General features: G+C 34.7%; 2 protein-coding genes across 2 annotated transcripts; one reads left to right on the top strand and one right to left on the bottom strand.

Annotated features, from left to right (window-relative positions):
• Positions 1–38,904: 38,904 nt before the first annotated feature.
• LOC129223225 (cyclic AMP-dependent transcription factor ATF-7-like) lies at positions 38,905–77,638 on the top strand. The gene is made up of 11 exons (XM_054857790.1): positions 38,905–39,028; positions 42,557–42,656; positions 43,145–43,269; positions 45,928–46,283; positions 52,036–52,204; positions 57,773–57,952; positions 62,284–62,462; positions 65,661–65,726; positions 67,183–67,279; positions 67,612–67,732; positions 73,803–77,638. The coding sequence occupies exons 1-11, from the start codon at positions 38,984–38,986 to the stop codon at positions 73,976–73,978; spliced, it is 1,614 nt and encodes a 537-aa protein (XP_054713765.1). The 5' UTR covers positions 38,905–38,983; the 3' UTR covers positions 73,979–77,638.
• A 371-nt stretch (positions 77,639–78,009) lies between these two features.
• LOC129222457 (LHFPL tetraspan subfamily member 2a protein-like) lies at positions 78,010–105,737 on the bottom strand. The gene is made up of 5 exons (XM_054856971.1): positions 105,657–105,737; positions 89,286–89,481; positions 82,163–82,414; positions 80,626–80,739; positions 78,010–78,813 (listed from the first exon to the last, which is right to left on the bottom strand). The coding sequence occupies exons 2-5, from the start codon at positions 89,461–89,463 to the stop codon at positions 78,671–78,673; spliced, it is 687 nt and encodes a 228-aa protein (XP_054712946.1). The 5' UTR covers positions 89,464–89,481; positions 105,657–105,737; the 3' UTR covers positions 78,010–78,670.
• Between the last annotated feature and the right edge of the window lie 16,245 nt (positions 105,738–121,982).

Genomic DNA, 121,982 nt, shown 5'->3' with positions numbered 1-121,982 from the left:
GTATTTTTATTTATTTTTTGATTATTCTATGAATTTCCTTTCGTAAGGAAAAAAAATCTGCACTAAACGTTTGTGCATTTCTATGCGTATTGTACACTGATATACTACTAAAATCTACACTAAAGTTATTATAACATGAGATGTGCTAAAAAAGGAAGGGGGAAAAAGATAAATGACATTATTTTGGTGTCCGTAAAATATTGGTGCGAGAACCACGGACCCGTCGTAGAACCATGTAGTAGTCACACTCTGAATTTTAAATGTTTTTAAAATTATGTTAATGGTTCATTTTCTTAAATTGCCATCATATTTTGAACTTTTCTATTGTTCTTTTTCATTTGAAAAAGAATATTTCTAACCAGGCCTGTCAAGTGGGGATATCACGGGGGAGGGGGCAATTATGACACCCCTAAATTTTGCAAACATACTAAAATTAGGCATTTTTGCTCGTATTTTGTTTTTTCCCGAATGCAAAACCTTTGCCCCCCCCCCCATTTTAAATGTCGGGCCTCCAAGCGTACATTTTTAATTAAATTCTGGTAATCGTTGTAAAATATACACTACATTCCGAGCGAAAAGAATGGCAATTGTTAACGTAAATTCCTGTACCCCCCCCCTCTAATCCTCATCAGGGTCAAATGGGGCAATAAAAAGACCCTCTCATGTTTTGAGAAATGAATGTACTATCCAACCACGGATTGCGTGGAATTTTCAAACATCCAGATAAGATAAATCGATGTGAATAAGAGGGAAAAGTAAAAATTTGATGAGCGTATTCCGCTCATTTGCATAAGACTGCTTCTGCAAAAGCTGACATAGGTAAAAAAATAATAGATTCGTCCATTTCCGGCTGTAAAAAGGATGTTTGTCTTTCCATACAATCCGTGGTCAGACAGTATTTACAGATTGCGGAGCGTGTTTTTTTTTCGATGTAATTTATTGAGCAAAAAAAATTCGCATGTAAATGAGCATGTAAAATTAGAAATGAGGGCTGCCTGCCATATATCATCAATCTCAGAACTGTTGTATCCAAAAAAGAAACCCCAAAAGATTTTCAATAAAAAAATTTGAAAATTATTTGCAAAGCTTTCAAAAAAAAAAAAAAAAAAAGCGTTTGAAAAAATATATTAAGAATTACGCATTAATATTAAAAAAAATTATATGTTTTCTGTGTTTAGTTAAATTTTTTTTACGCGTAATTTTTGATATGATATTAAAATAACAATAAGAAATGCTCTTCACCTTTGTAATACAATGTTTATTCAGCACTTTTTCTCTTCATTCCTTCTTTTGAAATTAAAATTTTCGTCAAATGACGTAAGCCCGATAATAAGTCGAGAAATCACGTATTCACAGATGCCAAAGCGCCAACGCTCACAATCACGCCAAGTGGAAACAAAAACAGGGGTAGCCAGTGGCGCCCTCTTTGTTGCCATGAGTTTCAGCGATTGCCACGGCCGTTAAGTATTCAGTGGGGCCATGGTACAATTATATGGAGAATCAATCAGTTGGTGGTAATTGTTAAAAATGTTTAGATATCTTTCATGATTTATACTAATTTTGCGTGAATGTGATCTACATCCACCATCCACTAGTACTATATATATATATATATATATATATATATATATATATATATATATATATATATATATCTTATACATATAAAATCTGAGTATCTATCTATCTATCTATCTATCTATCTATGTCCAAGCTTCTTCTCCCGAACGACAGTGAACTGACCATCGAACCAGGTATCGATGGATTCGTAATCCTCCCGTCTTCATGTTTGGCTATTTAACATAATTCTCCGATAATAATTAGCGGAGATATCAATTAAAAACTTTTAATTATGACTCTTAGATTTCAAAATCAAATCACTATTTTTCGAAGGCTTTCCTCCATTCAAATTATTATTCAGTGCTTCATCTCAACTTTCCGGATGAACGCTTTTATTAAAATTTACAGCGTGAAGAAAATCATTGAGATGAAAGATCTGTTGCCATTTCTTTTTCTCGAATATGAACAGGTAAAATTCTTGTTTTTGTTTTAAGGCTTTTCCTGTAATCAGGGTGTTTAAGTTGTTTACTTTATGGGGGTTTTCCGCAATCTGCCACAAAATTTCACTGACTTTTTTTTTTTGGTTCAAGCCTGAGTGTTGAACTCGCGTCACTTGACATAACTTTTATTTTCGAGGAGGACCGTGCACGTCGTAAAGTAAATGAGTGATTTACAAGTTATTTGAGTTCTTTGAGGGTTTGTACCTGGAAAACGGATTGATGTAATTCTTGTACGACCATGTGAATAGAATCCATCCAAATATTTATCTGAGTGGTATGTTGCATTAATAAACACCCGGGCAACGCCGGGTAGTAGACTATTTTATGTAAAAAGCGGATTGTTATTGTGCATAAATATTTCCGATATAGTCTATCAGATGTAATTCAGTTTAACGTGAGTAAAGATTATAGTTGATAATGCATATATTTTCCCCTTTTGTGCTGACTGAAAATGTACTCATAACTTGTATCATTGATAACGATTATTAACGTTGATGAGGTGTTTTGGCAAAAATATGTTTTACTGGTGTTTTGCAAACCTTGCTTTACGCGCATTTATTTATTCCTTAACGCGTTAGAAACTAGTGTCAGTGTACTACAAAAGCATCAACTGGACTGCTCTTACATTTTTTAGGTAGCCCGTGCAACGCCGGGCACGCAGCTAGTATATATATATATAGTGTGTGTTGTGTTGGTAGATTTGCATATACTTTATACATTCAAGAGAAAACTGCGTCAATCAGACCTTCTCATAGATCAATCGGGACAAGACCGCGTGGGCAAGAAGCGGGGGAACGGATCTATCACGTTCCACAAAAAGCAGGGTGACTCATTGGGAAAAAACTCTTTCGTTCTCGAGTTACAGCAACACCCCATCGATCCTGTTGCCGGATCACGCAAAGCCGGACTCGTACGGAGTGGGAAATGAACCTGCTCGCGGTGATAGAGGTCCCTGACATTCGGCCACTTCCTGGGAGGAAAGATAAACGACTCCCGGAGCTGTCTCTCATAATTGAGACTGTTGATCTTTCGGAATCATTCACATGAAACTGTATGTGAATCACTCAAAGATAATTACAGTTTTTGCGAGTATGGGGATTACATATATACGTGACGTGACTTTCGTTACTATTGTAAAATGGCTCTACACATGGCATGAGATGGTTTCACGAATGTTTTCGAGTGGTGATTTTGTGCACATTACATACAATGTCGGACAAAATTTATGTTCCGGTATTCCGTAGTTTTTTTAACCGTGAAACCGGTATCAGAAATTTTAACAAAAACGTACCTTTTTGTGTTGAATAAAATGAAAGAACAAACCATATAGCCAGGTCAGGAATTTCAAAATTTTCCAGGGGGAGGGGGGGGGGAAGGGTTTATGTTCAATACATTTTATAGGAAAAAAAATTAAAAAATACTTATAAAAATGTCCAATTTCATTATGTTTCTAAAATCCATGGGAATCTCTTTGATAGCTCAAATGACGGGCCTGCATGTGCATATTGTCTTATTGACGGGGTTCCCAAAGTGGGTGCCGCCGCACCCTGGGGTGCTGCAGGGAAAAACGAAGGGTACCGCGAAGTATCCAAAGCTTCAATTCATATAATATGATAGATATAGGCAAGGGTGCCGTCAGAAAATTTCAATTCTTCAAAGGGTGTCACGATTTGAAAAAGTTTGGGAAACCATGAAAAGAGTAAATATTATCACATTAAAAAAATTTTGTGTGCGTGTTTGTGTGAGTGTTTTTCCGCAGGAAAATGTGACTCATCACATTGTTTAGGGATGAAAATAAAGCTTTAAAATTTCAAAACTTCAGTTTTTTAACTTTAAAATTTCTAATGACAAACAGCATTTTTTAGATCCCAAATCAGTATTAGTTATATTCGTAAAGCATTAAAAAAAAAAAAAAAAAAAAAAATTGGAACATTTGTTCACTAATAGACATGATCCCCAAAAATACTGCAATATTTAAGATTTGAGCGCATAAAGTAAAAATATGAAGGTTAAACAGCTTGTTCATTCGACAAGTCTTTTACGGACACCCCCTTTAGTAATGTCTGAAGTGTCGCGATGCGCTGTACTGTATGGCTCGTTATTCGTATCTGAACAATTGTGCGGTTGTGTAGTCGAATGAGGAAGTAAGGGGGTGGCATCCTCGTAATTTTTTATTTTTACATTAACGTTTCCCCACTCTTTAAAATTTTTAACGCAGGCATACCAATTTTCGATTTCATCTACTTACGATCGTATTTGTAAACTCCCCTCTCCCCCTTCATCTTTCTTTTTCAAGACTGCAGCACTGATCTTGGGCCGTTCAACAGAATACATATAGACAAGCAGAAATATATATAACTTTATCAGGATAATGAGTAAAAAACGTTAGAGCTCGTATAAAAATGATAACCTGAAGAAATTGATTACACGAAATGCAATCACATAAAAAGTATTTCAAATGCGATTGTTTTCGGTTTGTTTACTTTTTAGCCTACTTTCCCAGTAAAAGTCAGAAAAAGAAGAAAAAAGCATGAAAGAAGGCTTAATGCATCTTAAAAATGTCGAGAAAAACAAAAAAAAGTCAAAAATAAATAAAATAATTAAATAAATATTGAAAAATTAAAAATTGGAAAGTAGGGTATTGAGATGGGGAAAAATGTCTGTCGGTCTGTCTGTCTGTCGGTCTGTCTGTCTGTCCCCCCCTAATAACTTTTGAATGAATAGTCCGATTCAAACAAACTTTTTTTTGTTCGAACGATCTCGGCGAGGACACCTCATTCCCATATTTCACTTTTTGATTTGAACTATTTTTTGTTCAATTTTGAACAGTTCAAAAAAACTTAACATTAGCGCCTACGGGGAAATTCAAGGCAATTCCGAACTGTGAGGCGAATTTGCTTCAAACAAGCTTTGTAGGAAAAAGATTTTGATGAAAAACTTGTGTATAAACTATCTTTCTGATTTGAAGAATTTTTCGTTCAATTTTGAACAGTTTCAAATCCCTTAGCAATAGTGCCTACGGGGAAACTGAAAGTCAATGTAGATTCCGTACTTGAAGGCGGATTTACTTCAAACAAATTTTGTTGGAAATAACTCTTGACGCCAAGCTCCAGACTTCGACTCCGAGAATTTAGGGGCACTTGACTCCGACTCCTGTGCCCGACAATTAATCGGACTCCGACTCCCCGACTTTGACTCTGACTTCGTAGTTTTGGCAAAAATTTATACACGGTGGACAAATGACTGACTCCGATTCTTAAATATTCGACTCCGACTCCTTTATCTCAAAATGAGATTGACTCCGACTCCGCAGCTATGGTTTTAACTGTGAAATAATTATTGTTGATATGACTTATTTTTATTTTTACGCTAAAGTTTCAATTTAGGTACTCAGATTTTGGCGAATAAACTCGAAGTCATTTATGTTTCTACATAAAGATATGCGCAGACGATTTTTTTTTTTTTTTTTTTTTTGACAAAGAAAATTATTTCTTTAAGTTGACATTTTATTGTTTTTTTTTTTTTTGTTTTGTTTTGGTAAGTGCATTAATTCATTTAAAAAAATGTTTTTTGGCAACAGGGGAAAAGAAACGATTTTTTTTTTTTTTGATATGATGCATTTATTTTAATGAGCTGATTAATTTTAATTATTATTTTCTCGTTTTGAAAGCTGTTAAAGATTTTTTTTTAATGAAAAAAAGTGTATTAGCTGCTTTGTTTAAAAGTTGCTGCTTTTTTTTTTTTTTTTTTTTTACGCATAAAATTTTTTTTAGATGAGTGGGGAATATTTTATTCCTAGAAATCAGCTTAAAGTATTCTAAAAATATGTTTGAAAAAAATTTGCGATTTTAGCTATTTTTGAGAATATTGATCAGGTACTGGAAAGTAGTATGGGTATACGGGAAAGTAGGCTCATCTAGTTCTAGACAGAACTTCTTGTGATGATATTGGAGAGAACTTTTACGCTGCTCATAATCTTCCACCATTGCCTTGTAAATACCAACTGGTTCAGAAAATTCACTCTGACAACACTAGATGGTTGCACCGTATTAATGAGGCACAGCAACATCAGTTTCACTCGCCTAAAATTCTTATTATTTTAATCAAAACTTATGACTGTCTCGATTCCGAGAAACAACAGACTAAAACTGTATTTATATCGAAGACTGCATACTAAGTGGCTTGCCTCCATTATTTTTTATAACGATAGATGGCAGCACCATCACCGGATCGAACAGTTAATGAGAATTTAGAACTAGACCAGGAGCTAAAAGCTACCTGGTGCTAGCACCCCCAGAGGTGTCGTTTCACTTGGAGGATATTGAGACCACGAGCATATTTAACGTCGTCCAGTCCCCTTTAATGACGACGGTGGATCTTCGACCATCGAGGTTCGAACTCAGGACCCTCCGGCCCCGAATCCGACACTCTACCGATCGGGCTACCACGGCCCTTATAACTGTCTGTTACTGAACCCTTGTCTGTTACTGAAGCCGTTACCATAGTGGACAAAAACATTTACAAAAATTTTATTTTTAATTTTTTTAGAAGAAAAACCTTCTGAATATTGTTTACAGAGGAAAAAATAGCTGAAATGAGTTAATGCTTATAAATGATTTATATAATACTTTATTCATGTTCTGTATTATCTGCCTTTGATAAAACAAATACTTTAAGTATTCTATGAGAACGATTTATTTTAATCCGTAGACTTCCGTTAAGCGATAAAAGTAGCTTTCTTTCTGTTCTTTTATAAATGGTTCCATACACAAAAGAATGAATTTACCCCCAAAGAGGTTTTGGATAAAATAAGTTTCTTTCCAATTGTAGCGTTTTCGATGTATTTTGCTTCATGTGTGGCATTTTTCCAAAATTTAGTTTCGTAGAAAGATATTTCAGTGTTCGTGAAACACTATTTTGGGTTCAAATATCGATTAAAATGTGGAGGTAATTGTAAATGCAAATATCAAGTCGTTTCCGTTTGCTAAATTTAAATTAACTTTTTGTTTTATGGAGAAAAATTTCCTTGGACGTTACGAGTTCATTTAATGCTTTTTTCCCACATGCGCTCCTTACAATTTGAAAACATATTACCAACAATGTTTATTAAAACTTGACTTTTTAGGCGAAGACTTGCTTTGATTTGACTTGTACTTTAATAATTCCCCAAATACCATGGTTCAAGAAAATTGAGTTTAGAAATGGCTTGCAAATTATACGAAAAATATATTTTGAGTGACCTCTAGTGAGTGAGTGAATATATTTGATTGATAACCTCTAACCAACGCGATTAGAGAAAAATTGGGAGCATAAACTCTAAAAGAAAATCAGTAATTTTTTTGGAATGATCGGTCTTAAAAGAACAATTTTAGCAATATCTCAAAACAGGGAACATCAATACAACGAAATATCCGTTGTAACGAAATAAATGTTTAGTTCAATGCAATGGTATTGCATTAATAGAAAGTCAACTTTTCAGTTCTATAAAACGAACCTATTCAACTTTACGTTACTAAATCTTTAGTAAATTTACTAAATTTAAGAACTGTTTTAAACAATTAAAAATAATTTGAGGATCCCGTTTGCAGAGTTACGTTACGTAACTCTGCAATCGTAGTACTTTCAACCGTAGTACTGCATTTTCAATAAAATTCAACTTCTCTTTAATTTTTTATTAAATTCCATTTTATGCAATTCCTGTTAGAGTGAATAAAATGTGCCATCTGTTGATATTCGTCGCAATGGAGATTTACTAATAGATGATTTGGTAATAAGTATTTCTTGTTAAAAATTTTTATTTTACTTTACTTTTATTGGGCAATTTACTTGATTGCAGTTGGTGTTTCCCGGGCGGTGGCGTCCATGTCTCCCGGAATCGGCTTTATTTATACCAGACCCTCTCGACTTTACACAGCCCTCTTCAAACAAAAACATTATCCAGCGCACAGCATCCAGCATTCAGTACACAACATCCAGCATTCAGCACACAACATCCAGCATCCAGTACACATCATCCAGCATCTAGTACACAACATCCAGCATCCAACATCCGGCAATCAGCACACAACATCTAGCATTCAGCACACAACATCCAGCATCCAGTACACAACATCCAGTATCCAATACACAACATCCAGCATCCAGTACACAACATCCAGCATCCAGTACACAACATCCAGCATAAAGCACACAATATCCAGCATCAAGTACACAAAATCCAGCATCAAGCACACAAAATCCGGCATCCAGCACACAGTATACATCATCCAGCATCCAACATGGAGCACACAACATCCAGCATCCAGCATCAAGCACACAACATCCAGCCTCCAGTACACATCATCCAGCATCCAGTACACATCATCCAGCCCCCAGTACACAACATCCAGTATCCAGCATACATATCCAGCATCGAGCCCCTGTTATTTATCAAAATTGTGGAAATTCAAATATTGTTTTTTACAAATATTATTGCGATAAGAATCATTTGTAGAAACAAGAAACACAGTGATTAGGGTCCTATTCATTCTTCCTAAAGTACAATTTGAGAATTCAAGACATCAAAATTCAAATGAATGACAGGGGCTGGATGCTAGATGTTGTGCTCTATCTAGATGCTGGATGTATTTTTTTATTTTTTTTTTAATTCATTAAAAAAACATATTTTTCATTGAGAAGTTTCTCTATATCTGAAAGGACTGAAGGTTGAAATTCATGTCTACAAAACAAGCCAAATTCAGAAATCGGGATTTTTTTTTTTTGAAGAGTAATTTTTTAAATAGCAGATAAAAAGGTGAGAATACTTGTTTATTTTTCACTACTAGCAGTGAACAAAATCTTTAAAATCATGCCTTACTTATGAAGTTTGATGAAATATGAAGAAAGTTATGGTGTGTCGTCGAAAAAAAAAAAAACTTTCAGAAAAAAGCATATGATATTGCATTTAGTTTACATTTCAAATTTAGTTGAAAACATGATTACCACAGAAAGACCCGCATGCACACAGTAACAACTTATACTGAGGTTACCAATTTGGTATATTCATAAAAGCATTTTTTTTTTCAGTACAATAAAATTTCCTCTTTAAATCATGTTATGTTGTTCCATCCCTAAAAGCTACAGATGTAGATGAACGCAGTTGAAGAATTTTAATGGCACTGTGTTAAGGTTCTTTTTTTTTTTTTTACATTTTTACGTCATTTTACATAATTCCGACATAAAGAAAAAAATAATTACAATTAAGCAGACGACTAAAATTAAATTTATGCCTTAAACCTCATGTGCACCGGCTCATAAAATATCTACACCAATTTATTTTATGGATCCGTATTAAATTTTCCCTGACTGGACAAATTGAAATAAACTGCTCAATTGAAGCAGAAGTATGAAAAGCCGAAAGGATAAATTAAGTTAACTGTAGAAAAACGCTCATTCTTCTTTCTTAGAATAACAGATGGAGGCTGACACTGTCACGGGAAAGGAAAATATGACAAAAAAAAAAAAAAATAATAAGAAAAAAAAAACAGATGCAATAAAACAGGGCAGTTTAACCGAGAACTGGTTTTTAATATCGCTTTCAAAATGTAAAAATAATGAAGCGTGATAATAATTTTTGAAAATAAGCTGTAACGTATTTTTTTAAATAAAAAATGCTCAATACATTAGCAGAAATAAGACATTTTTATCGCACACTCCTCTCAAAAATGAACGATTTTGAGTTATGCCTTTTTTTCTGCCTTAAATAAGTAGCATATCTCTGCAAGACCTGCATATATATCTGTAACTTAATATTTCGCCGTTAGAGAGCAAAAGTGTCGTACAGTTTAACTTCGGTTTAACGATATTCGATTTAACGATTTCCTCAATTTAATGATACATTTCACTGCATTGAATGTATATGCTCCTCGATTTAAAGATAACTTTTTCCAGTCCCTGGACAATCGTTGAATCGGGGTTATAATGTATTTGCATTTCAAGTATTTTCTGAATGTTCTTTTCAAGAGTGTCACATCTTGGGTTGTGCTTGATCCATTAGGCTATCAATAAATGTGGATTTTCAGGAGCACTATTTTGAAAATTAAAAGTGAGATATCATGTAGCAAAACTATATTTCAGACCACTGTTTGAACTTTTTCTTACGCATAAGATTTTTTTCAAAAAAATCTGGTCTTTCTTCTCTGTTTCATGAAGAAGAAGTGTATTTTAAAAAGTTGCGTTTTATTTACGGCGTTCTTGCACTTAATTTCAAAGATACTATTTGGAATATCTCAAAATATATCATTATTGTTTCTAATTGTTCTCCTTACAATACCGACAATACCGACATAAATGAAAATAGTGCGTTCTTTATTAAAAAATACCTCTGTGTCGTTTCGTGAAAGATGATGTTATTTATTCTGAAAACAGTATTGCACACAAAAAAAGAGCATTTCATTCTTATTTTTTAATCAAGAACGTACTATTTGCATTTGTGTCGATACTATTGGTATTGTAAGGAGAACAATTAGAAACAATAATGACATATTTTGAGACATTTCAAATAGTATTTTTGAAATTTAGTGCAAGAACGCCATAAATAAAACGCAACTTTTTAAAATACACTTCTTCTTCACGAAACAGAGAAGAAACACCAAGTTTTCTTAAAAAAGACATTATGCGTAAGAAAAGTTCAATGAGTGGTTTGAAATATGGTTTTGCTACATGATATCTAACTTTTAATTTTTAAAATCGCTCTCCTGAAAAAAAAATCACGTTTTTTTTTTCCTTTTGAGATATGACATTGTTCAAAGGAGTGAGTGATATATTTTCACTCTATTCCCGGAGTATTAATCTTTAGCTTTCATTTTTATGTATTCAAATACTTTATGGAATCACTATGCATCATACAGTGTTGGACGAAGCCAGGAATTAAACATAAGAAATACTGATGCAAGACAATGCAATTGATTGGTGAAAGAAAATATCTGGAAACAATGATAGCAGTTAATATAAGTTATAGAAACGTACACTAAACGATGAAGTATTATTAGCTTAACAGTGTGTCTTTACGTTGAACATAAAGAAGATTTTGGACAAAATTATGAGGTCACATTCGTCTTATGACAAAGATGAAGTAAACAGTCAGTGGAATTGCTTTTTGTCTCGGATGACTTTAGTCAATCTTGAAGTCTTAGACTTCAACTTGTTTACAACGTTAATGGGCGATTCTCGCAAAAATGTCCCGTGCGTAACGCTATGTTTTTTATTTTATTTAAGTAACTATTAATTAAATATGGGATTAACTGTTATGCTTTGCTAGTATATTAAGGCATGTGTTATTTAGCCCCAACAGCATTATTTTTTGAAGGTTTTGGTTAGCCGGAAAAGATAAGAAACTTAGCGTTACGTAGGGGAAAGTTTCTCGAGAATCGCATTAATTCTTATTTTCGGACTGCGATTTAAAAATTATTATTATTATTATTATTTTTTTTTTTTTGGTTCATAAGTTGGTAACTGCCTTTACAATAATTTTATGCCTCCCTAGGGAGGAGTGCTCCTAAGATTGGAAACCGCTGCTATAAAGACTGATAAAATATTACAAACCCTCCCCAAGAGAAACTTAAATACTTGGATCAAAAGACCCTCCCCTTTCCCCTCTCCATAAGTAGAAAACTTGTTTGTTAGGACCAAAATACAGCCCCTATCCAGTCAAAAAATTAAACAAATAAAATGTGGCTGCATTTTACACGTTACGTTAGAAACCAAGCTCTTTAGGCAGATAAATAACTTGGAATTGAAAAAACTGTTTTCATGTTTTTAATACTAAACATCTTTTTTTGATAGTTGTAGCTGTGCAAAAGTTGTTTTAATGAATAAAATGTATAAATAAAAGCATCACTGTTCGTTTTGCAATATGGAAAGACCTAAATTTAAAAGTATAATGAGAACATCCTACAAAGATTGAATTTCTCCGCCTGCGGCTGGTAATATATGCGTGAAAACATCATTTTGGAATGCACAAAAAGCGTCGAAAATATTAAGCGATGTTTTAAATAAATATTAAATGAGCTTTGATTTTAAAGTATTGTAAATATTTTAATGGCGAAAAGAAAAGTGGCGGTCCAGGTTACTCCTTTTTATTTTTATATTATTATTTTTTAAAATTTATTTATTTAATTTTTTTTTTTTGGGGGGGGGGGGGGGAGGCGAAACTGATCCCATGCAACTGTTTGAGATAAGGTGAAATTTTCCAGTGAAAAAAAATTTAAGCAATGTGGGATACACTGTTCGAAAATTTTCTGACTAATTGGATTTATTTTGAATTTCGGAGCAAAATTAGTGAGACTGAACATGTTTTTTTTTTTTTTTTTTTTTCTAGATCAGCTTTCCAAAAGCACTTTTTGCGTTAAAACATTTGAATAGTACCAACTAGCTTTTCTAATGAAGCCTAAACAAAAAAGATTTATTGATTTTTAAAGATAATAAGAACTTTCAAAATAATTATTTAGTCATCTTCATCTTTTTTCTCAATCTTTATGTTTTATTCAAACTTTATTCAAACATTACATTCCTTTAATAGATTTTCCAAAACAGGGATTTTTTTTCATCTGAACTACTCTAAAATATACTACAACAATGTTTTATCTATTAAAACTAAAATTTCTGGTCCAGCGCTTTTAGAAAATTAATTTCGTCCCAAACTTTGTAATCAGTCTACTTTGTCTTCGTCTCCTTCCAAAGTGGAGATTTCTTTTTGTTCTTAAAACTAGAACATCTTACAAATTGCATGTTCCTTTCAGCAATTCTATTTCTGGCCATTTGAAACGGATCTGCCAGGTACCGTCAAAAACTTTATATCCATTTAAAATTAAATGCATAGCAAAAGAAAGAAATTGCGATTAATCAATTTTATTATTTTTATACTTTAAACTTCTCTTTCGTTATCTATATATTTCTATACATTGAAAAAAATAAGGTCAATGAAATTGTGAAAGGAAGTTTTGTGGCAGGCCTTCGTCTAGGAGACCCCTCAGCATTGAAATTTTGTCAAAAATTACTTCGAGCCCTAGTGGGTTTGTACCTGTTTTTTTTTTTTTTAATTCGAATTAATTTTTTTGTAATTAATTTTTTTAAGCTAAAATTTCCCATGAATTGCCTATTAAAGGAATGAAGGATTTTCCACATTTCTTAACATTCGATGTCGTTCGAAAAATATTTCTTTTTTCTGCATCAAATAGACCTTGTTCCCATTTTCTCAATTAATTAGAACAGTAGATATAAGAATTTTCTATTTTATCGAAAAGCTCTAGGCTAAACTCAATTCAAACACGGAACTAAAGAACAAAATATATTACTTGAGACCACGAATTTTAAATCAACGTTTCCAGCGTACAAAACTGCAGTTTTGCAATGCTCAGGAGCCCCTATCACCTATAGCCGTACAAGTTGGTACAAGTTAGCTCTTCAAAGTGTTCTTTTTTTTTTTTTTTTTTTCAATTCCTCGGTTATGCATATTTCTATCAAGTTCGCTTTGTCTTTGGATGGGGACGGGATTGCATTCTAATTATGAGTTCTTTATTGAACTTCCACTTTCTACGAGAGGGAGAGGGGACTTTTATTTTGTTCGAAACGGAACTCGTAACGCGTTTCTTAATCTGAATCTTTCTAATATACAATTTAAATCTTTGTGAATCAAATAAAATTAAAGCACTTCAATTGCTCAAGAAACAATAAGCTATATTATTTCATCTATTCGCATTTCAAATTAGCTACAGGGAACGTTGGAGTCTCCGGTTAATATAGGCTGAAAGAGGTTAAATAAGGACCGGGACCACTTACGTATGACCAGTCTAATGAGGCATCTGCCTTGGCATATCCAGGGTAGGGTGGGCCGAAAAAACTCATTTTTTTAATTTCGAAGTTGTAACAGCGCGGAAAAGTTGCGAATTATAAAGACAAACAAAGGGAAAAAAGAATTACGGAAATCGATTGACATCTTCGATTTTGGGGCCCATGCGCGACCGAAATATATTAGCTGATCGAAACCAAATTTAAACACAATGTTTTGAGGCTCTGTTTAAAGACATTACAAGCTATTACACAAAAAAAAAAAAATCTAATTAAAAAAATTTTTTTAAAAATCTCGAAAATTATGCTTTTTTTTTTTCATATTTTGTCAAACTTTAGGCCCCATGCGCGAACGGAAGATATCAATCAATTTCCATATTTCTTTTTTTTTCTTTTGTTGGTCTTCGTTCGTGTCTTCGTCGTGTTAAAATCGCAACTTTTCCGTGCTATTACAACTTCGAAATAAAAGAGTTTTTTTGGCCCACCCTACCCGAAGTTTGTGATAGCTTTTGTCTGTAGGACTTATTTCACTGCACAAATAAGCGTTCTAAGGCGCAAAAAACAACATTATATTTTTCATACAGAACCTCCACTTAATGTCTAAAAATTCACTTAACACCAGAGAAAGAAGTGCTGGAGTGTAGCTCCCGTAGACTCCCATGCAAATATGTCCTGAGCACCTCCTGCAGTGTAATGAAATATCCCTCCATACAGGACATCTTACATAATTAAAAACTGAGCGTATATATGTATCTATCTATCTATGTCCGAGTTATTTCTCCCGAACGCCAGTGAACTGACCGTCGAACCAGGTATCGACGGATTCGTAATTTTCCCTTCTTTATGGTTGGCTATTTAACATAATCCTCCGATAATTATTAGCTGAGATATCAATGAAAAACTAGAAATTATGATATTTAGATTTCGACATAAAATCCCTATTTTTCGATTTTCGAAGGCTTTCCTCCATTCAAATTATAATTCAGTGCTTCATCTCAACTTTGCGTAAACATGCTTTATTAAAATTTGTAGCGTGAAGAAAATCATTGAGAAGAAAGATCTGTTGCCATTTTTTTTCTCGAATATGAACAATAAAATTCAGACTTTTATTTTGAGGCTTTTCCAGTAATCAGGGATTCAAAATGTTTCCTTTTTGGTTATTTTTCCGCAATCTGCCGCAAAATTTTACTAATTTTTTTTTTCTTATTCAAACCTGATTGTTGAACACGCGCCACTTGACATAACTTTTATTTCCGAGGTAGATCGTGCAAAGCCGGGCGACGCAGCTAGTGTAAAAATATTTTTTGATCACACTCTTGTCATTTTGATAGAGAACCTATTTTAATTCAGAATATCCGAAAAGTTTTAAGATTTCTAAATTTGTTCACGTCAAGCATGTTAAGTCAGGAAAGAAATGATGTTACTCCAAACTTGGGCAAGAGTTTTTGACAGCTGATTTGAATCGATTTTACGTACATTCACATGAGGGTGAAACCGAAATTCTTACGTTCACAGGAAATAAAATGGTAATAGAGACTCAAACGGAAGTGCATAAAAAGAATATATTTCTAAATTCATGAATATAATTTTCTTTTATGGTTTTTTAAATAAATAGTTATGCAAACAAACTCATTTAAATTTTAAAGTGTCATTGTATAACTATGCGTTATGTCTCATTCTGAATTGATTTTGGTTGTTAATGATTAAATTGCATGATACTTTTTACGTGCTAAAAAATGTTCTAAAGTACAGAACTTCTGTAAACACAGTAGCTTGGTCGATCGGTAAGGTTAAAAAAAAGCGAAGTATTTCATAGTACCTTAAAATCGGTTGTTCTTGTCCTTAAACAAACCAGTACGCCATCCTGAATGCATTAATGTGTGTGAAATACTTTTCTGACTAGATAACAATTTTATTACTTTAACTATACTGTACATTATCTTACAAATATATAACATTTAACTGATTTGTACTTCAACTAACTCCATGCAACTTTTTTCGCATTACTTCTTACGTCATCGACTTAATGGCGCATTTACTGCATTTGAATACATGTTCGTCTAGTATTTAAAGTAGTAAGTGTGTTTAGTAATTTGTAAAATACTAAGCTTTTTACTTCTTTTTCCAAAAAAGGAAGTATTGTATTCGCGAAAAACTTTTCCCTTAAAATTCTGCCTTAAATTCCATTTTGCTCTCCCCCAAATTAATGTTGAGTTTTTTTTTTTTTTTTTCAACCCGACCGCACGCCGATAAGTGCCTAAGAACGTATAAATACTCGAAACATCCATTTTGACACTCCCCGAGTTAATTACAACGACTTTTCTCGTGACGTCCGTATGTATGTATGTATGTATGTATGTGCGTATGTGCGTCGCATAACTCAAGAACGGTATGTCCTAAAAAGTTGAAATTTAGTACGCAGACTCCTAGTGGGGTCTAGTTGTGCACCTCCCCTTTTGGTTGAATTCGAATGTTTCTAAAGGGGTCTTTTTCCCCTTTTGTGGGGAATCATTGTTAATTTCGATGAATACTCAAGTGGTATTATAATTTGGCGGACACTTGGCGATATATCGCCAGTCTTTTGGTCACCAAGTTTTGTCGCCAACTTGGCGGCCAATTTGGCGATTTTTTTTAAAAAATCTGGTTTTAATTTGGCTACTGCTGGTGATATTTAGAGAGTAAACTATTGAATCACATGAAAATTGCCAATAATGGGAAAATGACATTAAATTGGAGTAAAAGGAAGTCATGTGATGCACACATCAGCTCGTTTATTTTCATGGCAATGCATTTTCTTAGAAGAAAATATCTGTGAAGTTTTTCATTTTTTATTTTTTTTTACAATTATTGTGATTTAATCATTAATATAAACAAACTAGTACCCCATCCTGAATACATCAATAAAATATTTTTATAACAAGATAACAATTTCATTGTATTAACTTTACCGGACATAATCTTAAAAATATAAAACATTTCACTGTTTTGTACTTCAACTGACTCCATACAACTTATTTCGCATTACTTCTTGCGTCATCGACTTAATGGCCTACTGCATTTGAATACATAGTTCATCTAATATTTAAAATAGTAAGTACATTTAGTAATTCGTCTAATACTAAACGTTTCTTATTTTCTTGATAATGCATTTTCTTAAAAGAAAGTATCTATGAAGTTTTTTGTAATTATGATTTAGTCAATGATGTAAACAAAGTAGTACCTCATCCTGAATATATTAACAAAATATTTTTCTAACTAGATAACAACTTCATTAAATTTCCTATACCGAACATAATCTTAAAAATATGAAACCATTTCACTGCTTTGTACTTCCATTAACTCCATACGCATATCTCCCTGCGTTTGCCGCATTTGAATACAAAGTTCGTCTAGTAATTTAATGTAGGATATTTGACTCGAAACTTTTTTTTATTTTCATAAGAACACATTTTCTTGAAAGAGATGTACGTGTGAAGTTTTTTTTTTATGTGAATAAGTCATAACATAAACAAACTAGTACCCCCATCCTGAATACATTAATGAAATATTTTTCCAACCAAATAACAGTTTTATTCTTTTAACTATACCGGACATTATCTTAAAAATATGTAACATTTGACTGATTTTCTCCATGCAACTTCTTTCACATTACTTCTTGCGTCATTGACTTAATGGCGTGTTTGCTGAATTTAAATACATAGTTCTCTAAACTTTAAAGTATTAAGTACATTTAATAGTTCTTCTCATACTTAACTTTTTTTTTCTTGGGAACGCATTTTCTTAGATAAAATGCACCTGTAATTTTTTTTTTTTAATTGTGATTTAGACAAAAAAAAAAAAAACTAATACCCCTTTCTGAATGCATTAATAAAATATTTTTCTGACAAGATAACAATTTCATTATATTAAATATATAGGACATTATCTTAACAATATGAAACATTTCACTGTTTTATACTTCAACTAAATCACTGCAACTCACTTCGCATTACTTCTTGCGTCATTGACTTAATGATGTGTTTGACTGCATTTGAATACAAAGTTCGTCTTAGTAGTTCCGTCTAATTCTAAACTTTTTTTTATTTTAATAAGAAAACATTTTTTTGGAAGAGAAGTACGTGTGAAGTTTTTTTAATTGTGATTTAGTCATTAATATAAAGAAACCAGTACGCCATCCTAAATGCATTAATGTCTGTGAAATACTTTTTTAACTAGATAACAATTTTATTATTTTAACTATACTGGTCATTATCTTAAAAATATGTAACATTTAACTGATTTGTACTTCAACTAACTCCATACAACTTACTTCGCATTACCTCTTACGTCATTGACTTAATGGCGTGTTTACTGCATTTGAATACATTTTCGTCTTATATTTAAAGTAGTAAGTACAAGTTTAGTAGTTCGTCTAATATTAAACTTTTTTTTTCATGGGACCGAATTTTCTTAGATGAAACTGGCTTGTGATTTTTTTTTTTTTTTTTTGAATTATCATTTAGTCATTAATATATACAAACTAATACCCCTTTCTATATATATTAAAAAAATATTTTTCCAACTGGATAGCCATTTTATTATCTTAACTATACCCCTGTCATTATCTTAAAATAGATTCATTTAACTATTTTGTTGTACTTCAACTACAATTATCACAATGAAACTTATTTTACATTACTTCTTGCGTCATAGACTTAATGGCTTGTTTACTGCATTTGAATGCATAGATCATCATAAATTTAAAGGAACTCCCCCCCCCCTCCAACTCCCAATTTTTTTCATGAGAACATATTTTCTTACAAAAAACGTGCATGGGAATTTTTTTTTGCTTCGATCTAGTCATTACTAACACATATAAACTAACATCCTTTCATGGATCTTATCACAATGTATATAAACAAAAGCAGGTATGGAGCTTTCTCCGTTAGTTAAAATGGAAAACGTACCTATCGTAGAGATGTACGTGTCATAATAGGTTTCATCACAAAATCTGTGCACTATGCATGTTTTCCCGACGTTGCTGTCTCCTAAAACCAGGATTTTATACGTAGCTACAAAATCCACAGCCATTTTGGGAGTTGACAATGGATTCTGATCGATTTTTCGGGGAGCGCGAGAGGAATTGTGGGAGCTGCACCAGCGCCAGGCTGTCTATGAAAACAATCATCTTCTGAGGGAAAATAGTTACAGTAGAACCTCTTTAATCCGTACCTCTGTTATCCGAACGTCTACAAATCCGAACGCTGCTGAGATGAAATGCATGTGCTGTAGATAACATTATTATCTGCCTATCCTCAGCCGGAGAGTTTGAACAAAGTTATTCACAGTATTAGTATATTATTGCTCTGTATTGTATGTCTATTGATGTAAATGTTTATATTGTAACACTGTTTATATTCTATATTTACTGTTACTTAAGGCAGCGTTTCTTAATTTTTTTTAAAAAGTGGAACTCTTTTAAATAACCTTTTTTTCTTGGAACCCCTGTTTTTTTCGTAAGTAGTAAGGTTGAAGCAACATTTTTGAAATATTTTACTTATAGTATAAGCGAAAATGAATTCAAATAAAAAAATTTAACTCCAAAAAGTAATTTCTAAACTTAATAAAAATTAAATTTTAAAAACAACTTTGAAAAAAAATGGTGACAAATTAAATTTTGAAGTTTAAGTGTTGAACTTAAGTTTTGAAAATTCATTATTTTATAAAAATTTTTTAAGTTTTGTAAAAAGTAAGGAAAATAAAGATTGAGAGTTTCGGTGAACCCTTGATTGATCTCCATGGAAGCCCTGGGTTCCGCGGAACACAATTTAAGAAACACTGACTTAAGGGCCTGTTCACAAGGGATGTCACGATTTGAGAGGGATGAGGGATTGTGAAATTGTGACAGTTTGTAGCAACGGGGCAACGGGATTGCAAGAAGTGAAACATTAAACATTGAATATGCTCATGAATGTGCTCTGACGTGTGACAAAAAGGGGAATGGTACGGTGAAGTATGATACTTTGAAGAAGGAGGGAGAGGAGACAAAAATGGTGGAAAAAGTGCGACATCAATTTTTGGACAGTCCCTAAGTAAACAATATTTTACACTGCAAAGCATTTCTCTCTTTTCTGTGACACTCATAATCAGAGATACACCGAATATTCAGTTGGTATTCGGTATACTGCATATTCGGCAGACAAACCGAATATTCGGCTCGGCCGGTTACTTTAATATTCAGCAACCAAATAGTTCACAAATTTAAATGTTCGATATAATTGTTTATATATTGTTTATATATATATATATATATATATTTGTTTACGCGGATTTCAAGGTAAGACAATTTGTTATTGGCAGGTACTGTCCCGTGGAAGGCTAATTATCGGAACTAGTTTTTCCTAATTAGTCGAGGCGAAACCCCCTGCTTTTAGTTTTAGGTTTGAGCTCTAGTTTATTGTTTTTAGCTTAGCAAGTGGTGCGTTTGCCCATTGTTACTCTATATTACATGTACTGGAGCTTAAACATTCTCTTCTAGTTCATAGTTAAAATTTTGGTCTTTTGACCATAATTAATGAATCCTCCACGGCTGATGAGCTCTGGATTCACTCTTTATCTATTCCTACTTAATAGCTGCTTGCATTTTTCCTTTTTATCATCATTTGTTATTTATAATTTGTTTAATATTTGAAATTCTGATTGCTTAATTTTATATATATATATATATATATATATATATATATAATGAATAAAAGTTACTATATAATACCACAGTACACAATTTATTCAAATTGCTTCCAATTTTATCACATTCAAAGTAATTTTAATGTAAGAGAAAACAATCAGATGCTAAATTTAAATATTGTTGTTCTTCAATTTTCGTTAAATTTTAGATACATTACATTAACCTTATTATTACAAACTCATTTAAATATCACACAACAACCAGAAACAAAAAAACTCACAACGTTAAGTAGTAGTAATAAATATATGGTCTATTTATTAACTACTTAACAGTAACTGCTAATTTTTCATATTAAGTATGCAGCATTATTTAAAAAAAATGAAAACGCTAGTGTATTAAAATTTTCATTTTCTCAATTTCTAATGTTTTACACCAGTTTCCCACTGGTGACCCGCGAGCTTAACTTTCTGCCTCCCACGAAGTCTTTTTGGTAAAATAATTTGCACAGTTAAATTTCATGTTCGTAAGCAAGAAAAAGAGTTTTTGAGAAATTCCATATCGGTTGCAAGAGCAGGACCGCAGACAGCCAAGGCGGGCCCCTTGTCAGTTATGTCGCCGCCCCCCCCCCCTCAAAAAAAAAAAAGAAAAGGGGCAAAGAAGAAAAAAGGGGAAGAAAGAAAAGGGGGAAAAGAAGAAAAAAAGGGGGAAAAAGAAAAAAAAACTGCGAACTAGAAAACAATTAACTCTATTTTAAGAGCCACAATAGTAAATACTGTGGTGCCTACAGTAAATACCAAAAGAGTAAATTTTAATCTTTACGTTTTCTCTTATTCGGAGTTTTTTTTTCCTCCTTCCTTCTTCCTATCTTTTTTCCTATTATTCTTTTCTTTCTTTCTTTTTTTTTTTTCAGTCAATGTCGTCCCCCTCCCCCCCAAGACCCAGGCCCCTAGTTTCCAATTAGGCTGACATGACCCCTCAAAGCAAATGGTGTGTACTAATGAATATCATATTTTACTGACTATTTATGCGTGAAATCGTTGAGATTTTGAACGACAAAGCTTTATGTGGACATCGTTTTCGGTGTTTCAAGTCAACCATCTCAGTTTTTCTATTGTACACATCATATATTTTTTTTTTTTTTGCAAAGGTTTCTTTTTCTTTTTTTTTTCTTTTTGTGAAACATAATTATTACTACAATGTTCAATATCTCCTCCTCTTCCTCCCCAAAATGGTGTTTTGATTATGGCTATAATTGTGTTGCGGGTCGCTACTGCGCCTTTGATTTTATAGCTGCAGCCCTCAAACGCTTACAAGTTGGAAATCCCTGTTTTACACGACATGAAATATTGTTCAAAAAGAATCTAATTAAAATGAATCATTATAATTAAATCCTTTGCACTTGAAAGGAAAAAAATAAAATATCTGACAATGTTTGAATTTTTTTTCTCAACTTTAATGATAAAATTATTTATCAGTTACTGACCAGATCAAGATACAGAAAGTCACGTGAATGGATTGCAATTAGGGAGTGGTCATTTATTATAGCTAGGGGGGGGGCGGAAGCTATCTTGAGGGGTCACGAAAAATCAGGTATGATTTAAGGGTGGGTCATGGGGAAAATATGTTGCTTGAGGGGGGGCCGTGAAAATTTAGTTTGAGGGGAGAGGCAGGGGTGCCCACAGGAGGGGTTGTGCCATCAAAATTTTTTTTTGGGGGGGGAACCTTTTTTCCAGAAGGTTTTTTTTTTAATTTAGAACATGAAATTTTTGAATTTTGGAAGGAAAAAATATTTAAACTTATTCAACAAGAAATAGATGCATTAATATAATACTTTTTCCGCGTACTTTTCAGGGTCGTCGCCGTAGCAAGCCCCCCCCCCCTTTCTACAGAAGTGCGGCCGACAATTTCATTTTAGCGATGCAACTAACGAAGAAAAAGGAAAACTCTTTGTTGTTTTAAAAAATTAAAATAGTAATTATAAATGAACAAGTGAAATAATAGCGACAAAAAGTATTTTTTCTGTCAAATTTGAATAGAAAATGTAATTTTAAAATACAAATTAGGAACATCCAATGATTCTCTTTTGTCAAGAGTATCTAAGTAAGGGCCGCGGAAATGTACGCTTCAAACATTTTTATTAACACAAAAAAAAATGTATTCAGTACATTGCACTCTTCACGACACTCTTCCGCAGAGTGCGTATATCTGCCTATACTACAATTTTCAGATTTTTTCCGGGGGAGAGCAAACAGACCCCCCCCCCCCCTTTGCGTGTCATAATCACAAATAATTCACAATTGGGAATGCGTGCTTGACGTTTGCATTTTGAAAAATTATAGAACGATGACCCCCGATTCTCTTCCTCTCTTAACATCACCATAGGTCGTGTAAAAATTGTGTTTTTCAAATAACAATCTTGAAAATTCACGGAGGTAAGCCCCGGAACCCCTCTTCTGAACATAATTAAATATAACGTACGATGTGTTGAGAACTTAAATTTGGAAAAATTATCGGGACAGGCTATCCTGGACCTCCTCTTCCTCCCAAAATTAAAATATAGTCTAAAACTGCGTTTTTATGTCTTCAATTTCGAAATAATGCAAGAAGGTAATCCTCCGGCATTCTCTAGTTCTGACTGAATATTATCCTTACATTTAAATGAATATTGGTCTAGTAATATGACTATCCCTGCTAAACCAGAAACCAAACATTCTCTCTATCTGCATATTGGAACATGCGTTTGAAGCATTTAACGGGCCGCCAAAAGCGTCCCCCCTCCCCAGTTTTTTGACCTAGCGACGGCTCTGGTACTCTTTCCAAAATTAAATGACCGTGTCTCTTTTTCAATGAAGGGAACATCACAGACGGCATGGAGTTGGTGTCCGTTTCAAGGCAGGATCAGACGATTTGATTTGTTGTTTGTAATAACTCTGACCAGTATGCTCTAGTCTTTTATTGATTCATTTGCACCTCGACAATCGTTAAGAACTAGTTTTGAAGTTTGCGAATAACATATTTTTTATCCCTCCAATTGACAATTAATATATTTTCTTCATTAACGAGCTTAAGCTTGTGAAGAATTTCTCTCTCTCTCTCTCTCTGTCTCATTTCACTTGACTCCCATCTTCTCTACCATTTTTAAACTGATTGTTTCAATTTATCATTAGACGATTTTTATTAAAACTTTCAGCGATGTTGGTTTCCGCTGATGGAGGTAGAACAGTCTGTTCTTAAGGTGTTTAAATTATGTTTCGTAAATCACATTTACTTTCTTCTGTATCTGACATGTATAGAAGGATATTTGATTCATTAAAATTCTCGAGTTCTGATTTTTGATGTGTGCTGAATAGCTGCATCCATCTTTAAGGATTTCCGAAACATATCTGTCACGGTGTGTCTGATCCATCTTTTTCGGATATGCAACTTCAATTTAGGAAAACTTCCATCAGAGCGGCCCCACTGTAGCGCCACAATAACACCCTCTTTATCATCAAGAGTCATCTAAAACTGCGTTTGTCGAACTGCAATTTTGAAAAATTTATTGGAGAGAGTCCCTGAATTCCCCCTTTTTCCTTAACATGGTCAAAGACAAGCCTAGAATTGCGTTTTTGGAGTATCAATTTCAAACAATTGCCGGAGGAATGGCACCGAAATTCACCTTCTACTAACATTATCCAGATCTATCAAAACTACGTTTTTAAAGCTACAAGTTCGAAAATTTAAGTGGAGCGCCCCTCCAACTCCCCTCGTCAACATTATTAAAAAAAATCGTGTTAAATTTGGTTTTCAGGGCTTTAATTTCGAGAAAATTCCGGGAGAGCTTCCGAAAACTTGTTTTCTTAACGTCACAGAGGTCGGCTACAATTGCAATTTTAGAGCTTCAGTTTCATAAAACTGCTTTTCCCCCAACCGTAGATAGCGTTTTTAAAACTCTAATTTTGAAAATTTTCCTGGGGCAAGCCCTAGGATCTCTTCTTTCCCTAACATTACCACAGATAGTCTGAAACTGCGTTTTTAGAATTACAATTTTTAAATCAAAGGAAATCCCTCTTTCACACAACGTTAAACTATCTACAATTGCGCTTTTAAAGTTTCAATATTGAAAAATTACCGGGAAGGACACACCAAACCTTGTATCCCCCAAACATCACCAGAGATCGTCTAAAACTGGTTTTAAAACTACAATTTCGAAAATTTTCTGGAGGAGAAACCTCCGAACCCCCTATCTAAGTGACAATAAAATAAGATTCATACGGTATAGATTCATATTGTATGCATTTAGTAATGACTCCATACCAAGCCAGAAAGTTGAATCCACTCTTCCTGTCATACGTTTGAAAAAAAAATAATAATAAGGTGTAGCAAAATTTAGGGGTACCCAAAAGTTGTTTACTCTAGGTGCACGTTGTAAAATTTGGAAAGGCAAGGCAGGTCAACAATCCAACAATATTTCAGTTAAATGCTATTTGTTAGCGCTACCCCCCCCCCCTATTCAAAAACTGCTTCTCATACAGTAAATTGTTAATAATATGTTTTTCGCTAGCCTTTTTGTTTTGGAGAAAATTAATCAATCTATTTAATTTTGATCTTAATAAGAAAGAAAAAGATTTTCATACTGTAAACTATTTTTGTAACAGAGAAAAACAGATAGAAGTAAGAAAAGTTTACTTTGAAACTAAAATACACAAGAAAATAATAATTGAGACATGACAAAAAAAAAAAAAACTTCTTCCACTCAGCTGCTTTTCTTGGGGGGGAAAAAATCCATTGTGCCCTTTGAGTCCATTTTCTGTCTTTTAGGCTCAGAGGAATTTCGGACGTTTTTTTGCACGTTCCTGGCCCTGGAGGATGCTTAAAAGGTTTTGTTTCCAAACAAGCATGTGATCAGTTCTTTCACACTGATAATTTTAAGGAAAAAATGAAAGATCTCTCATATTTTAAGGCATTAAAATCTTTTATGAATTTACATTTCAGGAAAGGAGAGAAATTTTTAAAATTTTTTAAAGAGTCCTGCCTAACAAAATTGGGTTATACTTGTGACTATTGTTTAAAATATCCTTTTGTTGGGCCAAAACTAAGCAGTATACCTGCTTCTGTGCCAGACACATCAAAATTGCCCAGTTTTAGGTATATGGATGTCAGAGTCACACCAACATCTATTAGTGATTAAGTCCGAAGTGTGGATGATTTCCAACCAAGAATACAGTTGAAGAAAGCTTTTGCTTTAGGTCAAGTTGAAGACCAAAATTTTGTGGAAGCTTTTTCAACAAAATTTATTGTTGAAAAACAATTTGACCTTGAAAGACTCAAGCATCCTGATTTCCTCCAAAAAAAAGAGACATGCTTCAAATGTGCAGCAAAAGGAAGAAGACAGTAAAAAAGATTATGGAGAGTTTTGTTGGGTGGAACTGTATGAAAATCGCGAGTTAAGACAGCTCCGTGTCAATATTTTAAATAAGTACCTGCATCATCATGGTTTAATTAACTTAATGAAACTTTCAAAGCCCAAAAAATGAAAATTATGGAGAATCATATAGCTTCCAGTTGGTTCCCCAACGTGCCATTTAAAAATATAAAAGATACAGAATTGTCAGACTCTGATAATAATGAGTATTCTGCAAAAAGTGATAATGATGAGGTGTTAAAAGTCATTAATGACTCTTCTACTGATGATGATAACAGTGATGGAAGTTTACAAGATTACGGGAAAGAGATCCAAACCCATACTAGAAGTAGGCGATTAGCAGGGACTTGGAAAACATTTAAATTTATATAGCTTATCACAAGTTAACATATATTTCAGTTATTTTGTATATATGGTTTTTAGTAACCATTGGCACAGAGATTCCTCTTCCCTTTCTTTAAAGTATGTCATGCTTTTTAAAAATCAGAAGTTATGATTCATCTGTTCATTGCATCTAAAAAAATTGCATTACTTTATTTCTTAGGCTGTTTTTATTATGCATAACTCTCTGCAAATGTTTAGCTCATAATTGTTAATGTTTCTCTTATTATTTCGGACTAAAAATTGTATTTAATAAAATTATCATTCATGTTGATTCTGAAATAATCCAAATCTTATTTCAGGATTATTAAAATTGTTTAATGGTGACAATTTGAAATGTTTAATGGTAGACAGCTGAATATTTTGCAAAAAGCATAGATTTTAGACGTTTATTAAGAAATTTAACTATGTTTTATGTACTATTTCATCTATATATAATTTGAAATAGAGATGAAAAGTTCAAGTGTTGAAGGTTTTGTTAACTAATGCCATATTGAAATGAAAAAAAAAAAAAACAAACTAATAACTATAATAGCACCTTAACTTCTGATAATTGAGTTAGTCTTCCCAAAGAAAGTTGCGGGACACTATATATTTTATCTTACTTTGTTGCTTTAAATTTTTGTTTTGTGTCCGTTAGATGAAATAGCTCTTAGCTATTTCTTTATATGTACACAGAATTTTTTTTTTGAACTGATTTGTATAATGGGAAATAAAATTGATTAATAGTTTTCCGAACACTGATTTATAAGCTGAAAAAATACATATGCTGCTGTATGCTGATTAAAAAATAAATCTTATAATATAAATGTTGGTGGAGGGGGGGGGTCATGAAAATATTTAAAATTTCATAGAGGGGTCATAAAAATAAAACAGAATATTGAAGAGGGGTCACGTAATTTATTTAGTAAATAGATGCTCAGCTTCCGGCACCCCCCTGGCCGTAATAAATGACCAGTCCCTTAGTAATGATATTTTATGCAGTTTGACTTTGTATTTGTATTTAAGGTAAATGTAAAATTCTTGATTTATAATATGTTATATAACTCTTGATTATATCATTTTATAGAATCATATATCAGGAAAGAAAATGAATCTACAAGTGAGAAGTAATTGGTTTCAACAAGTTTTCCATGTCATGTGACGGAAAATGGCTAAAAACATTTAGTTCTGATTTTATGAATTTCACCTTCTTAGCTATTTCTGATGAGCAGTGTAAGTTTTTTTATTGTCGATTTAACCAATAAATCCTGTAATCTGGGGTAAATGGAAACCTAAGTTTTTCATTCTTTTAGTGATTTCGGGAGCTTAAATTACGATGTAAATTACACCTTTGGGTGTATTTTACATGAATTCAGAGCATAATAAATTTTTTTCTGTCATTTTTCTTTTTACATAATGTTAGATTACATTTGGGTGATACAGGGATCGCATGTGACTTACGGGCACCACAGTTTGATTATTGTTCGTATTGAACTTTTTGAGTTTCTATACTGATTGTGTATTTTACGGTTATCTACCCTCATCAACCTAATGGGAAAATAAACTGGGTGCTGTTATTTTTTCCATAATCTTTGAGGTAAACAGGAGTTCATTCGCTAACAATTATAAAGTCAATTTTTTTGTGGCCACTTCTTCAAAGACACTGCAGTCGTGATCGGAGGCAAGGCACCCCGACGGGAGGTTTTACTGTGACCTTCCCAAAATTTTCCTATTCGGCAAACTTTGCCTGACGATTCGGCAAAATTATCATCCTTCGGCGAAATTCGGAGTCCTACTCGGCAAAATTTGGAGTTCCATTCTGCAAATGTATAATTTTCACTCTCCTAAAGATGAATTTTGAACAGTTCAAAAAAAAAAAAAAAAAAAAAACTTAACGTTAGCGCCTAACGGAGAAATTTAAAGCAAATAGAAATCCTGAACTATAAAAGGTGGATTTGCTTCAAACAAACTTTGTTGGGAAAAGCTCCAGATGAAGAACATGTACAGAAAATATCTTTTTGATTTGAGCAATTTTTTTGATCAATTTTAATTTTGAACAGTTTAAAAAACCGTAACACTAGCGCGTACTGGGAAACTTGGCACAAATCCCACACTTATAGGCGGATTTACTTCAAACAACCTTTGTTGAAAAACGCTCTTGATGAAAAACATGTATATAGAAAAGTTATTTTCTTGATTTAGCTACTTTCATGGTATTTTTTGACCAGTTCAAAATATTTTAACATTAAGGGCAATTTAAAAATATTTTTTGACACCAAAAAATTTGAAGATTTGTTTCGACACACACACACACACACACACACACACACACACACACAAAGTTCGAAATACCATATCGCTTATAGCATTGACTCACGTGAAAAATAAATATGACTGAATCAAAATGAAATGAATTCAAAGAGCAAATGTTTTTCGCAGGGCTGCGGAGTAGAAGGGAACTCCCGACTTCGGCTGATAGAATTTAGGGCCTCCGACTCCTATACCCCAAAATTCGTCCAACCCCGACTCGACGACTCCGATTCTGATTCCGCAGATTTGGCAGAAAGGCAGAGTTCTCTTTTACCCAGGTCCGCCGTGAGCCAAGTCGGACCCCTTGTCAATTTAGTCTCCGCCCCCCTTCATAAAACTTGTCAAATTTATACTGCTCCGACTCCGAGTTACGCCCCCCTCAAGAGACGGCCCCTTATTCCGACTAGGCAGACATAGCCTCTCGTCGGACCTGCTTTTACCCCAGAAAGCAGTCAGACTCCTACTCCGAAAGCACTGGCAGATTGCGGACTTTGAGGGAAAATGACCGACTCCGATTCTTTGAATTTTAAAACCTTCGACTCCAGACTCCAAATCCGACTCCTTTACCCCAAAATTATTCCAACTATTCGTCCAACCCCGACTCGACGACTCCGATTCTGATTCCGCAGATTTGGCAGAAAGGCAGAGTTCTCTTTTACCCAGGTCCGCCGTGAGCCAAGTCGGACCCCTTGTCAATTTAGTCTCCGCCCCCCTTCATAAAACTTGTCAAATTTATACTGCTCCGACTCCGAGTTACGCCCCCCTCAAGAGACGGCCCCTTATTCCGACTAGGCAGACATAGCCTCTCGTCGGACCTGCTTTTACCCCAGAAAGCAGTCAGACTCCTACTCCGAAAGCACTGGCAGATTGCGGACTTTGAGGGAAAATGACCGACTCCGATTCTTTGAATTTTAAAACCTTCGACTCCAGACTCCAAATCCGACTCCTTTACCCCAAAATTATTCCAACTCCCCGATTCTGACTCTGCAGCTCTGGTTTTTATTGTGAAATAATGATTATTGATGACAATGAAAAATAAGGGAGATTTGGAGTCCTTTTAATCCTTTAAAATAAAATAGAAAAAGCTGTACAGACGACTTTTTTTTAAATGATATTTTCTTTTCCTTTCAAGGGGGCATTTTATTATTATTTGTTTATTATTTACTAGTGGTACCCGCACGGCTTTGCCCGTAATAGAAAAGTAAAAGGTCTTTTGGTTCGCCTGTACATTTACATATAATGTATGGTGAATTTTCTCGCCAATTGGCTTGGTCACGGTTTCCCGTAATGATAATTTCGTAATTTACTCGTGCATCTTATGAGAATTTTGTTCTTAAAATTAGAATAGAAAAAGAACCACATCGAATTTTCGAAAAATATTTTCGAGTTGCACACCCCCATGCTACAAACTAACTTTGTGCCAAATGTCATGAAAATCGGCCGAACGGTCTAGGCGCTATGCGTGTCACAGAGATCCTGACAGACTTTCAGCTTTATTATTAGTAAAGATAAAGATAAAGAAGATAGATTTAATTACTTTTTTTTTTTAATTTTTGGCAAGAGGGAGAAAATAAATGCTGATGAGCTTTGTTTTTACGCGGAAAAAAGAACTTAAAGAAAAAAGAAAACTTTTTTTTTTGAATAGATGTATTTGTTTTGATGAGCTTTTTATTATTTTTTTTCTTGTTGAAAATGATTCAAGATTCGTTTTATAGAAATGAAGATATTAGCTGCATTGTTTAAAAGGTGCTTCTACTTTATTTGCTCATCCATGTATTTTTTACGTATCTATTTCGTCAGATGAGCAAAGAATATTTTTTTCTAGAAATCAACTTAAAATGTTAAAAAAGTATATTTGACATAATTTGCTGTCTTAGCTAATAAAGCAGATATTGATTAGATATAAGAAAGTCACTGTTGATATGCGGTACACTCGTTTAGTTTTGTCGGAACTTCTTGTTACTCAGTAGCCTCTAGTCTGTTTACTTCCTTTTACAAAGGAGGAAGTATTGTATTTTCGAAAAACAATTCCACCCAAAAAATCGGCTTTAATTTCCATTTTTCTCGCCCCCAAATGAATATTGCGTTTTTTTTTTCAACCCCACCGCACGTGTTTATTTGCCTAAGAACGTATAGACGCACGAAATATCCATTTTGACGATCCATGAATTCATTATAACGAGTTTTCTCGTGACGTCCGTATGTACGTGTGTATGTGTGTATGTGCGTATGTATCTCGTATAACTCAAAAACGGTATGTCCTAGAAAGTTGATATTTGGTGCGTAGACTCCCAGTGCGGTCTAGTTGTGCACCTTCCCTTTTAGTTGCATTTGGATGGTCCTAAAAGGGTCTATTACACCTTTATATCGCCAAACTTTTTGCCGCCAAGTTTTGTCACCAACTTGGCAAAAAAAGTTGGCGAGTTTTTTTTTTTTTTTTTTTTTTTTTAATCTGGTTTTTATTCGGCCAATGTTGGTGATATTTAAGCAGTTAACCACTGAATCACAATAAAATTGCCAATAATAGGGAAATAAATCTGTGTAAAACGTTTTTTTTTTTTTTGCTTCGGTTCGCAAGAAACTAGGGGTGAAAATATCTAGCGTTTCCTTGCTTACTCTAAAGCGCTATTATCATTCGATTGGCGTAAAAGGAAGTCATGTGATGAGCACATCAGCTCGTTTCATTTCAACGTCTGTTTGATTTCAATAATTTATGTTTGCAGCTGTCAGCGTATCATCTTGAAATTTTAGCACAACAACACCTACTTTTTTTTTGCCCAAACTGACAGCACAATTTATAATGATATTGTCTTGAATGGCCTTATTTTCATTTTCAGCATCTTATAGGTGTCTATTTAAAGGCGACTAGTAGCCATTAAAAATAATTGATTTCTGAGCTTTTCTCAGGAAAGCATATATACGAGTGTAATCGATTATGGACCTTATACGTGGGCGTACTCCCTTAACTTGGCGAACTCCACCGTTCTCCGGCCTCCGTGAGCGAGACCAAACCTGGGTGGTGGCGTCTACGCCCTGCACGTGCACACACACACGCGCCTACATACACACACGCATGCCTACACACACACACACACGCCTACACACACACACACACGCGCCTATACACACACACACACATGCGCGCGCGCGCGTAGTTGTGGAAAATATAATTTGAATTCAAGATGTCAAAATTCAATTTTTACTCCCCCCAAATGAATATTGCGTTTTTTTTTTCAACCCCACCAAACGTGTTTGTTTGCTTAAGAACGTATAGACGCACCAAATATCTATTTTCACGATCCATGATTTCATTATAACGAGTTTTCTCGTGACGTCCGTATGTACATATGTATGTGTGTTTGTGTATGTGCGTATGTATCTCGTATAACTCAAAAACGGTATGTCCTAGAAAGTTGAAATTCGGTACGTAGACTCCTAGTGCGGTCTAGTTGTGCACCTCCGCTTTTGGTTGCATTCGGATGTTCCAAAGAAGGTCATTTACACCTTTTTGTGGGGGGGGGGGGTCATTTTTAATTTCAATGTGAACTCAAGTGATGCTATACTTTGGCAAAGACTTGGCGAGTATCACCAAGCTTTCGGTCGCCAAGTTTTTTCGCCAACTTGGCGAGAAATTTGGAGGGTTTTTCCCCTTTTTTAAATCTAGTTTCATTTTGGCCGCTATTGACGATATTTAGAGAGTTAACCATTGAATCACATTAAGATGTCCAATATTGGGAAAATTAATCTGTATAAAACTTTTTTTGACAACTTTTGGCTTTTTTTGACTTTTTTTGACTAAGTTTGTTCGTAACAAACTTAGAGTAAAAATATTTAAAGTGTTTCTTTGCTTACTCGAGGCACTATTATCATTAAATTGGCGTAAAAGGAAGTCATGTGATGCATATTTCAGCTCGTTTAAAAAAAAATATTTTACTTTATTTTCGTCCTCAAACGTCTGCGCCTTTTTTTTTTTTTTCGCCCTCAAACCTGTGCGCCTTTATTTATTTATTTATTTCTCGCCCTTTGGTAGTTAAGGTTGGTGCCCTCTTGAGAGACGCAGTCCGCCCCTGACCTTACCTTACACCCATGATGTGGATGTGACAACAATTCATTATTCATTTAGCTTTTCGTTTGCGGATATTTAGTCAGTGTTTAAGTTTGTAGCGATTAAGAAACGCATTTTATTAGGCACTTTTGCTAAACTTGGCCTGATTGTCACGGAAAAAATCTGAGGCCTGCTTTTACTTAGATCGCAGCAACTAGACCACTTAAGAGACTTCGGGTTTTCACTGAACGATTTAATTAATCTTAAGGTACAACTTAACGCCAAAAAACTAAATTTGAAAATAAAATTATTATTTTCGATTAGGATGGAAACCAGTTAATTTCATGTAATTTCCCCATTTAATGTTTGAATATAGAACCCATTGTTACAAATTTTGTTTCCTTACAACCGTAATGTTAATAGTAATCATAGTGAAAATTTTGAATCAAGGCTTTTTTTGAAGCAAGCATGAAATGCATTACTATTAGTGCCCTTGTAGGAAAAAAATACGGTGAAGTTTCGTGATGGTAACATTATTCTATTTCTGAAATACATTTACACTAAAAAGAATAAAATAACAGAATTATTTTAAAAAAAAAAGGCTAAGCACTTTTCATAATGCACTCAAAAGGACAAAATAACTTTTCTGGGTCAGAAAAGACAATTTCAGTACTCCTGTAATTTTCAATTATTCCAAGAAAATGACACCACAAACGGAGAAAAGTGCGGCTCAAGTCATTTCAAACAAAACTTTCCTATTAAGAAAAATATGCATGTTTCAACACTGAAATTTATGGTTGAAAAATAGATAATGATGAAAGAAAATTCTGTAGATGACTTGAACGCTCTTTTCTTCGTTTGAGGTGTCATTTTCTTCGAAAAATTGAAAATTACTGGAGTACTGAAATTGTCCTTTCTAACCCAGCAAAGTTATTTTGTCCTTTTGAGTTGCATTATGAAAAGTGTATAGTATTTCTTCTTTTTTTTTTTTTTTTTTTTCAATTCTGTTATTTTTTAAATGTTATATGCACGATGAACATGTTTAGATTTTAAACTGATTTGCGATTGTGTGAAAGGTTCTGATAAAAGAGATAAATAAAATAAAATGCGAGTTTTTACCGAGTTTGGGATGACGAACTAAAAGGTTTAGAGTCTATTGAAAAATACGAATTTCATTCCAAGTGAACGGCTCATCGTTCTTTTACAACAGAATCACATGGTTCAACTATGACGAAAGAAAGACACGTTTTACTTGAAACGAGTGAAAAAAAAAATAATTTGAATTTTGTCATCTTGAATTCAAATTATGTTTTTCGCAATCACGAGTGTGTGTTTGTATGTGCGTGGGGGGGGGGGTATGTGTATGTGTGTGTGTGTAAGCATATGTGTTTGTGTCTGTGTGCAGGCATGAATGTGTGGGCAGTTGTGTGTATTTGTGTGCATGTGTAGGTGTCTGTATGCATGCGTGTGTGTATGTGTTTGTGTATGTGTGTAGGGGTATGTGTGTGTATGGTGGTGTTTGTGTATGTGTGTGCGTGTGTGTTGGTGCGTGTATGTATGCGTGTGTGTGTAGGATATGGACGCAACCTGGAGACGGTTTTCGTAGAGGAGCAGCATCGTGAGGCCGGCCGCCGCGACGGGTGGTGCTGGCAGAGGGTGGCGCCGCGCCGGTGGGAAAAATGATAGCACGCCAAAAACAGTCAAATGAAAGCAATAAGCAATCGTGATTGCTCAATAAAAAAAAAAACTTTTTTCTTCCAATACTTGAGAAACTTGTTTCAAAATTTGAAAGCTTCATTCTCTCCACCTTTTTTTTCCCTCGGCGTTGTCGTCCAATACCCACTGTGACGTCATGTTAATAGAGTCTTGTATTTAATCTGAGCCTTGTAAGAGCTAGATAGTATCGGTTTCAGATTTAGTTTCCTAGATTGGCAACAAATTCTCTGTATTAATGTGTGACATTTGTTTCTCTATAAATATTTACAAATTTTTAATAAATTAAATTTTATATTTTATCAAATTAGTTTGCATTAGGAGTTTTGTATTTATCAGTATGTTTTCGTTTCTTATGGGGAACGAAATGTTGCTCTCATAATTAGGTAAGCTTATTTTTCTTTACATCATTTTAAAACTTTGTAAGTCCACTGCATTAAAAATGAACCAAATAAACGTTTGTAAAGAATTCAAAAAAAAAAATAAATTTTATATTCCCTGTACTATCTTTACATTTTTCAAACATTCACAGAATTTTAAATAGCATCCATTGTACATTTTCAGAGCTGTTCTTTTATTGAGATTGAGTGGGATGTAGGATGACAAATTGCGTAATCAGTTTATTCTCGTAGGGTGCTGTTTATTTATTTACCCATTAATTTTAGGCCTGTCTTTTGTTTTCCCCTTTTCAAATGACATTTTCATAAACGTTCCCATTTTTAAAGAAAATGTTAAACGATCATTTTTTAACTTTTTCTGTATATTATTTTCTTTGCAGTTAATAGAATTATTAGCTGGTGATCAATATTTATTTTGAAATTTCCGCTTCCAAACTAGAGGGTTAAATACTGTTTGGTCAAACTTGATGTGGATTGATATTATTTAGAAATGAATTGTATTAAAAATCATCAGTCATACATTAAAATTTCTAATTCTACAATACTTTATTTTATGACTGATACTTAATTTCCTTTTAATCGATGCTGAAAATATTTCTTCAAGACACACCGAGGCTTTTTTCTTGGGAGGGGCTAGAAATTTTTATGGAACTCTGGCACATGAAGTGAGACACCAAATCAGTGAAATTTCAACAGCCCCGAATCCCCCCCCCCACCCCACTATTCCAAATTTATGTATTTTTTTTATTAATATTATTATTTTTTAGTTTTGTATAAATGAAACTGTATTGCACAGTTTTTATTTTGTTTATCAACTTTATAAACGTTCAGGGAAGAATAAAATAGACTTCTGTGCTTCTTCTCTATCTAACTACAAAATCAGTTTCAATTTGTAAGTGATAAAAGAAACAGATCAACCTAAAATTGCTCAAATTAAGAAATAACATTAAATAAAGAAAACTGAAAGAAGTCTTCCTTTAATAAAAGAAAAATGATAGGCTCCACGGTGGTGGATATTCGCTTGATGAAAGATTTTTGCGGCAGCCATATTTGAAGAGGAGTCATTTTTAACTTTTTTTTTTTAATTTTCAAAGTGAGAGGCAAAATAAAAAAAATTCGTGGCCTTCGTTTTGGTTTGGTCAATAGGGTCATGGCCCTTTCTGAATTTGTTTTGTCTCTGGGAAAGTTTTTAGCCCCCTCCATGGTTGAACCACTGCATGTAACTATTTAGTAAGTTTTCTAGTAAAGGTGATGTTTTGAGCTGCGTTTTAGAAAATAATTTACTCTATTTGAAATTGTTCAATTAAACACTTTTATTCAGTCGAATTCACATTAACATGTAAAAAATATTGATGTATGTTATTATTAGAATTGAACTAGGGTTGAAAAGTATATCAAAACTTATTTTAAAAATCATTCAATGCTCCATCAATAGTAAATATGAAGCATGTGAAACAGGCGCTAGTGAGATTTGATGAGAAATAGTATTAACTTTATTAGAGACGTACCAAGTAGTACTTTGGCCGAGTAGCCGAGTGCCGAGTACTCGGCCTTTCACTACTCGGCCGAGTACCGAGTTACCGAGTACTCGGCCTTTCACTACTCGGCCGAGTTACCAAGTACCAATTATGTTTTAAGAAGAACCACCGACACACATGTGATGAATTTTGAACTTATTGGAATAGTAGTATAGACCTCATTGTCCATATGATAGTTTTTAAAGCTAAATTCCTGCTGAAATTTAATTACGCATTATTTATAAAAAAATTTTGTGTCAAAAATTTTACAAAAAAATAATTTAAAATTTAAAATAAATAGTTAAAAGGTATGATTAATCAAGTTGGAATTAAAACAAATTACAGTGAAATCACTCTAATGCGGACACTAACAGGACATATTTTTTTTTGTCCGCTGCAGAGAGGTGTTCGCAGGACAGGGGTTTAATAATGTTATTTGCATTGGAACTGGGGAATTAAAAATTGTCCGCCTTTAAGGGGTGTCTGTTAGGAGGGGTTTCACTGTATACCAATCAATTATAGTTCTAGTCTGCCAAACATAAATAATCTTTAAAAGCAGATAAAACAAATGTGCAGGAACACTGCAGACACGTGTTTCTGTCCCCCCCCCCCCCTGTACAGGAACGTCTTTTTCAGTGCATAACATGTGAGCTAAAGAATGTAAAGACATTCGACAAAAAAAATCAGACTTTTGTCGGATGCCTTTAAATCCATGAGCTTCCTTTTTGTGCATTGAAAAAGGAATCCCTTGTAACGTTAAAACATGTATCTGCAGAGTTCCTGCACTGTTCTTTCAACATTGTTTTATTTCCTTTTATTTTTTAAGCAAAGGTATTGATATTTTTTATAACTAATTTTTGTTTGTAGCAAAAATCCATTTTTAATATGAAAATTCCATATCTTCTATACTTACCTTTTTTGCATAATTTTTAATAAATAAGTTTTATTAACTTTGGGGACATTAAAATAAAGATGTATTCCATTAAATCATTACAAACTTCATTATTCTCAAAATTTAAATTTGACTTATAAATTTTAATTGTAAATGATTGCAGAATATAATGCTTGCTCTTTTTTTTTACAAATTTTAGTATCTGTCTCGGACAATATTCAATTTTTTGCAACTACTCGGTATTGGCCGAGTATCTGATCAGAATTTGGCCGAGTACCGAGTACTCGGCAAATTGGCCGAGTAGGCCGAGTACCGAGTAGTTACCGAGTACTCGGTACGTCTCTAAACTTTATTTTTACAATCTTAAAAAGCGTTTATTCTCTTCACTATCACAGTTGGAATTTTATCCTGGGGTGTCTTTGGTTGTATATGGTATTCACATACTGGGATTGGCAATAAAACCTAAACTGAAGGGGCCTGAGTTTTGTTTTCACAAGGATTAGTTTATTACTTACCAGTTTCAAACCATTCAGAAAAGAGGGAACCTGCAAATGCTGTAGAACCCTGGTTAATTTACTGATTGGTAGTTGTTGCTGTTTTTTTTTTTTTTTTTACTTTGGTACTTTAACTTAAAATGGTTCTTTGAATGTGGGTGGGAGGGAGTGGGGGACAGATCTAGAATTTCAGGGTCCCTTTATCTTGTCTCATTATAATATTTTTTATGTTTTATAGATTTTTAAGTTGGAAAACTTAGAAATTAAATCTTCAGGGTCACAAGTTAGGCTTGTGCCATATAAGTGTTTGCTTCAGAAAAAAGAACATCATTACTATATTCAGTGATTAATTTGTAATTAATTTTAAATTGTGATTAATTTTTAAATTTTGTTATTAAAAGTTATCCATAAAGGGAAATAGACAAAGTACCTAAGTAATAACGATATTTAAAGAACTTGAGAATTTTTCATTTTAACAAGTTCTTGTATTAATATTTTAATTGTCGTTGTCAGTGTTTAAAAATTGGATTATCAAATGAAAAATTTTCTGAGTTATCATTATTCGATGTTTTTTCTATTGATCTTGGGATTTTTTCAGTATTTTGATTAATTTTTTCAAAAGTTTTTGTAGTTTTACTAATTTATCGTTTTTTTCATTTAAGATTTTTCCATTTAGTATGGATAATCTAAATGGGCATTTTGAGTAATTTGCAGTATGTTGTTTTTCTTTAAAGGTAATTGTAGCTTTACCTTCACAGCAAACGCTCAAGCTAATCGCATGGAATAAACAGTAAGCCAATCAGCAAAATGGTTTATTTTCTACAAGCAACAGTAGATCGATGGCCTTTGCAGGTTGTACACAATACTTAGCCAGGCGCTTTTTGTTTTGCTTGTAAAATTTTCTTTTTATGACTTGCCTTCTTCCCCATTTCAGCCCCTCTTATATGCCAAGATGATTAGATTGCTATTATTTATTGCACAATCTTTGCAGTAGTTGTACGTTTATCAAAACATGAAGTGAATATTTAGCTCATTTATAGCTAGACTATCATAATTTAAGATGGTTATTTGTGAATGTAAAACTTTTTAAAACTCTACAAATTTGAGGTTCTACATACTTACTGTATGTACAATTCATGTCCACTGTCCACTATGTAAGTGTATTAGTTTTAACTTCTCTTTTTGATCTTCATTTAATGGTTGATTTCTTTTCTAGGTATACTTGATGGTAGAGGTATATTCTGATTTTGAAATGAAACATTATTTTATCCTAATTTGAAATAAGTTTTTCTGAATCATGGAGGAAAAACCTTTTTCTTGTCCAATTGCAGAATGTGATATGGTAAGTTTACTCAATTACGCTTAAATGTTACACAAAAAATGGTATTGGCATTCATACCTGTGTCTCAGGGTTCGAAAATATCATGATATTTTTGAAAATATATGATATTTTGATGTATATCCTATATTTTCAATCAGCACAAACTAAAATCTTTTAAATAGTAAATGCGTCCTCAAATCACTTTATTTTCTTTATTACAGTATGTAGACTTAAAATTAAAGTTTTGTTCATTATTTATGTCTTATTTCATTTTGCATTTTTATCAATTTAAATGCAGTTAATTTATCATTTAGCTGTTTTACAAATTTTCTTCTGTAAGCTACTTTTACACAGGATTCAGAAATAGAAAATATGCATTAGTCGGTGTACAGTCATAAGACATTCTCTTTTTTCTGACCAACTTTTAATATTAAATCAGGCACTAAAAATGGCACCTACTAAGAATTTTATGAATATTAAAATTAAAAAAAAAAAAAAAAAGCTGTATATAATTTTCTTACATTAATGATGTATAAATACATCAGTACTTAACTTTTTGGTTATTTTTAATAATTAATGAATAATATTGCTATGATTAATGTAATTTATATTGAAAATACTGTTGTAGTTGAAAAAATAAATATTGAAAATATCATGATATTTTACAAGTCAAATAAATATGCTGAATTTTAAATGTTCAATTATCAAAGTGCCGATTTACCGACAGCATAGCGTAGTTTAAGAAAAATAGATTGTTAGGGAACATTGTGTTCGTTCATTGTCCATTAATATCTACTCTTTACACACATGCTTCGTTTGGCTGCAAAATTTGTGACAGAACCGTTAATCAGGCATGGATACAGGGGAGGGGAGATGAGGGAAATGGCCCCCTCCTGAAGCTTGAAAGGGTGCCTTCTAAAAGAAGCACTCAAGGCCCAGGGCAGCCACTAATGTTTACAAGCTTTTATAGACCTAAACAATGAAGACATATTTTATATATTATATTAAAAAATGCTATACTGATTCGATATTCTCACAAGCATTTCAAACAACAAATTCTGTTTTCAACAATCGCGGATGCATGGAGAGACAGTGGAAAATTGCGACTCCCCTGAGAAGCAAACATATATGAATGACAAACTAAAATTTTGTAATTTTCCCCCTTTACAGCATTTTTTTCGAATTAAAATCACAAATTATCTGCCCGGTTTCAGATTAAGGCTCTTGCCCCGGGTAGTAAATTTAAACGCAGCTCCAAAACGAAAATCCAAAAAGATGCCATGACCTCCTTGACGATACTAAAGAAGGCTTAAAATTGCGTTTTTAGGACTTTAATTTTGGAAAATTTTGCTGTTTGAACAACCGATCTTAAAGGACCCAATTAAATCTCTGACTCACCCCTTCCACCTTAACTTAATCAAACACAGCCTGAAAATGCTAGCTTTAAAATCAAAAATGTGTTTTCAGAGGACAGCCCTTCTTAATGTCATAAAAAATTGCTTAATGACATTTTTCGTATTTCTTGTTCGAAATTTTTGCGATGGAGGACCCCGAAATCCATTCCCAAACATTACTACCAAAGATAGTCTCAATTAGCGTCTTTAGAGAACCCTCTAATCCCAACCCTTTCAGTTTGATATCGACTTCAGTTTCAAAAAACAGTTCGTGAACCCCCGCCCGCTCTTTGTCTCATCGTTATCAAACAATGCCTAAAATATGATTTTGGATTTCAATTTCTTAAAAACCCTGGAGGAGAACTGCCTGTCTTATGTAACTTTTCACAGTGCGAGGGCATATACCCATCAATCGTCGAAGTGAGGTAGACAAAAGTCTATAGTTGTGTTTTTCAGATATTAATATCAAAAAATATCCGACAGATCCGCCGAAGCTTCCTAGTTTTGTTAATGTCACAAAAAATAACGTAAAATTGCGCTTTTTGAAATATCCGCTTGGGCGCCCCAAAACCCTTCCTTCTTAAAAATAGCCTAAAATAGATTTTAGTTCCGAAAAACATTTCGGTTCGGAATATTTTCACGTTTTCCCTATCATTTTCAAATATAGCCAAAAAGGAGTTCTTGAAACAATAGTGCCGAGAAATTACCGGAGGAAAGCCGCCAGATCCCCTACTGTCACTAAAGACAGCCTAAATTTGCGTTTTAAACTTCAATTTCGAAAACTTTAGATGGGAGATGATTGAATCTCCCTCCCTCTAGCAACGTCAACAAAGATAACCCAAAACTGCTTATTTAAAATTTCAGTTTCGGAAAATTTTCGGGAAGAGCGCCAATCTTTCTTAAGCTACAGTCACAAAAAATAGCTTTGAATTGATTTCAATTTTGAAAGAATTTTAGGAGAGAACTCCAACATTACTTTTCCCCTGAAGTCTCGAAAAAGTTCCTAAAATTGCGACTTTTGACGTCAATCTCGAAAATTTCTCCATGCACCTTGAATATATCCGACTCTTTTCTCCTTGCAACCAAATACAATCAAAGATTACTAAAACTATTTTTCGTATGCCAGTTTCGATAATTTTCTGGGAGCAATCCCTCCTCCCCTGATTCCCCCTTCTGTGTCCTTTCTCTGATGTCACCGAAGACTGACTATAAAATGCGTTTTTACGACAAGTAAATTTTGCTATCTATTACTTTCTTCAAAGATGTAAAACGTAACTACGAAGTTTCTTACTATAAAACTTTTCTTCCTTTTTATTAGTTTGTTAATTTTTTTCTTTTTTCTCTTGATATCAAAATTTGAAGAAATCTTTGTATGGACGTCTCAAAGATTAGTCAAAATATGCAAATTACTCGAGGGGCGGCACATTAGGTCTTTGCACACGGGCGGCCGACACCCTAGGATCGGCCCTGAGGGTAGACCCTTCCCTTCTATTTTAAATTTCCATTTGTACTTTTGAAATAATACGAGAAAAGCTCATTAAGTTGGGAATTTTTACTCTTTACTTTAGTGAAATAAACCAATCCACCCCATAAAAAATTATTTTTTTTTATCGATCATTAATTTTTAAAGTAACGTTCAATTGAAAAGGGGCATGGTCCCTTTACTTTTGGAAGTAAGGGGATAATTACCCCCTCCCCCGTACAAGCCAACTATGTTTGTGATGTATAATGGAAGTTATAGGGTTCCTGCAAAACAACACCTTTGAGAAGTGATATGTATCATAAATATCCTATCAAGAGATAATATCTCTTATTATATGGTAATATGTGGGAATGATTTTCCATTTGCTGTTTTTTGTGATGTATAAAAATTTAAATGTATCTGCACAAAATACAAAAATGAGTTGAAGTAAGCACAGTCATGGTAATGTTTTGGGGTATCAAGATGGATTGCGTTGTAACATGCTGTGTCAAGGCTTTCAGTTGAATTTTTCTTCTTTGTTTTTTCTTTAATCATCTCAGCTTGGGGGGGGGGGGGAGATCATTTTTATCCTATTTGTCATCTGGTTTAGAGCTCATATTTTACTTGGAAGATCATCAATTAATGTCGATGTATGCCATAATTGCATGTCCTTGAAATATGTTTTTTTTTCAGTCATTCACAAATGAGGATCATCTTTCTGTCCATAAGAAAAAACATGAACTTTGTCTGACATTGACACCAACAACAGCTGGATTCAAAACAATGTTTGTTGGTAAGTTTCATCCATTAAAATTTAAAATGCTAACAAATAAGAAACTAGTTTAAGGTGGATTATCATTTATACTAAATTTAACCAATCAAAACCTGAATTACCAATATGTTGTGTGCATCTAAATGAAGTATTGATTTAATTTTATTTGCTAGAATACGTGTTGATCTTCCTTCAGAAAACTAGTCAGTATCCTAAGATATGTAAATAATACTTTTAAATTTAATGTTTTGCAAATTTCTGATTTTTCTGTCTCTTTATAAAGAAAAAGAAAAGAAAAGAAACTTTGATACTGAGAAAAGGAATCTTTAAAGTAAATGAATAGTTTAATGATCTATTATTCTCACATTCTGTTTAATGTAACTAAAAACTCTGATGTTTGTTTGCTTTGATGCTGAATTTTAGCAAGTGTCAATGGTTTTAAAGCTTTTAACCTTTTTGAATTCAGTGTTTACTGTTGGTTGTTTTTTAATTGTGATGTATCTTTTCAGATGAAACCCCTACTCCAACTAGATTTTTGAATGAAATCTTGCATGGATACCCCGATAATCCTTTTGAAGACACATTTCGAAAAGCCAATTCAAATGGTGCTAATCATACACTTAATATACCAGATGTAAGTACATTTAGTAACATTCCAAACAATTATAATAATTTGAATATCAAAGTATTGGTCTGCTATTTTTGTAATGACATTTTTCATTTTTTGAAAGTAATCGGTTTTAATCAAAACTTTACACACAATCAGTAATTTATTTTACTTTTTGTGATTATTTAATGGTGAATCGCTTAAAAAAACTTATGATGTTTCCGTTCTTCAGCATTCCCTCCCTGGTAGTTAGTTCATTGGGGGACTGATACTGTAAATTTTATTGATATAAAATAAAAATAAAAGCAACCAGTAAAAAAAAATCCTAACAGCAAAATTGAACTCTTTACAAAAATCTCGATTGTAAAAGTGAATTCTTTTGGTGCAAAAGAACAATAATTGGACGTTTGTTAACATAAAAATGTTTATTACATTTCATTTTCCTCCTTTTTGTAACGTTTAAATTCAAAATTAGCGACAAAACGCGCCCATTTTTCCAAAAGTAGGGACTTGATTAATATTCGGGTTTTTGATTCTTTCCCGATTTTTCTCTTAAAAGTAGGGGGGGTGGACTTATACGTGAGTATGTACGATAGCAATGCGGGGTCGGAAATGCTTTCCCAACTCGAGAAATTTGAGATTATGCCATTACCCCCGAGGGTCCCCTGTTCCTGTCACTGACATGACATACCAGATGGGAGTCCCTCGGGAAACAAAATTTGCTCCTCAGCGGGGAATCGAACCCCGGTCTCCCGCGTGACAGGCGGGGATACTGATGAGATTATGCCAGGAGTATTCCAGACTGTTCAGAGTTCCATGGGCCAAAGATGTGAGGTGTGCATTGTAGCTGGTTGAAAAAGTTTTGAACACTTGTTTGGATCCATGTACCTTTTGCTTTTTAATGTGTACTGTTGAAAATATTTTTCACTTACAGTCTTATTTATTTTTTTTATTTTTTATAGTCCTTCTGAGTTATCACCGCTTCAGGAAAGCATTTGTGACTCTGCATTGCTCTATGATCATATATGATTTTGGGTGGTGAGGATACACTAACCCCTCTTAGGAGCTCTGAAACGTTTAACCAAGACACCCTGTATACAATGGAACCTGTTTAACTCAAAAAAAGCCTATCTCTAACTTCTTTTTTATAAATGTTTTCAATTTCCCTGGCATATTTTCCTCCTTGTTATGGATTATTATTGAGCACATAAAAATATATTCTCAAAGAGCAAGTTTTCTTGGAATTCCATGAACTCAGACAATTGTGAGAGGGGAGGGGGAGATATGTGTAAACTTGCTCATCCTCAATCTAACTGCTACAATTAGCTAAAACATCTAATTTCAGTAAATAGCACAGTGCAACATTTGATTCTAATGCAGAATTTTAATCTAAAGAGTACATAAACCCTTTGACTTTTGTTCCAGATGCCTCTTTTTATCACTTAAATGAAACCTTTGTATTTCAAAATACTTTCTTAAAATTTTCTTCCCTCCCATAAAATTTGAAACAGATAGGTTGGACTGCATATGAGTGTAACTGCTAAACTCCCCTGATTGGCTCGGGATACTCCTGAATTTTAATTCTCCCAAACTCCTGAATGGAGTAAACATCTCATGAATGTTCATCAGAGCAATGAAAATCCCAAAGAACTGTTTTTTCCGTGATCAGAATCTCGAGAAATATCTTTACAAGAAAACAATCGTGATCTCAAAACCGAAACTTTTTCATGCGCAACTGCAAATATCCAATCATTTTTTAATCATGTGTATTGCTTTTTTTTTTTTCAAATTTTACTTCCCAAAAAATGCTGTAAAGCATTCTTGATCTTTCTCTGAACTTCCAAATTTTTTTACCTGATGTGAGGAATATATTTATTATCACTTATATGGGAACAGAAACTTATGCCTCAAAAATTATAATTATTAATCTCAATTTCCGAATTTTGGGTCCTGCCAGATTTCCAAACATCAAATTTCAGGTCCTATAAAGGGTCGGCTGGTGGGGTGATGGAAAGGGGCTGGCCTTCTACGCCTAAAACCCGGGTTCTGGCCTGCCTGAGATGGCCAGTCCGTGGATTTTCAAGGTGCAGAAAATTATCAGCTCCTATGTCATATGATTAATTGGCATGTAAAAGATCCCTTGGGTATTATATTTGGCTTACAATTACCTCGGCAAAATTAAATTCCTTGTGCAATTTCGCATCAACAAGAATCCAGGTGCCTCCATCTGGTGGAAACTGGCCGTCAAAAACTACTTGTGTTGTGCATCAGAGCCTTAATAGTGGCACATGAAAGACTGATGCCTTCTGGGGGAGCGCACTAGGTCTGGTTATGGCCAAATGGCCTCTTATACAGCCCCACTGGAAACAAAAACAAAAAAAAAATGCTGAGTTTAAGAAATCTCAATTTATATTTTAAAATCTACATTACACTTGAAACTTTTGTCGCTAAATTATTGATGCTTGGTCCCCCCAGTTTTATACATAACTCTCCATAATTTTCGACTTTCAATGTTGCCAGCTATATAAGTGGCTTGTATAAATAGAATATAATTTAAAGTATGTATGCATTTTAATTCTTTTGTTAAGATTTTGTTACAAAAAAAAATAAATTTAATGATTGCTAAAGGTGATTTAAACTGTGTCTTCATTTAGATGTAATGTATGTTTATCTTTTTTCCTCCAGTCAAGTTCATTAATTGCAAGTCTGCCAGACTCGGAAGTTTTGAATACACCATCTATTACTCTACCTAGTGAACCATCAACACCAATAACATTAAAAACTAACTTTCCAAAAAAAGCCTCTGCGAAAGACAATCAGTTATGTTCTGAAAATGCAGACACTTTGCCATTTTCTCCAGAAGAACAAAGCAGCCAAGAACTTTCTCAGCAGTCTGTTCACAATCCATTGTGTGCAGAAGAGGAAAACTTTATTATGCTTTCAGCAGATAATATTGTTTATTCTGAAAACAGTTCTACAAATGGCCATAAACAGAAAAATAGCAAGCAAACTGTAGTGCAAACTCCTGTCATCACATCTGTGTAAGGGATCTTTTTCCTTTTGATTTTTCCAATTATTCAGTGATATCAATATTTGAATTGTTGAAATTGTTTTTGGTATTGAAATGAAATTTTTACATAGTCTTTTGTTGACTTCAAATCAGTTTAATGTGTAAATTGCACATTTAACTCCCATGTATGGAAAATAAGTTGCAAATTTTGTGGATTTAATCAGTGTTAAAGTTAGCCCCGTTATAAGGCAGTGGTAAACAACGTCTGTTTAAGTTCAACACCTAATTATTATTCATTAATGATTTGGCCCAGGGCCGATCCTAGCAGGTGTGCAGAGTGTGCGCCGCACAAGGGCGGCCAAAGCAAGGGGCGGCCGCAGGCAGCATCATATAGTTCTTATAATCAAGCGAAATTTCTCAAGAATTTCTTACAAAATAACTTATAATAAGTAGAATAAATATGCTGATTTTTAAATGCTCAATTGTTAAAGTATGTGTCGATTTCCCAACAGCATAGAATATTTTAAGAAAAATAGAATGTTAGGGAACATTGTGTTGGTTCATTGTCCATTAATATCTACTCTTAACACACATGCTTCATTTGGTTGCCAAGTTTGTGACAGAACCGGTAATCAGGCATGATACAGGGGAGGAGAAAGGCCCCCTTCTGAAGCATGTAATGGTGCCGTCTAAAAGGAGCACCGAGGCGTGGCCCCCGGGAACTTAGGGGATTACCCTTATCTCGGTGGCCACGACCGAGGGCGGCCACTAATGTTTACCCCCCAAGCTTTTATAGACCTAAACAATGAAGACATACTTTATTTATTAAAAAAAAGCTATACTGATTAGATACTCGCAAGCATTTCAAACAACAAAACAAACTATGTAACAAACTCTGTGTTTAACAATCGTGGAGAGAAAAGTGGAAAATTGCGACTCCCATGAGAGTAACATACATGAATGACGAACTAAAATGTTGTACTTTTCCCCCTTTACGACAATTTTTCTGATTAAAATCTTGAATGAACTGCCCGGTTTCAGATCCGGTAGGAGGACAGGGCCCTTGCCCCGGGAAGCAAATGTAGCTCCAAAACGAAGATCCAAAAGGATGCCATGATCTCCTTGACGAAACTAAAGAAGGCTTAAAATTGCGTTTCTAGGACTTTACTTTCGGAAAATTTCGCTGGTTGAACCATCGATCTTTAGGACCCAATTAAGTCTCTGATTCACCTCTTCCACCTTAACTTAATCAAACATAGCATAAAAATGTTGGCTCCAAAATCCAAAACGTGTTTTCAGACGACAGACCTTCCTATCATCAAACGTCATATAAAATTGCTTTGGCAGTTTTCGAAAATTTTGCAGTGGAAGACCCCGAAATCCATTCGCAAATATTACTACCAATGACAGTCTCACTTAGCGTCTTTAGAGAAACCCCTAATTTCACCCCCTCTCACTTAACGTATTGAAAAACAAACTAAAATTGCAATTTTCAAACATCAGTTTCAAGAACTTTGGGGGAAAGACCCCGGGACTTTTTTCCAACGCAATCACTAAACCTGAAAATTTCCTTTTTAGACGGTTCCGTGGAGCCACAGCTTCCTGCTTAAACTAGCCTGAAATTGACTTCAGTTTCAAAAACACAATTCGTGAGGGCACGCTGGACCCCCGCCCGCTCTTAGTTCCATCGTTATCAAACAATGCTTAAAATACGATTTTGGGACTTATATTTCTAAAGGATTCCGGAGGAGAACTGCCAGGCTTATGTAACGTTTTACGGCGCTAGGGCATATCCATCAATCGTCGAGGTGAGGTGGACAAAAGGTCTATAGTTATATTTTTCAGATATTAATGTTGAAAAATATCTGAAAGATCCGTTGAAGCTTCCCAGTTTTGTTAACGTCACCAAAGATGATATAAAATTGCGATTTCAGAATTATCCGCTTAAGAGCTCCAAAATCCTTCCTTCCCAAAAATAGCCTATAATGGATTTCAGTTCCGAAAAATATTTTGGTTCGGAATATTTTCGCGTTTCCCCTATTGTTTTCAAATCTAGCCAAAAACGGGTTTTTGAAAAAATAGTGCCGAGAAATTTCCGGAGAATAGCCGCCAGATCCCCTACCGTCACCAAAGACGGCCTAAATTTGCGTTTTAAACTTATATTTCGAAATCTTTCGATGGGACACGAATGAATCTCCCTCCCTCTTGCAACGTCAACAAAGGTAACCCAAAATTGCGGGTTTAAAATTTCAGTTTCGGAGATTTTTCGGGAAGAACGCCGATCCTTCCTAAGCTACGGTCTTAAAAAATAGCTTCAAATTGATTTCAATTTTGAAAGAATTTTAGGAAAGAACTGCAACATTACTTTCACCTAAAGTCTCGAAAAAGTTCCTAAAATTGCGATATTTGACGTCAATTTCGAAAATTTCTCCATGCAACTTGAATATACTTGACTCTTTTGTCCTTGCAACCAAACACAACTAAAGATTAACTAAAAATATTTTTCATACACCAATTTCGATAATTTTCTTGGAGCAATCCTCCTCCCCTGAACCCCTGACACCTCCCCCCACGCTCCCCCTTCCTCCGTCCCTTCTCTGATGTCACCTAAGAAAGACTATAAAATGCGTTTTTACGACTAATAAATTTTGGTATCTATTACTTTCTTCAAAGATATAAATTGTACCTAAGGAATTTCTTACTAAAAAAAATTTCTTCCTTTTTATAAGATCATTCTTCTGTCCCCACCCCCCTTTTTTTTAGAATTCGAACTTGGGATAGAAATTTAAAACAAAGATTTATATAGACGTTAAAGATTAGTCAAAATATGCAAATTACTCTTGAGGGGCGGCACAGTAGGTCTTTGCACACGGGCGGCCGACACCCTAGGATCGGCCCTGATTTGGCCATCTCTGATTAGATAATATTTTTCTAATGCAAATATATACATCAATGTTTAAGTGCAAGGATACTCGGTCCTGAAAGTAAAAAGGGTAGGAGTGAAAGTTGCACAACAGCCTTAACGATTTTTTTCTTCAGCCAATTTAATCCAATCAATAACTTAAATGTAACATTTACAAATTTTAAAAAATTGTTCTATTAAGATCTTAAAAAATTGTTCGATTGAATCTGCCATACGAAAGGGGGTGATAGAAGAGCCCAAGTGGAGCATAGAACTACCCATTATCGTGTCCATTCCTTAACCATAACCAAGTTATGTTAGATATAAGGAAAATGAGTAAAAAAACAATTCTGAGAAAACAACCAATTTCTGAGATTCCTGTAAGACCTTCACACAAAGTAAGTACACATTTGGAAATGGCAGACTAAATCCTACAAAATGACTTTTTTCCCCACCAAGATAGTCGCATTTTACTGCGAGCTACAAGCTTTGAAACATTGGACACACTCAGAATTGAAATGGTGCCAAAGTTTACACTCAACATTTGGAGAAACAACCACATGAGCTACAACCGGTCAAATCTACCAAAAACTGACCCATTTCAGTAGCTTTCAGATGGTACAACAACAAATCATATTGGGCTTTAAGTGCAGCAGAAATTAAGGCTTCTGTTTGAAACAGTGTAAAAATCTGCATTCGTTGGAAAAGGAAAACCAGCAAAGAGTTGTACATTTCTGTTTTAAATTTTCTGTTTCACGTAAACATATTGCTTTCTTTGTTGAAGAAAATGGTATTTTTACATCAAAATACTAGTTTTAACATTTTATTAAGTGAAAAAACACAAGCCATAGCAATAAGTGGAAGTAAAAGAAGCATTACTTTCCCGTGCTTTTCACAAAGAAAAAATCAACAGTAAAAAAGTTACACTAACATCAAGGAGTACATTTAATCAAACTTCAAAATTTACCATAGCTGCTGAAATTGGTCGCCGCCACACCTGATACACGTTCTTTCCCTTTTGCAAACAGAAAAAACCGTTGCTCTAAATGAAATTACATTTTTTAGTTTCATTACTGCTTCATTAAGTAAAATGCTCAATTCCGGCAAACTGGCAACTTATGTTTTGTAAACTTCTTGTTTTAAGAATCCCCAAACAAAGAAGTCCACTGGAGTCAGGTCTGGTGGTCTAGGTGGCCAAGCAATGGGGCCCGTACGACCAACCCATTGGGAATATTGTTCAGTCAGAAAATTCCGAATGGCATTTGAAGAATAAACAAGGTTCCATCATGTTGTAAAAAAATTTCTGCTCTAGGTAACATTTTGCATATGGCTACTAGCGCGAGACATTTCTGGAGAAAGATGCTGTGGATACATGAGTCGTTATTCACTCGAGGGGTCATGATACATTTGCCTAACTGGCATCAGTCTGCTGAACAAAATTCATTTTTAACCCTAAGTTCCAAACTCGATTTAGTCTAAATGTTTGGCTGGGCGTAATTGGCAATCATTTGATGGGTCCGTATGTGTTTTTAGGTTTTTTAATGCTGGAAGCACATATTTAGGCTCACTTGATGCTATTTCTGCTTCGGAGAGAGCAGAAATCATTTTTCAACACCATAGTAACCCTGCTTATTTTCAAGCGCCTTTCGGAATTTTCTGACTGAACAGTATTCCTAATGGATTGGTCGTACAAGTCCGATTCCTTAGATCGCCAAACCTGACGCCAGTAGACTTCTTTGGGGATTCTTAAAACAAGAAGTATACAAAACAGAAATAGCCAGTTTGCAGGAACTGTGCAACCGGTTTGATGGAATAGTAGTGAAACTTGAAATTTCACTTAGAGCAACAGTTGTTTCCCTTCACAAAAGGGCAAAGACATGTATCAGGTATGGCGGCGACCAATTTCAGCATCTATAGTAAATTTTGACAATTCATTAAATGTACTCATTGATGTTAGTGTAACTTTTTTATTATTGATTTTTCTTTTGTGAAAAGCATGAAAAAGTAATGCTTCTTTTATTTTTACTTATTGTTTCGCTTAATAAAATGTTAAAATTATTATTTTGATATGAAGATATGATTTTCTTTAACAAAAAGCAACGTGCTTATGTGAAACAGAAAATTTAAAACTGAAAAGAGTAACTCTTCGCTGGTTTTCCTTTTTCAACGAATGCAGATTTTAACACTGTTTTTTCCCCCCTTTCGTATGACAGATTTGATCGAACTCACCCTGTATAGCACAAATTTCACTAAAATGGCTGCATTGAGGTAAAAGGAACAATTCTATCAATGCATAGAGCTGTGTAAAGCTACAAGTAAATGCCCCACTTCCAAATTGAAAAGCCTAAAACAAGACTGAAATTGCCGTCTCTGGGTGTTGTAAATGTGCCGTTCAGTATTTAGTTGCATGTAGTTGCTTTAGCATATAAGATTCACTTGGATTACTTACAGCCTAAATCAGTTTTTTTGCATTGATAACTGTAAATGAAACTATTAGTAGTGATTATTTTGCTTTCTTCTTAGATTGATATTGAGGAGGTTGGTGATTCTCTTAAAAAGGGTTGAAAACTATACCTTGTAATTGAATTGTGTAAAATATTTACTCACACTTTTGGCATTGATACATTACAAAATTAAGTGTTATTTATTGATTCCTTCAACGTATACTAATTTTGGCCATTGCATTTTAAAATATCGTTAAATACTATATGGTTTTGAAAATATTTAAAAAAAAATATCCATTACAGGAAAGATTTAGTTGCAGCTGTTTATTATTTTGTGTTTAAAAAGAAGTTTTGGTTTTCTATAGCAAAAGGTGGGCACAAGCTATGAAAATTTAAACATATTTTGTCTTATATTAATAATAATTAAATAATCACAGGGGTAATTCAGCAGTATTGAAGACAAGCTCTATTGGTGTACCAACAGCAGTTGTGGTGAATCATCCTTCTATAAGTAATGCATCCACATTATCATCAAGTCAAGTACCAATCAATCATCCTGCTCAAGTCAAAGTGCCCACAGAGCCTGTACAACAACCTGTTGTTCAGGTATGCTCGGTTTCATTATCACAATTTCCAGTCTAAAATTTATCATTATTTTCAGTATGCAATGTTATTATTATTTTTGTTTATTTATTGAAAATTTTAAAGCAATGTAATTTAAAGTCCTAAAATTTTGAATAAAAATTTTTCTGCAAAAAAAAGAAAAAAAAATGGTTTTATCCATTGTCATGGTAAAATTCCAAATGTTAGCAATTCATATAAGTAACATTGTTGTCAACCAGTCAAAGAATTTTTATCACATCCTTATGGTGAAATGAAGAGCATAAAATTGCAAAGTCTCATAAAAACTATTTTGGATATATTTCAATATACAGCCATGTACAAAAGTCCTATTTGCACTTACTCTTTGACATCTTCAATATATATATGTTTTGAAAATAATTTATCATTCATAATTGATGAGTAATTAATTTTGAAATTTGTTAAAAAGCGCTTTTTACTTTCTTCTTTGTCTAGAGAAGAAAATACAGTGAAACCTCCAAATAGCGGACAGTCAAGGGACTAGAAGTTTTGTCCGTTATTGGGAGGTGTCCGCTATTGGGAAGAACTACTTAATTTACCTTTTGCAAAATGGGCTGTTGTTCCCTTTGTAGAACACAATCAAAACAATTGCGAAAGGTTTACTACATTTTATGTCAAGTGTAATTAATCTGTTTTTTCTTAATAAAGGTATACTGACAGCACACACTTGTCTTAAAAAGAATTTAATCAATTAAAGTAATCAGTTAAAACAGTTTGACAACTCTTTTTTGCATTACAAGCCTGTTTCTCAATATAAATATTTAAATCATTTACCTTAGCAAGTCCTTCAGTGGTCCCTTTGCTCAGGAAAAAGTTTTTCAATTCTTTACTGTATTTCAGTGCTTCCGAAAAGTCTCTAATTGTGCAAACATCATTTTTAATCACAGGAAGTTCATCTTCATCATCGTCAGAAAGAACACATAGTTCAATTGTGCTGTGAGAAATGAAATTTGAAACGTTCAAGTTCTCTTCCTCAATCTACAAGTCTTCATCAATTTGAACGTAGTCTTCAGCACTGACTTTTGAATCCAAATGAACCAGTAGCTCATTAAGTTCTTTTTCCTCTTCTGCTCCTCCTAATGCATTGTCAGGTATCATTTCACTCCTGGACGAAAATCCTGCCTTTTTAAAACATTTTGAAATGCTTCCAGGTTCCACTTTTTTGAGAACTGACGTGCTCCACGAAACATCATCCAAAACTGTTACAGATTTTGCTAATTCTTCTCTAGATTTACACGAAGAAATCTGCGAAAGAATGTGCTTGATTAAAAGCTTTCTGTAACCTACTTTAAAACTCCCTGATCCAAGGGTTGTAATACAGAGGTGGTGTTCGGTGGCAAAAATTCTAACTTAACATTTTGCAATTTTAAGTCATCAGGATGAGATGTGGCGTTATCCAGAAAGAGAATTATTTTTCTAGCTTTCTTCTTCATCCTTTTATCCAAATCCACTATCCAATCTTTCATTATTTCAGTCGTCATCCACACTTTCTTATTTGATTTCCAGGACACCCTAAGTTTATTTACATCAATGTTTTTGAAACATCTCGGTTTTCTCGAATTTCGGATAACAAGAGGAGCTTCAAACTCGCTGATAATATTGCAACACAGCAAAACAGTGAGACGGTCTTTAGATATCTTTCCTCCGCTACATTTGTCTCCCTTTTAGCATATGGTTTTGTTTGAAAGAATGCGATAAAAAAGACCACTTTCATCGGCATTGAAAATATTTTTCTCATATCCTTCGCACACCGATTTCAATTTCTCTATCCAGTCCATGACATGAGCTGGGTCTACGGACTTCTCTTCGCCACAAATGGATTTAAAAGAAATGTTGTGCCGTGTTCGGAATTTTTCAAGCCATCCATTTGACGCCTTAAAAGAGTCTATCCCCAAAGTTTTCCCGACTTCTCTGGCTTTCTCTTGGAGTAATACCCCGCTTATTGGGACGTTCTTTGCACAAGCAGCTCTGAACAATTTCATGACAACCTCGTCGGTTTCACTAGTTTCTGTTTTGCGAAACTTTACATTTTTTAAATTTTCATTCAAACTCACAATCCACAATTTTCTAATATCGTCTTTATCTTTTAAAATTTTGCTGATTTGAGTTTTCCCAACTTGAAACGATCGGCAAGACAATGCACACTTATTTTTTCTTTTTCGGCAGCATCCAAAACATTAATTTTTTCTTTCAATGTCAGGCTCTTTCTTTTAGTTGCCATTTTAAAACTCAAATAATATTGTCACACAAAAAAATCAACTAAATCAACACGCCTTTAGGAAAGTTTGCAACTACAAAGCTACGATTGCTGCATGAAAAGCAGGTTCGCCTGCCTCTCAATTCATCTCAGGGTATGAATATCCCATTACCAACGGTGGCGATTCGGCGGAGCAACCCCCCTTCCCCCCACATACTTTTTATGGTTAATTTATTTATTAATCTTGAGTATCACTATTGCATGATTGACAGTTGGCAATATAACATTGAATATGGGCAAATCTTTTTCATGCCTAAAACTTAAACAACCCAACGAAACCACGGCGCCATAAAGCCGACTACTACCGGCGCCGGTCAGCTCAATTGCATCTCCCGAGAGCCCCAGTTAGAAAAAGCGCCCAGTTTCCTCTTTTTTATCTTAACTTTTAAATAGTTATTGTGTATAAAATTCATTAAAATCTTAAGAACGTACGTTAATTGTTAGACTGACATCAGTTTTCACTTATCTGCTTCAATACTGTCAAAACTGGCTGTAACAAAATTATGACTTTTTTTTTCTTTTTCATTTTTTTGCTGCCCGCAAAAAGTACCATGTCTTATAGTTCTTTTTTTTTCTGCCCCCAACTTTTAAGCCCCAATCGCTGCCTCTGCCCATTACTACCCTTTTAATTGGGAACTGAAAGTAACCAAGACGCCATCTGGCGAGATAATTTAAATAGGAAACGATGGCGATTGCCCGTTGTTCTGCGTGTTAAACTTTTTAGCCAAGGAAAAAAAAATGTCATTCGTGTATTATTTTAACTTATTGAACGAAAATCAAAAGCTCTCAAGCTGTTATATTTGTAGAAACTCTTGTTTAACAGTTAATCTTTTTGATAAATCTGAAAAAGGTATCATAAGAAAACTTGTCTTATACTACTTACTACTTGTATCATACTACTTACGATCATGCTAGCTGAGTGTGACAATGTGGGATATGAAAATATTTTGCAATGTAAACCACTCAGAAACACCCCAAGTAGTATATATTGCTAAATTACTAAGATCTGCTATGATACAAGTATATTCTAGCTATATTTTTAAAGGTAACTTGGTATTTATCGGCTCGAAAACAATTAGATCAATCAGTGCAAATAATAATTTGCTATCTTTCTGGGTAGAAATACACATCAAGAGTGACAAAGGGATAGTAGACAATAGATTAAAGCTGAAATTAGAAACAGAAAAAGATATGAAATGATTTTAGACAGTAAAGAGTCAAAGAATGGATGTGCAACAATACCAATACTACAAATCAAAATGGGAAAAGAAAACCAATAAACCAACAGTTGATGAATAATTGGTGCATTAAGAATAAACACATATTCACAAACCAAGCACAAAATAGGAAAACAAGGCATGAATATCACTAAAAGCAAGTAAAAATGTAATGATTCATTGGTAGCTTCATGCCGTAGCAGAACATTGTAGCAGACAAGCTGGTTTCGTTTTTATCCTAACTATAGCGCCACCTATAGTTACTTTCCGTTCCCAATTCCAAGAAACAGTAATAAGGAAATGACGGGGGGGGGGGGGGAATATCAGTTGTGAAGGATGAAAAGCTTTGTAAGGCAAGCAGTTACTAAGATATTCTGTGAAAAGAAAAAAAAAACGGAAGTGTTTTGATCGCAAGGGAAATTTTTGTGAAATAACTGTCTGTTATTCGGAGTGTCCGTTATTCAGAGTGAATTACATGGAATGACCTATTTTGAGGGACTGGGACTTGCAAAAATGTCCGTTAATTAGAGGTGTCCGTTATTCAGGAGTGTCCATTAAGGGAGGTTTCACTGTATTAGATCTTGTTTAATTTCTGATATTGCTTTATGTTTGAAAAGGAGCTTTTGTTATAGGAGTCTCATATGTAATTCTGCTGTGTCTGGAAATGGAAATGTTCTTTATTTTCCAAAAGCAGTTGGTCTCAAAACACTTCAAATAATAATGTTCTACCATGGTCTAGGCACACCATATCTATTTCTCTAGTGCTCATGTAGATGATTTTGATCGTTTCAGAGACATTTAAAATTCAATTTTGGACTGTCTTGACACCTATCGGCAGGGCGCTTGGAGTGGAAAATCGCAAAATAAATTGCTTTCCATCCAGCCGTCAACCAGAGGTTTCAAGTCATCTAAGATCACCAGAAGAGAACAAGTTATAATATCTCAGCTTCGTATTGGTCATACCAGATTCACACATAAACACCTTTTTTCTCAAAAACCAACTGCAATATGCAACATATGTAATGTAAATCAGACAGTGTTGCATATCCTTTGCAATTGTTCAATCGTATTCGTTTCAAATTTTTTAATCAGTTTCATCCATCTTTGAAGGAGCTTTTGGGGGACACTCCTCATCCCCAATTGTTCCTCTTCCTTCAGGAGATTTGCTTTTTGTCTTTAATTTAGTCTTTGTCCCTGTGTTATTGTTTTTTGTCTGCTCTTTGTTTTGTTGTATATATGTTTTTTGTTTTTCAAAATTCATCAACATTTGATTATTTTGGCTTGTTTTTCAAAATTCAAAACTTTGTTCTTGTTTCTTTTGAACATTTTCTTCTAAATTCCAGAAGTTTGTGCCTTTTACAGTTCAAGTAATTTTTCACTTTTGTTTTTTTCCCCACTCTCTTATCTTCAAAGCTATCGTTTGACGCAGTATTCTATGCAAGATTTTGACTATTCAGGCTCTTGCATCATTAAAACTAATAGAACCAACCAACCAATCTATCTCTATTTGTAATGTAGTACTTCTTGCTGTAATCATTAGGTTATCTGGGAAAGGAGGAAAAACATACACACACACACACAAGTATAAAAAAAAATCTCATTGATATTATCAACCCATTGCTTATTATATTTTCTATTCCGTGCAATGTATCATCCACGTTCTGGCAAAAGTTGTTATAAGTCCACAAAAAAAAAAAATCACTACACTGAATTCGACTTAAAAGTTATTGCATGATGTAAACCAGTCATAAGGTTTAAAAGTTACATGAATAAACTTACTGTAAGACTTGGGGAAAGGAGGAGGGGGTGAAAGGGTTTTTGCTATTTTTCATTTAACCATTCAAAAGTTTGAATTGACTGTCAAAATACTGGAGTTTTGGACTTAGTGACTTTTGCTCGAACCCTGACGATAGGTGTCATATTGGAAGTAAAGGGGTTAAATGTTGTCTCTCTCGTTAAAGTCCTAAGAACAAAGAACAAAGTCTAAAGAACAAAGAAAGCAAAGTCATGTACCAAAGTTTCATGATTCAAAATTGAAATGAAGTTTCCTTTTTTCAGTCTGTTTGTGTTACTCCTATGGTGCAACTCATCATTCGACTACCGGATGGTCAAACTATGCCTGTTCAGATACCCATGATGGCTTCCACTGCTACAACAAGTACTCAAAAAGCACAGCTAATTGCTCCAGCTCAACAAGTGCAACAAGTTAATTCTACAACATCATCTGTAACTAAAATGGTACTGTTGATCATTCGTAAATTTATATTTAACGAACATATGTACTCATGTTGTAACCCTTTCATTTTTTTTCATGTGTTTAGTCTTTTGTTTTGTTTATAACGAGCTCCTCTGTTTAAGGCTGCTTTTGTAATTTTGAACAATTCAACAAATTTAATATTAGGCTCTGTAGGGAAACTTGAACCTTCATAAACCCTGATCTAAAGACATTTGCAGATTTTAAGCTAAAGCAGCATCATTCGATGGATCTTTTGATGAAGAACTTGTACATATTGACCATTATGTTTTTTCATTGTTTAAGTATGTTTCGCTCTTCAAAAAAAAAAAAAAAAAATCATTAAGTATTATAATGCCATGAGAGACATCCTAGCAATGTACCAGTGTATATGAATAGCATTAGTGTCAATAAACTTGGCAAAATTCAAGCTTCTTAATCTAAAATCCATTGGAAAATAATTGTTTTTTGTCCAAACATTCAAAATTAGAAAAAATAAATGTCTGTAAACACAAATTAATTTGTTCTTAGACTTGTTGACTATCAACTAGTTAATTAAACAATCAACATATTACCAAAATGTCAATTGTTGATTGTTTAAATGGTTAGATTAATTTTAGAACTTTTGAAAATTTCTTATACTCTTTTGAAACAAAAGCAGAAATCTGCTAATGATTCTACTTTTTTTTTTTTTTTTTAAGCTTTACTATAGAAAGAGTTTAAAAGTAAATTCCCTTTTTACTTATGAAGTAGGTGAACATAGTGGCCATGAGAAATATTTGTAGCAATTTTTTTCTTTCGAGTTGTTCTTCTCAGAACTAGATTAATTTCTATGACCTAGCAAAGTTGCTAATTTAGCACAGCAATGGTCTCATATATGCTGAGTTTTAAGAGTTCCTGCTGGTTCTTATACGAATTTTATTATCTGAGTATTATGCAAAATCTCATAGCAAAGGTTTTAAAATCTTTCAATTAAGTAGATGCTTTTTTTTATTGAAGTTTTCGGTTTGGTTTATAATTGTTTATACATATTGTTTTGCATTTTTTTCAAATAATTACAGGTAAAAATGATCACGAAAAAAGTGACTACTTTTACTAACTAAAATATTTAATGTGAATTGAAAAAGGAGACTAGAGGTATAATGTATATTTTAGCAGCAAATTGTGAAATGTGCAAATTTAATAAGATTTTTAAATTTAAGTGCATTGTATATGCAAACAATGTTTCAGCTCACAAGAATTTAGTAAATATGATTACGAATTATTTTTTAAAGCTTAGATAAACTTTTATGTTTAACAAGCTTTTTATTTTCAGTCTGATATTTCTCTGTGCCTAAATGAACAAAAATAGCGTAGCTGTATGGAGTTAAAATACAGTAGACCCTCATTTTATGCGGATTTATTTTAAGCAGAATTGAGTGTCAGCAGATTTGAAGTTTCAAAGACTATCTTTAACATTTTGAGTTTTTTTAATTTTGTAATTTTTTTTTTACTCAAGTTATATATCAAATTAAAGTGCATATAATTTGTCTTTAAAATATGCAGAAGTGTTGTTTTACACAGAAGTGGCACTACAAACAGAAAAATTTCCCCTCCTTCAAAATCCAAACTCTGAGATTACTGACAACACTGCAGTGAACAGTATTTTATGTTTGTCATGATGCGCGCGATTAATTTTGCAAAGTTATTCGAAAACCAAAAAGATAACGATTTTAGGCCGTGGAAGTGGAAGCATCGCAGCCGCGCATAACCTCAGACCAACGACTGCCTTGAATGCCAAAGAACAAAATTTAAACGAGACTTACCCGGGGGTTGTGTATTTGAAGACGATAGTAAGCACAAACATCATTACCATACATTCTTTATTCTATGTTAACTTCTAAGCAGATACAAAGACAGGCACTAGGCATGGTGATCACCAGAACATTTCACTTAGTAAAAAAAAACAAATGCGAGGAATACAGACTTAAGAGTTCAAGAATGGAGCTGGGGTTTGTTGCTAAGTTCGTTAAAGATAAAAAAAACGGAAAGTTCCCTCGGAGGGTGGAGAAACATTCTAATTGTAATGGACGGAGGATGGACAGTTCATTATGAAGATGGTGGGGTGTAATTCAGGGATGGCTTATTGTTGACGATGTCCGTTGAAGGCCAATGTACGTTGAGACAAAAAAATGGCGCTGGCTGTAATCTCCATGGTGACAACGTTGAGATCGTCCCACGCTTAAAAATGAATCAGGGTAATTTCGAGGTAATTGCGCATCCATGTCGTCACCTCATGCTATGTTGATTATCGAAAGGGTAGTTACTTAAGGGGACGATTCCAGTACACTCTGCGTGCCGCCACCGGACGCCATCACACCCACAGGTGATGCATTGCCTATGCTCCGTCACTAGTTGCCCAGAAGGTTATATAATTATAATTATCTTGGTTAAATGCATTTTGGAAATAAAAAGGAAATCTTCACCACATTCTGCGGTCTTTAAACATCAGGCGGAAAGCCACGGACGCCGTGCACAATTCCATCTCTTTCGCCATCATCGGAGAGAAAACGGAGCAACGCGATGCACGTCCGGTTACACTGGAAGCAGTAAGCAGAGTGAAGTGGGGTGGAAAAATGAATCGGCAAATGAGCGATCAGATCCGGGTACGCGGCGATGCGCGGGAACCAATGAGTGCGTTTGGCGCCCAAACAATGAAGGGAAGGGGACGCTACGCCATTTTAATGGCCGACAAGAAGATGCAAAAAATCGGATCGACGCTTGAAAAATCGACAAAAGCTAAACGATGGGAAAAGTGAATAAGTCACATATTTGATATCGTAAAGTGCGCGACATTTAACGGGGGAACGCGGGGAAAAGGTGGAATGCACAAGAAAATAAAAAAACAACGAAATGGGGGAAGAAAACGATTAAAATGACCGAAAACATGGGAAAAATGTAAATGGGTAAAAAATGTGATATGCATTATCACAATGTTAATAAAGGAGCTTGGATCACTGAAGACATTTTTCAGTGAATACTTCTGAAAAGAAAGAATTCTGGAACCATAGTTATTAAGTTCATACAAGTCAAAGCTCATTGAAGGAGAGCTTTCAAGACAAAGATAGATGAAACCATTGAGTTTACTGACATTGATAACACAATCAAAATTTTTCGACTTGAAAGTTTTGAGACATTTGTTGATAATGTGAAATGATCTTTTTTATTTGATAGTAAAAGAAGATCCCATTATGGAAATATGCCAGAAATGCATTAATGCCCTACGAAAAACTTATTAATGTTTTCTTTATATGGGTTGGATGTATGAATTAAAATAATTACACATTCAGTTTGTCGCACATTTATCTATCACTAGAATGAAATATTTTTCTTATATCTTGAACCTAACCCTTATTTTAACATTAATATTAAGTGTTAATTTATGCAATATTGATTCATGCAGCATTTTTGTGGTATCTAAACTTCGTGTTAGAGGGAGTTGTACTGTACTTTTAAAAAAGATTGACCGTAGATACTTGCGTATAAGTCAACCCCCTACTTTAAAGAAAATAATCGAGGGAAAAATCAAAAACCGGTGTATAAGTAGAGTCGCTACTTTTGAAAAAAACGGGAGCATTTTGCTGCTAATTTTGAATTTAAACGTTATAAAAAGGAGGAAAATAAAATGTAATGAACATTTTTATGTCAAAAAATGTCCAATTATTATTCTTTTGCAGATAAAGGGTTCACTTCTGTGATAGAGATTTTTGTAAAAGGTTTGATTTCGCTTTTACAATTTTTTTTACTGGCTGCTTTTATTTTGATTTTATATCAATAAAATTTTATGCCGTAACCATATTATATTATGTTTTAAAAATGAGCAATAATCCACGACTATTGGGAAAATTCGCTAATACGGCAATCCCCGTACTTTTCACGTAGTCGACTGCTTACTGTAATTATGTATGCTTTATTTCAGAGTCAGACCATGTAAAATCATAGCAGAATGTTTTAAGTATTTACTTCTTTAGTATCTGCTAAAAGGGATGGACTAAAATCGGGAAAATGTTCACGTTTTCAAATGTTTTTTTCTAAGAAAAAATCGGGGGAACTTTCGGAAATTCTGCCCCGCAGTATAAGTTGACTCCCTAACTTTAAACATAATTTTTGGTAATAAATTTCTCGACTTATACTCAAGTATATACGGTATGTAAAATTTTGTTGACAATGGTGCTAAGCATCCATTGAAATCTAAATAATCAGATGAAAGAATGTTAATTCTTTTTACTCTTATTATTATGTAATTTTTAAATGGAGTACAATTATTAATTTATGATTACTTCTTTGTTAATTTTAGAAACTGAAAGAGATCATTGAAATGAATCAAAAATCACCTGCATCTAAGAAAGACACTTCGAAAGTAAAATCTCAACAAAGGCATCAAATTCATGACTATACAGACTCATTAGATGGATTTGGTTTGAACCTCTCTCCTCCCTCATCTCCTCAGCCATCACCAAGACCTGGTGAACATGGGTATGTGTATATTGTATTCAAAAAGAGTTTTAGGGGAATTTTCAAAAAAATAGTTTGTATGAGATGCATTATAGGAAAAATGTTTTATGTATGCAAAATAGCCTTACTTTGATCTTAGTTATGACTATTTGAGGAATTTTAACATCACTTATGTATTTTATTGTTTAAATTAGCATGAAAGTCATTTTTATCTTTTACCATATAATTTTTTAAAAGGCCAAATTTTCTTGACTGAAATATAAATGTGCAATGTCGAGGAATGTAAATACAGTCTACTCACGCTGCAACGCAATTCGACTTACGCGAAATGGGTATAACGCGAGTTTTTCATGAGCAACGGATTTTAGAGCAGAAGCTAATTTATTGCTCCCAAAACAAAAATATTTGGAAAGGAATCGTGGGGCTAAGTGTTGACTTCGTTATTGACTACGAAATACTGACTTCGTGAATGTACTTACATCCTTTTCGCATCACAGACTACGCAAGTTTCCACACCCTGAATTAGTCTAAATATTGCTTTGTTAGTGTGTATAAATAATCATTCTACATGAAAAATTCTGGCACCTAGGTATGCTGTTTCATCTAAAGTTTGTGAAGATCGAAACAAAAAGCGAAAGTTTGCGACAATTCAAGAAAAGGTAAAGATTCTTATATGCTTGCACAACTAAGTGCATCGAAGGTAGCACGACAATTAGATATTGTAACGGATTCGGTGAGACTTCCAACTTTCTTGAAAGGATGACACAGTTCTTGATAAAAACACAGGAAATTTGTTTACACTATGTACAGGAAAGATCGTCAACAACTGCTAAATTATTCATCAGCAATTAAGCAATTATCACACAACACCGTAAACTCAACGTTTACACACGTATTTACTTTCAAATACGAAAACAACACAGCGAAATGCCTCGCTATAAACAGAGCTAATACACACTCTCAGTACAAATTCTCAATCGAAACTCAACTTTTTATCCATCGCTAACGGCTTATATACACACCGAAAAGAAATCTCAAAGATTCCAGAAAATGCTACAACGTTCTACAACTACACTTTCATTGATAAAATCAGTGAATGAAATAAGAAAAAAAGAATAGGGGGGTTGTATACTTTAGCCGAATGAAAAGGGGTTGTATATTCATTACGGGAAACTATTTACAGGTTACGTTACTACAATAATTACTATTTACAGGATTTGTAACAATATAAAGTGAATTTTCCATGTGTGCAAAAAGAAAAAAAAAACATACATACGTTATGAACTGATAACCACCTCCTTTTTGAAGTTGGTTAAATTAAAAGTCTAGAAAAAGCAATCTGTATAAGTTCAGAACTTAGTTTTAATACAAAGCTCGCAGAGTAGTGTGTAAGCAAAATGCATATATTGCAAATTATAGATACCATGAAAGAGGGGTGCTACCACAGATGGAAACATTATAAAAGTAAATGCAAAGCTACTGTATTTAAAAATATATTCGAATAACGATATCATTGAGCAGCAAATCATCATCTTCAATTATTAAGTTATAAATGTAAATATAATTATACGTACTATACAGTAATATTATAGTGCAGCACTTATTTATGACAACAGCATACTGTACGTACATACTGTTTTATTTTATGTCTATCTCTCCCACTGATCATTGATTTTGTGCATCATAACAGTATTTTATGTTGAATAATGCAGCTTTTTAAAAACTACAGTAAAAAATCAGCTTTCTTTGTAAGAAACGAAATATATAGTTAAAACATACTCTAAAACAGTTTGAAAGGTGTTTAAAAATGTCTAAAATAATTGGTATGTTGATAAACACAATATACATACCCTTTTCCACAACGCGAAATTTCGACTTAAGCGAGGAGTCTTGGAATGCATTCCTCGTGTAAGTCGGGATTCGACTGTATTAGTGCAATGCTGAAGATTCATAAAAATCTTATGATGAGGACAGTCCTCAACCACTGGACGATTGCAAGTCACAGAGTAACCCATTTTATAATTTGATGTCACCCACTTGAGTTTCGGAAGTATAGTGTACAAATATAAATTACAAAATATAAGTATAAACACACCTAAGAGATTAAATACATATAAAAAGCTTAAAATGAAAATATTTTTGTTTGATTGTAAAGCTGTAGCTGCAAACACGTCTTCTCATTCTGTCAAAAATCAAAATTGGGACATAATTTCTGGGAGAAATTGAAAAGCTTAGACATGTGAAAAGATTATTGATTTGAACACATAATGAAAGTATTGAAAATACCACTGACTCAAAATGTATTTTTAATAGAGACATTTTTGTCGATTGAAGCTATATAAAAAGGTTCCCCACATTTGGGTTACTTCAGTGTTATCTGTTATCTCATAATTTTCTCGTTTAAGGTTTCTTTTTAGTTTTTAAAATATAAGTTTTAAGAATGTAGTTTTTATTTAGATATGTTCATACTAAACAGTAAATGTGATATGCCTGAATAAAAAGAACCATATGATAACAAAGTGGGACAAAAAGTGTATTGTTTGTAGACAATTAACCAAGTTTTAGTTCAATAAATTGTTTTTGAAAAGTGAAATGCCAAAATTTAATTTAAAATTTACCAGTCTCGTATACAATCTAGCTTTAGGATACAGTAGAATTCTCCATTTCTTTTTTTTTAACTCCTTTATTGTGTAATATTTTTCTCTATCATTGAAGTTCAATTAGGGAATTCAGCTCTTCATGGGTAAAAACTAGAGATTCATTTTCTTCTTTTTTTTTCTCACCAGAGTTCTTCATAACAAGATTTTTTGATATTAGTCACAAATTTCATTTATTTACTTTTTACAGACATTTCATAATTACATTGATTGAATGGTTTTTAAATGTTTTAGTATTTTTTGTCGTTTCATGCATTGAGGCAAGCTCTGTTCAATTTATTGTTCGGTTAAGCCTCAGTTAATGTTTTCTTTTAATTAATAAAAAAATAGTTTTCCAAAAACAATTTTGTAGCTACTTGTTTCAGTGTCGATGTTTTATAATGTAAAAAATCAAAATGATCAAATATTTACCAGCAGCAAAAGTAGTCTGAAAATTAATGTTGCTTTTTAGATTATCTTTTAGAATCTCTTAAAGGAAATGTTTCACGTTTTAAGTTTTAACACCTGTATATGCATTAATTTTTCATGTTACATTTTACTTTACATATGATTTTCATTTCAGACGCAAACGTAGAGATGTTAATAGTGATCCAGACGAGAAGCGAAAGAAATCTCTTGAAAGAAACAGGTAAGCGTTTTATCTATTTTTTCTATAATTTATATTCTAAAACTATCATTTTTAACTTACCGCAATATTTAGGGTTACTCTGTGAAAGTATTTAAAAAGTCAACTTTTTTTTTAAATGTACCAGTTACATAATTTTATTTTGCATTACACATTTGAATCAAAATACTTAAGCTCACTATGTGCATAAGATTACATTTCTTATTAACTGTTTATAGTTTATTAACTGTTAGTAGTTTTACCTGTAGCCAAGGCATCAATATAAAATTACTGTTATTAGTAGGTAGAAAGACCAAGACTAAAATGAAAATAAAATTGAATAGAAGTTTGCAAGATCTATCTACATTTGGCTAAGAGTTCTTTTTCATTTTAGTTTAGGGTTGTTTATCATTAGTAAAATAAATTTGGTGATCCCAACCAAAACGAAAATCTTTACTAGAATTAAGAAGTTATGAAAAGCTAAACTCCCAAATGAAAATGTTGACAAAACTATAAAAATAGCTTATTAATCAATGAAATACAAATCTTACTACAAAGGGAACTCCAAGCAAGGACAAATGAGATTCTAAAAATATTCTGTGCTATGTTCAACCATAGTTGCAGTATTTAATGTGCAATGAGTGTGCTTGTCATACATCTTATAATTTAGGGGGAGTCTGTACATATTTGTATATACAGTAAAACCCCTCATAACAGACACCCCTCTTATGTGGGCAGTTTTTAATTCCCCCACAGTGAGGCATTCATCCCTTGTGCGATTTGCTCAAGGATGTCCGTAATCCGTTTGCAATAATGAGCGATCCTTTTCTAGCTGTCACATACACTGTTATCGTTTAAGCTGTAGTTAAAATTTCTGCAAGTGTTATCAATCTTTCTAAGCACTATGTGCATGCGTACACTAGCATCGTTTTTACCTACTTTGTGGATTATCCGCAAATTCGCTTGTCTGCATTTGCCATGCCTTCCTATTCCGCAGATAATCGGGAGTTTACTGTATTTTAAAAAATCCTAATAAAATAGCGCTGATACTATATTTAAAAATTACTAAATCAAAAAGTACTGCAGTTTAAGTGTAAAATGTAAAGAAATTTAATGTTAAGAGTAAGAAATAAATAAAATAAAATAAGTTAAAACGATTATAAAACCTTCATCCTGCAGATTCCCCTGTTCTAAGGACAAAAAATGTTTGTCTCACTCGTATCTGCCCCAGAGGTTTTACTGTAAACATTTTTAAACAAATATATATATTTTTTTTAATCAAGTATTTAGAAACTACTTTTTTATATATATTTACTCGAGTCCTTGTTAAAAATGCATTATTCATTGCACAAATATGATTTAAGAAATTTTTTTTAGCCAATTCCTCCTTTCATTATTCCAAAGATAGGGTGAGTAAAGTTGATGTTAAATTTATTACAAATCTCATTAATATATTTTCATAATATAATTCTTGATACAGGGCTGCTGCAATCAGGTGTAGAGAGAAACGAAAACAGTGGATTACCAATCTGGAAAAAAAAGCTGATGAACTTGCTCGTACTAATACTCAGTTACAGGTAATATGTACTTTAATATCTTAATCTTTAAAAAACACTTGATTCTTTTTAATCTCTATTGGTTTTTAAAAATCCGTTAATAAAAGGAACAACCTGAATAAAGCATTTTAAATATAACTCTTAAAAATATTTTTCAACTTTTTTTAAATTAACTATATGTGAGAATAGATGCATGTTCATTCATGTATAATAGATATGCATGTTTTTTATGGAAGTATATTTGTGAAGTTTGTTTTCAACCAGCAATATATTTTGCTGTTTTTCAGCAACATAACAATGTTTTCTCTCACATGAAGTTAATCATGAGTATATTTTTGTATTATCTCTTTCAGCATGAAGTTACAACACTGAGAAATGAAGTTGCTCACTTAAAAACTATGCTTTTGGCTCACAAAGATTGTCCTGTAACACTCCAACAGAAAGCTTCTGGTTATGAGGCTGATAGAGATAATTGTAAGTATCTTTTCAGCTTGACTTTATCATTCATATGTACTGGAATTATTAATTCTAATATTTTTCTAAATGTTTCTTTATTTGTTCCAGGGTTGGCAAAAACCCGGGTTTTTGAAAAAGCCCATAGACTTAGGTTTTTTTTTTAAATAGAACCAAAAAAAAACAACTAAAGCTGGGTTTTTTAAAATAAAATGTGGTTTTTTTTTTTTTTTTTCCTTTTTTTAACTTAGATTAGCTTATTTTATGTTTAATTAAAATAAATAATAAACTTTATTTTCGGAACCATGATAACATCAAACTTTCTTGGACTTCGCCGAAAATTGCTTGCTGGGTTTTGAGATTTCAATCTCTTTGCATCTTGTAAATATTTTGATATTTTTGGCAATCAGAAGTTATTTTGACACACTCTACCATAGATTAGCTTATTTTTTGTTTAATATTAATAGATAAGAGACTACTTTTTTTTTTTTTTCAAAACCATGGCAAAATTGAACTTACTCGCACTTCGCGGAAAATTGCTTGTCGTGTTTGAGATTACAATCTTTTTGCATCCTGTTAATATTTTGATATTTTTGGCAATCGGAAAATATTTTGGCATACGCCACCATAGATTAGCTTATTTTTTGTTTAATTTTAATAGGTAATAAACTACTTTTTTTTCGAAACCATGGCAACATTGAACTTACTCGCACTTCGCGATCTTTTTGCATCTTGTTAATGTTATGATATTTTTGGCAATCGGAAGTTATTTTGACATAACACCTCCTTAGATTAGCTTATTTTTTGGTTAATTTTAATAGACAATTAATTTTTATATTTTTGGTACCATAGCAACATTGAACTTTCTCGCACTTCGCGGAAAGTGCTTGTCGTGTTTGAGATTTCAATCTTTTTGCATCTTGTAAATAATTTGATATTTTTGTCAATCAGAAGTTATTTTGACACACTCCATAAATGATTAGCTTATTTTTTGTTTTATTTTAATGGATAAGAGACTACTTTTTTTTCAAAACCATGGCAACATTAAACTTACTCGCACTTCGCGGAAAATTGCTTGTCGTGTTTGAGATTTCAATCTTTTTGCATCTTGTTAATATTTTGATATTTTCGGCAATCGGAAGTTATTTTGGCACACGCCACTATAGATTAGCTTATTTTTTGTTTAATTTTAATAAGTAATAAACTACTTTTTTTTTTTCGAAACCATGGCAACATTGAACTTACTCGCACTTTGCGATCTTTTTGCATCTTGTTAATGTTATGATTTTTTGGCAATCGGAAGTTATTTTGGCATACGCCATCATAGAATAGCTTATTTTTTGTTTAATTTTAATAGATAATAATCTTTCTTATTTTTGGAACCATAGCAGCATTGCACTTACTCGAACTTCGCGAGGAATTGCTTTTTGTCTTTGAGATTTCAATCTTTTTGCATCTTGTACATATTTTCATATTTTGCGCAATCGAATGTTATTTTCACATATGCTATCCTAGACTAGCATATTTTATGTTCAATTTTAGTCATGTTTAGTTTTAGAGAATTTTTTTTTTTTTTTTTTTGGAAATTATTCCAACAGTGAACATACTTCGCGAAAATTTGATTCTCGTGTGCAAGATTTCAATCCTGTTGCATCTTGTAATTATTTTAATATTTTTTAAAATTGGAAGCTGTTTTGACATGTGCTGCCTCAAATTTTCTTATTTAATTTTATTTTTTAAACTAAAAAACTTTGTATTCTTATTTTTTTAAGTACTCATAATGAGTATTTTCAATTTGAAAATATAGCTCGATGAATCTAAACTTACACATTTATTTATTACATTAAGTTATTCGGTAAAAGCAGGCTCAAATTTACATTCAGTGTATTTATCGCTTAAGCATCATTTATATATTTTTGGGTATGGTGACTTCAATAAAAAAAATTTCTTTCTCACTAATTTTTATATCTACTTGAAGACAGTTACAATATTTTTTTGGTGCAAGAACAAATAATACATACATATGAAGAAATGATTTGGATACTTAGCATACTAATAAATGATTTGGCAAACCTCTAATATTTTTGAGCTTAGTCAGTTAGTAGCATAGCCAGAAATTAACTCCTGCTTTGGTGTTTGGTTATAAACTCTCATATGTATATAACTTACCATATTTAGGCTGGAAATATGTGTAAAAACCAAGGGCTGTGGAGGGGGAGGGGGACTTCCTGGCCTCCAAACTATATCTTCTTGTCTTGCGGTACCTTATATCAAAATGAATTCTCTTTAAACTGGTTATGTGAAAGATTTTGTAAACTACTATGTGCTAAGGTGTTGACTGTAATAACTGTATCTAAAAAGTCTTTATTAGGTATGCACTGATTGATGGGTCACTTGGGTGATTATTTTTAACTAGCCAGTTTTTACCTGTTAAGTAGTAGAAAATTTATTTTACAATTAAAGTTACTCTGTAAGATGGTCAGTTGCATGCTTGCTTGTCACCCCCCCCCCCATCGAAATGTTTGTGTGAATAATATAATTCAATGGATAAGAAGTTTAGATGTACAGATGGTGATAAGGATTTATCATTAAAAATCATTATTTTATATAATTAACGAATTATCTTCACGTATTTATTGCCAGGCAGCTAATTTGCCTTTTGGTGCTACCCTGGGTTTAACTATGAATGGTTCTCCCAAGGTCCTCTTTTTAATCCTAACTGGTCCTCTTTGGTCCCCTTTTTGATTCAAAGTGGTCCTCTTTTACCCCTTTCTATGGCTAAAATGTGTTGGGAGCCCTGAACATATTGTAGCCTAAGTATATACACAAAGGGCAAAAATTGTCTTGGGGTAAAAAAAAAGCTGGAAAACTAGTTAAAATTCAGCGTTATCTGAAGAAAAGTATAAAAGACGACGAAACCCAAGAATGCTGAAGTTTCAGATTTTTTAGTTTCCATGCTTACCAACAGTTAAGGCAAAGTTACTTCTCGAATGATAAAACCAATTGTTCGTTTTTAATTATTTTTTTTTCTTTTGCATTTTACTTTATTGTATTTCATTTTGTTATGCAAAACTACTGTAGAACCTCAAATAGTTTAAATCAAGTAGTTCAATTTGTTTTTCTGTGTTTACTAAATTCCAGCTTAATCAAGACTTTTCTTTGAATTTTATAATGCCTGTTTTTCTATTTCTGTGTACAGAGTAACTAATATTAAACTTTTTCTTAAGATAATGAAAATACTGTACTATCCTATTCTGTTTTCTGTCTGACCGTTTGTAAACCTGTTAATTTCTTAAAAAAATATACCTTGTTTATACGAAATTTGTGAGGTGTTGGTTTGCGGAATATAATTCATATGAAAGCCTTTTAGCTAGAGTAGTTTACTCTGTACAATCTACAAATATTGAGAAAATAAGATGTGACAGGACTTAGTCAAGATAATTTGAGTTATTTATTGACCAGTTAAAGAAAGAAGTTCATTTTTTATGTCCATTGTCTGTGGTAAAGACCAAATGAAAAAGAAGTTTAAAGTGTAAAAGTATTTAAATTAATTATTTTTTTAAAAACTTCTCAGAAAATTTTTAAAAAACCCAAAAGTGGGCTAAATAATGGGGTTTTTTTAAAAGGGTTTTTTCAAAAAAACCCATTGGGTCCAATCCGGCCAACTCTGATTTGTTCTCTAAGCAGATCCAATAGTATGCACCAAAATGTTGATAATAACTACTAAAATTTAGTACATTCACCCTATTTGGGGCCTCACTTTTTTAGGAGCCGCTCCCTCCTACGGTAAATCCATACTCACTATACTGACATGCTAAGCACAAAAGTCGTATCTATTCTTTTTGTCAAAATTGAGTTACCGTCACCAGGTGGTTCTTTGTCACATATTTCACCTAAATACAATATTTTATGGACACCTGTCGATGGGAATTGTTAAAAAAACAAAAAACAATTAACTTGCATCTGAATCGAATACATGGAGGCACACAACTTTAAACGGTAATTTCTTCTTTTGAACTGAAATGCAGATACAACTTTTGTGCTTAGCACGGCAGTATAGGAATAAGGCTTTTTTAAATTGTAAGATAGCCTAAAATATAATATTTCAAATTGTTCCATCATCATCCAACTCTCTAAACTGTAGAGTTAAAAAGGAAAAAGAAAGAAAAGTGCAAAAACCTAACATTTTTGGGTGATTATATAAAAATATTTCGTTTTTACCCCATATGGTATGCAATCTTGACTTAGGTACTTGTCAGTGTGTTACCTGAACTCATTTAATTATAACTGGGATCAGGCTACAATATTTTGATATCATGGCATTCAAAATAAAACAAAATATTTAGTCTTTTACTTGATAAAATTCATTTACTGTTTTGTTATTACATTCAATTTTTTTTTTTTTTTTTTGGAAATTCTATATTCCATTTTAGTTTAGTGGAAAAAATTAGTATTTATTTAAATATTTTGCTGCTGTAAAAAAGCTTCTTGTATTTAAAACTATATTTTGCCCTATTTGCTCTCAATTTTATGGCAAATGTTAGCGGTAAAATTTGGAATGGTAATAAGTCAATAAGTCCCAAAACCATTAAATCTTTTGGAAATCTGAAAAATTGCATATATGTTGCTTAAAATATGATCTACAAACATTAACACTTGCCTTTAAAAACACCAACTAAGGAAAATGTGTTGGGAATAGTCAATCACTTTTGAAAATGAACTTGTTTGATTTCTTTATCAATACATGCTGGATGGATATCTTTTTAGCAGAGATGGACAAAATTATTTGTTAAACTGTTAAATCATACAAGCCAAGAAAAAATGTTTGACGCCATATGAACTATTTCTTGGAGTTTTACGAAAATTTAGTTTATCATGCCTCCTAAAAGATTCTTGTTATAAAAAGTCTGACCAGTCTCAAAGACATTTTTTGTTAAGTGGCCCAGACAATGTGGCGTCCAGAATTTATCAAACCCTGTCAATAAGTATGCATTGACATTTCTGTTAAAACACTTTTGTGCTTAACAAATAATGTGTCGTCTCATTTTCATAAATATTTAACTATAGTTATATTTTTTTACTATATATATTCCCCTTGATTTGTAGCTTTTTTTTATTTTGAGTATGAATTTCACTGTACTTTTTAATTTTTATTAATGAACAAATAAAACTAGATTTTATTTGTCCTGTTCATTCATCTACATTTTTTAGATTAAGTTATTTTAAGAACACAAATTTCTTCGGGCTATTAAGCAAAACTAATTAAATATTTACCCCTACCATTTTTTGAAGGCTGAGGTGAGATATTCTTCTTTTATAATCTAAAATACAGATGGATACATTATTTTAAAACAGGTGTATGCAACAGAAAATATACTCTTCTCAGCTGTAGAAAGGTATCATCCAGATGAAATTGTCAACTATTGATACTGAACAGTTAATACAGTAGAACCTCACTATTCCTGACTAATAGGGGTTCCAGGTCATCCAAATTATTGAAACTGATTTAAATCAAGTGATTTTTTTTAAACAAAATCATTAACTAAAATCAGTTAATTCTATGTTCATAAATTAATTTTGCATTTCCTACAATAAATTGCAGGTGAAGAATTATTTTGAACAGTGAACATGTCACCATTTAAATGTGCACACAATGTACATCTAAATGGCTGTCTGGATTGAGCAAAATCCAGTTTAATAAAGTCTATATTAATGAGAATTAACTGTAAATTTGACAGGTAGCTGGGCTGCTGAGAGCCAAGGTAGGCTCCTTGTCTGTTTGGTTTGCCAGGCTCCCTTCCTCCATAAAACTTATAAAATTTACACTACTCCGAACTGGGGCCCTAGTTTCCAACTAGGCTCTGCTTCACACAGTCTAAGAAAGATTTAATCAAACTTTTCTTCCAATATAGTTACATTCAATAACAACTATAATCCCACTTCCCACTAATAAGTGAGTAGAATAGCACTCAATTCTTCAGTGTAAGAAAATGGTTGTTTTATATGAATCTTATTTAAAAAAAGTAAATAATTATTAAGCTTTTTTTTTTTGGTTTTGGTAATATTTCCTTTTTTTTTCTTTCCAAAACAGTTACTACCATCCGCATCATCACATCTGTCCCAGAGGATGTACAGAGGGTGCCAAACAACTCCGTCATTTCACCATTAAATGTAGAATTCATGGAGATGGACGTAAATTCGGTACAAAGCAGCAGTGACGCATCTTTCACTTCCGATGCAAGTGAGGCGTCCTATCGAGAACGGTAGTAGTGGGGAAATAATTCATTTCAATGCATCTGTGTAACGCATATCTCAAAAATTGTGTTGACATATTTTAAAAATGAGTTACCATGGTGAATTTTTCATTGCATTTTGTACAGTATTTTTTATTTTTGATTATGAGGGTGGATATGACTTTTTCTTTAATGTATACCTGATAGTTTTAAAAAGAGGAATGAATGTGCCTTTTTTACCTTTTCAAATGTAAACAAAAAAAATTAGCTTTGTTTTTAATGTGGAAAAGAAATGAGGCTACATGATGATTTTGGTGTAATGATGTGTTTCTGTATATAGGTTTGAGAGTGAAAGAAATTAAAATAATCCTGAAATACATAATAAATTATCTGGTTTATGGGTATTAATGGAAATGAATAAGCTTTTCTATTATGTTTCTTAAGTTTTTTCTGATATTGGGTCTTTACATTTCCTGAATGTAAAATTGTTGATTGATTGCTAATCATAGCATTTAAAATTTAAATAATGAAAGTTTGATTTGCATTTTGGTTGAAAAACTTGATACTGACAGTAAAAGTGACAGTTATCTACAAATCATAATGAAGTCAATAATATTTTCAATGGCGACAATGTTTAGTGTTACAGCTAATAAATTATCTTCATCCCGTGCTTATTTCATGCTCCAAATCTCTGCATGTATTATAAAAGTGTTTATAATTGAGTGTTTAAAACAACGCCCCTTTAATACTTAATGCCTGTCGTTTTCTTGCTTCTAACAGAGCAAAAGTGAGCCCAAGTTGAGGGGAAAAGGAGAAGTAAATGTTGGTACACCTGCCACTGTCACCTAACAAATGGTATTAAAAATTAATAGGCAGTTTAATTAAGGCAGTGAGAAGCAAAGGGATGTAAGTGGACATTTTCAAGTTTTGAGTTAAAATGGGTTTAAAGATATGGTCATAGGTAGGCTTTTATTGAAAGGTTTTTCTAAATCATGCTGTATAACAGCACCTACCAGGACTACTAGTACTGTCTCTTTCCTCAAGACAGAGAAGAGGTTCACTTACCATGTGTACTGGTAGTCTCCAAATTTTTAATTTTGTGTCTCAATTGGTTAATTTCTAAATTTAAATTTTGAAGTTAACCAATTAACAGTTTGATTTGAATTGTTTGGATTCATTGCCATAGCAATGCCATCCTTGTATTACCGACAGGTAGCTTGAAAGGTGTATCGAAAGTCAACGCAGTCATATGACAAAAGTACACTTTTTGAGGCAAATGCATTAGGCATTTAGTTTTAAGGGGGCATTGGTTTAAAGGGGTTAGAAGCTATGCTACTTTCCTCTTTTGTGAAAACAGTGAAACACACACCCTTGGTTCTTATACAAAAGGCCTTATCATTATGTACATAATGCTGTCATACATTTCCTGTGGGAGCTGCAAATCTTGAACTTAACTGCTGAGCAGTAGAATGTGTTTTCTGTTAAGTACTTACTGGTAATTTGTTAACAATCTTTTCCAAGTCTCACGACAACAGTTTCAACATTCTAAAAATGGTTTTTTAGCATTAGAGACTCAGTCTCAAAATATTACCATAGTTTACTGCTTCCATTATTATGTGTCCTGCTTCTAACCACTGAAAATTCAGTGATTCCTCTTTAAATATTTAGTTATTTAAATATTAGTTAGATCAGATTTTCAGTTTACATAAAAGATGACAAGCTTTTTGTTTTTGCATTGCAAAAGCTGATCGAGACATTATGTTTCATGCTGTTCTGCAAATAGATCCCATTTATTGGGCACTTCGTGGAGTACCATCCTTTCTGTTTACGTAAAGATTATTATGAGCCTGATTGCTATGCTATTAGTTTCAATTCTACCATTATTTCTGAAATAATTATTGAAAGGATGTTTAATAAATTCCAATAGTTGCCATTGGATTCTAAGCATAAGCAATCTCTTGCCACTGTTTTGCATGTGTAAAAACTGATCAGCGAAAAACTTATTAATGTTTATGAATTAAAAAATTTATTCTACAACCCAAAAGACCGAGTTCTTCCCCATAAAGTAGATCATGTTATTTTAAGAATTGCTTATCTACGTTATAAAATATTGAAGGAATTTTTCACTAAACTAGTCCTCTAATTTACAGGGTGTTTCAAAAAAGAATGATCCGATTTGAAATGCATATACAATGAAAACTTTAAAATAGACACTTCAGAATAATTTTAAAATTAATAAATAATCAAGTTTTTGTACATTAAAGGTTCTCTATCTGTCCACCTATGGATGCACGGCATATGTCTACACGGTAGCCCAATACTTCTGCAATCATGTCTGCATCAACTGCTGCTGTTATGTGTGGCTTCAGTTCGTTTTTACAACGCCGTGAAACTCTAGATTTTCCCCTTCCTAATGATACCTTATTTGATGATATGGATTAAAATCTGAATAGTTATAATTTTTTTGAAATTGGGTCATTTTTTTAAAACACCCTGTATATTAATGTTGGTAGACAAGTGAAGTTAATTTCACTTTTATAAAATGAATGTGTGTTTTAATTATGAAGTTGATTTTATTAACTGTTAAGTGTTACACTGTGCCAAGATGAACGGCAATCTATTTTTCGTAAGATTTTTTTTTTTATTGGTCTGAATTTGTTAAAATGTTAATGAAATATCTATTTAAAGTTAATTTAAATCTTGCTCATGATCATTTAACCAAGTTGTTTCAAATTGAAAAATGTGATGAGAATTCTCTCAATCAGTTTCCAGGCTGAATTAAATTTGTCTAGGGGTGGGGGGTTCACTTTTTCTAACAAAAGATAATGATTATCTTAATATTTGAAATCGATTGAATCCTGAAAATCTATCTGTGAAGTATAGTTCATATGTATATATCATTTCATACAATCAGTATTTCTTTTTAAGAGTAACATATGTAAATTTCTCTTGAATGTATTTTTTTCCTGTGTGTTTTAAATTTGTTATTTAAAATGACAGTATGAGGAGATGGAAATCTATTGTAAATATATAGGAAATGAAATAAGATGTTGTAATGCCAATACCATGCATCAGTTGGAGAACAAAATATGCCATGTTGGATTTATATGAATGTCACCATAATACTTATTTCTTGCCATAATTCTATGCAAAGACTTGTAATTAAAATCATAGTAGAAACTCTATAGTGACTTAACTACAATCTTGAACTTTATTACAATTCTAACTTATTTAACGTTGAAATGTTTTTAAGGGTATATTTCAAGTTTTCCCTTCTTGGTCAAGCATTTACTTATTCATTTGTTTGTAATACAAGGATGAAAACTTATAGTATAGAATTTCTAATGTAAAACATACCTTTGTTTGGAAGGTATTGAATACTTGAGCTTTTTCTTTTTAATAAAATATTTGAATTGATCAGGCAAGGCAAAGTTTGTATTGCAGTTGCGATAATACATATACTGTTTTTTTCTTTCTCGTTTTGAATAGCAAATATAATAACCCTGGCTTGTATATTATTTTTCTGTTAAAGACTAGACAGAATGATTTAGAAGGAAAAATTTGATAATTGCTCTTGAAAGTTTTTGATAAATATATTTTGATATTCTGTTCTCTATTTTTCACTGTTTTGTAAAGTACCTGTTTTCAGCAATAATATTTCAATTTGTAAATTTTTATCTTTATTAAACTGTTCTTAGATATTTTTAGTGTAATTGTTTATTTATAATCCACAACAGTTTATATTTTTTTAGTCTAATATTTTGGAATTGAAACCATAATTAAAATGCAAAAAGGCATGTATTTGCAAAATGTACCTAAAGAAATAGCATATACAGCGGAATTTTTAAATGGAGACATATGACAACTACTTCCTTTAACCTTTTCTGATAAGAAAAAAGTAAAAAACAAATTTATTTACAGCATTCTAGAAATAATGCAGAAAAGTACCAGGTTATCCATTTTTATATTTCATTTCAAAAAGTATGCATAAAAAATATATGTATTGTAAACTTAAAAGACCTACTCTAACAGTTACAAGAATAATGCATATTATGAGTAAAAATTTATTCCTAAAAGTAAGCAATACATGTGTAAAACATAAAATCTTTGATCTTTGTATAATTTTAAAATTAGAAAAATTCATGGGTACCTCCAATGCACAAAATCGTGACTTAATTTTTCTCCAAAAATGTACAAATGACTTACTTTTAAATATAAGTCCTTGATACACCTACATGCCACTTTCTCCATGTTCGTTTTCATACAAAAGGGTTTTGAAATGTACAGAAATTGTTCATGCAAAAGGATTTTGAAAAGTTCAGAAATTGTTTCACAAGGGTAACAGTTCAACTGTTTCTAAAAATTTCCACTAGATCAAGTTGTCTAGTTTTGAAACATTTAATCTGGAAATTTCCTTTTGAAAAATCATAGAGACATTTCCAATTGTGAAATATATATACACAAAAATGAAAAAATAAAATTAAAGCCATGAAGTGAAGTTTAGAGTCTTATGCCGATCCTCTTCTCTTCTAAAATGCTTCTTCGAAGAATGAAAGCTTTTTACAAAAGTGTGGTTTTCTTTGGAAGTAAGTAATTTAAAATTCTTCAGTCCAAAGTATTAAAGTAATGCCAATACTTCATATCTGAGGAAAGCAATTTAGTTCTGCAAAATAGTGGATTGGAATTTCTTTAGCACCAAGTCAATTGATATTTTGTTGCACGCCTTTTATAAGAGACATATCAACGTCTTGCCTTCTAAAATCTCTTCTTGAACTTTGTCTGTGGATGTTGATACTTCTGCTTGCACTGATAGAACGGAGCAAATAAATGTCACTAATGTGCTGCCAATTGCAAGATAAAACGCTAGTCCTGAAATTAAAAGTAAGCACTTTTTACTTTAACTTTCGAATAAATTCACTTTTTTTGATAATTATATACAAGTAGCAATATCCGCAAAGCGATGCCTGTGCTAAGAATCTAAAGAAAGTCCGTTGAATTAAAAAAAATCCCTATTCCCCCCCCCCCTCCTCCTCCCGATGTGAAATGATCATTTTTCTTCAACTAAGGTACGTACACACCATTTCAAGTCTCTTTGAAATTTAAAAATATTTGCCAAAACACATAAAAAGATTAACAGTAGCTTTAAAACTCAAAATAATCCTTCAACTATATAGTTCATCGCTTAACGCGCCAAGCAACCACGCTACCGTAACCCTGCCCTTTAGCGAGTGAAGTGGTTTTTTTTTCTGTAATTTAAAATGTTTCACCAAATAAACAATTGCTATAATAATAAAAACGTTTGAAGAATAATCTCAATTGAATAATACCACAAATCAAATTATTTGTTTAGATAAGTAACTATCTTCAACTTTAAGAACAAAAACTAACGTTGAAGAAATAAGGAAAACAAAACCCAATGGAAAAATCCTACAAAATCAAATTATGTACTTGAATATTGAAAAAAAAAAAAAAAACTGATTCAAAAACCAGTTTGTTGATCACAACAGTCCCCCCAATAGCGTAGCCGATCACGCCTCTGAGCCGCGCGGGTTGCTCCTTGCAGCTATCGACCGACACTATCGGCCAGCACCCTCTCTATGAGTTAACTGATCCTGCCATCTATTAGGAATTCATAGAACTAAACAATTAAACATTTAATTTGTAATTAAATATTTCGTTCAATCTGATTAAAAATGTTAAAACAAGCCTATAGTCTTCCTCAATAAATGGACTATTCAACACAAAAAGAATTTTTCATTTCGAACCTGTACTTCCTGAGCTTAGTGCATTCAAACAAACTCTTCAGCTTTGTATTATTAGCATAGATTAAAATGCAGACATTGTCCTTGTGGTAAATTACATCTTACTGACAAATTATTTGCCCCTATGCATTTAGTTTTCTCATAAGTAGGTTAAATTATTTCCTAAAATGATTTCAATATTTTGTTTTGCTAAAGTAAGCATTGTTTTCCATTCACTTTTTTTCAGAGGGCAAGTTTTTACTTTAAGCCATTTTTCTCTAACTATAGTGACACATTTAAATGTTCAGAATTAAAAAAAATAATCTAAGTCCATAATTTCAGAAAGCTGCAAATTATTGATTTATGTTAATGTGAGTCGTCTCTGTTCTCCCCCCCCCCCGTAAGTATATATTTTGACTGTATTTTGTCGACATGGAGAATAAAGATGTTGCATGGATCTGATACATCAAAAATTCAAATTATGTATTTAGTATTTATGTGCTGTGCGTGACCAATAAACAAAACTCTTAATTTTGTATTGATAGCTGTTTTAAAAAGCTGTTAAAATGTTTCTTTTAAAAATCTTGCTTTTAACCTACTTTTACATAAAAGTAAATATTAATATAGAATAAAAATAAATATGAGAGAGATAAAAATAGTTAGGATTTTATGAGACAGTCTTATTTTATCAAAAAACAAAAAGTTCAATTCTTTCATGTTCAAAAGAAAATGGCTCTGACTTAAACTCTTATTCAATACAATTTTTTTTTAAGAGAGCCTAAAAAGTTGAAAGATGGAATTATGGTGGTGGAAAACGGATTCCTGGTGCAGGTATGAAAAGTTCATTAATCTAATGAAATATCTGCAAAATACCATCAAATACAAAAAGTGATACAAAAATACAGCAAATTTTAAGAAGCAAAACAAAAAATATACTAACCTAACGTGCAGTCGCCTGTGTTAAAAGGTTCGGCTTTATCTCCACAGATTAAGTGAACACGTCTGCTGTTCCATCCTGCTGGGTATAACATGAGGCCAAGAATGTAAAATAAACCTAAAAGTATTTCACATTTGAGACATGTCTATCAATGAAAAACACATGGTATTATTTCATTAGATAAAAAGGAAATGGAAGTTCCACACGAGAGGCATTATTATAGAAGTAGATTTACAGTAGAGGCTTAATGTTTAAGAGGATATTAAGCTCTGTCTAAGGGGGCTGTCAAATGATGTCACAGTTTGAGGGGGGAGGGGGTTCCTGAATTTGTGACAACAGTGACATTACGCATTTTTTATTGTATGTTCATCAAAAATAGCGTGACAAGCTCAAAGAGGGAAGGGTATGACCAAGTTCAACGTTTTGTTCCGGGCGGAGTCAAAATTTGAAAAAATGACGGCATTTATAAACAATTCCAGCTACATTAACTGCCATATCAGGCAGGAGCATGCACACTGCTAATAGTGTGTCAACATGATCTATCGTTTGTGACTCATACCTAATGTCAAGTAACATAGTAAGCCATTTGACAGCTGGAAGATCCAGTAAGAGAAAATCTTTTTTGGATAAACTATAACAATAACCTTAAAAATAGGGAGGGGGCGGAATTAAAAATCAGAAGAAAAAGTTGTTTTTATCCTTGTGTTAAACAAGTTGAAGTGTATTAAATTTTGAAGCTAAATTAACTTGTTGAAGTCTCAAATACTGAAGCTTCAACTATAAGGTTTTTTGAAAAAAAAACTCTTATTCTCTTTACACTTCTAAATTTTGTGTATTACACAAAAGGTTCAAAACAATCAACATTTTAAGTAACAATATACGTACTTTTTCATAATTGATTTTCTCTTCAACAATAATGCTCGTTACCGCGACCTTTCCGTATTTCGGAAATTTCCTGATTTTCCATTCTGACTCAAAATTTTTCACGTTTTTCTCAGTTTTGCTTATGTTGTGCTAAATTTCTTTTATTTTTCGATCAATCTGAATGAAAGTATATTTCATAATGCTAAAACAAAAGTCAGAGTTAATCTGCGGCGGCATATAGTCCGCGGATGTCGCTTTTTATTATTATGCGATGTGCCGATCGATACAATAAATAAATAAAAAAAAATTCTAAAAATAATTTTGTATTTTTGTTCAATAGACTTTGTATTGCATACTTATCAGAAGAAAATCAGAATCATCGTTAGCTGAAATTGGATGTAAAAAGATTGCTGCATAATTACAGCAAAACGCTAATTTCCGCATAACACATGGCAATGACAAAACGCTGAAAAAAAAAGGCTGAACTGAAAGTACTGTGTTTTCAACAACAAACGTCAACAATTTTGGACTTTTAAAACTAGAGAAAAAAAAAGTGGGGAGGGTTTGTTTTTTTTAGTATTTAAGAAAAAAAGTTCCGGTCCTCGTGTCTTCTGGATTTCGGGATTCCGGATTTGGGGTCTCATACTATTGGAAGATAAGGAATAGTCCGAAATACCTGCGATGGCCTGTATGGTTCCCGAGACGGTGAAGATGCTCTTCTTGAAGATGCTCTGGACGCAGCATCCGAGGATGGAGGAGAGGAGGGTGACGAGCATGAGGGAGAGGCCGCACCCGAAGAAGATGAGAGAGGCCTTCCAGAAGTTGGGGAACTGATCGGAGGGCATCGCGAAGCTGGTCACGAAGGGGGCGCAGTTGTCTGTGTACATGCGGTTGATCTCGTGGATCTTGATGCAGCGGTTGTAGATGCCTGTGGGAAAGAAACAAAAATCTCGTCAGTTTTCGGTAATAACATTTTCAGCCGTTATATTGTAAAATCAATACCTATCTAAAGATTTTGAGGCTATAACATTCCCAGTGGCGTAGCCATCAAAAACTTTAGGAAGGAGAGAGGTTTGCTTTATATTGAGCTCTAATAATAAGAGGAGAGTGAACTTGGCGGTCCGTTTTTTGCCCAAGCTAGTATGGCATAAGAAGCGCTTTTCTACACATTTAAACTCAAGTTTTATTCTATAAGGCGTTTTGACCATGCATTTTTAGAGTCCTTAATCTGGAATGGGGAGTTCTCTCAATTCTCAAAGATTCCATCTCCTGAAGGGTGGGGGGGGGGGGGGTGATTTCGGTAGGGAACAGTGGTTTTTGGAACCCCGTCGCAATACATTTTCGGGAGCAATTAGCACATGTAGATAAGCAATTTAGTTTTTATAGTTACTAGTCTCGACTCCACATTTTCCATCTGTTGATATTTTTATGCACTTTATTATTGTTTTCCTCCCTTAACTGGCAAAAGTGAAATCTGTTCAATTATGGCAGAACAGATGTTTTCAGTATCTTCATGGAAGAAGTATTTAGGCTTTTGTAGGTTCACGGAACAATTTGCTATTCCACAGAGTTTCCAAATGAAAAAGTAGTATATTTCTTTGTAGAAAAAAAAATGCATTTTCAATAATTCTTGCTCATTTTTTTTTTCTTTTTCTTCCTCCCCCCCCCCCTTCAAATATTGTTTCATAGATAGCAAAGATCAGTCAAAAAAAAAAAAAAAAAAAAAAAGAAAGAAAAGAAAAACTAAAGAAGAAAGCTATCATCATTTAACTGAAATCAATTATTTGACGGACACTTAGTTCTGCATTCTGTCTGTCTTTTCTTTCATTCTATTTTTGACTATGTGACCAAGGATAAACATTCCTAACATCCCCTTTTTGAGAAATGAAGGATTACTTATTGTTTTCATTGCACTCCTTTTTTGAAACCCTACAAACAACAAAAGTATACACAGGGGTGCCTAGCCCCCTAAGAGCAAGGGCGCAACCACCCCCTAAACATCGCGAAGCCCCCCCCCCCCAAAAAAAAGACCTCCCCCAAAAAATGAGAAAAATACCCGTAAAAACACCCCTCCCTTAAAAACTTCAATGGAGCAGTCTGCGCCATAACCCCCTTTAAGTAGGCACCCCTGGTATACATCGGGTGATCCAAAATTCAGGACGGACTTTAAAAATAAATAATGCAAAAACGAATAAAGGTAAAAAGATACGGTTTGCACTAAACGGATGGTAAAGAAGTCGGGTTTGGTCTGACAACGAAAAAAAAGAAAAAAGTTCGGTCGGCGACCAACAAATGGCGCTGTCGAATTTCTGATACATGATTATGCAAAACAAGAGAGGCCATAAAAATTAGCAACGGCAGCAGGTAATGGTAGTCGAAGCTTATATGCATCGAAATGCTGCTTATAGTTGAGGAAGCCCTCTCAGTTAAACTGTATGTGCGAATTATTTAGAAATAAAAAGCTATAGCGCCATCTGTCGGTCGAAAGCAGAACTATTTTTGTTTTGTTGCCACACAAAACCCGGCTTCCGTACTACTCGTTCAATGCAAACGGCATCGTCCTGACTTTTGGATCACTCTGTATTTTCGACTGCATGTCACGCTATCTCTCAAGAATGGCCGGGATTTAAAAGGTTGAGAAAAGTACGAAACGACTCGTAAGTTTCAAAGGAATCCATTTTTGCCGGTCTTAAAAACGAAGATAGTCATGAAAAACCACAAAAAAAGTCTTTTCTTCAGCTCTTATTTTTAGTAACTTTGCTAACGCTAACACGGACGGCTTTCATCCATGCCTGACAAATTAAGTTCATAAAAACTAAAGTTTGTTGAAAAAAAAAATTCCGCTTCTGGTAATACATATTATCGTTTGCTGTTTTTGGAATATCCCCAACCCTCTTTTTTTTTTTTTTGGTATTTTCTGAGGAGTTGGATTTCTTTTGTACTTGTAATTATTTTTTTATATTCAGCAATATTATTTAATTTTAAACGTTTCCATACTGTATTCATAAACCCTAACTTTGCAGGTCAAAGGCATGAAAATTGAATGCATTCAAGTTATACTTTGCGTTTTCATTTCAACTGTTTTAAAATAAAAGCTTTTAAACGTACTACAATTTTTTAACAGCATGATTTTGCTGTACCTAGCAATTTAATATTATCGTGGTTCACATTTCTTGGTGTATAGATAATTCAATTTCTGATGTTCCGATTTATAAGCGCGTGTTGACAACAAATTTTTTTTCAGAATTGTTGTGAACAACAAATCTGAAAAAAAATAGTCTGAAATTTATGCTAAACTATAACTTTTGGAAGCGTAGAATAATTAACTACAGCATGTAAAACTATGCTTCTGGCACTTGCGCTCGAATATGAATCGTCTAGCTTCAAATAACAGCTGACCACGCATACGGCCACTGACCTGTACGTACTATCGTGGGATGCTGTCTGCCGAAAAGTAACACGAAGCCATTATTTCGCATGGATGGACATCATTTCTGTTTGTTTCAAATTCGAAAGAGAGAGGGGGTGGAATTACGCTTCGTCAATTGAGTGTAATAATGGTACGAAGTTGCAATTTAAATACAGTAAAACGTCGATTATTCGAAATTGTCGGGTTCGGCCCTAGTTCAGATTTGCATTAGTTCTTTCAATTGGACAAACAACTTCAGAGAAGCTTCTGATAATAAGAAAACGATTATACATATTTTTTAAGGCTGAAAATTCATATTTCAATCAAATATAGTAGTGAATAGGTAGATTTGAATTTTAAAAAATCTGATGCGGACTCCCTCACTCCTTTATGGTACGCCTATTAACTGATCGATGGTTTTTAATAATTCAAAAGATGGGTGTGTGTAAGTACGCCGACTACGGGAGTGCTACGATGCTTAAGAACCCCCCCCCCCCACCCCCACCCCCACCCAAAAAAAAAAAAACATTCGTAAAAGTGCTAGACACCCCCATAGCAAGTAAACAGGAAAAATAAGGGCGCGAAATAAAAATCTTAATTTTTCTTAAAAAATTCATTCTAAAGCTTGTGATTGTTATTTACGTATCGGTTCTACGAGTACAAGAATGATTTTGATGCAGAAAGATTAATTTTGCACAGAAACTACATGATTAGGGATAACATTTTTTGTGAAACAAAAAATTTTATCGTTCAAACAAACGGTTCAAATGCTTTTTTTTTAATTCAAATAAACATGTCATTGAATGGATTCCAGACATGGTTAAATTGATAACCATCTCTTTAACCTATACTCATAAGATTTTTAAACTTTCACTCTCTTTTGACTTACAGTTTTGAAATATCAGCACACATTTTTGACGGTTCATGAGGTTTTGCAGTTATCTGCATTTTTTTTTTCTTTTATCAAACTCAAAGACCAAACTAGACTTGTATTCCTAAATCTTATGAATATTTTTTTTTAAATAAAATGTTATTTATTTATTGAGCATATTGAATGTTTGCACTCATTCTTCGTGACAGAGACACGTACCAGTTGGATTAATATCTGATAGTAAATTGAAGTAAAAACTTGTATTTCCCACAAATTATTTCTCTTTAAAAAAGAGTTAAAGCACGTTTTCTTGAAGGTTAAATTTTGAAAAGTTACCGTCTTTAGTACATTTCGCGCTATTCTATCTCTGATTTCTTTTAGCGTTGTCATTAAAAAAAAACAATATAGATAAAGCAGATGATAATCATATACAGGGTGAATTTGACCTAATCTGCCAGACGAAAGGCAGTGTTAGAAGAGCCCAAGTGGAGCTTAGAACCACCCATTATCGTGTCCAATTCGTAATCGTAACCGAGTTACGGTCCAAAACACAAATTTCGGAAGTTAAAACCGATTTCTGAAATTCCTGGGAATTCTACACACAAAATAAGAGCATATCCGAAAATAGCAGACAAAAATCCTATAAAATGAAATTTTTGCAATCTAGATGGTTTCACTTTTCAGCGAGCTACAAACTTTGAAACATTTGAAGTACTCAAAGTTGAATTGGCGGCAAAATCTGTGAACGGCCTTTTCAAAAACAATCGTTTGAGCTACAACAAGAGGTTAAATCTACTAAAAACTGGTCTACCTATTAGCTTTTAAATGATATTACAGTAAATCATGTTGGAGTTCAAGTTTAGCAGAAGCTAAGCCTTTTGTTTGAAACATTAAAATCAGTGTTTGTTAAAAAAAAAAAAAAAAAAAATGGGTTAGTGAACGTAGCCCTTTAGGAACAAAATACCCCCCTGTGCGAATTTCTACCTCCATCTGTTTTTTGAACAAAACTCAATGTGTATACATAATTATGATAAGATGCATACGTTTTCGTCTTATTGTTTGTCAAAATATAGTCGGACGTCAGGAAACCTCGCGCCGCTGTTTTGGATTCTCGGGTACGTTTTATCAGTTTTCGTTTTATACCGCAAAAACTTTTTATTTGCAGGTAAAACAATTTATGATGAGCTAAAGAGCATAAAATAACCTTTGAAAAGATTTTTTTATTTTTATTGTGGCTGTTATAGGCACAGAGATATTTAATTTTAAAGTTCACGAATGTTGATCCAGAGTCCGAGCTAAAACGAAAAGTGATATGTAATCCTTTCGCAGACACTAGAAAATAAAGAAAAGTGGGGGGAAAATAGTCACTTACCAAAAAAAAAAAAAAATCACCGGCGGAAATTGGAATTAAATATCTCCGAGCCTTTACAGTTACAATAAAAATAAATTTTTAAAGGTAATTTTGTGCTCTTTAGTTCGACATAAATTATTTTACCCGCAAAAAAAAAAAAAAAAATAATAATAATAATTTGAATTTTGTCATCTTTGAATTCAAATTATGTTTTTCGCAATCACGAGTGTGCGTTTGTATGTGTGTGTGGGGGGGTGGGGTATGTGTATGTGTGTAGGCATGTGTGTTTGTGTCTGTGTGCAATCATGAGAGTGTGGGTAGTTGTGTGTATGAGTCTTTGTGTGCGTGGGGGTGGGGGTGGGGTATGTGTATGTGTGTGTAAGCATATGTGTTTGTGTCTGTGTGCAGGCATGAATGTACGGGCAGTTGTGTGTATTTGTGTGTATGTGTTGGTGTCTGTATACATGCGTGTTTGTGTATGTGTGTAGGGGTATTTGTGTGTATGGTGGTGCTTGTGTTTGTGTGTGCGTGTGTGTTGGTGCGTGTATGTATGCGTGTGTGTGTAGGATATGGACGCAACCTGGAGACGGTTTTCGCTAGAGGAGCAGCATCGTGAGGCCGGCCGCCGCGACGGGTGGTGCTGGCAGAGGGTGGCGCCGCGCCGGTGGGAAAAATGATAGCACGCCAAAAACAGTCAAATGAAAGCAATAAGCAATCGTGATTGCTCAAAAAAAAAGTTTTTCCGATATGAAATGAAAACCGAAACGAGCAGACGTGTGCATCACATGACTTCATTTTACGTCAATTCAATGATAATAGTGCCTTGGAGTAAGCAAAGAAACACTGAAAACATTTTTATCCCAAGTTTGTTGCGAACTGAATCAAAAAAAAAAAAAAGTTTTATACAGATTAATTTTCCTAATATTGGACATTTTAATTTGATTCAATGGTTAACTCTCGATCTCGCCAATATAGTGGCCAAAACAAAACCAGATTTAAAAATAAAAAAAAAAATTATATTAATTTGAATTTTTGGCATCTTGAATTCAAATTATGTTTTTCGCAATCACGGGCGTGTGTGTGTATGAATGCGCGTGTGTGTTTGTGTAGGCGGATGTGTGTATGTTTGTGTAGGCGTATGTGTGTGTGTTTGTGCAGGCGTATGTGTGTGGGTGTGCGTGTTGTGTATACAGTGCTGTGTGTGTACGCGTGTGTGTTTAGGCGTTCGTGTGTGTGTGTGTATGTATGTAGGCATATGTGTGTGTGCAGGCATGAGTGTGTGTATGTGTGTGTGTAGGAGTGTGTGTTTGTATCTGTGCGCAGGCATGAGTGTGTATGCGTGTATGTGTAGGATATGGACGCAACCTAGAGACGGTTTTCGCAAGAGGAGCAGCATCGTGAGGCCGGTTGACGCGACGGTGGTGCTGGTGGGAAAATAAAATGATAGGAATTCAAAACAGTCAAATGAGAACAATAAGCAATCGTGATTGCTCAGAAAAACACGCCAAATTTGAGGCAACTTGGCGATATGTCGCCAAATTTTTGGTCGCCAAGTGTTTGCCAAATTATAACATCACTTGAGTTTGCAAAGTAACAATGATTTCCCCACAAAAACGTGTAAAATACCCCCTTTGGATCATCCGAATGCAAAAAAATTGAAGGTGGACAGCTAGCCTCCACTAGGAGTCTACGTACTAAATTTCAACTTTCTAGGACATACCGTTTTTGAGTTATGCGAGATACATACACACATACATACGGACGTCACGAGAAAACTCGTTGAAATTAATTTGATTATCGTCGAAATGGATTTTTCTGGTGTCTATACGTTCTTCGGAATATAATTCGTTCTGTCCAGCGCGAATGCCTCGCACGGGTCATCTAAGTTAAATTAAACGACGCAGTGGTTCAGCAAAGGGTGGGGTCTTGGAGGTTAAAAAAAACAGAGGCATTGGTTTTAACATCAATGCAAATTATGCAGATTATGCATATGAAAGGACTGTTTTGATTTAAAAAAAAAAACCCTCGAGAAGGTATTTCTAGATGCGCTAGTGATAACGCAAACAGCATACGATAAATTCAAACAGCTGCACCCCCCCCCCCCCGGGAAAAGTTGAAATTAAGGTACTAGAGTTAAATAAAAATTGTTGTAAACTTTTTGTGCTTACCGAGGGATGGCGAGTAGAGGTCTCGCTCCGCAGTGTCTCCCCTCGCTCTGACTCCAGGCCGCCTGGGGGCGCCTATGAGCCAGGTGGGCGTGACGACAGCAGCCAGCATGGCCAGCGTCGTCGCGATCGTCAACAGGCACCACAGCAACGTCCGGGACGTCACGATCACGTTACACATCCTCGTTCTCTGGGGAACCTGTTACAAATGAAACAAAAACACCAAATTGACTCAACATTTATTTCCACCGTTCTACCTACCAGTTCTTATACTGCAGCCAATTTTTTTTAAAGCAGCCACCGAAAGCGACAGTCTTGGCGTAAAAAGGTCGATGGCATAAAATGTGAACTACGCATCTTGCTGCTTGTGCCTATTTATATGGGATACTGATAAAGAACATGTATTTTAAACAATTTTCGATTCCTACATAAAGTTTTTTTTTTAATCCTCATCTCAAAAAGTTTATTCTCTCCTTTTGGTCATATAAAAGATGTCGCACTTTTTTTCATCATTTTTGATCCCTTCCTTCCTTTGTCATAAAATGTCACTTCTTCAGTCCCCTTCCCTACCTCCATTTTGTCATGTTACGATATTTTTCATAAACTCTTATAAAAAAAAAAAATGCGTGATGTCACACTTGTTACAAACTGTGACAATTTAATGAATCCCTTTCCCCTAAAAGCGCGATATTATTTGTGGACGGCCCCTAAGAGAAAACTAATAACAGTTCAGGCTCTAATATTATAGCTGAAAACTATTTTTAAAACTGAAAAATTTTTACGTGCATGAAAAAGAAAGAAGCAATTGATAAAAATTAATTACTAAACTTGCTTTTCTAAAATATTTATATTTTGTTACTATTGTAGAAATTTAATACAATACTAGCTGCGTGCCCGGCGTTGCACGGGCTACCTTAAAAAATGTAAGAGCAGTCCAGTTGATGCTTTTGTAGTACACTGACACTAGTTTCTAACGCGTTAAGGAATAAATAAATGCGCGTAAAGCAAGGTTTGCAAAACACCAGTAAAACATATTTTTGCCAAAACACCTCATCAACGTTAATAATCGTTATCAATGATACAAGTTATGAGTACATTTTCAGTCAGCACAAAAAGGGGAAAATATATGCATTATCAACTATAATCTTTACTCACGTTAAACTGAATTACATCTGATAGACTATATCGGAAATATTTATGCACAATAACAATCCGCTTTTTACATAAAATAGTCTACTACCCGGCGTTGCCCGGGTGTTTATTAATGCAACATACCACTCAGATAAATATTTGGATGGATTCTATCCACATGGTCGTACAAGAATTACATCAATCCGTTTTCCAGGTACAAACCCTCAAAGAACTCAAATAACTTGTAAATCACTCATTTACTTTACGACGTGCACGGTCCTCCTCGAAAATGAAAGTTATGTCATGTGACGCGTATTTAACAATCAGGCTTGAACAAAAAAAACAGCAAAATTTTGCTGCAGATTACGGCAAAATAATCGAAAAGTAAACAACTTAAACACCCTGATTACAGGAAAAGCCTTAAAACAAAAGCCTAATTTTATTTCTTTATATTCGAGAAAAAAAATTGCAACAGATGTTTCTTTTCAATGATTTTCTTCACGCTGTAAATTTTAATAAAAGCGTTCATCCGGAAAGTTGAGTTGAAGCACTGAATAATAATTTGAATGGAGGAAAGCCTTCGAAAAATATGGATTTTATTTTGAAATCTAAGAGTCATAATTAATAATTTTTAATTGATATCTCCGCTAATTATTATCGGAGGATTATGTTAAATAGCCAAACATGAAGACGGGAGGATTACGAATCCATCGATACCTGGTTCGATGGTCAGTTCACTGTCGTTCGGGAGAAGAAGCTTGGACATAGATAGATAGATAGATAGATAGATACTCAGATTTTATATGTATAAGATTAACATTTTGAGTCTTATTTTTCACAAAATCATAAACAAGATGCTGTAAGGCTTTAGAGACTTCCTCACTATTTCAAATAAGTTTTTGTTTCCTAGTCGTTACACCTAGTTACTTTATTACAAACTGCTTGCATGCAAGTTATGAGTAAAAATACTTCTGTAAAAGTCGTTTCTTTGCGAGTGCAGTGTCGATGCAGTGAAAACAACTTATACTGGCTTTAATACGATGCTGTACTTGTTGCCCACAAACTCCGCGGAAGTGAGACCGAGGCTTCCCCGGAAATTTCCGAATCCGTTGGTACCGGTTTCGGCCTTTGCTCCCGGATTTGTCAGAAGTAGCCGGACACAGACATTTGTTTACTATCAGTTTAAAGTGTATGTTTCTTACCAATTTTACGCATACGAGACCAGGCCAAATAGCTTCTTCGGAAATTTCCAAACCTATTTCGACTACCATCTCGATTCCCGGACTCCGAGTCACTGATGAGATGTTGCCCGGCATAAATACATTTACTTACTCTTCGATTATGGTATTGTGTGGATCGAGTTGGGTTTTCTTTTTCCAACAAACAATTTCATCAGGACTTTTCAAACAATAATTTCTATTATTTTTTTTCTTTTTTGCACCTAAAAATAAATTTGCTCCACGATACGAACAAAAAAAGCACTTTTTAAGTAATTTGTAAAATATAACTTCAGAACTCAACAACAGATAGATTACATAAGTTTTAGCCTTCAGTAAAGTTACTCAGTATTTAGTTCTAGGAAATTTCTATCGAATGTCAATTGGAGGAGTAATTGGGATCAAGTCAATTAATCCCAATTGATGGATCCAGTTTCTGGTTTGAAGTGTGACATTACATAACAATAAGCTTACTTATTTGGTATTTTTTACAATATGCTTATGAAAAGCAGCGTGGCAGGTAACAAAGTAGGGGGGGGAGGTTAGGCTAAGTGTGACACAGGAGGAGGGAATCGATTTTTTTTTTTTCAAAAAAAGTGACATCATTTATGGACAACCCCGTATGAGCACACAAATCAAAAAGAGAATGAGGAGGGGTTTCATACAGGGTTGGCAAAAACCCGGGTTTTTTTAAAAAAGGCCATGGACCCAGGGTTTTTTGGGTTTTTTTTAAATAAAACCCAAAAAAAAAACCAACTAAAGCTGGGTTTTTTAAAAGAAATGTGGGGTTTTTTTTGTCTTTTTTTTTAGGGAAAATGGGGTGCTTGTAGCATATTGTAGTGTAAGTATATGGACAAAGCACAAAAATTGTCTTGGGGTAAAAATACTGGAAAATTCAGCGTTTTCTGAAGAAAAGTAAAAAAGACAACGAAACCCAAGAATGGTGAAGTTTAAGATTGTTTAGTTTCCATGATTACCAACAGTTAGGGCAAAGTTACTTCTCGAGTGATAAAATCTATTGTTCGTTTTTAATTACTACATTTTTTTTTTTTTTTTTTGCATTTTACTTTATTGTATTTCATTTTGTTATGCAAAACTACTGTAGAACCTCAAGTAATTTAAATCCTTTCTATTGAATTCCAGCTTAATCAAGACATTTCTTTGAACTTTATGTTGACTGTTTCTATTTCTGTGTACAGAGTTAGAAATATTAAACTTTTTGTAAGATAATGAAATTATTGTACATCCTATTCTATTTTCTGTTCGACTGTTTGAAAAACCTGTTAATTTCTAAAACATATGCGTTGTTTATTTGAGATTTGTGACATGTTGGTTTGCAGAAAATAATTCACATGAAAGACTTATAGCTAGCGTAGTTTCTTCTGTACAATCTACAAATATCGAGAAAATCAGATGTGACAGGACTTAGCCCAGAAAATTTGAGTTATTTACTGACCAGTTAAAGAAAAAGTTAAACATATTTATTTAAAATCTTTGAAGTATTTTTTTAATGCCGTTAAGAGTTAAGAAATACTATTAAAGTTCAAAATTCCTTTTTTATGTCCATTGTCTGTGGTGAAGAACAAATAAAAAAGATGTTTAAATTGTGAAAGTATTTAAATTAATTATTGTTTTAAAAAACTTCTCAGAAAATTTTAAAAAACCCAAAAGTGGGTTAAATAATGGGTTTTTTAATAAAAACCCATTGGGTCCAACCCAATTGGGTCCAATCTGGCCAACCCTGGTTTCATAGGAGTAGTATTTGGGTACAAATGAGCGGTGTGAGTCTGTCCTTATTTGAAGCCCCCAAAACGTGAAAATTTTCGGTTATCTGTGATGATGGCGAATAGTATTGTAACGGATTCGGTGCGACTCCCACTTTCTTGAAATGAAAACACAGTTCTTGATAAAAACACAGGAAATTTATTTACACTATGTACAGGAAAGATCTTCAACAACTGCTAAATTATTCATCAGCAATTAAGCAATTATCACACAACACCGTAAACTCAACGTTTACACACGTATTTACTTCCAAATACGAAAACAACACAGCGAAATGCCTCGCTATAAACAGAGCAAAATGCTCTCAGTTCGAAATATCAATCGAAACTAAACTGTTTATCCATCGCTAACGGCTTATATATACCGAAAAGAAATCTCTCAAATATTCCAGAAAATGCTACGACGTTCTACAACTACACTTCCATTGATAAAATCAGTGAATGAAATAAGAAAAAAAAGAATAGGGGGTTGTATACTTGAGCCATATGTAAAGGGGTTGTATATTCATTACGGGAAACTATTTACAGGTTACGTTACTACAATAATTACTATTTACAGGATTTGTAACATTGCCCCCTTCCTAAGGACTGCACGTCCCGGGCAGTACAATCCCCAGAAAGGGTGCCAAAACTTCTATCACAAGTTTACAAATATACACATTAATTAATAACTAACAGATACAGAAAACACAATAATAACAAGAAATATTACTAAACATTAAAAGCAAAAATTATCTACAACTTTTATGTTATCAACCATGGTTGTTTACGTAATACTCATGAACTATGGCCATAGTATGGGGCTAACCGATCATAATGTACAACCCTAGGTTTGGCATTAGGTGATTTTTGGATCCTCACTACGACGTCATTTAGTCGGTTAAGGACTTTGTAGGGTCCATCCCAATGCGACTGCAATTTGGGTGAAAGACCTTTCCGTCGGATGGGATTCCATAACCAAACCTTGTCGCCTTCGTTGAATTCATGTCCAGTAGACCTTGTGTCGTATCTGGTCTTCATCTTCTCCGCCGCGATGTTGATTCGCTCTCGTGCGAAGTTATGAACGTCTTCCAACCGGGCCTGGAGATCCTGGATGTACTCCTCAGGCGATGAAGGCGCATCCGGAGGACGACCGAAGACGAGATCACAAGGTAGCCGAAGCTCTCGTCCGAAGAGCATCTGAGATGGGGCAAATCCGGTAGTCTCGTGGACAGCACTGCGGTAGGCCAGCAGGAACAAAGGTAGCTTCTTGTCCCAATCCTGTTGATTTCTGGATACCATAAGTGAGAGATTATTCAGGATTGTGCGGTTAAATCTCTCCACCATGCCGTCCGATTGTGGGTGTAGTGGTGTTGTCCTAGTTTTCTCAATTCCAAGAATTTGACATAGGCCCTTAAACACAGCAGAGATGAAATTCCTCCCTTGATCGGAATGAATCTGCAAAGGTGTTCCATATCTCGAGATCCAATGTTGGACTAGAGTCTCTGCTACGGTGGTAGCCTCTTGATCTGGAATGGGATATGCTTCCGGCCATTTGGTGAAGTAGTCGATGGAAACAAGAATGTATTTGTTCCCATCAGCAGTTCTTGGTAGAGGACCCAGGATGTCGATCCCAATTCGTTCGAAAGGAGCTCCAACGTTGTACAAATGTAGCTTCCCTCTGCTTCTCTTCTTCGGTCCTTTACGAGCAGCACAGGCGTCACAAGAATGGCACCACTTCTCCACGTCATCCTTCGCCTTGCTCCAGAAGAAGCGCTCCCGAACTTTATTGAGGGTTTTCAAGACACCAAAATGTCCTCCAGTCGCACTACTATGTATTCCTTTCAGAACATCTGAAATCCTTGATCGGGGAAGTAGTAACTGCCACCTAGATGTTTTGCCGTCGTCAGATTCCCATTTCCGGTGTAGCACGCCGTTCCGTAAATGGAGTGAGTTCCATAAAGCCCAGTATCTTTTTGTTGCAGGACTGAAGATGGAAACGTCCTGCCAGCTAGGGCGTCGACTGTCACTTTCCATGAACTCTAAAATTGGTTTTATGTCGGGGTCTTCAAGTTGATCTTTTCGAACTTGGTCATCACTCCATGGATCAGGTTCTGATGATGTTGGAGTCACTGTCACCTGATAGGCGGTAGGGCTAGTCGTTCCATACTGTTTCTCGATTCGGGAACAATAGTGGCAGTTCTCAGGACAGGGTCTCCTTGATAAAGCGTCAGCATTACCGTGAGATAACCCTTTTCGATGCTTGATCTCCATGTCATATTCCTGGAGCCGCTGTATCCATCTGGCTATCTGGCCTTCCGGATTTTTGAAGTTCAAAAGCCAAGTTAATGAGGCATGATCTGTCCGAAGCAGAAATTTTCGGCCGTAGAGGTAATGATGGAAGTGTTCTACAGCTTTCACTATGGCCAGTAACTCCTTTCTGGTGACGCAGTAATTTCGCTCCGACTTTGATAAGCATTTGCTTCAGTAAGCGATGACATGTTCATTTCCGTCAATTTCTTGGGATAAAACAGCTCCGATGCCCTCGTTGCTCGCATCAGTGTCCAGGATAAAGGATTTTTCAGGCTGAGGATAGGCGAGGATAGGCGTTGATGTTAAAGCCTCCTTCAGTCGTAGAAATGCATCTTCGCATTCTTTGGACCATTCAAACTTTTGCTTGCTCTCCGTCAGCTTATGCAAAGGTCGTGCAATGTTGGAAAAACCCTTCACAAACTTCCTATAGTACGTGCAGAGCCCCAGGAAACTTCGCAGCTGATGGATGTTTTCGGGACGACTCCAACTCTTGACAGCAGACACCTTTTCTGGATCGGTTTGTACACCTTCAGAAGAGATGATGTGACCAAGGTAGTTCACTTCCCGGCGGAACAAATTACATTTGGACGGGCTTAACTTCAGATTGGCTTCCTTAAGCTTTTGCAGCACCTTCCTAAGATTTGCCAGATGTTCTTCGAAGCTGCGTCCCACGATGATGATATCGTCTAAGTAGACCAGACAAGATTCGTAAGAAAGTCCTCTTAACACTGTCTCCATAAGACGCTCGAACGTAGCTGGTGCATTGCAGAGGCCGAAGGGCATCACTTTAAACTGCCATAAGCCTTGTCCAGTTGTAAATGCTGTCTTTTCTCGGTCATCAGGGTGTATCTCAACCTGCCAGTAGCCGCTCTTCAAGTCCAGGGTCGAAAACCACTTGTGTCCGGAAAGAGTGTCCAAGGTGTCGTCTATCCGTGGAAGAGGGTAACTGTCTTTCTTGGTGATTTCATTCAGCCGTCGGTAATCGACACAAAATCTGGTGGAGCCATCTTTCTTTCGGACTAAGACGATGGGAGAAGCCCAGGGACTGGATGACGGTTCGATTACATCATTCTCCTTCATCTCTTTCAGGAGGGTCTCAACCTCTTCCTTCTTGGCGAACGGTAGTCGTCTTGGATGCTGTTTAATAGGGAGGTGTTCTCCAGTGTAAATCCTATGCTGCGTTAAATTCGTACGGCCAACATCCTCCGATGTAGATGAAAACAGATGATTGAAGTCGTCCACCAATTGTTCCGCAGCAGTTCTTTGATCTTTCGATAATGGCGCACTCCCAATTAACTTCGACGTCAAGGACTCAGAAGACACAGTCTCAGGGGAATTGATTCTTCTAATGATGCAGTTTACTGGAGTACAAGTTGCCAACACCTCACCTTTTCGGATATTCCTTGGCCTTTCACTCACGTTGGCGACTCTCACAGGAATTACATCCTTAGAAAGGTCCACAAGCGTAGATGCTACCAGTACTCCTTTTAGGCTATTGCTTAGGTTAGGGTATTCAATGAGTCCAAATCGAAAACTATTGCTTTCTTCAAGGGAGCCAGGTATTAATGATTCTGACCTTGAGGGAATCGATAAATCTGTTTGAGCTATTATTTGATGAGCGGATTTTACATCACTCTCTGCAGGGAAAACGGCTATGTCTTCTCTCATCGAGTGCAGCTCATTAGTCTTGAAGTCGAGAGTGAAGTCATATTTCTTGAAAAAGTTCAATCCGAGAATGAAGGGGTCCGTGATATTAGTGACGAATGCCGTATGATGGTAGGTGGCATTCCCAAACACTATTTCCAAGTCCACTTTACCGTCAATCTCAATTTTGTCACCTGTCACAGTCTGGAGACTTACGCGTGGCGATGTCCACAGCAGTTTCAATCCGAATTCACGAGCCACATCTGTCCTAATGATTGTCACATTGGCTCCAGTGTCAACAATCAGTCTGCAGGGGTTCCCATTTACATGTGCGTAAATGAAAAGTCCATCACTGCCACTACTAGAAGAGGAAATCTGCAGAGCTTTAGTGGTGGTGATTTCCTTCCCTCGCGTAGCTTGGCGAGCCGGACAACTCCTTCGCAGGTGTCCTTCACTACCGCATTTCCAGCACTTCTGCTCTTGTTTCTTTTGGGCTGTTATGCTGCTCAAATGTCTTGTCAAGTCACCGAGTTGTCTCTCAAGTTCAGCGAGGTGGGACGACCTGGAATCAGACTCATCAGCTTCCTGGGTCCGGATTAGATGGCGATCCACACGGGTTGCTTCTTGGGCGGCCTCGTATCTCATCGCATACACAACGGCAGAATTCAGGTCTTTGACATCCGCCATCCGTAGAGCTTTCTGGATTTCCGGATCTCGAACCCCGTCGATGCAGTAGTGGAGTGCCAGGTTGTCTCGAACATCCGCAGGACAGTTGCAAAAAGCAAGATGAGACAGTCTCTCGATGTCCGCCGCAAGCTCTTGCAGGGTTTCCCCAGTTTTCTGGAAACGGGACTTCAACTGGAGTCGGCTGAAATCTTTCTGGCACTTCTCACCGAAGCGAAGCTCCAACGCAGCTGTGAGGGCGGCGAAATCCAGGCGCTGGCTGTCCGGAAGGGTCTGGAGAATGTCCGCTGCGTCACCTCTCAGGGATGCTGCAAGATGACAGGCCTTGGTAGCAGAGTCCCATCCGTTCGCTTCCGCCACTATCATGAATTGAGTTTTGTAAACCTGCCACGAAGTTTTCCCATCAAATGTGGCAAGTTTAATGGACGGTCGAGCAACCGATGTGGGAGCGCCAAACTGTACAGAGCTGCTTTCCGCGGTCGCCAATCTCCTTCCCACGTCCTTAAAGATCTCTTCTTTAAATAGATGAAATCTTCTATCTTCTTCTTCAAATTTATTTTCTACAGCATTGAATCGGCTTTCAACGGTATAAAATTTTTCTTCAATAGCATCAACTCGATGCTCTATGTCATTAAATTTATTTTCCATCACAGTCTTTACCGAAATAAGGTCGTTTTTAATTTCTTCTTGGTTAGACGTTAAGTCCTTTTTCAGCACCGTTAAATCGCTTTTTAACTGGTCTTGATTTGCCAACATACTTGCAGTCAGATCACTTTTTAATTGTTCTTTATTAGCCGCCATATCATTTTTTATTTGTTCTTGATTAGCCGCCATATCATTTTTAACAGAGTTGATTGCATCAAGAAGTTGTTTTAATTGTTCATTCATTGCGCGAGTAATCACCATAAAATTAAAGTCCAAATTCAAAAAAAGTCTTTATGAAAAAAAATGTCCAAAGTCACACTTACTCCAAGAAAGTCCAGAAGAAGCCCCACGTTGGGCGCCAAATTGTAACGGATTCGGTGCGACTCCCACTTTCTTGAAATGAAAACACAGTTCTTGATAAAAACACAGGAAATTTATTTACACTATGTACAGGAAAGATCTTCAACAACTGCTAAATTATTCATCAGCAATTAAGCAATTATCACACAACACCGTAAACTCAACGTTTACACACGTATTTACTTCCAAATACGAAAACAACACAGCGAAATGCCTCGCTATAAACAGAGCAAAATGCTCTCAGTTCGAAATATCAATCGAAACTAAACTGTTTATCCATCGCTAACGGCTTATATATACCGAAAAGAAATCTCTCAAATATTCCAGAAAATGCTACGACGTTCTACAACTACACTTCCATTGATAAAATCAGTGAATGAAATAAGAAAAAAAAGAATAGGGGGTTGTATACTTGAGCCATATGTAAAGGGGTTGTATATTCATTACGGGAAACTATTTACAGGTTACGTTACTACAATAATTACTATTTACAGGATTTGTAACAGTATTTACGTTCATGTATCCAAAGCAGCAGTCGGCAATTAGCGGTCTAAGTAAACCGGAGAAAAAGTTTTGAAAGTATAAATTACACGAATAAATTAGTTTAAAATAATTTTACGCAGGAAGTAATATCTGTAGAGAAGCTTCTTTTGCAGAATACTTTTTTGAAGAAGACTTTTTGCAGTATTTTGAAGTTATTGATAGACTGATCTAAGTTTTTAATAGTTTGTGTAAAATTAGTTTTTTTTTTCTGGGCATCGATAAAAATTTTCAGAAGTGTCTGGTCCTAGTTTAAATTTATTGTCGACCTCTGATCTTCAGTTTCGAATAAAACTCGTTGTTTGAAGTGCCACTCCTTGTAGACCCAATGACACATAAAACACGTTTCTGACCCAAGTCGGAGATATTATTCATTTTCAAGCACTTAAGTCGTTTAAACGACACCCGTCATTCACACACTATATCTTTTGTCTCGTCTTAAATCTTGGAGAACGGAAACTAGAGAAAAAGAATGGAGAACTTCCTGCCATAATAAAAACCGCAACTGAAACACAGTAAAATATCCTAAGGTCAGCTGATGACTTCTCCGGGTGATGAACAAACCTACTGTGTTAGTGAAACACATCGCAGTGAAGGAGAACTCCACGTGAAACAACTTACATTAGCAGTCCTAGAGCTAAATATTTTCGTTGGTTAGTGCTTGAGAAACAAGGAAGCTGTACAACTCAAGGAAACAAATACTCATTAAGTAGAGCTCCCCTGCAGAAAGGTGATCTGTTAATTGTCTGTTATTTGCGCACATTGTCTTAATCAACAGACGATTATGTAAGAGAATAGAAAGCGTTTTAAACCTTTTAAAAAATCGACCATATTTCCACGAAAAACAAAACGAATTCCAAAAAATATATTATCAATAAGTCATTAACGACACATATGAGGTTTTGAATACTTTAAAGCAATAACTCGAAGTTGTGGCTGTGATAGATTTAAATATTTTTTTAACTATAGAACTAAAAGCAAGCTGAAGTTTATGCTGAACTTTTTGAAATTGGTTAAAGCATTTTATGCTAATTCATATGAGAAATAAAATGAAAACAAACTGCGTTCTGTGGAAATAAACAATACCAATGTATTTACAGACATGCGTATGCCCGTCAAGAGCAAAGGCATATCCCCCCCCCCCCCACACACACACAAATGCATTAATATTTTCAATTACTTTTAAATTTATGAACCAAAAACTAAGAGGGAAATGTGATGAGAAAACGGATGGAAAGAACTTGATGAACACAAATAGAAATAGTATTGAGGTGAGGAGGGGGGGGGGGGGTCATAGGGACTATTCTCCATGCAAATTATACGAAAAACAACAGAAACCATGTCCACTGACAAGGTCAGATTGAGGCATGGGCATATGGGTCACGGGCCCAGGCCACCAAAACATGGGGGCACTTAATGAGCTACGAAATTTTTTGAAAAATGGACTAATTTCATATTGCTTAACGTAATACGTAAAAATGTAATCAAGAAAAAAAATCTCCATAGAATTTCAAAGCCATTTCAGCTTTAACACTAATAGTATTAGTACATTTAAAAGCTATATAATATATTACTTTGATATTTACATCTTACTGTAACCAGGAAAATTTGATGACATCTTAAGGGCCGATCCTAGCAGGTGTGCAGAGTGTGCGCCGCACAAGGGCGGCCAAAGCAAGGGGCGGACGCAGGCAGCATCATATAGTTCTTATAATCAAGCGAAATTCCTCAAGAATTTCTCACAAGATAACTTATAATAAGTAGAATAAATATGCTGATTTTTAAATGCTCAATTGTTAAAGTATGTGTCGATTTCCCAACAGCATAGAATAGTTTAAGAAAAATAGAATGTTAGGGAACATTGTGTTGGTTCATTGTCCATTAATATCTACTCTTAACACACATGCTTCATTTGGTTGCCAAGTTTGTGACAGAACCGGTAATCAGGCATGATACAGGGGAGGGGAAAGGCCCCCTTCTGAAGCATGAAATGGTGCCGTCTAAAAGGAGCACCGAGGCGTGGCCCCCGGGAACTTAGGGGGTTACCCTTATCTCGGTGGCCACGACCGAGGGCGACCACTAATGTTTACCCCCCAAGCTTTTATAGACCTAAACAATGAAGACATACTTTATTTATTAAAAAAAAGCTATACTGATTAGATACTCGCAAGCATTTCAAACAACAAAACAAACTATGTAACAAACTCTGTGTTTAACAATCGTGGAGAGAAAAGTGGAAAATTGCGACTCCCATGAGAGTAACATACATGAATGACGAACTAAAATGTTGTACTTTTCCCCCTTTACGACAATTTTTCTGATTAAAATCTTGAATGAACTGCCCGGTTTCAGATCAGGTAGGAGGACAGGGCCCTTGCCCCGGGAAGCAAATGTAGCTCCAAAACGAAGATCCAAAAGGATGCCATGATCTCCTTGACGAAACTAAAGAAGGCTTAAAATTGCGTTTCTAGGACTTTACTTTCGGAAAATTTCGCTGGTTGAACCATCGATCTTTAGGACCCAATTAAGTCTCTGATTCACCTCTTCCACCTTAACTTAATCAAACATAGCATAAAAATGTTGGCTCCAAAATCCAAAACGTGTTTTCAGACGACAGCCCTTCCTATCATCAAACGTCATATAAAATTGCTTTGGCAGTTTTCGAAAATTTTGCAGTGGAAGACCCCGAAATCCATTCGCAAACATTACTACCAAAGACAGTCTCACTTAGCGTCTTTAGAGAAACCCCTAATTCCACCCCCTCTCACTTAACGTATTGAAAAACAAACTAAAATTGCGATTTTCAAACATCAGTTTCAAGAACTTTGGGGGAAAGACCCCGGATCCCCCTTTTTTCCAACGCAATCACTAAACCTGAAAATTTCCTTTTTAGACGGTTCCGTGGATCCACAGCATCCTGCCTAAACTAGCCTGAAATTGATTTCAGTTTCAAAAACACAATTCGTGAGGGCACGCTGGATCCCCCCCCCCCCCCCGCTCTTAGTTCCATCGTTATCAAACAATGCTTAAAATACGATTTTGGGACATATTTCTAAAGGATTCCGGAGGAGAACTGCCAGGCTTATGTAACGTTTTACGGCGCTAGGGCATATCTATCAATCGTCGAAGTGCGGTGGACAAAAGTCTATAGTTATATTTTTCAGATATTAATGTTGAAAAATATCTGAAAGATCCGTTGAAGCTTCCCAGTTTTGTTAACGTCACCAAAGATTATATAAAATTGCGATTTCAGAATTATCTGCTTAAGAGCTCCAAAATCCTTCCTTCCCAAAAATAGCCTATAATGGATTTCAGTTCCGAAAAATATTTTGGTTCGGAATATTTTCACGTTTCCCCTATTGTTTTCAAATCTAGCCAAAAACGGGTTTTTGAAAAAATAGTGCCGAGAAATTACCGGACAATAGCCGCCAGATCCCCTACCGTCACCAAAGACGGCCTAAATTTGCGTTTTAAACTTATATTTCGAAATCTTTCGATGGGACACGAATGAATCTCCCTCCCTCTTGCAACGTCAACAAAGGTAACCCAAAATTGCGGGTTTAAAATTTCAGTTTCGGAGATTTTTCGGGAAGAACGCCGATCCTTCCTAAGCTACGGTCTTAAAAAATAGCTTCGAATTGATTTCAATTTTGAAAGAATTTTAGGAAAGAACTGCAACATTACTTTCACCTAAAGTCTCGAAAAAGTTCCTAAAATTGCGATATTTGACGTCAATTTCGAAAATTTCTCCATGCACCTTGAATATACTTGACTCTTTTGTCCTTGCAACCAAACACAACTAAAGATTAACTAAAAATATTTTTCATACACCAATTTCGATAATTTTCTTGGAGCAATCCTCCTCTCCTGAACCCCTGACACCCTCCCCCCACGCTCCCCCTTCCTCCGTCCCTTCTCTGATGTCACCTAAGAAAGACTATAAAATGCGTTTTTACGACTAGTAAATTTTGGTATATATTACTTTCTTCAAAGATATAAATTGTACCTAAGGAATTTCTTACTATAAAAAATTTCTTCCTTTTTATAAGATCATTCTTCTGCCCACCCCCTTTTTTTTTAGAATTCGAACTTGGGATAGAAATTTAAAGAAAGATTAATATAGACGTTAAAGATTAGTCAAAATATGCAAATTACTCTTGAGGGGCGGCACAGTAGGTCTTTGCACACGGGCGGCCGACACCCTAGGATCGGCCTTGGACATCTTATTTTTTGTATGCTTTTTTATCGCATCACTTTTAATCAGAATATTTTCATTACTTAACTTATAAGCGTAAGCAAGGAAAAACACATTTATACGAGATCGTCTATTCAAATTTAAGACATACAGTGGCTGCCGCTTATATGAATCACGTTTGTTCTAAACAGTTTTGATTCTATAAAGCGGCTTATTCAATAAAGTTGGATTTTGTTATGTTTTTGACGATTTGATTCAATAAAGCGGTTGATTCAATTAGCCACTGATTCAACTAACCGGCGTCCACTGTATATTTGTTCAAGTTCAATACATTTATTCCCGTTCAGCAACCATCACCTCCCATTAAAACGACCAAAATTACAGGTGGAAGGGAGGACAGCCCCCCACATTCTCTACTTGTACCCCAAATATTATAATTACAATCTCCTTCCGACTTCTATGGTCATTTTAAGTAAGGCTTCATTTTAAGAACATTGCTTATTTTAGACTAGTGGTACCCGCAAGGCTTTGCCCGTAATAGAAAATTAAAAGGTCTTTTGGTTCGCCTACATATTTACAAATAATGTATGGTGAATTTTCTCGCAATCGGTTTGTGCCCATGTTACGGTTCCACGTTATGATAATTTCGTAATTTACTCGTCTATCTTATGATAATTTTGTTTTTAAAATTGGAATAGAAAAAGAACCACATTGAATTTTCGAAAAATCGCTTCGAGGTGCACACCCCCATACTACAAACTAACTAATGTGCCAAATTTCAACGCCTTGCCGAACGGTCTAGGCGCTATGCGCGTCACAGAGATCCTGACAGACAGAGAGAGAGACTCTCAGCTTTATTATTAGTAAAGAAGCACAGAGGAAAATCACGCTATGGTTTATTTTTTGATCAGATCGTTTTTCGAGGAAATACTCGTTAAAATCGGTTTTTCTAAAAAAAAAAGGAAAACATTTATACTCTCAAGTTAATTTTTTAAAAAAATCTCGTTCTAATGACAATTCCGAGAATTCGGAAGTTCAAAGAACACTGTTTCATTGTATTCACAAACAAGAAAAATTTTAAGAATTTCCTCCATTAAATGCTGGGGTGCAAGAGGGGGTTAACAACCCTTGTTTTAAACCATTTTGCCGATCCCAAGTGTGGTATTTTATATTTATATGATATAAGGACTGTAAAATGACCTACTCCTTCCACCCCATTGGTAAATTCTGGCTGCGGAGGTGCATTGTAGCAAACTAAGGACGGATACAAGGGAGGAGCGATCCCCCCCCCCCTCCTTGAACCGAGATGCAGAAACTCTCCTTCGGCATATTTTCGGTACTGAAGTTCCAAAAGCGTAATTTTTGAAGATCTTTCATAATGTTACAAAGAAGAGGGCTCTCCCTCGAAAAATTTCCCGAACTGTAGTCTAAAAACGCATTTGGGGCAGATTTCTTAACACTTTAGTAGTGGATCTGAACTTTGGACAGAAAGTTTTTCAAATTTCCAAAAGCTCAAATTTTGGACAATCTTATATGACATTAGATGGGGTTCGGGAACTCTCCTCTGGAGAGTCCAAAAAAAAAAAAAAAGCAATTATCGGACACCGAAATGACGCTAAGGTTAAAGGATGGGATTCACTCCTCCGGACAATTCTGTAGAAATGGAAGTTCAAAAAAAAAAAAAACTTAATTTGAGACAATCTTTTATGATGTTAGGATGTTAAGGTTTGGAAATTTGTAAAAGGGTAAGTATCTGAAATCAATCGCTCACACCTTGAATACTTTCTGGATCCGTCCTTGTAGCAAGCATAAGACTCTAATCACACAAACAAGTCATGAGATATTCCAGTTGAAGCAAAAGACAGGGCAAAAAGATACTCACCCAGCAAACGATTCTCCTATATCCCGACAGAAAGCGCAACAGCAGACGATCTGTAGGAAAGAGCTTTTTCCCGCCAACCGATCCCGCTTGTGGGCGGATCGAGGGAGGATTGCTGTCACGTGACCATCGGCTGAGGGGGGGGGGAGGACCCCGCAAGCCCATTACTCAAACCGATGATCTTTCAGCCCGGAATCTCGCCCCCTTTTCCAGGGGGCGGAAGTCATCGGTTTTAGCTTAAGAACTCGGATCATAGAGTTCCAGGGAGGGGTGAAGGTGGCGCAACAAGGTCGTTCTCTTGCCTTTGAAAGCCACTCAGTCAGAAAGAAGGTTCAGACATCTTTTATGGAAAAGGGCGCTTTTTTTTTTCTTCCTCACATTCTTTTTCGCAACATTAGCACCAATCTTCAGATTGCATTCCCAGCATCAACAAATGTTCGGTTGAGGATCAGCAATGTAACAGGGAAGATAAGTTGTTTTATGAGAATACCGGCGAAGCAATCTTCTATTTTTTAGTGCCTAGACCCTCAACCTTTCAGGTTTTGCGCCTCCTTTGAACACTGATGTGAGATGAGGCCCCCGCCCCCTCATTACCACTACATGAGAAAAATAGGAATATTACAATTTGAAGCTGAACATGGTTAGAAAAAAGCTGAACTTGGCTTTTTCACGAAAATATAGATAATTTCATACACAGAAGTTAGCATCACTGTCAGAGGACTTAAATTTTTAGGCCGGCGGAAATTCTCAATTTGCAAAATAGAACTAAAAATTTTCCCGCATAGAACTCCAAATTTTTCCAAATGATGATAATTTTGGCGAATCCTTAGACAGACAAAATTTGCCGAATAAGGAAATGTTTAGGAGGTCACAGTGACCTGCAACAGGGGGCCCCTAATCGTTGTACAGGGAACAGGGGGATTCAGAAATAATGGAGGGGATTCAAACGTGTGTATTTCTAAGAGTAAAAATGGTACAAAATGAGATTTTGGATACATAATTAAACTGTTCGAAAGACGTTCCATGCGCCCTCCTTCTGAAGGGCAATATCGCACCTGTAAAGTTCTATCATATGCATTGCAGCCTGTACTCTGTCCACAGAAACAATTGCTGCAGTGACCCTATTTTTCAGTTCGTCAAAATTAGTCAAGCTTGCTTATCTTTTACTTATCCCCACAGGAACAAATCGCATGGTGTTGTGTCTGGTGATCTCGAAGGGCGGGGGGAGGGGAGGAATCATAAAGTGCGAACTCGCCCCTTCCTCGATCATCATTATGACTAACTAGATAGTAGTAAAAAAAAATGGAACTCAAAAGACAACACACAGAGACTTCTAGTCTATCGGTAACCAGTTTGTATTCAAGCTGCTCAACAGAGCTGTAGGTCCAGTATTCCTAAATTAAATTGGTACTCATATACGAAACCCCACCATTCTTTTTGCATCACCTAATACTTCACTTTATTTCAAACATATTATTAGGACTCACGAAACCAAAGAATGAAAGAAATAAACACCAATTAATTTGAGGTGAACTAAGACAATTGCGCTGCGTAATTTAACTTTTCATATTTTAGTTCAAAGTTGTTGATGTTTTCACAAATATCATGGTAAGTTTCCCCTCCCTACTTTTTTGGGAGGGGGAGAGAGAGAGAGAAAATATGAATAGATGATATATTCATTCGAATTTGAAAAATGCAAAACAAAGTTCATTTCTTCTTCAACTTTTGTTTTTGTTATTCAAACACGAACTATTTCTTGATCTCATAACTTTAAGATGACTACATTTATCAATTCAAACTTTCCAGAGTTAGAGGAGAGCCGGTCCTATGCCTTTATTTATTCATTTATTTTCAGTGTTTCTATTGCAACATACCATTTAAATCAGGTGTGATTCATCGCCAATGACACAGATTTCTCGCCCCACCTCCCGTTCTATTTCCGTTTTTTTTTCCTCCGACAAAGAGCACCCATTAATTCACCCTTTCAAGATTCAAAGCCCTATTTTCTATTTCTGTCGCCATGTAGAATATTCAGCGATTTATGACTCGGTCCTTTACAAAAAAAAAAAAAAAACCCTGGCCGCATTAATTGCACAATTTTATGAAAATTGCCGAAAAGAATAAATTAGTTTAATGGCTAAACAAATACAAATGGAGATCTCACTCAAGATAGTATTAATAAATGCTCTCCCAGCTTGTCTGCTGGGTCTTTACGACTTTCTTAGAAAAACCTCCTGCTGATCGACGAAAAACAACACTGAATAAAAACCAAATAAAATGATGCTGAAATTCGTAACCGAATCATTTTATTCCATCCAATTACAGTACCTTTTTACTCCAATATGTGGCTGCCCAAGAAGAACATGTTTTACTTCAATGAACGAAAATGGCCGCATGTTGGGGATGTGCTACGGAAGAATGAAAAACGATTTCCTTTGCTTGACGAGAACTTAGTGGCTTGATTTCCGGCTATGATTCTCAACTACTATGAAGGAAATTTCTCTTAACTTTACTCGGAAAGAATTGAGATGAAACACAAAGAACATTTGAGAACTAAAACCTCCGAAAATAATTTAAATACGGATTTTTTCTCTTTTTATTTTTTAAATTTAAATAAATAAGCTGCAGAATATTGAGTGCATTTAGAATGTCTAATTACATGACTGGCTCGCGGACTAGCAATACTGTAACTGACTTAACGCCAGAACATGACAGGGTTCTATAGTCTTGCCTAGAGCCGCTAAAAAGATAGGCTGACGCACCAGCTTAAGTTTAGCCATTTTGGATCGGATTTTTCATTGTTGCGTAGCTGGGGTTACCAGAGCAAAGTTTCGGGTTTCGCCAAAGTGGCCAAAAATAATACTTTATTCAACAAACAATCCACGTGCCGCTATTAATTGCTCGCAATGAGAAATCACTAACGCGATAACTTGCCAGAAACGACAACCACTCAAACACGCGCTCCGATCCAAAATGGCTGATGCGTCGGCTCGTATATATAAGGGCCTAAGTCTGGCCCTGAAAAGTTGATTTCTGATCCGCTGAGGCTCACACGAATTCATTTGTTAAAATAGAGGTGAGGAAATAGGCTACGTGAAGATAGTGATCATTGGCGCTATGCCAATTTAAGGATTTCTCATCTTTACCCCCAAATATAAATATGCTCATCAAAGGTCAGGCATCAAATTACCAGAGCCACACTATAATCTTGATGTTGCAATCGTGGACACAAGGGTGAGGCGATCGCCCCCTCCTTGAGGTTGGATTTAAAAAAAACGTTCCACAAGCATGTTTTTCGACACTGAACTAGAAAAAACTTCGATGATGGTAGCGGAAGGGAAGTTCGGGATCCTCCCCTGAAAATGTTCCAGAATTGAAGCCCTAAAAAGTGTAAGCCATCTTGTTTTACATTTGTGAAGGGGATGGGGTACGGAACTTTAGTACTGGAATTCGGGACATGTTGTAAGGGGAAACTGATAAAAATCAATCGTCCTCCCCTTGAAAATTTTCTGGATCTACCCTTGAGTGGCTGCTGTAACACATTATCTATCGGATCCCTTGACAGAAGTTTCCCTGGTTTTCTTCTGATCAATATGTAAATGAAAGATAGACACTGTAAGAAATCCACCAAGGATGCTGCTTATCCCGAAAGGTGCTCTGAACGAGGGAAAAAAAAACTCCAGCTTCTTACAGGGTAGTCTAGTTCGTTGAGATTTTTTAAACCATTTAGCCCAAAACAAGTAAGACAACTGCATTGCTCTGAAAAACAAAGTGAAGAGTGACAATCAAAATAAAAGAAAAAATTAAATAATCGGACCATTGAACTTGAAATAGGCTTTTCTTCACAGTTTCGCCGAAGGATCCTCATATTAAATAATAGCCGATGATCGAGTAACCCGCGTGTTGAACAAGGAAGACGCGGAGTCGCATCACGGCATGATAATTTTATAATGTGTTTTGTAATTTTATAATGTGTTTAACATGCAGGGAAAGGCTTTATTGTGACAAGGCTGAACTTGATCCGGTAACTAAACTGTTTTACTGGTAAGACTGTGCCATTTCAGGGGAATGAAGAATCGAAAAAGCTGTCAACTATGAACGCTACCTACTGGAGTTTAGGGTTCATCCACTGGAGTTAGGTTAACCATTTCAACTTTCAAAATATCACCAAACAGGCAGTTGCTTCGTTAAAATGTAGAAGAGAAGCAATTTTCACCCGTCCTACCTTCATGGGTGACTTTCTAGTATTAGAATAAACGGGGGTTTTCTGGGTATCATTTAAAGTTCGAAAAGGTTCATAGTAAACTATTAATATTAAAAGTACATCGGCATATTTCAATGCAGTCAGGGTCACAGGTTAGGTATGCAGCATCAAAAAGGAAAAAGAACAAACAGAAGTAATACAGTCAAAAAAAAAAAAAAAAAATCAAAAAGAACCCCAAGAACGGAAATAAAATATTTTCCAAAAGCATAGAAGAGAAACTAAGAAATAACTTTTCCATTCAGGAGGGAATGTACTGAAAAGAAGAGGTCATTCGTCTGCACTGGTGAGCACAGAGCTAAAAGAGAATCTGAATAGGTTCGAATTTTACAAAGGAAAATCTTTGAGAATGATTTTCTTTTTCTTTTGATATTCGTTATGATTACTAGGACCTTCCCTTATTACATAATGTTTATTTCTATGCAGTTAGAATATTCTCACGTCATGCAGAGCATTTTGAAATTGTAAAACGCGTGTTTCTTCGAAAGAGGCGAAAATGTACTTCCATTCATAACTCGTTTACGTAAGCCATTTTGAAAAGAAAAAAAAATCAAAAAACTAAACTTAGCAGTAGTCAGGGTGGCAATTAGTCATGGTTGTTTGGAACGAAATATTTTTGCCCTTTACAATTAGGTGTTGACTATTTTCAGCAATCTATTTCCAATTTAAAAAAAAATTCTGTGTATCAAAAACTTAAGTGCGAAATATGAATTTTTAAAATGACCAAACAACGTCATCCCTCTTAAGCACTTACCTCAAAAAAACGTAACACCATCACCACCAACAAGATTCAGTTTGAATCAAAATGGCGGTTTACGGTAAAAACTTTCACTAGCACCACCCCCTTAGAGCAAATTAGTAACAAAAACTATTGAGCACCAGCTTATCAGTGTAGTGTCTTTTATTTACTTACGTGTACGAATACAATGTTGCCTTGGGCAACGAAGTCCGAGAACGACCGACTGACTCCAGGAATTTTAGAACCTTCGACTCCAACTCCTTTACCCCAAAATCAGTCCAATTCCAACTCTGCAAGCACTGACAGATTCGGAGGGGAAAAAACCGACTCCAACCATTGAGAAGAGTAAAAGGTAGAGAGAGTGAAGCCTCCAATTCTTGAAGCAAGGATCCCAAGTCGCGTGATATATTTGAAAGAAAAGTATTGGAAGAAATTAGTTTCACGCCCTAGCGCATCCAGAAATACCTTCTGGGGGGGGGTGATCAAAAATGGCTACAGGAAGGGGGGTTTTTTGATAAAAAATACCTACTGGAGGTTTTTTTTTTTTTTTTTCCTTGATGAAAAATACCTATTGGAGATGTTTTTTTCTCTTTTTTTGATGAAAAATACCTTCTAGAGTTTTTTTTTTTTTTTGATGAAATATACCTTTTAAAGGAAATATTTTGATCAAAAACACCTTCTGAAGGTTTTTTTTTTTTTTTAATATCAAAACAGCCCCTTTATGTGCATAAACTACTGTATTAGAATTTGCATTTATGTTAACACCAATGGCTCTGATGGGTGTTTTCACTCTCTGAATATCTCATTAGCTGCGCCACTCACGTAAAACGTGTCTCCCATTCGTCGAACTTGAGCCATGTGACTTGAGATCTTTGCCTCAGCATTTTTAAGGCAATGATTGGGTTTGCTCTCTCCGTCCCTCCATCTTTAATTCCTGCTCTAAGACTCCGACCTATTGGAATTTTAAACTTTCGACTCCGACTATTTTGCCCCAAAATCAGTCCAACTCCTCAGCCGTTGACTTTGACAATGTCTACTTCTTTTTGGAGAGTTCAGTGAAAAAAAAAAAAGACGTGTTACTGGCGCGGATTCGAGTTGGAATTTTTTCGCAAAACTACTAGGAAAGTAACTCAACACAACAGCAATCATGCTTATTGTCCCCAAAGAGAAGTAAACGTTGTGAATGTCACACTAACTTATCACAGTCACACTATAGCAGTAACGCTAAAGTAGAAAAACATTCAATTGACTGTGGCGTCCCCTTTGTCCCGATTGAAAATAAAAATTAATCTTCACAATTTCCTCTCAGGGTCCGTATGTGATTTTTCTTTTTTTTTTCTTCTTTGCTTTACTAAAAAAAATGGAGCGCTCGCAGAACTATCTTAATTCACACACAAATACACAATTTCGGAAGATGGCCAAACCAAGTAAAGCCACTCTAAGCCTAAAAATCGGTTAAAATTCGAATTTTTAAAAAAATTCAATACTTTTTCTTCTTCTTTCAAATAAAGAAAGTAAAAAGTCAGAAGGGAAAAGCATTCGTACTAAACACTCCTAACACCAAAAGATTCCTTTCCTACAAACACAAATTACTTTATTCCTCCCAGGTCCACACGAATGTTGTATTCTTCTAAGCCTCCTTACATATTTTCCTCAGCAATTCCAAAACCGGTATAATCAATGGCAAACTGTCACAACCCGCGCCCGTGGCAATATTACCCAGCCATTAGATCGGAAGATGGGTACTAGAGAATTGCAGATAAAATGCCAACAGGGGGAAGTTGGCTGCATCAAGAACTCCGACCCTCCCCCCTATTAAGAATCCAGCCCCTTTATCGGCGTCAATAAACAAGATCGGATTCGAAATATGGGGGAACAAATCAGATTAGGCAACGGCCCAGGGCGGGTACTGAAAACTTCTGACCATGGAGTGCCCGGGCACATATGGTAATTTATTACTCCCAGGCGAGTTTCCCAGGTTGTAATCTGCCCGCCGCAGGAGTCAACCGATAGGAAGGGGAGGAATTTTATAGGCAAAACACGCAGCAAGTAATAAAAATTGATTTCCGTTGAGAATCGGGGGGGGGGGATAAAAAGGTACTTTGGAGGTGAAATAAAAATTGATAACTGGAGCATTGTTAATATTGATTGGATGTTGCAAATATGGTAACCCTATACTCATGCATCATTAATTCGGTAACTCTACGGGAGTGCTCTTACCTGGAGGATGGAGCTGTAATCACAGAAGGTTATTTTTACGAAAACATCTGCCACCATCCGCAGCTCCCCTCTTTAATCAGCCGTGCGTGGGACCAAAATGTAAGGGCTGTAAACATTGTAAAGTGTAGAGTTTGTAGATTTTTTAAGAATACATACATTTTATTTTAGTTAAGTTCAATGATTCAGATTTCTTGAATTTCTAAGAAAGTTAACTTTACATTGGAAAATCAGAGCGAGAATGAGTATCTTATCTTTACTAATAATAAAGCTGTACGTCTGTATGTCAGGATGTCTGTTACCAGGCCCGGCTCTAGGGGTAGGCGGCCGCCTAGGGCGGCAAATTCCGAAATTGATTTTTTTTAAAGTATGAATATCTGTTTCAGCGCCTCCCCCCCCCATAAGAGATGCACTATCTTAATGTTTATAAAAATATAATTTAAAGTGTGTACCAGGGCTTGGAATGCAAACCCCAGTTTGAAATTCAACTAGAAACTCCCTTTAATTGTAAACACTTTACTATTATTTTTATTTTATTCAAATATCATTAGTTTATTCTTTTATTATTTTTATTGGGGAGGGGGGGGCGGCACTTGTCAATATCGCCTAGGGCGGCAGAACTACTAAAGTCGGTCCTGTCTGTTACACGCATAGCGCCTAGACCATTCGGCCAATTTTCATGAAATTTGGCACAGAATTAGTTCGTAGCATAGGGGTGAGCACCTTGAAGCGATTTTTCGAAAATTCGATTTTGTTCTTTTTCTATTCCAATTCTAAGAACATTTTACCGAGCAAAGTATCATAACGTGGACCAGTAAATTACCAAATTGTCATAACGTGGAACCGAACATGGACGAGCAAATGAACATAGCAAATTGGCGAGAAATTCATCATCCATTATTTGTAAATATACAGGCGAACCAAATGACCTTTTAATTTTCTACTTCGGGCAAAGCCGTGCGGGTACCGCTAGTATTTAACAAATGAAAACATTTCTTCCCCTTTAGTTGCTATTAATGCCGCTAAAAAAAAAAAAAAAAAAAAAAAAAAAAAACACACACACACACACACACACACACACACAGCTCTCACGAAAAACAGCTCTTACGTAGCTGTTTTGCGTTCACGGAAAAGAGAGACTAAATGTAAATAAAGAAAGACGCCTTGGTGACATCAGAAACACGTGTTTAACGTGGAAAAAAAAATCAACGCCAAGCAGACGGCGAATATTTATTTATTCTTTTCAATAGCAGAGAAATTACCTAAAAACTCAAAATCTGACAAACCATTTGTTTACTTTCTTACTATCTTTTAGCTGGACAAAGTAGTACATACAGCAGGAATTAATGCAGAAGAAGGCGGCCCGTGTGAACATGAGGCCCACATAAGAGCAGGAGTAGTATTATATGTCTCGACCGATGATAGATGGCAGCACCAACTATCACCACTTCCACAATTAAAGCATGGTTCTGAAAGGGAGAGGAAGTTTACAGGCAGGGCCGATCCTAGCAGGTGTGCAGAGTGTGCGCCGCACAAGGGCGGCCAAAGCAAGGGGCGGCCGCAGGCCGCATCACATAGTTCTTATAATCAAGTAAAATTCCTCTAGAATTTCACACAAAATAACTTATAATAAGCAGAATAAATATGCTGATTTTTAAATGTTCAATTGTTAAAGTATGTGTCGATTTCCTGACAGCATAACATAGTTTAAGAAAAATAGAAAGTTAGGGAACATTGTGTTGGTTCATTGTCCATTAATATCTACTCTTAACACATGCTTCATTTGGTTGCAAAGTTTGTGACAGAACCGGTAATCAGGCATGGATACAGGGGAGGGGAAAGGCCCCCTTCTGAAGCATGAAATGGTGCCGTCAGAAAGGAGTTCCGAGGGCGGCCACTAATGTTTACCCCCCAAGCTTTTATAGACCTAAACAATGAAGACATATTTTATTTATTAAAAAAAAGCTATACTGATTAGATACTCTCGCAAGCATTTCAAACAACAAACTATGTAACAAACTCTGTGGTTAACAATCGTGGATGCGTGGAGAAAAAGTGGACAATTAGGACTCCCTTGAGAATAACATATATGAATGACGAACTAAAATAGTGTACTTTTCTCCCTTTACGACAATTTTCCGATTAAAATGTTGAATGAACTGCCAGGTTTCAGATCAGGTAGGAGGATACAGGGCCCTTGCCCCGGGAAGCAAATTTAAATGTAGCTCCAAAACGAAGATCCAAAAGGATGCCATGACCTCCTTGACGAAACTAAAGAAGGCTTAAAATTGCGTTTCTAGGACTTTAATTTCGGAAAATTTCGCTGGTTGAACCATCTATCTTAAGGACCCAATTAAGTCTCTGATTCACCTCTTCCACCTTAACTTAATCAAACATAGCCTAAAAATGTTGACGCCAAAATCCAAAACGTGTTTTCAGACGACAGCCCATCCTATCATCAAACGTCATATAAAATTGCTTTGGTATTTTTCGAAATATTTGCAGTGGAGGACCCTGAAATCCATTCACAAACATTACTACCAAAGACAGTCTCAATTAGCGTCTTTAGATAAGCCCCTAATTCCACCCCCTTTCACTTAACGTATTGAAAAACAAACTAAAATTGCGTTTTACAAACATCAGTTTCAAGAACTTTTGGGGAAAGACCCCGGATCCCCCTTTTCTCCAACGCAATCACTATACCTGAAAATTTCGTTTTTAGACGGTTCCGTGGAGCCACAGCTTCCTGCCTAAACTAGCCTGAAATTGACTTCAGTTTCAAAAACACAGTTCGTGAGCGCACACTGAACCCCCGCGCGCTCTTAGTCCCATCGTTATCAAACAATGCTTAAAATACGATTTTGGGACATATTTCTAAAGAATTCCGGAGGAGAACTGCTAGGTTTATGTAACTTTTCACGGCGCTAGGGCATATCCATCAATCGTCGAGGTGAGGTGGACAAAAGTCTATAGTTATATTTTTCATATATTAATGTTGAAAAATATCCGAAAGATCCGTAGAAGCTACCCAGTTTTGTAAACGTCACCAAAGATAATATAAAATTGCGATTTTAGAAATATCCGCTTAAGTGCCCCAAAATCCTTCCTCCTCAAAAATAGCCTATAATGGATTTCAGTTCCGAAAAATATTTTGGTTCGGAATATTTTCACGTTTCCCCTATTGTTTTCAAATCTAGTCAAAAACGGGTTTTTGAAAAAATAGTGCCTGGAAATTGTCGGAGGATAGCCGCCAGATCCCCGACCCTCACCAAAGACGGCCTAAATTTGCGTTTTAAACTTATATTTCGAAATCTTCCGATGGGAGACGATTGAATCTCCCTCCCTCTTGCAACGTCAACAAAGGTAACCCAAAATTGCGGGTTTAAAATTTCAATTTCGGAGATTTTTCGGGAACAACGCCGATCGTTCCTAAGCTACGGTCTTAAAAAATAGCTTCAAATTGAATTCAATTTTGAAAGAATTTTAGGAAAGAACTGCAACATTACTTTCACCTAAAGTCTCGAAAAAGTTCCTAAAATTGCGATATTTGACGTCAATTTCGAAAATTTCTCCATGCACCTTGAATATACTTGACTCTTTTGTCCTTGCAACCAAACACAACTAAAGATTAACTAAAATATTTTTCATTCATACGCCAATTTCGATAATTTTCTTGGAGGAATCCTCCTCCCCTGAATCCCTGACACCTCCCCCTTATTCCGTCCCTTCTCTGATGTCACCGAAGAAAGATTATAAAATGCGTTTTTACGACTAGTAAATTTTGGTATCTATTACTTTCTTTAAAGATATTAATTGTACCTAAGGAGTTTCTTACTATAAAAAATTTCTTCCTTTTTATAAGATCATTCTTCTGTTTTTCCCTCCCCCTTTTTTAAATTCGAAGTTGGCATAGAAATTTAAAGAAAGATTTATATAGACGTTAAAGATTAGTCAAAATATGCAAATTACTCATGAGGGGCGGCACATTAGGTCTTTCCACACGGGCGGCCGACACCCTAGGATCGGCCCTGTTTACAGGCACCCTGAACCCATGGCAAAATAAACGTGTAAAAGATCTGCATTAATTACAAAAACTCAAAATCCATTTTTCGTATGAGAAGAAACACGAAGTACTTCTTAACAAAATTTTGCAGAAATTACCAAACCCCAAATTCTGTTTTGTTTATTAATCCAAACCAGTGGCATCGCGAGCTGGAAGGTCACCCCCTCCCCCTCCCACCTCAGCCTTTGTTTTTAAAAGTATTACAAATCTCAAAACAGTAGATCATAAACATGTAAGGACTTATAATTCTCACCTCCCCCCCCCCAGAAGATAAATTCTGGCTGCGGTAATGACCCAAACGCTTATTTACAGATTTTGTGATACTAACTTTAATGGAACTTAGATGTTAAAACCCGCAATACCATGTCATAAAAATAATAACCAAGCAGACCTTAATTCGATTCAAGTAGCAAACACATCTAAAGTAGTGCCACTGGAAGATTTCCTCTTCCGAAAACATGTGGACGATATTGCCATTTTTAGATCCCTTGACCTTGTTCTTCCTCGAAGGGAGACTCGATTATGAGCGAATAACCAATAGAAAATAGCGCCAGAAGTGTCTATGAAAGCTCCTCTCCAACCGGATGTTTATAAGATTTGCGCACAGTACACAGTTCATATGTGTATTTATTTTTAAATGGCATGTTGAGACGCATTTGGGCATTTATTATTCTCTAGTGTGGCGCATTGAAGGTCAATATTAGATGTGGACACTTGCCACGTGGCGATTATATAAAAACTAGCGACTAAAAATATTAGTATCATTCGCTGTACTAACCTTTATTTAAAGTAATAATTTGTATTATTATTTATTTATTTTATTTATTTATTTATTTTTTGAAGCAATGTAAAAGCTAATTTGATTCTTTGTTACTTTTCTGGTCAACAAAAAAGTGGCGACTACAAAGAAAGTAGTGGCGACTAATAAATTTGCTTCTATTAGTCACTGATGACCGGAAAAAGTTCTCAAACTTGATTTTAAAACTTTTTTTTTAATGTTTACTAAAAACAATTGTACATTTAAAAAAAAATCTAGAAATGTTTCATTCATTTCGGCAGGTATCTTTATCACCATCAGTAGGGCCAATGTGTTCCAGCCAAAACGTGGGCACTTTCGTTCACATATTTCTAAAGTCATGGGATGGCGATGGAGAAATACCTATCTATAGGTTATATATATAATCTGCTTGTCTTATCTCTTCCTCCTCTCTACCGTTTGAGAGTCTAGTCTGACTGATTCGAACAAAACTTCTTGCTTGAAAGATTGTAGCCAGAGCACTTCATTTCTATAGTTATTTGTTTCGTTTCAAATAATTTTTCTTTCAGTTTTGAACAACTAAAAATATATATCCAGAAAAAAAAAAAAAACTCTACGGGTAAATAGAATTCTAATATGATGACCTCAAACAAATTTAACGTCAACGCCTACTAGAAGAGAATGCAAAACTTGTTATCAAAGACACCAACAATGCTGAAAAATTGTTAACACAAGACAAATTGAGAAAATTAGTGTTTCAGAATACTATATTTTGAAAAAAAGTCTGTAAACGATTTTATTTTTATTTTAATGGTATGAATTTAAAAAAATTTCATTCTAATTTACTCTATTTTTTTAGTTTCATTTTTAAAACTCTTTTACAAACTTATTTAAAGCATTTTCTCTAAATTTAATACGAAGAATGCTACTGATAAATTTGGTTAAATATTTTGTCAAGACGGCTGCTGCCGCGGGAAGGTAAAGCGCAGCATCTGCAAATTTTTCTTTTCTTTTTTATCTTTGTTTATTTTTTGCAATTTTTGTAATCTATTCTACATTAGCTTTCGCTTGCTTATTAACTTATTATCAGTAGCAAGAGTGCTACTGATAAACTTGATTAAATATTTTGTTGAGACGGCTGCTGCCGTGGGAAGGCAAAGCGCAGCCTCTGCAATTTTTTTTTCTTTTTACTTATTTATTTATAATTTTATTTATTTATTTATTTATTGCAATTTTTGTCACTTATTGTTTTTTTGCTTTATTGCGCAGGGTTGCTTATTTGGTTTCCGCTGAAAATAAAGCACGAAAAAAAAAAAACCGTCAAGTTTCAACATATCCCAGATTGTTAGCACTTAATCAAAAACGGGTTTCTTCAAGCATGTCAGAACTCCGTGAAATACACCGCCAGCTCAGTCATTTCCAGCCGAGGACTGCAGTTTCGTGCTTATTAGCACTCATCAGCCCGGCATAGGAAAGTGACTGAGCTGGAGATGGAAATAAACCTCTTAAGGAAGCCAAGAGTGCGAAACAAACAGGTAGCTAATATAGAATTAGCAGACTTCGCACTCTTGGCTTCGTTAAGAGGTTTTCCATCTCTAGCTCAGTCACTTTCCTATGCCGGGCTGATGAGTGCTAATAAGCACGAAACTGCAGTCCTCGGCTGGAAATGACTGAGCTGGCGGTGTATTTCACGTATTTTGCTTTAGCCCTGGCTAATGGGCGGTAATTTACTGAATATGTCAGAACTCATTTCGGCTTTAGCTTTACCTTCCCACGGCAGGGTATTTTTGCTTACAGTTTTACTATTATTCAAGTTTTTATGTTACTACACTATTAAAACGGGTTGCTTAGTCCAAGGGGTCACTTAGTCTTGGGGTCCAAGACTATTGAGACAAAATAGCTTATTTTTAAGCACATCACTTACTCGAAATGGCTCCGAACTAATTTGGCATAGAATTGAAAAATAAGAGTTCTTACTTATGAAATACCCCCCCCCCTCCCCCTCAGAAGAGGATCTCCTTCTTGAGAGGACACGTACTCGCTTTTGAGAAAACACGTACTCGTTCTTAAATCATGAACGTATCGTTAATCCATAAATTATTAATTTGCTGCAATAAAAGCAAGACAATGTTTGCCTTTTTTGTGATATGGAAGCATTCCTTAGTGTGAGCAGATCCATTTGAACATTCCTTAAATGCTCTTATTTGAAACTTACACCTTCTCCTGTTGGAGTGAAAATTACTCAGAAAAAATAAGTACGTGCAATTGCTCGTTTTAAAGTAGGATCATTTTAACAGTTTAGGTAGTATATTTCTTGCTACCTTTTTATTCCTTTAAAGTGTCCTACATTTTCTTTAATGCACAGAAGTTTAACACGCACACGCATAACAAACACATGAAAAAAGAAAAATGAGGAAAAAAATGAAAACCGCGAGTTTTGTAACAATAAAAGCTCTGTTTAGGTATAACTTATTTTAGGACTATTTAGGTATCGCCAATGTAGTCTCTTGATCCATCCTGAGTAATCTTTAAAAGGCTACTTTTCAACAGACCGCACACGTTCGTATCCTTTTTACTTTCCCTCTTTCGAACCTCTGAATGAAAACATACATGTTCCCGGAACGTATAGACACGTTTAGTGGTGACGTCAGGGGTTGCCAGAAACTCGGGGAAGTTTCCAATCATGCCGTTGCTATGCGCGTTGCTAAGGAAGAAACAACATAGGATCTTCGTACGAATAGGGTTAGAGCGATGTTTAATTGATGGTTTCTTGCCAATTAAATGCTTAAATAATTTTTTTAGTGGTTTCAAGTTACATATAAGCCACCTGCAGACATCATTTGACGAATATCGATAGTTTTTACATGTGAATCGGGTTAAAATTCGGCAAAACATAGACTTATGTGGAATACAAGTGTGTTTTCTAGAGTTATACACTCTTCTTATTGTTATTTCTTTTTCTTTGGGTGGAGGGGAACAGCTCCGCCATTTGAGAGGGTCTGGAAAGACATTGCCCCTCTCCCCCGCTTTCGGAAAATTGCTGTATTTCTATAAATTTTGCGCAATTTTTCGTCTTTCGATGCAATATGCTTTTACTGTATATGATTTAACCCCCCCCCCCCTTTGCAGAAAAATTTGAAATGACGATATTTTTTTTTTGAATCCTGTTTAAAGTTTTCTAAGAATTTGATTATAATTATTTTCTTCGGGCGGGATTTTTTTTTTTTTTAATGGTATAAGTATTTTTTTGTTTGGGGAAGGAGAATTTTTCAGTTTTCTCGATTGTGATGCTTGTTTGCATTGAAATTATTTTTTTTCGAATGGGAGGGGGGGATGTTAGGTTACATTGTCCTTATTCTAATGCGAGTTTGATTGGGATATTTTAGTTTAAAAGTTTTTCTTCTGCGAGAACACACACGTAATTTAAGTTAAACTCCAATTGAGCTCTATTCCGAATAGGAATAAAAACTAGCTTGAAGAAATTAACAAAATTCCCATTGAACCTAGAAAAAAAAAACTAATATGTATATCCTTGTCCCCCCCCCCCCCAAAGAGCAATTACTTAAAATTACGCGCAGCAAGAAGAAATATCCCCTCTCCCCGACGAAAAAAAAAGAATTTAATTGAACTATGCATTGCAAATAGTAGAACAAACTGAAATTTTCAATGTATATTTATGTATATTGATACAAAAAGTATGTATAACAAGTAGAGTAAAGTAAAAATCCCCCGCCTCAGAATACAAAAAAAAAAGATTAAAATACTCGTGACAATTTGAAGAAAACACGCAATTCTCCCTTTCCCCCAAAGAGCCCGAATGAATGGAGTTTCATTAAAATATGCATTATTACTGGAACAAATGCAGAAAAATTCTCCCCCCCCCCTCCAGATATCGCTGACTAGGCTGACATGGTCTCTCGTCTTCTAAAGGAAAGAATGCATACAATTCAAACTACTCCTCTTCCTAAAAAAAAAATAATAATAATTAAATTTCGCTCTAAACTTTAAAAGAAAAATCTCCCCCCCCCCAAGTCATGATATATCAAATTTCCTTGAAGAGTACGTGCAAAAAGGAAAAAGTCAATGTACGAGTATGTTGCGTCGAAAAACAGCAAAAATTACGCCAAATTTATAGAAATACAGTTATTTTCCAAAAGACATGAGAGGGGCAATACCTCTCCTGACCCTCTCAAATGTCGGACCTGTCCCCCTCTCCCCCAACGAAAAAGAAATAACAATAAGAAGAGTGTATAACTCTAGAAAACACACTTGTATTCCACATAAGTCTATGT

The sequence above is a fragment of the Uloborus diversus genome, chromosome 5, assembly GCF_026930045.1.
Source record: "Uloborus diversus isolate 005 chromosome 5, Udiv.v.3.1, whole genome shotgun sequence".
In the NCBI taxonomy this organism is placed as follows: Eukaryota; Metazoa; Arthropoda; class Arachnida; order Araneae; family Uloboridae; genus Uloborus; species Uloborus diversus.
This window is presented reverse-complemented; position numbering and strand designations above follow the sequence as displayed.

What these genes read in the sequence shown, in the direction of transcription:
- LOC129223225 (XM_054857790.1), top strand. Translation starts at nt 38,984, where the DNA reads ATGGAGGAAAAACCTTTTTCTTGTCCAATTGCAGAATGTGATATG. An exon ending in ATTCAAAACAATGTTTGTTG is followed by an intron (nt 42,657 to 43,144) that starts GTAAGTTTCATC and finishes GTATCTTTTCAG; the next exon opens with ATGAAACCCCTACTCCAACT. An exon ending in GTACTAATACTCAGTTACAG is followed by an intron (nt 67,280 to 67,611) that starts GTAATATGTACT and finishes TATCTCTTTCAG; the next exon opens with CATGAAGTTACAACACTGAG.
- LOC129222457 (XM_054856971.1), bottom strand. Translation starts at nt 89,463, where the DNA reads ATGTGTAACGTGATCGTGACGTCCCGGACGTTGCTGTGGTGCCTGTTG. An exon ending in CCTCTACTCGCCATCCCTCG is followed by an intron (nt 82,415 to 89,285) that starts GTAAGCACAAAA and finishes TCTTTCCCACAG; the next exon opens with GCATCTACAACCGCTGCATC. An exon ending in AACCATACAGGCCATCGCAG is followed by an intron (nt 80,740 to 82,162) that starts GTATTTCGGACT and finishes AAATACTTTTAG; the next exon opens with GTTTATTTTACATTCTTGGC.